Source organism: Daucus carota, chromosome 2, assembly GCF_001625215.2.
Source record: "Daucus carota subsp. sativus chromosome 2, DH1 v3.0, whole genome shotgun sequence".
NCBI classification, from domain to species: domain Eukaryota; kingdom Viridiplantae; phylum Streptophyta; class Magnoliopsida; order Apiales; family Apiaceae; genus Daucus; species Daucus carota.
The window spans coordinates 52683377-52805272 of NC_030382.2; the positions used below are offsets into that span (position 1 = coordinate 52683377).

Below are 121896 nucleotides of genomic sequence, written 5' to 3' on the forward strand. Positions count from 1 at the left end.
TGAACTTTTAGATGGAATTAAAGATCATGCTCAAACGTGGGCCGGGTATGTGTTGTCAGTTGTGTATTTTATCGGATATATTCAGAGGACCACCGCGGGCAACTTGATATATATAATTTATTTTTATATATGTTATCATTAATAAAAGAAAGTGTTTATGTTAAATTATAAACAGAGAGATCGAGGGAGAGTGGAGTTGGTGCTGTTGTGAATTTTTCTTTGCCAAAGTTTTTACTCCTTTTATTTTTTATTATATGATATTGTTTTTATCACATATGTTTATATAATTTAACCAGATTAAACACTCAATTTAAATATATAATTAAAATTTAGTTGATAAAAACTAAATCAAAATATAATAATGATACAGTCGAATAACTAGATATATGCTTACATTCAAAAAAAAAACTAGATATATGCTTTAAAAAAATAACATATAATAATAAATAGGGTTACTATCATAAATTTTAAGTCTTTTACCTATATATTATATATATATATACATATATATATATATATATATATATATATATTAATTAGTGAAGCTATATAAAATTGTACATTTATAATGTACTTTAATAATTTAAGGATCTTAAGTTGATAATAATAATTATTATCATATATGGTTCTGATAAATTATTAATGTGGTTAGAGGAAATGAAATAGGAAGAAAAGAATCTTTTACAAATCTACTCTCCTCTACTTAACATGAAACGTCTACCTACTCTCCTCTTCATATATCTATTCATTTATATACATGATAGAACCTTTATTATAAAATTAGAATCTACAATAGCCTTTGTTCAATTTAACTTATAATTTTATATATGTTTATACAATTGCTCATTGCTTCTGCCGAACCAAGCATTCCTCCGTAGCACAAGTCTTTCACCGCCTGTGCAATCGTGTCACATATACCGACAGCATACGTATTTTCCTAATATATTTGTTTCTCACCCTCTTTTTCTTTAAGAGGTTTGACCTTATATTTATATATGTCATTTTTTAAAAACAATTTTATAAATGAAAAATATTAATATTTATTCACAAAAAAAATTACAAAATAATATTAATAAGTCCACGAATAAAGGACATCATATACAAGAAAAAATATGTAAAATTCAAAATACAGGAACCTTTAGCTAAAAATGAATAGGAGACATCATAGATGTACTAATAAATTTTAAATATAATGATATTATTAGCAGTATATTCTCCTTTACCTTCATTCTAAAGTATAAATTATCTTATATATGTATTCTAAATAACTTTTTGCATGAAATATTTGATTATTCAATCGGAATCGTCTATTCAATAAATACTTTAAACTTTGATACGAAGAAAACATGCATATCCAGGACATATAATTTTATATAAAAAAAGAATTTCTTTTTGCAATCAAATATATAATAGGCTATACAGATATCAGTGATGTGCTTTACTTTTGGAAAAGAAACTTTTTGTCCTTATCTTGCTAAGATCTAATGTATTCCCACATAAAATATATAATACCTTCTCAATTGGATAAGTTTGGTAATAATTTAATGTATCGAATTGACTAACGTCATTAGCAAGTTTTATTAGTTGCTTTAAATCGCACCTAGCTAGGGCGTTGGAGGCAACTTACATATTTTAACAATGCAACTAATTGCAATCTTTATTTCAAAAACTAAAGCTCGCTCAACTAAAACTATTTGAGAGCATTTCTATCTCAGTCAAAAATTTCAAGATATAAATGGATAAAAGATATCATAAAAACTTGTTATAAGAATTCATGATAACAATTTTACTTCCGGCCCGTGATATCGGAATTTAATTCCGAGTTTTAGAACAGAGATATGTATATATAATTACCCACTTCTTGAGATTTTTTTTAAATAACAATAAAAAGTATAATAATGCTTTAGACTCTGAGCAGGTATTCAAAATTTTCTCCTATGTATTAGTTTGAGATATATTAGTTGATAAAATTACTAAAAATGCAGAATTTATCATATTTATTCGAATCATAAATAATTAAATTATGAAACATGATATCTGAGATTTGTTTTGAAAATTAACTTGAATATTCTGACATATTTTATCGGTTCGTTCACTCGTTGCCATAAACTGTTCTGTTGTCTGATCGGTGTAAATGTGTGCAATAGAACGTGAAGAAAATTGACGTACGTACAACCGTGAAGTACAATCATTTCTCAGTTTTTGGGTGCAGTGTCTTCGTCTAATCGAATTATAGGTGAATTGTATATTAATAATCAAACATACATTTAATACACTCCAATTAATATTTAGGTGAACGTATATATATAACTAACGCATAATTTTATATTACAAGATCGCACGTCTCAAGATGCACCCACATTATGCCATCCCGTGCTCTTTTTCTTTTCTTTTCTTTTTCATCTGCAATTATGTAATTGTACAGGTCATCTCTATGAAAACTGCATGAACTTCGGCGTAATTTACATATAATTAATTATTGACTCGTTATATGATTACATATATTTTCATTTCAATTGATATTAATTAATTATCGAGTATATAATTTCATGTTTTTTAGTTTTTAATAATTTGTGTAGATATTTTAATCTCATGTCAAATTCCTAATTTCTTAATTAGCAATTGCATTGAAACCAGCTTAAATACGAGTGTAAAACAGTGAGCCATATGAATAAAAATATATTTCATATATATGTTCTTAATTAATTGCCGTATTTAATTTTTTGTCGATTGATATTTCATAAAGCACTAAAACTCATACTTTAATTTTTTAATTGAAAATAATTCTCAGATCTAAATTTGAATAATCTATTACCATTGCATACAAAAATTACACACTAAAACTTATTAACATGTGGATACGCCACATGCGCCATATATTCATACTGTTCAAGCTATTCCGGGAAATGCGGCTCCTTGCCGCCAATATATTTTCTTCAAATATACTAACAAAGTTATCTCCAACTTGTCTTCATTTCATTGGTCATCATCTGCACCACTTGCAAACTTGCACTCAATTCATAATTCACACAGAGAGAACAGAGCATCTGCGCCTTAAAGTATATAACTTACAAATGTAAGATACAGTTCCATGGATTTGACCCATTATCTCTTGTTATCGAAAAATAAATTTTTAAAGAGGGTTTTAACTAGTTTCCTATAATACCTCCATATTATATAGTCAGCAGAATTTTCCTGGCAATACAATCAGCTGGCCACTTATATATTAAGTTAATAATTAATTTAAATATTCGCTTAATAATAATTAATATGTTTAATTCCAGCTAAAACCCCTAGTAGATTAACTAGAATAATAATACACCATGTACGAACTTGCTGCAGCTCATTTTGATTTTCAATACCCTTTCATTGTTGCGTGTATGGCAAAACCCTTATTTTATCGTATTTGTTTTTTGTGTACAAAAGTCAGCGACTCTCTCTCATCTTTGATCTTTCCAAAACAAAAGTATTATTATTATTAACATCCCAAAGCTTCATTTGAAACCCAAAGAACAACTCTCCCTGGTTGCTTCTCTAACAACAAAACCTCCTCTCTAATTCCAATTCTTCCCATCCTTGTCAATACATTTACCACACACTCACGCACATATCTTTCTTGCTTGCATGCCTCTTGACCTACCCAACTTTTACTAGTACACCCTCATGACACCACTTCCTTGAAATATTTCACCACTCTCTAGCTAATTATTTCTCAAAATTGGATTAAAATTGATGGACAATTATCACGGTGATCTCACTGATATTATCCGAGCTGGGGGTGGTTCGACGAGTGGAAACCTAGGCACCACCACGACGACGACCTCGGGTGGTACTGCTATGACTGACAGCTGGCAGTTCCAAACGGATCCGATGAGTTTTGATGATTTTGGTCACCCTTTTTCCAGCCTCAGAGATCCACTTCTCCTCGCGGATCCGGTAGATATGTCAGGTGGATCATCCAGCTTCTTTAGTAACTCCAACAGTCTTGATCAAGATGATACTGCAGGGTTTTGTGGGAATAGTTTTATTGGCAGCAACTTAGATCATCAGCATCAGGAGATGAAGAAACCTAGTAGCTACTATTCAAGGATGCTTCAGATCTCCCCGAATAATTCAAATTTATCGCGCGATGATTCACCTGTCATGGTTGCCTCGCCAAGGTTACTGATTCCTTCATCTACCTTAATTTCATCATCTAATGATCATATGATTAGTCTTAACAGCTCCAAAGCTGCTAATAATTGTTTGGTCGACAACACCGGCCTTCAGATCTCATCTCCGCGAAATACGGGCATTAAACGAAGGTAATTAAGAACTCTTCTTACACATGATTCGATATGTATATATATAATTCTTATAATTTGAAGTAATCAATGAAGACACCACACAGTTGTACACAGTATTTATTATTTAGATTATATATTAGTACCTAGCTAATAGTCAATACCTCTTAGTCGTCGTTAATTTCTTAAACAATACTTAAGCAACTCTTCTTCAATTCATCACAAATGCTGCATATATTGAAGTTTTCTTAACTCTAAGCTGAGTTTATCTTTTTCAGGACAAGTGTTAACATGTGTATAGGGTTTTGGATTTGATTAATGTGTAAGTTTGTATTTCATGTGGTAAAAAGTAATTTAGCGCTAATTATGTAATGATGTATAGTTTGAATTTTACATGAATTGAGATTCGTTTCTATCAACATTACATATAACAAGAAACATGCACCATGTCTAATTGTCAAGAAAATGATCTCCCCCACTTAGCTGATTCAACATGGAAATTTATCTGTGTATAGTTTCCCTCCCATCACTTTCATAAGCGGAAGTTCCTGCACTACACTCATAATGATGCAATTGCATCTCTTAACTAGTTAACTCAATTGGTCAATAACTGATTAAGCATAATTTTATTAAAGGGGCGGATCATATACACTTTATACCTGTTGCATCTGCATGCTAATTGTGTTTGCATTGTGTAAATAACAATAAACAGGAAAAGTCAGGCAAAGAAGGTAGTTTGTATACCAGCACCTACACCGGTGAATAGCCGGCCTACTGGAGAAATAGTCCCATCTGATCTCTGGGCTTGGAGAAAGTATGGACAGAAGCCTATTAAAGGATCTCCATATCCCAGGTAGATATATTTCTCTGGTTTTTAGTCGTCTAGTCGTCCTTCTAAAACCTTTAGGTGTTTTTTAGAAGAATTGGAAATTTTAAATTAAACAATCTTCATCACATTATTGAGAAATATACTGGCTCAAAAAATCAAACAATTAGATATATATGTTGTGATTTAACCCATGCATATATGCAGCTTTATGTTACTGGTTTCAAGTTGTAATTAGACTGATGAGTTTATAAAATGTGCAGGGGCTATTACAGATGCAGCAGTTCCAAGGGTTGTTCTGCAAGAAAGCAAGTGGAACGAAGCCGAACTGATCCTAACATGTTGGTGATCACATACACTTCTGAACATAATCATCCATGGCCGACTCAAAGAAACGCGCTGGCAGGATCAACTAGAACTCAACCTGCATCCAAGAACAGTACTACTACCACAGCTTCAAAGACTTCAACAGCTGCAGCCTCTTCGTCTCAAAATCCCCTCGAAGTATCGAACATGAAGGAAGAACTAAAGGAGAACAATGATGTTGATAATATGTCTACGTCTCCCACAAAGTCATCAGCAGTTGTGAAAGTAGAAGAGCAAATAACTGATGATCAAGATAAGAAGCTGTTGACAGAAATGGAAGATCCTGAACAATTTACGAAAGGGTTTCCTCCTTTCGAGAGCTATACACCTACATTGCCCGGAGACTCCATGAATCATATTCCTGATCAAGATTTCTTTGCAGAATTAGGAGAGATTGAGTCTGATCCTCTTAATCTCTTGTTCATACAAGGTTTTGATGAGAAATTAGAGAGTGACAAAACCTTGGATCCATTCACTTTCTATGATTGGACACGGAACACCAATAACAAATAATGTGGTGATCAAGCTAAGAGCCAGGGGTTTATAACAAGACCCTGATTAAAGCACAGACATTCCTTAATTAATCTGTACTCCTAATTAAGTCATATTATATGTTATACATAGTTTTTGGATGTGGTGCAATTTCATGGTCTTGTTATAAACCTTGATGTGTGGAGAGATTTTTTCCCCCTTTTTGTGTCTGTTTTTTTTCTTTCCCCAGACATGCAACAAAGCTGTCCTGAATGAAATCAAAATGAGCTAGCATGTATTTCGACGTTATAATATTTTAGCAGAATTGGTAGCTTAACACTGACGGAACTCGTAAAATGGTTTAAAAATTGATACTTAATTAGAAGATAATTAATTGTGTTGCAAGAAAAGATTAAGATTGTTGGGTGATTAGAAACAGAAGAGTCCCACACTGGCATGGGGAATATTGGTGGAAAAGACAGAAAGTTGGGTAACAGAAGTATGGAACAGTGAAACACGTACATGTTTATAAATCGGATCTGACTTGACAGGAAAACTCAGTGTTAAGATTGATGTATTGGACTCTTCTCTCTCCATCTTTTAGAGTGGAAAGAATTATTAAAGTGAAGCTCTTTTTGGTCCATTTAGGCAACACCAGAAAGAGAATCACTGCTCCTTTTTTCTAACCGTTTTCATCTTGTGGTAATATTGCTCATCTGTACCCTGTAATGATGATGCACATATTGCCACAAACTATATTTAAATGACTTCTGACCTTCTGCATTCAGGAATTCTATGTATCTGGAGATCTGTAACAACATTCTTGAGTTTCAGATTCCTAGCTAGCTAGCTGCTTCGTTTGATCTGTATTACAAAATCGGCTAAGATATATACACATGTTGAGCACTAAATTCTATAGGGTTGAACATTTTGATTGGTATGATGTTTGTATTTGAAGAGGGTCCACCATTATTAAGAAACAAAAGCCAATCAAAATGCCCTCAACTTATAAAATTTAGTGCTTAACATGTGTACATAAGCTCACGCTAGACAAACAGATTCAAAAATTATAAAATTAGCTTAAGCAGAAACACCGGTGAAAGGCACCGTCCCAACCACTACTATTCACCGCCCGTCTAGTCTTATCATCCCCATTCCAATTATTATAATTTATAATCATCCTTTCTTTTCTATATATATACCTACATAGTCGCCTAAATTCATCACTAAAACTCCTAAATCAACAAGCATGCTGATAAAGACTGGTTGACATGCTTTGAGATAAAATTTAAATCATTAATCCTCCGAATTTACACGCTTTTATCATGAATATTATATACACATATATAATCACAGGGTCCATTTAGGTAAATTTCAACACAGGTAAATTAGTTTTAGCTTTTCACCGGTAATCTTTCAGCTGGTACTTAAAGTGGTTCTGCCCGTGTTATATATAAATCAAGTACAGTGACGTTAAGTTTTGTCAAATCACGCCCTCCTGCTACACTCTTTTCTTTATTACCTCCCCTTCCAAATTGAGTCATTTCAGTGATTGCATCATTCACAAACAATTTTTGTATTTTTATCATAGATGGGATTAATGTATTATGTATATATACAGTACATTACAACTTTTTCATTAGTAGACAAGCAGAAGGTAATCTATCTGCTTCCCCTAGGCTACCAGGTTAAAAAGGGTAGGTTTCGAGCTTGCCAGAACATACATGTCTCTGTCATGATATCAACATCGATATTATTTCTCTATTTTTCTCAATAAAATATTGCTGGCAATTTTGACATTGAAATGACTTTTGACCGTAGCATGAATTTATCATTAGAGGAAAGATATATATAAAGGGGGCTCAGTGATGATAATCACCGGTTACAATCTGATTAGGAGTCAAGTTAAGTTGATCAGCTGTCCATCAATGCATGATTTTGATATTCAATCACACATGAACCGTCGACTCATTAGTCATTCTTAACTCTCTTTTTTTACTGGTCAAATGTTCATCATAAGCCCTAGCTAGGGGATTATGATTGTATCAACAGTATATCATACCTGCACATCATTTTGCATGCTAAATTTACCGACTTCGACATCGTTTATAATTAACATTAATTTGAATAAATATATGCGATTGATTGATTCTTCCAAAATATTGACTAACATATTTTGTTTTTAAAAAATATTAGTTTTACATGGATTTGATGGCCGCTATATATGAGTATTGTTCAGTCTAAATTTTGAAGGACTGTTATTAACTTCTGTTTTTATTCCTGGGAAATGAGAATAATATTATACATGCAACGAGCTGTAAGAAGCGTTGCAAAATGCAAATACTAATACAGTATCAGCTTGACAACAATCTTTTCACATAAGAAAATAAGTATTATATTTGACCAAAAAAGAAAGAAGCAAGTATTACAATATATTTTTCAGTTAAAAAATTGCGAAAAATTATCTATAGTAATTAATCGGCTTCTTTTTAATTGAACTACTCTCTGGACATTCCAAAATAATGGGCTTTCTTCAAAATCAGTACTACAGTATCCATGTAGCTAGTGCTCATTCTTTTGTATGGTTATTTGCGTCTTCATTTTTATCATTTTAGAAAAATATGCGATACGGTAGTGTAAAAACCAAACCAAATCAAATGTGATAATCAAAATAAATAGTATCTCATTAGAAGCAGGGGGGTTACATTTATCAAGGCCAACGCCAGATTCTTAAATATGAACCCAACAAAAACAAAGCCTCGAAAGTCTTATTCATATCTTCCTACACTACTATAGCAAATTTAGTCCCCTCTTCCTCTGCAATCCAATAGCATTTTAGTTGATCCTGCGCAAACAAGTTCATCCATTTAACATTCATAAAACAAATAAAGCATACAATTTAATATAATAAGTGTTTTATAAGTTTCTTACGTGTTACAGTTGACTGAAAGTGAGACAGGGAAGTTGACTTTGATTTTGCAAGCAGTAGGAATTTTGCTCAAGTACTTGTCCTGAACACCCTTAATATTCTTCACAGCATTCTTCATGCAATTGCAGATGGCTTTCTTGTCATCAAGAGTCTTTGCACCTGAAGCCAGGGCTGTGAGCCCACTGCAGCACTGTGCCGACGGTGTGGCGTCCACTCCTCTGGCAAAATTCAAGCAGGGTGCAGCCTTCACGGTGACAGTGCTGCAAGGGACCGCGGCATCGCTTACTTGAGCAGCAAGGAAGAGGACGGAGAGGATGACGAACATAGAAAAGAAGAGGTTCTTCATGGTTGATAGTGAACAGCTCTATGTGATTTGTGATGCTTTTGGATTGATGGAAATTGGGGTGGATTGGTGGAGTTTTTATAGAGAAGATTTGGGACCTTGAAATTCGGGAGTGGTGAGGTTTTCGAGAAAATTTGATAAGTTGTGCATGTGAAAATGTTAATCATGGAAAATTCTGGAAGTTTTATGCACAGAAACATTGCAGGCGTTCTGAGCCCTGAGGTGCCTAGGAAAATGAGCCATTGTTTTGAGCATTGCAAATTTTTCTGCAGGTACTGTTATCTTCAATTTGCGATCTTTAAGGACCACTTGGCAGGAGTGAGCAAGCCAATGGAGTTGAATAATTGTGGCGTTGAATCGAAATTCTCGAATATACAGTTCGGCATGCAGTCGTGCTTTTGGAGGATAAAAATCAGAAAATATATTCCATTATAAATTTGGTGTTAAAACAATTCTGGGAGATAAGTAAGTTTTTATAATCATAAACTTCGGCTATATGACTTTTTGTCAAATTAGTTAAATTTTAAATTAAATTAATATATATTAGTTAATAAAAATTTAAGTAAAAACATATATTCTTAAATATATATATATATATATATATATATATATATATATATATATATATATATATATATTCTTTTTTAAAATGTATTTCAAGATCTTGCATGAGTAAAGACTAGTTAAGCAATAAGCATAGTTCTAAAATTATTTTTCAAATTTTCTTCTTTTGAACAAAATTTTAATATTCAATTTTGTATTAGGAAAATGAAAATTTTAAAAATAAGTGATAAAATTATTTTATATGAATATTAAAGTGCGCATCAAGTAGTGAAAAAAATGTTTAAAATTGAATTAATTTGGTCGATTTGGATACAAAATTAAAGACAAACAAATTGGGATTAAAATAGTACATATTAATAATGTAACAGAATTCTAAATAATCAGCGACAAATTATATTTAATAAAATTACAGAAATATATAACTTATACTGTGTAATATGATTCAAAATATTAGAACAATCTCCATAATATTTATTAATTAACATATTTTTGCCAACAAGGTATTGGTGTGGTGGTAGAGCTCTTGTACCCCCTTGCGGGAGGTCGGGAGTTCGACTCCCCACGTGTGCGTGTGTAATCAATTAGCAAAAAAAAATAAAAAATGTTATATTCTATTATACGAGTATTATTTTTCGACAGATGACATCATATATCACAAAATTTTATAAAATATAATTAAACATATATTTTTGTTGAGTGAGCCGGCCACTTGACTCATTATAAGAAAAGTAAGATTTAAATTGAAGATGCCGTGACCATAAAATTTAATGCGAACACAGATCCGATTCACTAAAATAAAACTTCGAAAAGATGCACTCCGTGGTATATGAACTGATAAGAATACTGCAGGGGCATTTGCGAGGGGCTAGAGCCTAGAAATGTCATCCTCGTCTGATTTAATTCAAAATCCTTTTTAATGTATTATGGAATTTTCTTTAAAAAAAAATATCTTATGGAATTTTTCAGCCGTCTTCCTTCCAAAAGCAAAACATACGACAGTAGCAGTATTGGGGCGCAGAAATACGTGTTATATTTGCCACAAATAATATTATTGGTCAAAATTATTAATTTCTCCTTCTCTATGCAGTTTAAGATTCACATAATTATATAATTTGTGTTTATAATTTTTTTTAAAATAAAAAATTTTAATATGAAAATTTTAATTAAAAATTAAAATTTTTAAAAATAAATTTCAAAAGTATCAACTAGCTAATATATGTTATTAATCAAAGATAAATTCAGATTTTTCTATATAATAAGGGCATTTGCAACTAATTTAGACAAGCAACCTGTGAATGTCGTCACTTTTAAAGAGCGAATATATCTGGGAAACTTATATCGGTATAAAATAAATTACATAAGTATTGCAATTTACAATGTGACCGCTGTTCGTTGTTAAAAGAAATAGTTGAAGCAGTGAATTGGATAAATGCATCGCTAGGCAATCCATGTCGTGCGTACAGTTGCCTGTAGTTTAGGATTAAGTAACAACTAATTACCGAGCTTTCAGCCCCTCTTTCTACTTTTACGCCACTAAGTTGAACTGATCAATTGCTCCTTTTATGCGCAAATCAATTATTCTTCTATCAGTAATAAAAAATGAAATAAACATAGACAAATCAATTCATAGGTAAGTAATTTTCCAAACAAAAAATGAAATATATAAAAAGATACTAGATAAATAATCCATGCTTCTTGAAATTACAAGATGTATTAACAAGAAAATGAATGAATTAGATATGGTCAGCCTATCTAGCTTTATTCAACTAAATTACCTACAGCCATGACATCAGAATCAACTACAGCCTACAGTAAGCACTATATCTGCACGATTACAAAAGAAATTAGATAGTTAAAGATAAATTAACTTATTAAATCAGCTTAATGAGGTGCTTGATGAGCTGAGGATTGGACTGGAGCTGAGGTTTTCGAATCAAGCTTTTAACAAAATTTGTGGGAACCAAACACTTCTCTGCCGAGTACAACTTCTCTTGAACCAGTGGAGATGTCACAAGAGCTTCAAGTTCTGGACTATACATTCCCTCTTCATTTTCTTCCTGCAATTCAGTTTATGTGCGTAATTAATTAGTTAGTGCGACATATTTTTTTGTAATTAATTGCGTTCATATTCACAACCTCAATAATTTCAATATGTTACGGTACTGATAAAAGTACACACAAAAACAGGGAGACAATATATATCAGCTGTTACGGGTCATTATATATATATAGTTGATATAATTTCATACATTTTATTACATTCGAGATTTTACAGACAAAGTAATATAGAAGTACCGTAAATTCATAAATCACAGAGTTAAAGAATTAATTTAAACTTATTTATTGAGTAAACAGTTGATAACCTGCATGAGTTGAAGAATTCCAACTTGGGCTTGCAAGAGCTTGATATATTTAAAAGCAGCTTGAAACATCTCAGCAGTGTTCATCTTGTGTCCACCAGGAATAAGCTTCCCCAGCTCTTGTGTCTTCTCTGTTATCTTCCTCCTCCGTATCCTCGCCGCTACACTCTGCTGTGACAAGCTCCCTCCCGATCCTCCACTTGCTGCTTTCTTCACATGATTGTCATGACTACCCTCATTGAAAACTGGCGGCACTGGAAGTGGGAGATCAGTCAAGATAAATTCCGGAAGCAAAGGAGGATTCGGGACAAATCCGATCTCATAGTTATTGTTATAGTTACTCTGTATGGTCATTTCTGGATAGAAAAGATAATTTTCTGGAATTTTCACACGTTTCGAATAATCATCAAAGTATGGCTCCTCCACCTCTACTATTTGTTGTGATGGTGGTGGTGGGAGGGCGTTTAGTGGCACCGGAGCAGGAGAGATTGCGGTGTAAGCATCGACATTGTCATCCGGGTAATAAAAGAGGCTGTTTTGAGAGAACAAAGTGTCAATGCAAGTATCAAAGTTGTCATGAAAATTGAGAAGCTCTGGTGGTAAAAATAGGTCTTGAGAAACTTCTTCTTGAGGCAAAAAGATGCTACTACTATTATGATGAGGAATAGCACTGGTTGTTTGGTCTTGGTTAAGATGATCAAGTACTTGAGCAGAACCATAGTTGGAGTAGTAGCTCAGTGCCATGTATTTAATAAAATTGATGCTAATGAACTTCAGATTACTTGCTTAATCAGACACCAGAAGAACCTGAAAATCAGAATTAGAAAAATGTCAAGTAAAGCTTCATGGTATCTCAGAACTAAAAATCCAAGTGTCTGTCAAGAGGCATGTATTTGTTCAGTTAATTTGGTTAATGAGAATTAATTAAGCAAATGACAAGATAATGATGTAATGAAAATGACAAAGAAAGAGATTAATTAGCATCCAACATAAAAAATACCTGAGAGAGGCTAGCTAGGAAGTTGTCTTGACCTTGATCTCACTCTTAATCTTGAGCAAACATGGGGAGAGAAAACAGTTACTTTGATGCTGTAATTGTATACTACTATAAGATAATGTTATTACTACGCTCTTTAACTCATTATATAGTTGGTAACTGACGTGGGTAATTAAGTAAAATAATTGTTAATTAGTAGCTATAAACTCTCTCACACACGCACTGACCCACTGACCGGTACCTGCTTTTCCTGCTTTTTCTCCCCATTTTCATTCTCTGCAACTAGCCAAGTTTCACACTCCTTGTAACTGCTAAAGCCAAATAACCGTTATCTTTCAATAATTATTACACTAATAAATGCGCATAATTTGTTAATTAATTAGCTCACTTAATAGGCTATGATGCTCTTCATTTCATCATAATTAGTATGATTTATGCTTCTTGGTTCGTAACTTAAAACACTATTAATGACCAAAAATTTATAGCTGGGAAGCAAATTATTTATTTTCGCCTTGATATTAAATAAATAAGAATATTACGTCTCTGGAAAAAAATACTTATCAGACATTTTTTTTACTATAGTGTGACATTGATTCCTGCATTCTTTACCAAATCACAAGGATTGATTTGGTAATTATTTTAAGGATAATGTAATGACTTTTATGAAGTCATTACATAATCAAAATTCTACGGAGTTCTTGTTATCCAAAGTTCAATTTCAGATAAAGTTCAAGTTGCTTTTGGAGAAAGGATGCATCGGGGGACATACTGTCATTACAAACATGCTTGTTCGTTTTCCATTTTTCAAGAGAAAAAAGGGTTTGAGGGGCATTCCTGGGATCAAAAAATAGTCTGCCTTGACAGCAGTCACTAGCCTGTCAGTGGCAAATTATCCTAATCTAAAAACCCGCGTGATCAGTTACATAAACAAGCCTTTCCCGCCGTTTATATGGCGTGTATAGTTTATCTATTGATAGGTGAAAACTGAAAACCCAAAATTTGAGATTCATTTGGTTTTAGTTAAATGCCTTTATACTACAGCAGTACAGTATAAATAATATTTCGAACAATATGTAATAAGAGAAGGGAAGTAATACTGTATCAGTAAAGCTTTTACAAAGAAAAACTGTATATCGATTCTTTCCTCCCTGTGAGACATGCATGCGGCTTCAATAAAGAACTGCTACGTCGCAACGAATTGCATGTCAAGAACTCTACAGCTTACAAAGAATAGTTCTAAACAGATTACAGTCTGGCCTCATGTTTGTAATCACTCTAGTTTATAATTTTGTGATTCAATACCGTTAGAAGCAGCCAAAAACCTATTGTGCCAAATGCGAACACAATAGAACTGCATTTATTTCTTGTTTTTGCTAGGTAAAATAGTATAGAGCAGTATTTCAACTCCAGCATTAGATCAAGGACACATCCTATCACTAGCGAGCCTCATCTCAACCTCAAACTCCTTCACGCAATACAAAGTAAAGGCCGTCTTCTAACATTGTAGAAGGGGACTTCCTGGTGGATACAGTTAAAAGCATATCATGCAGCAGTCACGCAATTCTCCCAAGTTCCGTATTTCGAGCTGAAGCTTCCACCACCACTCTGTTGTGCATACTCAGAAATGACCTCACGAGCACATATATCCCACGTCTTTGCTATATCCCCAATTGACATGGGCTGTGAAAGGCTTCGGAGTGAGATGCTAAACCTTGACCTTACCTTAGATGAAAGATCTTCATAATCCATGCTGGAAGAAGCCAAAGTTAGTTACGTTGAAAACTCTGCAAAGGACTGTAGTATAACTTACAAAGATGCCAGGACTAAGCAAGAATTGGTCCAACTTTTCCCAAAATATTAACAGTAATAAACTAATAATTGCATTATTGCATACTAAGAGAGTAAGAGTTGAAGACAAGACACTGGTAATACTAAAGGCAAGTTGTCCTATAGACTCTCATGTGCTTTCCACAATTATCCACTTGAAACTATGTAGCATGGTAAAATTTATAAATACCCTCAAGAAACAATAGTATCCATTCGTATGACATGGCAGACTTAAAAAAGACTTAACACATCATACATGCAAGCTGAACTGTAAAGCAAAACACAATGGTGGGGTTCCTACTTCCCAAGTAAACTTAATAAATATATTAACATACACTTTCTCATCATCCTTACCAGACTTCAACTGGGAACTTGTCCAGGAGTATAGGGCTGCAACTCGGATAATTTTTTGGAACAAGCAACGCTAAGGGCTGAATTGATGACTGTATAGCAATAAATGAAAAAAAAATGTTAAAAATATGATAACTAATGCATAGGCGTATGAATAAAGGTGTCAGGATTAAACAATACCATTTGTGAGGAAAAATACTGCGGCTTCAAGTTTGGACTCAGAGATATAGCACAAAAAGAGCACTTAACAACAGTTCCTTCACCACCTCCTATTGCTGCATCCCTCATAGTTGGATCTGCATCTTCATCACTGATATTTACCACAGTATCTATAAGCAGATGGTTTATTTCCTTGACTTCTTCTAATAGGGCATTATTAACCTGTCAAAAATGAGAGATAGACCTCCTTATATTATCTGTTACGAAACAGCATACAAGGCCAATTTGCTAGGACACAACTCTGCAACGTGGATCAAAAGTACATACATACGGATATAAATAATACATATTAGCGATAATCATAAATTAGTACTATATGAAATGCACACAATATCCTGGATTGGTTAGCAATTAAATGCTCATTATTTGAGTGGCTGCTAGAAGCCACGATATCAACTTTAAAAGTAAATAACCATTTGTGTAGCTAAAGTACAGCATGATTCAGTAACATACACTAATCAATCTCATGATTCAGTAATATACACTAAATCAATCTATGCTTGGTAAGGGTCAGAAAACATGCTCTTAAGCATAACATGCATTAATAAATTTATACTCACTACAATTTGTGAACGAAAAACATGCTCTTAAAATCTGCGAAGTTATAATATTGTTAAATGGTACTGTAAGAATAAAAGACAAGGTCAATCAGTAAAACAAAAAACTAAAGAAAAATATTGCCATATGTATAACAGGCAATATTGACAATCAGTAAATAAATTTGCATATACATTCGGTACCCAGAATTTAAATGTGCATGCATAGTGTATACTAATAAAAATGAAATAGGTAGATAATTAGAATACAAGTTTGTTTGAGTGCGCATGTCCTTTATTCACAATACTTGCTTTGAGCTGTCACCTGCTCAGAACTAAAATGAAGAAAATATTTGAGCAATAACCTTGAATATTAGGTAAACATGTTCTACAAGAGCTCGACAAAACCGTGGATTCATCTACATTCCCAAAATGCATTTAATATGTTTCTTTTCACAAGGAGAGCAGCCGATATCACTTTGTTGAGATATCAGATTGTAGCATCGACTCCAAACTAAGATTCTCCAATATACTTTTGAAGATGTTTACAACATTAAAAGTTTCCTCAGATAAAAATCCTTTTGTAAAACAGTACTACAGTAGTAGACACTGAGCTAACTCGTAGCACTAGTGTAGGAAGTATTTTGAAGCATCAAGGCCCTACAAAATCATTTATTACGGAACTCCTATCCAGTTTAAAGCTGTTTCATAACTGCTAAGAAGTGTCTTTATGATATTTAATCAGGTCAGCTCATACCTCAATTCTTGGTTTCTTGGCAGTTGGTTCCAAGTCGCACGAATCTGAACCGCTCAACTGCTTGAAACCATCATTTATGCTTCCCACAGTAGAGACAACATCTGAGGGCATGGCAGTTGCATAATGCTTGGTTCTTTTTGTTTCAGTTGTTCCATCTCGGGTGATAAAGGTTCTTGCCTGTTGACGGCACATGGTCATATCACCCAAATCCTCACCAACAGCAGCACTTGATCCATTACCTGGAGCGGATCCTGCCATTCTATCAATCATACTAACAACTGATCCAATGTCCCTAACAGAGGCAGTCAACGCTTTTGATGACATTGACTTCACCTGTAGGTCAAAAAGTATAATCTTAAAATAGTTCAAAATCTGCAGGAACTTTTATGCCATATAGTAATACCAAACAGAATTGCACATACCACTTTTATCAAACGTTCAAGAGGCTCTTCTGTAGCATTTGACTTGCCAGAGACAATTGTGGCTGCGATGCCATGATCTGCTTCTGGACTAAACTCATCCAGCAATGGTGACGCTGATATCCCAGGAGTCCCTTTAGCAAGGGATTGGGCTGGCACCAATGTACCCACTGTTTGGTGTCCAATATTATCAGCTTTGGACAATGATGAAACCCCAGAATTAACCTTTTCTGACTCTCCTGGCACAGGGGAAGGAACAGCTGGAGTTGAAGGAGATGGCACCATTAAAGGTGAATTTGTGGATTGCAAAGGAGTACCAGATCTATTGAGAGCACTGGGCATATTTTGTTGCTCAACCTGAGGAGATCCGTGTTGAGAAATCTGTGGTAATGGAGGCTGCAGTTGTTGCGGTGAAGAAATAGGAAACCGATTTCCTGGCTTCAACTGCTGATGATATGCTGACCGCTGACTTGCTGAGGGGTGTAGCTGAGAAGAGCTGGATTTATCACCCAGTTGCCTTGCCTCCGAGGTAGTTGAATCCGACATATGATGAACCATTGGTGACTGGTTTAATTGCATCTGGGCTGGCTGCTGCAGCTTTTCTTGCTTGAGTTGCAGCTGTTGCGTCGACTGTTTCTGTATGACATTTTGCTGCATTTGGCGGTGCTGGAATTGCTTCAATTTCTGGTTCTGCAGCAACTGTTCTTGCTGCTTCTGAAGCATACTTGAATTTGGCTGTGAATTAAGGTTTGCCTGTAGACAATTCACTCCACTTTGTGATGAAATAAGGTTCACATTTGCCTGTTGGGTAACCCTCATTGAATTTTGTTGTAGGGGTCCGGTAGCAACTTGCTGAACTGAATTTAGAGAGTTACTTTGTCCTGGACCTAAAGCAGAACTTGGCTTTAGCGAATTCATCACACTCTGCTGTGCATTGGAAAGCCCGGATAGAGGAGAAGATGGATTGTGCTGCAAATTCGCCATATTCTGCTGCATTGTCCCCCCTGAGCCTTGCAGATTCTGTGGTTGCATCTGGAAATTCAATTGATTATCAGTAGGCTGCAGTTGAGTCATTTGATACTGTGGTCGTTGCGACTGCTGCATGGAGTGCACATGTGATGGGATAAGTGACTGCTCCTGCTGCATAGGAGGAATAGGCTTCCGAGGCCTATCCGAGTTAAGCATGCTAATAATTTGCTTTTCATAAAGGCCCAATTTATCCTTGTATCCGATTTGTATATTGCTCTTTGAAATTTGTAAGAATGATAGAAAGCGCTCGAGCATACTCTTAAAAGATTTAAGCTTCTCAACTTGTAGGTTCTTCCCTTGCTGTGACTGTGGCTGTTGTAGTAGAAGAGACTCGTGCTACAATAAGGAAAGGCAATTCATTTAAATAACATATTAATAACCTACACCTGGAGGCATTGAATTTGACTCATCATTAACACAATACTCCAAAGCGGTTGAGGGTATTCGGCCGTATCACTGTCACTTCTTTTAAGCTTGGCATATGATAAATAGACATAACTAGATGATAAAGGTTGATAAAGGAAACATGTTAGTACACAAAAGTGGAAAAGTAAAGTACCCGATGCAATCTCACAGCAATTTTCTGGCACAAATCATTTAAACCCAGAAAATACATATCCTTCATGGACTTTATCTGCAAGAAGCCATAAAGTTTTAATATGATTACATAAAAGACACAAGTGAAAGAAGTAAAAAGAGAAATACAACATATCATCTGCTTACAACAATGTGACTGACTGATTCATTTTTTAAAAAACTTCCTACCCCTAGATGTCCATTATATGACACGCCTACCTTTACAAGAATGCATTACTTTAAGTAGCTTCAAATTAATTTTCACTTTACTAAGCAAATTCACACTGTAAATTTTCAACCATTTATCTCCAAACTCATTCAAGTTTCATTCTTTGGTTTCCCCAACTCCTAATCATTTTGTAGGCAGTTCAAAATTTTCACTCTAAACTCCTGATTATGATTGCAGGTCGAAAATGTAAACTAATCACCACTCACCAGATATCCCTAGATAGGTTTTCATCATCAATCATTATAAATGAATTAGTAACTTCTGGTGACTTGGTGTTGCCAACAGCGGTCAATATAAGTAACATGAAAGTGTTGTAAGGCACTTAAATATGCTGTTAAATTCCCCCAATTTACTTGCAATAATAACATTTGTACATGCGCTGTTATAATTCAAACTGTTAGGCTTCTCTGTAACAGTGAAATCTGCAAGTTGTCCGGACTATTTAGGTAAAGTGCCTTTATTTCTTCAGATCCTAGTGCTCATCCAGGCACATGTGCAGGAAAAATATTCAGTACAGATGGTAAGACTGCATTCTTTGATTTTAGACCCCTAGATATAAATACCAGAAAGAGAAAGGGAAACACACATACAGATATAATCAAATGTACAGAGTCAGAGAAGGCGATAAATGTTTAAATCTCTATAAACAACTCTTAATACGCCAGCTAGATGTTTATGCTCATCAATAGTTTGAATTGCACTTAATCACTTATAACTACAATGTGAATGTGATGGTAATACCATAATAGGGTTGTCTCAATTATTCACTTATGTGTATAACTAGTGGGTTAACCATGAACACAATCACATCTCCATTACCTTCTGGTATATCTCCTCCTTCCAATCTCCACCATTTGCGTTTCCGGTCTGAGCTGTGGAATCCAGAGAAGCTACAGGTTGGTAAACAAAAGATATTAACTTCCAAACATGGCCCTAGAAGTGACTTTATATGCAAAAACAATAGTCTGCATAAGTGATTCTTCATAGAAAAGAGGAAAGAATGTGAAGACACTATATTAATGAAGTTACTAAATCAGTTATTATTTTTTGGACAAACCTAGACCTGGGTAAATACAAGATAAGCAAGGGTGGGAAAGGAGATACTCATTCCGGATTGCTTTCACTTATAATATCGTTGTTTGGACTATTTAGTCTTAGAAGAGACCTTCCCCACCTACGAGTCATACATGAGATTTTCAGATTTAAATCTTAACGGCAATAGCTGATATTGCAAGAGGATTATCCTTGATCCATATTCTACAGTCCATAATTAGAATTCCAGTCAAAATTTATGAGTAAGAAAAGTACAAGTGAGATATCGTACTGCAAAAAAATAATTGGTAATCTAGCCAGACTGATATTTCTCTAGCAAACTGCGAAACAAACTAGATATCAGGAAGCACAAACATATCAACAAGATATGCAAGAAAGTAACCCCAGAATCCCAACGCGAGGAATAACCGCACAAAACCTGAAAAGTCAATACTAGCTATAGGGAGTAAAAAAAAAATAGAGTTCACAGCCCTTCCCAAACTCCATGTTGGTACAATCTTGATTTTGAACATGATAGGCTTGGTTTGTACTTTGTCCAAAGCTCAAACATAAGCAACATTCCATCCTTACTTGGATTGTTCTCCCAAGTCCCAAAATCCTACCAGGCCTCCCCAGCATGATGTATAATTAATACATGAATTAAGAGTACACAGTATATACTATTACATAAATAGACTTAGGAAGCATCTTAGTACTACTCCTAAATGCTTACGGCCGCCATGAGGTAAATTACTAATATATACAATAAGAAAAATAAAAAGCAAGTTTACGCAGGATTTAAATAAACTAACACTTAAATATGGTACATAAAACAGGACCATAGTATGAAATATCACAATTTAGTAAATTACAATTACTTTAATTCATATATTAAGGTAATAAATCTATTAGTCAACCTTACATCTTTATATCTTAATCTAGGTATAAACTATAGAATTATGAAGGAAAATCATACTTGATAACTTCTCAAAAGGAGTTAGGTGCTCACCTAGGGGACCATTAGGTAGATTATCTGTTTAACTATATATAGATTTATATTTTATTAATAAATAATAACAACTTCAATTATATTATATGTGCATGTATAACTCATAAAAAAACTAAATTCTGAAAGAAGCATAGCACAATAGCCCTAAAACCATTTCTGCTGGAATAATAAAAATTTATTCATGTTTTTTAAACATGTAACTTTCACTTACTCTAATATAATAAACGAATACTTTTGAATTACTATCACAAAATAATGGACAACTAAATAATAAGATTCTTTTCAGAAAGTGATAAATATAAAGATCTGATTATTAATATATGCAAATAATAACATAAATAAATAACAGACCAAATCAATATCAAATATAGTCTTACAAACATATGCGCACCGCATGGGATCTATCATCTATGCAAGCATGTACAATCTGATTACCTGATATAGTTGCACAAATATCTTATTAAAACCACACATGTTTCAAAATAACATTATATGACAGATCTTCAGCCTCATGCTGCACTTCAGTGATTTCACTAAACATGAAGATAACTGTGCCAACAAAAGAATCACTAATTTTCAGAAAATAAAAATTGGAACAACTATTGTCCTAAAGAGAGAGTACATATGTTTTAAGAACTTATAGTACTAGAAAGCAATAGGTATAATAATCTAAAGAAAGTACATATGTCAGAAGCTGAACTCTAGATCTTTAATGCATAACTAAACTCGAAGAAAGTAAATCAATTAAAAAACAGTTAAGCAAAGGTAAATCAGCAAATAGACTGTTGATTTGATCACTGAAATCATTAAAACATGTATTAAAAGTCTACAGAAACATGCAAAGAACTCGCATATTGAAGAATCAAGAGAAATGTTAAAATCACAGGGCTAGATTTACATACTTGACGATGCCTCCTGCATGGCTCTTTGAGGTTGAGAAACCAGCTTCTGCTGCTGCTGAAGTGTCTGCCACCTTTGCTGCATTTCATGGTGCAAGGGATTTGGCTTCTGTTGTGAGCCTAATTGCTGATGCAATTGTACAGGTTGTGGTTGCATTTGAGACATTATTTGTGACTGCAACTGTGTTTGAGTTTGGTTTGGGCCATTTGGTAACAGATTGGACATTGTCTGCTGCTGCGACTGCTGTTGTAACTGTTGACCTTGACTTGGCAACGAATTTGACATGCTCTGCTGAGATTGCTGCAGTGTAACCTTGGGATGTCGTAGCATGTCCCCAGAGTTTTTATTACTTGGCATGATAGATGTACCAGACTGATCTCCTGCCAATTGATAGTGATGTTGCTGCTCCTGAGAGTCCGACTGCTGCTGATGCATATGTGCAAGTTTGTTTGGGAAACCCATCAACTGCTGTTGTTGGTTGGAAAGATCATTCTGTTGATTTAGCAAACTTGGTTGTTGTTGCTGCATGTCAGGATTGCTATTTTGTTGCCCAATTAGCTGGTTTTGTTGTATATATGTAGCATTGGACAGCCCCACAAGATGTTGCTGCTGTTTAGGCAATACTCCTTGCTGATGAAACTCTGTCTGCTGTTGATAAATATTCGAGGCCTGGAGTTGCCTGACAGGCTGCGGATGTTGCTGAACCCCAGATTGTGTGGATTGTCGGGCTGAAGATTGCTGATTCTGCTGAAGGTTAGAAACTGGAGTTGACTGCATGATACTAGGTTGCATAATAGATTGCTGAGAAGAATGCAACTGATTTGAGTGCAATAAGTTATGCTGCTGCTCTTGTTTCTGGATGTGAGGCTGCATTTGGGAATGTGATATAGTGCCTGGTTGGATCTTCTGCTTCAATACCTGCTGCTTACAGAGAAACTGAGCGGAATTTTGTGATTGCTGCAGTCGCTGTTGAGCAACAACCTGTTGTTGCCTCCCTGTATGCCTCTGTGAATTGGCAAAAATATTTGAAGGAACGTCTTGTCCAACTGCACTTGCTACAGAGTTCTGTAGAACCCCAGAAAAGTTTGGTATGCTCTGCATGTTGGAATTCTGGTTAATGTTAGAAATATTAGTCTGTGATAAACTGCTGATCTGAGGCAGTGAGGAACTTAAACCAGCAGATCCTTGCATTCCAGCTGAGGCAATATCATTGGCAAATTCCTGGGGTAACTGTTGAGCAGATTGAGACAAATCAGTTTGAAATGGAACAGGAAGAGGAGGCCCTTGGCTGTTCGATTGTGATTGCATGCTCTGAGAACCTGTACGCCAAGAGAGAGATGAAAACAAACAAAATAAAGGAATAAGATTTCACAGTAGATGAGTGTGTGTGTGTGCGCCGCGCGCATGTGTGTGTGTGAGAGAGAGCACCGGGGGGAATTACTAAGTATCATGCGCTACTGTCCAGATAATAAAATTCTGCACGGAAGCCACAATCTCAGATATTCTTGCTGATGCAAAATATAGACTTCTTCTATCATGTGTGTCCCTTTTACTCCTTTAGTATATATGAACCGTAAATCTGTTTGTTTACATGGAATCCTAGCAATTATAGGGAATAGATTGTATTCTTTCAATTTAAAGAAGATCTTTTAATTCATACTGTTGGTGTTGGATATCTACCACATCAGAAGATTCAGGGTGCTAGTTTGTCTTAAGATGCACGCATCAGTTGTAACAATTACTTTGTTCAATGACATTTTTTAAGTATCAATAAAAAAGGAGTACACAGCCACTCTGCCTTGCATTAGCAAGAGAACTGAAATTGTCCCTAAATTTAGCTAAAGAATATGTTATTTAACAGGTACAGGCTCAAACTTATTGTGAACTTTGAAGAATATGATATCAATGGTAATTTAGGTTGCTTTCTAGCGTAGCTTGTTGATATGAATGTGCTTCTCTTAATATCTAATTTGTTTTGCAGTTTGCTAGAGAAATATCATTCTGGCTAGAAAAATAAAACATTGATATCATATCTCACAAACAAACACACACACAGCATTGGAGGGATGCATGGTGCCTCGTGATTTTTCTTAGCTAGTTACATATATATATAGGTTATTGCTAAACACCTTTGAAAGGAAGAACACTAAAAAATCGAATATAGGATCCCATCTAAAATTTGAATAATTATCAATGATTATACTATCTAACATGTTTAACAGTAAATATGAATAATTATACTATCTAACATGTTTAACAGTAAATATGTATCAAAAATAACATGATTCCATGTAAAATTCATTGTGCAAAACACACATATGATTCTATTCTGAATTCTCTAATAATTCCATTTAATCATTTGAATGAACTTGGATGTTAGATTTCATATATTAAGTTTAATTTGTGTTTAATTATATAATTAAAATCTTAAAAATTCATTTTCTATGAAAAACGAAGTATGATGGTTCTTCTGCAAAACCCTAAATTTTTAAATTGATTTTGAGGATCTAAATCTAAATACATGTTTTTTGCATCGTTGTCTGTGTTCAAAAATAATTTCAACATATAATACATAAAGACGACAATTTTTGCATGTGTAGTTCTGCTGCCGAACCCTAATGAATACTAGTAATGAGGCTAAAGGTTTTAAGGGTTCTTAAGCTAAGGGTTCTAAGTGGAACATGACCCATAAGTGAGTGAGCAAAGCAAGCTATACCTGATATATACGCAACAGAAGCACCTGAAGTACTAAACGGAATAGGTATTAGTTTGGTAATGGTTGGAGCAGCAAACTCGGATTTGTATATATAAAAAATATATGGTCTTACTCCACCAAATTTTTAATCTTAGCCTAAAAACTAGGTGATTTATATAGTTATATTTAGTGATTTCTCGGCTTTTACATTATTTTCTAATTTTTTAAAGTTACTAATTTGTGATGTGAAATAGAGGGCATACATATGCGATATAAGTGTGTGTCATGGATGTGAGTATGTGTGTGTAACAGCTTTCAAATCAAGAATTTTTTATTAGTTTCTAATTTTCATTTTAAGATTGGGTTTCCATTTGAGCAAAAGCTCACACACGAGCGCGCGCGCACATACACATACACACACACATATATATATATATAAAAAAGTGCAAATGATCATATAGAAACTAGAAACTAATTTAAGCCCTTACATCAATCTAATCTAATAGCGCCTTAGAAGGCAACACACACAATTAATATATATTCTCTTAGAGCATGGCTAATGGTGGTGCTAAAATACGTATAGCTATTGCTATAATTTAACACCAAAAAGTGACTTGTGAATTGTTGTTATAATAAAACTTCTACTCCAATGGGTAGATTTAAATTAGCACCAAATAATTTATATTTAGCTAACTTTTCAACCACATTCCTTTAGAAATGAAACAAAAATTATCAAACTTGCTACTTCTCTCCATTTTTCCACTTGCATGTCTGTGACAATTATTATAACATTTATATTTGGTGTTATATCTAGCACCAAGCATCGCAGCATCCATTGGAGTGTGCATTTTTTTTGGGGCGCTATACTATAGATATTGTATCACTTTTATCATCTCCATTTGACTTGCCCTTGTACATGTCCCACATAATCTCCTCCGTGTCTAATGAAATCGATGAGGTTTTATTGAAAGCAATGAGCTTTTTTTGAAATTTGACTTCACTGTATTTTTCTCCATCTCCCAACAATCAATTTGCATACCATATGTGGTGTATCTCGAAGCGATTTACAAAAAAAATTATTTTTAGTTTCCAATTTTTCTTTTAAGAAATTCTAGTGGAGTAAGACCCTACACACACATATGTCTAAAGGGCTATCCGGTAATTGATGGTAATTGCAGAGTCAAATATAATATAGCAGACACAAAGACGTGTGCTAACTCAGTTGATAGTGCAGAAACACCTACATGATAGTGAAATTACCTGGATCTGGGGGATTCTTGCCAATACTAACAGAGTTGGACGGCGTTGCATTAGCCATGGCATGTTTTGTCTCAATCGACACCAACCTCGAAGATATCCTTCTCAAATAATCCTCCTGCCATTATATAATTGCAAAATCTAAACATACAAATACTGACGAAGAAGGGGAGCAATTAATAATCACCGGACTTAAACACAATATACAAAGGAAATTATATTGACGCCATAAAAAGATTCATAATATAGATATGATTTGCAGCCAAATAACCTGGCTTGTTGCAGCAAAGTAAATCCTTTCTTCAAATCTCACGGAAATTTTCTTGAGCTCTTGTAACCCCTCTTGTCCAGCAAGGGGAAGATGCCTCATCAAAGAGTCCATTCTAACATTAAATAAGAAACATGTAAGTTAAGCTACTCAGCTATGTAACAAAACTTGAAGAGGTGTAACAGCACTCAGGTCTCTCGTATATATCGCTCATTTCGTAAAATAGCAGTCCTGAACCAAATGACTGAGAGAATTTATTAGAGATAGAAGAGAAGACTCCACAAAATAACAAGAAATGTAAAGATATAAAATTACCAAAAGAGGTGCACTGACATCCATACACCCAAACATATATATTTTAATCATATTTAAACTGAAAGTTACAAGATATTTTCTACTGTTATAAAAAATTACAGGCCTCAAGCTGCAAAAATAATTACCACAACTAAAATAAGCAACGAGTCAGAGACAGTCTATACGAAATTATCTTGTTGGCAACTAAATCCTTATACTTTCTCACAATTCCAGATATTCTAAAAGGCAACAACATTGCCATGTAGCTCTACCAAGTGCCTTATTCTCCTAAAGTTGTCACGTATAATGTTATGACAATCAGAGTTTCATGATTTTGTGTACGGGTGGCTGTTGTTGATCATATTTATGTTTACAGTCATATTTGCCATTACTGTTTGTAAATGGGTCACCTTCGAATTGGGCTAATAAATATTACGTAAAATTTAATATAATCCAGAGTTAAGCTGTAAATTAAAAAAAAAAAAAGAAGAAGAAAAGAAGGGTTTCGAGTCATTGTATTGATCAGAACATTTCAGGTTTTGTGTAAATTGTGCCACGGATCGGGTCAGGTTCAAGCCATGCTTTGAGTCGTGTCTAATATATATTGCCGCTCCCAAATTTGTGAAGTAGTGCTATGTCAACGATCATGTTTAATGATGAAAACATATGAAGAGTAAAACCTCAACAAATTACTAACCCCGGCACCTGAATTTAAATCAGTATATCTAGGTCATTCATATATTGAGGTCTAAAACACTGTATCTGTCGTTAATTTTATCAAGTCATCACCGCCTATCAAATCAATATATCGAGGTTCTACTCCAGATAACTAGAAACTAAATTTGAGCAATCAGATCATCTCGGTACATAAAAACAACTATGAAATAAACACGTTCACAAAATTCCAAAAACGAGGCGTAAAATACAGGCGTACATCTTAGTGATGACTTTTTGCCGCGCATCAGCTTGCATCCGACTCCTCCACTCGGCGCCGCCATCAGGAGCTAATTCACCGCCTTGCGTATCTCTCCGGCTACTATCACTGTCCATCAAACCTGATAAACTACAATTCAATAACAAAAACACACGTGATCAAAACAATATTGATGAATAAACGTTACAATTACTCAATTCAATCAAGGGTTTTGGTCTGTAACAATCGATTGTTACAGAACCCTTATCCAACACACAGCTTCACAGCTTCAGAGCCCTTAGATCTGTATTTGTGGAGATGAAAGCTTTTTTTTTTTATTATCCGCGGAAGGGAAAAGCTCCGATCCGCGGAAAATTATAGCGGATCGGTAAAAAAAAATGCTTCAATCTGGACCCTTCAAATAGAAATCCGACGGCCCTGGTAGTGTGTGTTATATAACCGATCCCTGACACATGGTTGTCAGGGACCAGGACCCATTCAATCAATTACACGTTCACAAACCTCAAATTCTCACTCGGAAGCGATCAAGTGAGTTGATCACCGATGAATTGAACAAATAAACAATATGTGTGTATGTGTATGTGTGTATAATTGGTAGTTGCGGATGAATTGAATCGGATGTAATGGAAATATAAGCTGATATGGATATATAACTAAAAAATTCTGTGTGTATTGAAATTATGATTTGCTTCCTTTCTGCGAATACGTGAATGACGAAGACCCCTAGGAAGGTACTTTTATAGGTGGACCCTTGTACGTGAGTCGGTTGTAAGTTGTAACGGTAGTCGGGTCATATTAAAGAAACGGTCCGGGGAAAATGGGAACCTGCCCAGCTGATATGGAGAATGGGTAGTAACGGTCTGTTACGTCAAAATGCGGGGCAAGTATGGTATATGTTCAATCCCCACGAGAATTTCTCGTCACGTCCCGCATATATCTAACATAAATAAATAATAATATTTTATATTATATATTTATTATTTTTATTATAATAACATATTTATTATATTTAATATTATTTTATTATTTTATAATACACAAAAGTATACTTTACAACTAGTAGACAGTACATCAATTTGACATGCATGTATTTTTTTAATGTTGTGCTTTTAATATACATGTATCGTATTTTTTTATTAAAGTGTGAAGAAAAATTACTAATTTTTCAAGTTATTATTTAAAATGTAATATTACATATAACAGTGGAGGCAGGTGGAGAGGGGGGCGGCGAAATTATATTATATCCCCAGTGAGTCGAGGATGGGGATTAAAAATATATCCCCACAAAGAATGAGCGGAGTCAGGGCAAGAAAAATATATATGGGGCGGGGATTTAAATAAATTTAAAATACACTTGACGGTGTGTCCAACTGGGATTTTAATAGGCTGTTTTTAATTTGTGAATTTTAATGGATTGTGTCTATTTTGATTTTGGGTAGAATTTTGATAAAATGTCGCTGAGTTGGTATAGATGTTTCGGGATTTAAACACAATACTTTAAAAGTTCATGAATTTTGATGGATTTAAAAATTTGAAATATACTGAACAATTCCATCATATCCATCACTTTATGAAATTATTTGGGATCGTTCTCAAGCATCTTAAAATTATACTACAAAATCTGATGATATTCAATCAAAATTTTAAATCATGCTTACAAATATGATGATATTCAAATTGAGTTTGTTTAAAATTTATTCAAATTCAACTATGTTCAAATGCTGATGAATTTTGTTTAGACTTCATAAAATGACGGATTATGTGAGATTGTTTCATATATTTTAAGTTTTTTAAGATCTCATCAAAATTCATGAAATCTTAAAAAATTATATTTAAATCCAAAAGGTTCTGTATCAATTTTACGGAATTTTATTATAAATTCGCATAAAATCATAATCAGACACACCTCATTGGAATCCATAAATTAAAAATAACTAATGAAATTTCCCTTAAACACACCCGCAAAGTTATGATAAAACACAGAGTCGAATCGGGCATAATCTCCGGGTCTTACAAGCTCCAGGGATAAGCTTGTGTTGTGTGAAGAGTAGTTCAGTACTGTAGCTGTCTAGTAATAGGACAACAACAAAGCTTAGTGGAACATAGTTGAGGAATGCAGTTGTTTGTCCGATATCAAGCACACCCATTATCTCTCTTCACCCTCTCATCAAAACCCATATCTCAGTTTCGCTCTTTTCGATTTTTAACTCATGCCAGCATCTCCAGAAAACCAGGTACCTGTGTCACTCCTCTACTTTACATATAGTAGCGATTTCTTACATATAGCGAGAGATTTTTCATATAGTTATGACCTTATTGTCATCTTGGATGATTGTTAGTCTGATCATAGTTTATTGGATAAGGTGTTAATACAAAATAGGTGATATATAATAGGGTTGCGCTCAAGAGAGAACCACTACTTAAAATAGAACCACAGAAGCACTAGGGAACCCCAAATTTTAAATAGATTTTTAGGATCTAAATCTAAAATACATGTTTTTTCATCGTTGTGTGTGTTCAAAAATAATTTAAAAATATAATCCCTAGATATTGACATTTTTTTTGTGAATTGACATTTTTTTTGTGAAGTTCTGCTGCAGAACCCCAACTAATACTTAAGTTCTGCTGCAGAACCCTTACTTAATAAGGTAAGGGTTCTATGGTTCTCTCTGGAACATGACCCTATAAACATATTCTCTTAAATTCTTTAGAAATTAGTGACGAGATTTGTGTAATTAAATGTTGGTTATGCGTTGTTATTTTGAACTAGATTTGGGAACACCTGAAATAGAGGTTGATAAACTGAGTGAAATGAAGGAGAAGATTGAGAATCTCGGGATCAGCTGTGATTTTACTTCTCCTGGCCAATACATTGTACTTACCTGTCCAAAGGTTATATTTCTTGTACTTGTTCAAATCGCAATATCACGTTGTTTCGTCAGATTACCTGGATGAGAAAACTAAACGTGGCCAGTATATATTAGACAGAAGTGATTCTTTATGCCTGGACTGATATTACTTGTACTCTGTATTGTGCTTTCATATTTCTAGTAGCTCAGATACATGGTTTTGAAGAGTATATACACCAAAAACAAACTCTAATGCTTTAGTTTACATGTGATACTTAATCCAGTGCGGAGAGGTGGCAATATTAAATTCTGAGCAGGGGACTGATTTAAAAGTATTGAGAAACTTCGATCTTAATTTCTGTTTTCTTCTGTAAAGTCAGTCAGATGACCTGTGACTTGCTTTCTTCCATCCAAAAGATAGAACACCGCAATCAAGCAGAAGAACATCCAATCAATTAATTAATACTTTTGGTACCCTTTGGAGACATAGATTAGTATGGATATTTATCATTGTTTTTTTGAAGGGTGTGTGTGTGTGTTCCACAGGTTAGTATCAATCATGATCTAGCCTTTAAATAAAGGGTGACTTGCACAGGTTAAAAATGTCTTCCATATAATGAATCTTTGAAGTTATGAACCTTGAATGTAAGTGTTTAAAGAAGTTGCAAATAGTCTATATCCTATATATGTGATTTAATGGTGAATGCTTGACCAGTACACATGTATATGTCGTTAGGCTGTTACATTGGTTAAGCATACATAGAAGGGATAATTGGGCACATGTATGATGCATCGATGCAGTTTCTGTCAAAAACTGTAGTAGAGCACAAGGCTTGTTCCCCCCAACAGTGAATGCCGTTTACTGATTTCAAATGTAGAAAATCTGTTTATTTATGCTTTCAGATCATGGCACTGTTATGCTAGCTCACTTCTTAATCTTTCTTTTTACCCCTGGAGACAGTGTAAAGGTGGACGCTCTCTGGAGAAGACTCTATCTTTTCATTTTAGTCAAAACAAGTATGTAAGCTTTATTGTCATGAACGTAAGCAAGTTATAAAACTCTTTCCTACCATATTCTATTTGCTGCTATAGGAAACTTGCAATGTGGAGATGTTTTCATATGGAATGTGGATGGGCAGATCGGGTAATGTAATATGTACTTAACTTTTGCTATATGCTGTTAGTTTGAAGTCATAATTTCGACCTGGTAATAACTTCGATTGCAGGTCTTTGCAGATAATGATGTAAACCAAGCTAACAAATTAGACTTATTCAGGAAAACAGAGGAGAGTCTGAGGTTAGAGCCACTTAGCCATGAGGTACTTATTGCCTTTTTCCCTTGCACTCTTAGATTGTTAGTAGGGAATTCCGCCTTCTAGAATAGGTATAGATGTGTCAGCATTGCCTTTATAATACAATCGTTTGCAATTCTCTGTGGGCACTTCATTGTTGTGGTAAGTATTCTTGCCCTCTGTATGTTTGATAACATTACAGCTGAGATTGCAGTTAATATATGAAATGGGTAAGCTATATGCTATGGAAGATATTAGATTACATATCAGACTCTTATCAACCTAAGGATGTCGAAAGACTAAAGTAAGTTTCCATTTTACGCTACATATAGTCCACATGCATAGGACTCAATTCCTCATGCAAGCAAATTCTAGTGAGTGATTGCTGACGGGTTAGTATTCTATACTGCCTACTTCATGCATCGCTGAGATCAGTCATTGATATGAGATGTCATGTGCAAGATGGTTTATTGGCAATCTCCCTTTTAGGAGCCACTTCAAAAACTATGAGCTTTCTTGACTTAAACTTTGTGTTGAATAAAACAGCCCAAGAGCCAAAACTTGGCCTCACTCCGGTCCTACTAGGCCCCATTCTGACCCACCCAGGCTCCATTAGGCCCACCTCGGGGTCCATCCCCCTCTCCGCAACCCTTCTTTTCTCCTTAAATGCAACGATTTGTATTTGATTTTTATTTTAGTCGTTTGTATTGGAGTGAGACCATGTGTGTGTGTGTGTGTGTGTATAGATATATATATATAGAGAGAGAGTTAATTACACTTTATAACCCCTAGGTTTGCTCCAAACGCAGTTTAGTACCTGAACTTTAAAACGTGGCAATATGCACCCTAAACTTAACATTTCTGTGCAAGTTGTAATCCCTAGTCACTATTCCGTCCAAATCCGCCGTTAACTTTAACTGTTTGAGAGGTAACAATGTGTATATTAGTTTCTAACAGCTACTTTACCCCCGTGACTCCTCAAAGTTTATGTATTATCTTTTGAAATTATTTCTGAACACACACAACATGTAAAAAATACTAAAATAATTTTTAAAATATGTATTTATTTTAAAATTTTAAAAGAAGTTACATCGTTTATGTAAAAATAAATAAATTTTCAGATTCTAAATCTAGATACATATTTTAAATTTTTTTACATCGTTGTGTGTGTTCAGAAATAATTTCAAAATATAATACATAATTTTTGAGGGGTCACAGGGGGTAAAGTAGCTGTTAGAAACTAATATACACACTATTACCTCTCAAACAGTTAAAGTTAACGGCAGATTTGGACGGAATAGTGACTAGGGGTTACAACTTGCATGAGAATGTTAAGTTTAGGGTGCATATTGCCACGTTTTAAATTTCAGGTACTAAACTGCGTTTGGAGCATGGGCGGAGCTACGTTGAAGGCAGTGGTGGGCTATAGCCCAGTGTAATAAAGAAAAAGTTCAAAATTTTATTTTATGTAGTTCATGTCTTTTTGATTTAGCCCAGGACAAATTTAGCCCAACCCACTCTTTCTTGTGTAAAACATACTGTCAGGGAAGAAAACAAAGTAAAAAACATGAAAACAAAACTCCAAGTTAGATTTGCAAGGGGTTAATAGGTAAAAAGATCACTGAACTTATGGTCAACTTGCAGTTGGGTCACTGGGCTCAAAAAGTTTGCAAACGGATCACAGAACTAGATTTAACTTGCAGTCAACTCACTGAACTAATAAAAACTTGCATTTAGGTCATTGCGCCGTTAAGTATCCGTTGACTTTAACGGAATCCGTTAAAAAAAATAAAAAAAACCTTGAAAAAAAAATAAAAATTGACTTTTTAAAAAAAATCTGAAAACTTTGAAAATACTTTAAAAAATATGAAAAAATGTAAGAACTTCGAAAAAAATATAAAAATTTTGGAAAAAATTTTAAAACTTCGAAAAAATCTGGAAATTTGGAAAAAATTCTGGAATTTTTTTAATTAAAAAAATATAGGTATATTTTTTGAATTTTCATATTTTTTTTGATTGTTTTCAAATTTTTTTCGAAGTTTTTACATTTTTTTCATTCTTTTTAAAAAAATTCCATATTTTTTAAAGCCTTTTCAAAATTTTCAGATTTTTTTTAAGTTTTCAGTTTTTTAAAAAAAATTGAATTTTTTTATTTTTTTCAAATTATTTATTTATTTTTTTAACGGATTTCGTTAAAGTCAACTCATACTTAACGGCGTTGTGACCTAAATGCAAGTTTTTATTAGTTCAATGAGTTGACTGCAACTTAAATCGAGTTCTGTGATCCGTTTGCAAACTTTTTGAGTTCAATGCCCTAACTGCAAGTTGGCCATGAGTTCAGTGATCTTTTTGCCTATTAACCCGATTCGCAAGCACGAAAAAGGACTAGCAGGGAAGTGGAAATCAGAGACTTAGAGATAATTAACATGATCAAGTAGATCTGTCTTTGGATTGGAAATCTTTTCAAAAGTAGCCTAGGTGAAATTTATTTTTTGGCTCCACCCTTGGTTTGGAGCAAACCTAGGGATTACAAATTGTAATTATATATATATATATATATATATATAGAGGGTTACTCCAGTGAGAACTTCTTAAAATGAGAACCGTGAGAATTTCCTTAATTTATCATATTTTGACTAATCTAAACATCAAACTAGTGGGTACCCAATATAAAAAGTGTATATAAAACTAGTCTCTTCCTAACTAGTCAAAAAAAAAAATTCAAAAAAAAAAAGTCCACTGCCACGTCATCAGTGATTTTTTTTTTATTTTTTTTATTTTTTTTTTCGGCTAGCTAGGTGGAGACCTTAATTATATACATTTTTTGTGAAGGTGCCCCTGGCGGGGCCCTTCAAATGAATGAGATATTGATAAATTAGAAAAGTTCTCACGGTTCTCATTTTAAGAAAGTTCTCATTTGAGCAAGTGCCTATATATATATATATATATATATATATATATATATATATATAGAGTGGATCTTGCATCAGTTAATTGTTGAAATTATTATTTTGACCGTAACAATGTTGATAATATCTAAAGGATGTCGAAATTGTGTTTTTCAATACAGTGTATAGAATAGAATTGATAATTGTTTCATAATTTGTAAGTTTAAACAATAGATGCATTTAGCAAAGAATTTAGATTATAATAAATTGGCAAATGATCATATAGAAACCAAAAAAGAATAGATACTAGAAACTAATTTAAACCCTCAGATCAATCTAATCAATTGGCCCTAGAAGGGACCACAAAAAATTAAAATACACCGTCTCATACACGATCCCACATAATTTTTCCCGTCAATCAATCCGACTTCACTTGACTTTTCCCATCTCCCAACAATCAATTTGCATACTATATGTGCTATATTTTGATGCGATTTAGAATTTTTTATAATTTAGTTTCTAGTTTTTATTTTGTGGAGGTTTCATGTGGAGTAGGACCCATAATAAATTAATTAATATCCAGGTAATGTTTTTCTATTAATTCTTCTCGTTCAGATAATTTAATAGAAAGCCAGGATGTCATATATTTCACTAATAATTCCTAAAATTTAGTTAATTCTATGTATATAGTTACTTTTTGCAAAAGGTAATTCAGGAATTCCAGTAATTTTTTTTTGAAAGTGCATTGAATATGCTTTGAATTTTTTTTTAATAATGGTTAAATTTGTTTGTGAATGATGTTTCAGATGACTGCATATTTTGCTGATAGAATGATATCCGGAAAAGTTTTGCAGAAAAACTCTGTAATGCAACTATCAACTGATCAGGTTAGATACTTGAAAAGCACAATATAACCCTACTTTTAGATATATGTTGCTAATTCAAATTTTAGGACCAAAAAACAATCTCGTTGATTTCTCTTCTTTTAGATGCATATATCCATACTCAGTTCTCAACTTATTTAATCATTTCCGTACACGCGTGTATATTCGTTTTGACAGGATGTCATTGCTTTTACTTACAAAAGAAATGGAGCGATTATAAACTGCAAATACAGGAACATCGTCAACAAGAGATTTTGGCAGGTACTTTTAGTAAGCATTCCGTACGTAGTTCAAACTAGTAAATTCTGAATATGGTGGTGGTCACTAAGATTAAGTATTCCTTTAATATCATGTACTAATGCTTACCACAAAAATGGTGACCCTTATGTAGAACTTTAACAATATCCACTGCCTTTGTTTCTTATCGTGTCTTCAATATCATAATTACCTACATGGATGTGGTGTACAAAAATCTGATCTTCAGTTCCTAATCTGTAGGAGAAGGGCACGGAAAAAATATTGTATGGAATTGATGACATAAAAGACACAGATGAGATAATCATTGTAAAGTACTTGACTACTTGTTCACATGGTTTTAATTTAGTAGCTACTTTTTGCATCTGTCCGAAAAATAATACTCAACACTTTTAATGTTGCTTATAGGTTGAAGGTGAGATTGATAAGCTTTCGATGGAGCAGGCTGGACTAGCGAATTCTGTTAGTGTTCCAGATGGTGCACCACAGAAACTTTCGACTGAAGAGTTGCCATCTCCAGACAAGGTATATGATATTTTTTTTATTAGCCTCACTGATCCTGAATTTTAAGTCAATTTCTCTCCGTATACGTATTAAAGTCACTTAAGAATATCCTTTATTTCTTCTGCTAATTACTTCACAATTTTTTCATTTTGCTGAATCACTTTACAATTCTTTATTATCGATAACATAATAATTTGTAAGATAAACATCCCAGACAAATATCTTTAATAAATGCACATGTATCATAAACATTTCATTTAAATTGAATAGAATTTGTACGCAAATATAAATATGCATGTTTATAAAAAGAAAAAAAAGTGAAAGCATCTCTTGCGTTCAAATATCAACACCTATATGTATGATTAACCACACTTCTTTACTACATCTATATCTTATATAATCTTTGGCTCCACTAACACACCCTTTCTCATCGTATTAGGATCTTCAATCCAATTCTACATATATCCTTTTATTGTTAAATTGAAGTGTGCGTCCTTTTGTATAAATCCAGGACTCCAGATTTATGTATCTTTGGAATTGTAAAGAATATCTAGACAAGGTTGGTCGTTTTCTGTCCATCTAACATGCAGGGCAGATGCAGTGTGCATTAGCTTTGTTTAATTATATATTCCTGTTATTTTACTTTGTTATAGAACTCATATCACTTTCCTTTTTATCATCCAGGCTTCAAAAATTATCCTAGCAACTGATGGTGACTGGCCTGGTCAAGTCTTGGCTGAAGAACTTGCACGACGACTTGGAAAAAAAAGGTCACAACCCTGAAACAAGCTCCTATCTGTGTCATTGGAACAAGGATACATTTCTTAGCTGTTAAACTCATTTTTAACAATCATACATTGATCAGCTTTTGAGTTAATCAGTCTATCCGGCCGGTCAAACTTTTGAAGAAATCACCTGTCTTAAGATTATAATTAATCTGATCACATCTATCCTCATTTTTTCATCAGATGTTGGCTCGTGCAATGGCCTAAAAAAGATGAATCGTGCTGCTTTAAAGATGCAAATGAGGTATTCATCTTTTTAAATCTCAGTTCTCTTTTTACAGTTTCCTTTTGTTTATTTCAGATAAAATATCAAGGTCAATTAATACAAAAGATAAACACAAAAATGAAAATTCCTGGAAGCAATTATCTGAATAAAGTAAAATATCCAATCTAGACCATACATGTTGACTTACATGTCAATGCACTTCCTTTTGCCCTTCCCAAACTAACATGGCCAACATAGTGCCTCTGTTGCAATTTTTACTTGCTTGCTCTTTTAATCAACGTCACTGTTATAATTTTTAGGTTAAATAGATACTATAAACTGGTTTGGACTTGTAATCAATTATGACTTATGGCTAGTAAGACATATGGCCCCATAGATTCATCCTGATCAAACTCTTCTTACCTCGTGCCGTGGGCTGAAATATACGCGATGTTATAAAGTAGTAAATTTATTCATCATATTTGATCAGTAGTGTAAGCTCTTATTAATTGTGCTATAGCAGATCCAGTAAAGGATTTGTATTTATACAAGCACCTCATAAATCTCTGTTCTTTTTGAAGTAACATTTGGGTTGATTACAGGGACCCCTAGGCCCTAACTGGTATCTTGAATAGAAAAGATCATTACGCTTCACCCAAGTCATCTTTTTCCGGCATTTTGTGAGAATGAACTAGGGATTATCTTTAATCATCACCGATAAAATGGTGGCAGCTAAAGCATCTGCCATCTTCCAATCTCTTAGCTTCCCTAAAAAGGTATCGTGTAATATCCAGTTCTGACAAAGTTAATGGTTCTTGCAGGTTCTGAAGAATTTGGGGCCCAGTGCTCTGAGGGACATAATTAATAATGCAGTATTATATCAAACTCCAAATTTTGATACAAGGCAACTGAAGTGAGTTATTCATTAACATCAGAGTAGGAATAGATAATGAGGACTTCAGCAGAATTTTTGTGTAAAAGTTGCATATAATGCGGAACAAGTATGTCTTGCATATCTAATACATTGTGCTTGACTGCTTGCAACAAATCATTAAGTGTTTCTAGTGCAATATTATGGTATTAATCAACTGATGAACTTTTTAAAGATTTCTTAGTGTAGACTGTAGAGTTTAGACTGATCATATTCTCTCGACCTCTAATCTTCTGATTGATGGCGTTATAATTATCCGGAGATAACAAAACTACATGGCATATATAGCAATCTGCCATGGCATGGAAAAGGTAACCTTCTTGGATAGTTGATCCAAGGTCTTTGTTATTATTTTCGTCACATTCCGTCATCATCTTAGATTGCAAAACTTGCAACTTATGTTTTGGATTGTAAAATAGTTAAATTAAAAAAGTAAAAACCAAACACCGTGGTTAATTCTACTTTCAATACTAACTATTTTTTTTTGGTTAATTAAAAGAACTTCAAATTGATTTATTAGATTTTTTATCTTCTAAAATTATGATGTTGGTTGTTTTTTGAACCGAAAATAAAATATATTTATAGTTTAATATAAATAATTTTGATTTGTTAATACGAATCATATATAATTATCTTTTCCCCAGTTTGGAATATAATATTATTTCCAATCAAATTATTCTTAGCTATATTATTGAAAAAGATATACATATTTGTACGAAAATCAAATTTTAAATAGAAACGAGACAAAAAAGTCTACCTATATACAAATAAAATATTAAAGTTATATTTTGACTAATATTCAAAATATGAGCATGATACTTTTAAACAAGCAATCAATAAGATTATATATTCTAATTTGATTTGCTCTTTCATAGAAAAAAAAAGTGATGCTCCTATCTTTTCGTGCAAGCAATATCTATATATAAATTAGCAAAAAAGAATTAATAATTTTAATATATTATATTTTACTTTACTCAAAAAAATATATATTTTATTTTACTCAGCAAATTTCACAAAAAAGAAAAACACTAAACCGGGTATGTATTACCGGGTCGGATACGGGTCAAATCTTTGTAATAAAACTCGAAAAAGGGGAAGATATTGGCGCCCTGATTCTTCTGCACAGGCCATAAAATCTCTGAACTTGCTGCTTTAAACCCTAAAACAAACGAAAACCCACCAATTAAAATACCCAAATTTGTTAGCCATGCTTCTCAATTATCGCAAGTTTTTGAGTTTAAACATACTTATGGCTACAAGAAACATGTTCTTCAAAGGCACCTATTTGCCGAGAACTCAGCTTTTAAGTTCAAGAACTTACTCAAAACTCTTGTTTTCTAACCACCCTTCAAAACCCACCTCAAAATCGAGCCCTTTTTTGATAAAAAGTTGTGGGGTTTCTTATACTCCTCATGCAAGAGCCTATAGTCCAGGTATTATACAAGAAACTCATGACTGTTTTTTTGTTTGTTTGTCTTCTTTTTTTTGTTTTTGTTTTGTATGTATGTATTGATACATGAGTTTGATGGTGTTGTTAAAGTGGTTGTTGCTGTTTGTTTTTTCTTGTTTTTTTATAGTGGAAGTGGAGAATGAAGAGGTTGATGCTGAAAATTCTATGAGGTTGAGTATATTGAATAAGAAGTTGGAGAATGTTGGGATTGGCAGCGGTGATTGGAATCCGGGGCAGTACCATGGTTTGATTTGTCCGATGGTATGAGCTCCTTTGTGCCAATTTTCCTCCATGTGTGAATTTGTACAATTTTCTCATGCCACTAAGCGTTGATATAATTACATGGGGTACATGTGTGTACATTTTTGGGTTAAATGTCACCTTCATCACTCGACATCTAAGTTACAAGTGGATCATCAAACTCAAAAAGCTTTCAAATGCATCACTCAGCTAATTAAATCTTTCAATCGAGTCACTAAATATTAAAAAAATTCACGACCGTAGTTGAGTTTGACTTTAACGGACGTCTATTAGATGTTGTTTTGTCAGCTCCATCTCACTTGCCATGTAAGAATCATGTGTTAAACTGAAGGGTAATTGGATACCTGATTTTTTTCAGAATTTTCTCTCGGACTAATTCTCTGTTCTTCATGTCTACCTAACGATTTTTTTAGTTTATACTGAAAAGCTTTTAAAAAAAATTTTACTGGACACCTTAGCTCTATATTTTTTCTTCTCCATAGTGCAAAGGTGGAAATTCAGGAGAGAAGGCATTATCACTTCTCATTGAGCATGATGGGTAACTCTGAATCTCTCTCTCTTATTTGACCTTTTAAAACCTTTTTTTTTATTTAATTAATTCTACTGTAACTTGGAAGTAGTATCATATGAAATGTTGCAGGAATACCGCTACATGGACCTGTCATCGAGCTAAATGTGGGTGGAAAGGGGGTCTGAAGGTGAAAATTTTGGTCTTGTTTTTTTTTTTTGACAAATGGTTGTTTTTTTAGTTGTCTTGATAAATGTAAATTTCTTATATGATGTATAGTTGCGCCGATCTAGCTTACACAATGAACTTTAGGCTCTGGCAGGTTTGAAGTCGAGTTATAAAAAGATGAGTGGGACTACTACGGTAAAGAAGATAAGGAAGATCACGGAGCATGAATTGAATTTACAGCCTCTGTCTGATCCGGTAGCTTCTTTTTTACTTTCTCTTTTAACTTTACACAGTTGATTGTAGTATTGTACTGCGGGGGACACCCTGTTCTTTTATATAGAACTTCAGTTTAATGCTATGAAAATATTTTGAGTTCTTCAGAAAAGAGTCATCACAACTGTTTTTAAATCATGACTTTTGAAAATAGAGAAAAGAACAGAAAATGAGGTGGAGATTGTAATGTTCTTTTATAAAAGAAATTTTTAATAAGAAAGAGAAATAAATCTTCCTTCTCTAAAATGAACGATGAAAATAAAATATACTTTGTGTTCATTGCCTAATTCAATATCAATCTCAAGACACACATATTTGTTAGTATATCTCTAAAAAGTGAATGCCCCTTTTCTTTTAATATCCATTTTTCTCCTTTTACTTTTAAAATTAAAGACAGCCTATAAGCCCCTTCACCATCCTCACGGCAAATCCTCTATCCAGTGCTACTAGGTCCAATAGTCTTAAATCCTTATCAATGTATTGTCACACTCTTGAAGCTAAAACTGCATGCCCTCTGTTTTGCTATTTTTTCAAGAATGTGTGTCATTCGTAGAATATGATGATATATAAGCTGCTTCATTCTTTATTTCGCTGTTAATTCAGATACGGGAATTCTTTTCTATGCGGATGATATCAGGGGAGACATTAAGGAGAAATAATGTGTTGCGGTGTACACATGATGATAAGGTGAACATACTTAATCTTTTAAAATCGCGTCTTCATATTTTAAACCGTGTTTAAGAATAATATTTCATTACTACAATGATTGATTATAAGGAATATTTGGAGATTCAGGAAACTGTTATACATGACTTTTCAGTAGTTGGAATCATCACTGTGTCAGTATCCTTTTATAAACAAAGTTCATCTCCTTCACAATCTTCTTTGCCGCCATCACTTTGGTCTATGTCTAAATTTTTTACTTGCAATTAACAAAATTGTCTTCTATTAGAATATTAATTCCGGATCGGTTCCTCGAGTACATCTGTGCATGTGATCGTTTATCTGAGCACCATATGCTAGGTGTTAAATAGCTATAACTATGTTTGTTACTGCTTATCTCAGAAGAGGAAATTTATATGCCAAGACATTACGGAAGATGGAAAACCACCAAAGAACAACATATCTAAGAATAGGAAAAACACACTTAGCATACGTGAAAATGGCTAAGCAGTCAGATAATCTAGGTGTAGATTCGGACTTCAGGAGAATACAAATTCTCAGAGACGACGCACAATTTCAGGGTTCAAAATTAGAATAGTGTCAGGAGCGAAAGTTACTGGAATGATTTATAAAAAGAAGATCAATCAGATTTGAAAAATACTAGATAGTTCAGATGCATACACGGAAGAAACGGATCTGGAGAGAGATAGAGATTGACAGAGACTTGATGGTCATCTCCAGTGACTTTTTTTAGAATCTTCAAACACAATACTTAAAAAGTATTTTTTTAACTCACCCTAGGTCTGTCAGCTAATGATTACTTATGGACTGTAGTTTAATCTTATTAACCAACACACAAGACTGGATATGCTATTCCTCCTAAGACATCTAGTGTAAGCCTGCACAGGCCGCTAGACAATTTTTATGGACCCTGCCAAATTCTGTTTGACAATTTTATACTATGTTACCCCCCACTCTATGTTTCACCTCGGTCACCTTCGTTGGACACGGTTATGGACGTCCAACACTTGATCTGAGCCGAAAAGATACAATATTATCAATGGAGTTTATGAAATAATCATTATTGTCTGGCACACACTTGGTACATATCCAGGTTGGACTGGTCTGGGAACTTTATATAAAATAGGAAGGTTTTAATTAGTTACAAAAGTATCATGCCTATTTATTCCCAAAACTTCATTTTAATTTCAGAAGTGTTATTTTTGTTGGACCAGCTTATTCTGGAAATTGTGTTGACATTTGGCAGGATGCTATTGCGTTCACATATAGAAGAAAAGGAGAGCTTGTTGGCTGCAAATATCGTGATGAGAACAAAAAGTTTTGGCAGGTTGTATTAAGAAATCTCTTTACCTCTGTGTCTATTATTTTCGTCCAGCGTTATCATTATTAAGTACTACTTATATTGAGACAGCAAATGTTATGGCCTATTTATTTTAGATGATAAAAATCGTATCTTAACAATTATGTTAAACTTAAAGAGATGGAGATGCAGAATATGAAAACACAGACTACTTTTTTATTTAGTTTTTATTTAGTTTTTATTTGTATTATATGGGTAAATGTTTCTTTCATAGCTTAATAATCCATTCCATTTGTAAGTTTATAAATGTTTACATGGATTCTGTTCCGGTTAGAATCTCCTATGTTAGCCTTTTTATACGGTGTATGATCAGATTTCCTAGTTTAAATAAATTGTTGTGTCCATTAATCCGTGATTACTTGTGGACAGGGTGTGATGTATTATATGCCTAACAATAGCGAAATGCCATATGGTTAACTTTCATAGACAAAAATGATTTAATACCGTATTGATCAGAATCTTTGTAATGCCATATGGTCTGAAATTGTTTGAACTTTCATAACTAATTTTACATTATCTGCAGGAAAGTAATACGGAAAAGATATTGTATGGACTGGATGATATTGATGGAGCAACTGAAATTATCATTGTAATGTATTTGCTACATGAATGCCTCAGTCCTTGCTGATTACAAATCTTCAACCTTCTATGTCTTTATATACATTATAATTTGTTTAGTATGTTTACCATAAGCATTTTGTTGTAGGTCGAGGGTGAAATTGATAAGCTTTCAATGGAAGAAGCTGGCTTCCGTAACTGTGTAAGCGTCCCCGATGGCGCTCCAGCATCAGTCTCCAAGAAGGAAGTGCCATCTGAAGAACAGGTCTTTGTCAGCCCATAACTATGTACATTGTAGTTTAATTTCTTTGTCTACATGAATATCTCAGATCAGGAAATTGTTTTCTTTGACTCCTATTTTTGTTGCTCATTCTCTGCTGAAAATGGCAGAAAAAGTTGTTTAATGTTGTGTAACTTTACTATTGTTTGTTTGTGGTGCTTTTTGCATCTGATCTACCGCTACCTTTTTTTTGAATCTAAGGCTTCTCATATGTTTTTCTGTGAAGCTAGGACACAAAGTATCAATATCTTTGGAACTGTAAAGAGTATCTGGAGAAGGTCTGTTGAAAATTGTGTCATGGTTTAGTTTGTTCCACTCCCTCCTGAAAAGTTTTTGTATAATTTATTAAGTCATTCGAATCTGAAGTGTTCATTACATGGTATAATGGTAGGCAACTCGCATAATACTCGCTACTGATGGGGATCAACCTGGTCAAGCCTTAGCAGAAGAGCTTGCACGACGTCTTGGAAGGGAAAGGTATAACAGTTGGAGTTATCACCAGGTCCTGCTGTTTATCAACATTTTCTTAAAGAAAGAATTCATAATTGCATCATCCTGATTAAATCTGCTTAATTGTGAAACAGATGCTGGCGAATCAAATGGCCTAAAAAGAAAGATGATAATGAATACTACAAAGATGCTAATGAGGTTTATTGTCCATTTTAATCAATTTTCGTGGCTTCTTTCTTTGTTTGTAGATTATAGAGAAACCTCTACAGAGGAAAAAAGAGTGATCAGAGTGGTCTAGTTCTTTATTGCACATAATAAACATGCATGGAAGCACACCAGCTGCCTATAATTTTTTATAGAGTTTAAGATATTGTTCCTGCAAACCATGCAACTTAAGGTGTGTATATATGGTAATATTTAACTTGAGAACAGAAAGTGAAGGTGTCCAGAAGCTATTTGGTACTCTCCCGTACAACATAGTTGCGGTCCCAGACAGTGACCCCATAAGGTGTCTTACTTTATCGACTCCCAAGTCCCAACTGTTGCACATTGAATGACAAGTAATTAATTGTTTACTTAATTATCACCTGCATATATGGATAAAGCCCTGTCTCATTAAGAGCTGTACTATATTCTGCTCCAGTGATGAATGAATTTCTAGTGATCCAGTCTATGTAGTCATTATTACTTACCTATGTTGCATTTTCTTTAGATTTGTATTGAATTGTTAATGAAACATAGGTACTTGCAAATCTGGGCCCTGAAGCATTGAGGGAAGTCATTGACAATGCTGAATTATATCCTATTCAAGGATTATACAGCTTTAAGGATTTCACGAGCGAAATTGATGCATACTATCACCAGACCCTCGATTTTCAGCTTGGTGTGTCAACTGGATGGAGGTGTCTGAATGAATTTTATAACGTGAGTATTTCTTTCATTGAAAAGTGCACAATTCGTCTGTGTTAACCTGTTAGTTCAGATCCTTTACCTAGAATAATTTGCTAATAGATGATAAAAGAATCCATTAAAATATACCATAGTTTTCTGCTGACATATTACATATCTTAGGTTGTGCCAGGAGAGTTAACAATAGTTACTGGAGTTCCCAATTCAGGAAAGAGTGAGTGGATTGATGCTCTTTTGTGCAATCTTTGTGCAACTGTTGGTTGGAAGTTTGCTCTTTGCTCTATGGAGAACAAGGTATGTCAGTCTATCATAGGTACGGATTCATAGGAGGATCATCAGTGCAGTGGTTTTTTTTTATATATAACTTACTTTTATTTTTTAATTAGTAATATGTGTGTAAAACATATAGCTAACTGCGAGGGTAGATGTGAGTAATCTCGGTGCTCAGGTGTGAGTTATTAAGTTGTGACTAGAATTTACAAATTACATAATAATTGGTTTGGACTTCAATTCCTGCACATTACACCCCTAAAGATGACCAACTCTGTGCAATGACTAGGTTTATTCAACCCGTGAGTTTGGCCAAGGTCAATCAGTTTGTAGATCTTATTCACCGCAACCTGAAATACATTCCTATTCTAAAAGATCTCACATTGGTCTCAATGTCACATGTGCTCATGTGTAGGTGTAAAATTGCTATGTTTTGCATGGATCTCGTATAAGCAAAGTACTCGTGTGTCATGTTGGGTAGAATGAGGAGGATATTGGGGCTGGGGGTGGACCCCGAGGTGGGCGTAGATAGGACCGTGGAGGGGCCTATTTTTGGCTCTTATGGATGTCTGGAGCCTGCCCAAGTAGATATTGCAGTGTTATGCCACATGATGTTTTCACTTTTCAAATTATATTCTCCTAGAAGTTTAAGATTTCTCATCATGTACACGTTTGGCTGTCATCTAGGTTCGGGATCATGCCAGAAAGCTCATGGAGAAACATGTGAAGAAGCCTTTTTTCGTTGCAAGGTACCATACTAATCTTAAATTGCAGTAATTTTGTACTGGTATATTGTTACATATTTTAATCACCAACTGGAGTGTATATCCATTTCAGCATTTTTAGTAAACTTACCCAATCAAGAGTCCCTTTAACTAAACAAAGTCACCGATTACAAGTTATTTTATTTTACTTTTAGTTAAGAAATAAGAACATGGAAGTAAAGGCTAGTTCATAGTAGTGAAAATAAGAAAGTACATATAACCTACTTAACTTTTGGACAAAACTAACTTGAAGTTCACTGAAGCATACGTTTGCCAAACATCTGACTTTGATTTTATATATTACTTTAAATTGTATGGGCTAACTTAATGCAAGCTTAAAAACCCTCTAAAAAATTTCATATTTGCCTATTTACCAACAGCATAGCATGTATTTAGAGCTCGGCGGTCCCTTACCAAAGAGGCATAAGAGCATAGTGGGGATAAGCTATAGTTTTGAATACATATTTCTTCATTTTCTTTAAGCTGTAGGGATACATGTCTTTTAATACATGTCTTTATTCCTTCTAGTACCTCATACTAGACCTTGATTTGGCTTTTTCATCAAAATGATCTGTGTACAATCTGTGAATTTCTTTCATTTTATAAAAATCATTTTTATTGTAAGAGAGTAATAACAATGCTTTTATATAGCAGATATGGAGAATCTTCAGAAAAAATGAGTCCTGAGGAATTTGAGCAAGGAAAACAATGGTTAAGTGATAACTTTTATCTCATAAGGTGATTTGATGTTATATTTGTTTGTGTCCTAAATGTTTGAAGTTTAATTTGTTTTGGATTTTTCAACAGCTTAAATATACTTGAATAATTGTATCATAGTTCTACATTCCTGATGTTGAGATTTCCTAACAATTAAAAAAAAATCTATCACTTCTGATTCAATAATCCTTGAAGTTCTCCCAAGTGTTTTCTTCTTTACATTTTCATGATTAAAATGTGTGATGAAACAGATGTGAGAATGATTCCCTTCCAAATATAGAGTGGGTTCTTAAAAAAGCTAAAGCAGCAGTTCAACGATATGGGATAAATGGACTTGTCATCGATCCATACAATGAACTTGATCATCAACGTCCTCAATTCATGTGAGTTGCTTCATGCATCTTATTTAAAATTAGTAACTATAGTTCTGTTTATTTATAATTGGACAACTAATATGGAGGGACTTTAAAGAACTGAAAATCATATCTTGGACTTTTGGAGGACATGGATCTATTATATTTGGCATGATGTATTATTAAATACTTTTGTAGTGAAATGAGAACGCTATAGAGCATTAACTTGTATATATCACAAGACAAATTTGATCACAGGCACAAAGGCACCCTTTTCAGCTGAGGGAGCACACCAATGGCTAATATTTTTCATCATTTTTCTCTATAGTCTTGGATATTTTGCTCATCTGATATTGTGTAGCATATTGATGCTGTTAATTTATAAAGTTAAAACTGTGTAGCATGTTGTATAGCATATTGATGCTGTTAATCTGTCAACTTAGATTATGTCAGTCAGCAATAATTGAATAATAGACCAAGAGAGAAACTAATCATCCTTCCCGAAAAATCCACTAATCACTTGCCTTTAATTTCCTGCAAGTAATATTCTTGTTTCTTTACTGATGTGCCAAGTCCTTTTACGAATATTCATTAACTACAATGACTGCTCAGTAATTCAAATAACTGCGCTTGCTTATAATTTGATAGGTCAGCCATGCGCTGGCAATATTTACAAATGCATGTTGCTGTCACTCTTTTAGTTTATATATTCTGGTAGAGAATGCCTTAACATCCAAATGAAATGTCCTGCTTCAGGCAGCCGTCTTCAAGTCCATTCTCCTTTTCTGCAGATTTCCTTTCTAATTGAATACCACATAAAAATTAATGCTCTCAGTATGTATATGTAACAGGACTGAAACAGAGTACGTAAGTGTGATGCTAACAAAGGTCAAACGATTTGCTCAATTTCATTCTTGTCATGTCTGGTTTGTAGCACATCCAAGACAGGTTGGCTACAGGAAACTTGATACTGCTACATAACATTGTTTTGGTTGTCTGAATTATAAATTTTCTGACAGATGCACAACTGGGTTGGGGGTCCTCCAAGTTTATATGACATCAGTGGAAGTGCCCACTTCATAAACAAATGTGACAATGGAATTGTTATTCATCGTAATAGGGATCTGAAGAATGGTCCTGTAGATAGAGTACAGGTTGGCCTCATTTGCTATGTATATAATTAAATTGCTGCAATGTAGATAATTCAATTGCTCATAACTTGACATTCGAAAGCAGCTAATTATAACTGTCTACATAAAGGTCTGTGTGCGGAAGGTTCGTAATAAAGTTGCTGGAACAATAGGTGAAGCTTTCTTGTCATATGATAGGTATGTATCTATGAAACCTTTGTTCCGACTGCAGTAAGATATTTGTTGGGATACCTTTTGATGACTCAATTGCCTATCATTTCGGTATTAACATATGCCTTTCATCTGCCGAAGTCCACTCCATATCCAAACGTCACAAGCCTGCTCTAAGTATTTCGGCAAACTAGCTAGTTTCCACTTGGAATCGAAATTTAGAATAATGCTGCCTCCTTATCTCCCCTGTTTAATCAAGACTATCAGTATGTTTACCGTAATGCTCTATGTACTTGCAGGGTAACTGGTCAATATGTTGACAGTAACAATACATGTGCTGTTGACCCCTGATAGGAAGCTTACACAATAGATGCTACCCCACAGTGATTGCTGGTTTTCTCCAAACTTGTCACTACAAATGAAATTATTTATTTTAATTGGGAAGCAGAGACTTAGGTTTCTGGCCGGGACCATGCCGAAGACGATAATGTGAAGATGAGTGTATCCATCAGTACAGAAATGAAAAGGTTTTAGATAGATATGTTGTTGTAGCAAAGGAAACATCAATTCATATTCTTGTAGCCTAGTGTTCTTCAAGCTGAATAGTTGTGTTAGTTCTCTTTGCTTGGGTGTAAAATTTTGCTGTGTATATGACTCATTAATGATCAAATTTCTTTGGTGTTTTTACTTATGTTGCTGAACAGTTAATATATGCTCCTTACATGCCTTTCAGCTGGCAGTAAAGAGGAGGCACTCATATTACAGTTTATTTTAAGAGCAAAATAGAAATAAAATATTATTGAAGAGTGATGGGAGAAAGACTTGTATACAAAGCACAGGTTATTGAGGTTGAATAAGCACACATCCAAATTTTTAAGAACATCGATCGTGTTTTCAAGATTTATTTTATGCACGTTGTATATAATACTCCTGTGATGAGCTAAGAATGGCAGAGGTTAAAAGGTCCATTTGCAGATGACCTCAATAATTTTATATGTTGGGCTTCAGTATGTTTAAACATCAATTTGATGATGAAATGTCATGATTATAATTCGAGTCAGCGCAAATGTTTTTTTATTTTTATTTTTATTAAAGAATCATCTGTGCATAAGCACGTGGAATGTAATTATACAAATACTCCCTCCGTCCCAGCCAATTCTTTACGTTTGGTTTGGGCACGGAGGTTAAGAAATATGTATAAAGTAGTGGAAAAAAGAAAGAAAAGTGGGTGAAGTGGCGGGACCCATCAATTTTTAATGTATAAAAGAGAGATAGTGGAGTAAAAGTAGTGTGAAAAGGGAGTAAAAGTAGTGTGAAAAGGAAGGAAAAGTTGGGAAGTGGTGGGACCCATTTACTATTTTTGGTAAGTTTTGAAATGTAAAGAATTGGATGTGACATCCCAAAAAGGAAACTGTAAAGAATCTGGTGGGACGGAGGGAGTATATTGGGCGGGCAAACAAATCTTGCAGCGTCTTGGCGCAAGATAGAGTCTTCGTTTTTCGTAAAAAAATTATATTAAAGTCTTCGTTCCGTATCTAGCGCCAATTGGATCCGTATTTAATTATAATACAGGAAGTAAGTAAAATATAGACAAAAAAAATAAAGGGTTAATTATCAAGTTGGTCACTGAAGTGGGCTTAATGTATCAAGTTGGTCACTGAAGTTAATTATCAAACAAGTACTTTGAAATATGAGTTTAAGTAATAAAAATATTATATATAAAATTTTACACAATATTTTTAAATATTACGACAACCAACTATAAGGTTATGACTTCTAGTATTTAAAATAATATATTTATATTTTATCAAGTTTATTTATTATTTACATTTTATTATATAGTTATTTTCTTTGTTTTAATTAAAAATAAATAATAAATAAACTTCATAAAATCTAAATATATTATCATAAGAAGTCATAACATTTTACTTGGTTTTGGTAACATTAAAGAATAATGTGTAAAACTCTATAAATAATATTTTTACTGCTTCAATTCATATTTCAAGCTACTTGTTTGATATTTATGGCCACTTCAGTGACCATTTTGATACCGTTTTGAGTTCAGTGACCAACTTGATACATTAAGACCACTTCAGTGACCAACTTGATAATTAACCCAAAAAATAAATACAGTTAGAAATTATAAAAAAAATCTAACAACCATCGTGTATCTCGGATGTAATCTTGTTGGTATTAATTTAACAAGCACGTTTAGTTATGGCCTTAAATTTGATTAATTAATAAGTATTATTTTTTTGAAACTAATTAACAATTATTATTAAAATTTATCTATAAAAATCGAACACCTCAATCAAAATATAACACTTAAGCTAACTACACTCCCTAAAAATGAATGCATCAAGTGTTATGATGATTTTCCCTATTGTTTCGACCCTCTTGCTGCATTGGCAACTGATGAAACATTTGCACAATGCCTCATTACTCATTCTTTACCTTCTCAACCAATCTCCTCCTCAATCTACACTCCCAACAATGCTTCGTTTTCTTCTGTTTTACAGACTTACATTCGAAATCTTCGATTTAACGAGTCCACTACTCCCAAGCCAATTCTCATTCTCACCGCGTTGCATGTCTCTCATATTCAAGCTGCAATCATTTGCGGCCAACAACACGACTTCGTGATGAAAACGAGAAGCGGAGGTCATGATTATGACGGTTTATCGTACGTTTATGATGAACCCTTCTTTATTCTTGACTTGTTTAATCTTCGATCAATCCAAGTAGATATCGACGAGGAAACTGCATGGGTTCAAGCGGGAGCAACTCTTGGTGAAGTTTACTATAGAATTTATGAAAAAAGTAAAATTCATGGCTTTCCTGCTGGAGTGTGCCCTACTGTTGGTGTCGGTGGCCATTTCTCCGGTGCAGGATACGGAAACATGATGAGAAAATACGGACTTACCGTCGATAATATTATTGATGCAGAGATCATTGATGTTCATGGTCGAGTTTTAAACCGAACCACCATGGGTGAAGACTTGTTTTGGGCTATTACCGGAGGTGGCGGTGTTAGTTTCGGAGTTGTTCTTTCTTATAAGATTATCTTAGTTCGTGTGCCCTCCACTGTCACTGTTTTTCGGGTGGCGAGGACTTCAGAACAAAACCTCGTCGATTTGGTATATAAATGGCAAGAAATAGCTGATAAGTTGGATGAAGACATCTTTATAAGAATGACTCTTGATGTCATCAATAGCACTCAAACTGCAGAGAAAATAAACAGGGCAACTTTTAATACCCTATTTCTGGGAGATGCTAATAGGCTCATGAAACTCATGAATGAGAGCTTTCCTGAATTAGGGTTACAAAGGTCAGATTGTAAGGAAATGAGCTGGGTTGATTCGGTCCTTTGGTACGCAGGTTTTCCTGATAGAACACCCAGGGGCGGAACAAGGGGGGGCTAGCCCCGGCGCCAGCCCCGGTTGAGAAAAAAATAATAAATATAATTTATTTATTTTTAATTTTTTAGCCCGGGGACAAATTTAAAAATGATTATATATATAAAAAATAGCCCACTTAGCATGGTGGTTTACATTGAGAAGGTCATATTTAAAGACATAGACGATGAAGTTATCTTACAAGGCTATCAAAATATGCAAAATTGTAGAATTCAGTTGTCATCCATTCCTTCTTAAAAAAAAGACAGTAAAGATGTCACCACTTAACCAATTAAGGTATGCATATTTATTTTTAATTTTTTTGCTAAAATTTTAATAATAGTTTAACCCGGGGTCGAAATTAATCCTGGTTCCGCCACTGAGAACACCCCCTACCGCTCTTCTTAGCCGCGTACCTCAATGGCTTACCCATCTCACAAGAAAATCAGATTATGTGAAAAAACCGATTCCCAAAAGTGGCCTGGAGTTCATATTCAAGAAAATGATCGAGCTCGTGTCTCCGACTCTAGCGTTCAATCCATATGGAGGCAAGATGGCTAAAATTGAGGCATCTGCAAGGCCATTTCCACACCGAGCCGGAAACTTAGCAAAAATTCAATACGCAACAAACTGGGCCGAGGATGGAGTTGAAGCTGCGGATCGCTATCTAAATTTGACGAGACAGCTCTTTCATTACATGACCCCGTTCGTGTCCAAGAATCCAAGACAAGCGTTTCTCAACTACAGAGATCTTGATATAGGTGTGAATCGTAATGGGAAGAATAGTTACATTGAAGGAGGTGTTTATGGGGTAAAGTATTTCAAGGGAAATTACGAAAGGTTGGTTAAAGTGAAGACATCGGTTGATCCTCAGAATTTCTTCAGGAACGAACAAAGCATCCCGGTTTATCCATATATAAGGCAACAAAATAAAACCTCTGTTTCGGTCTGGGATAGGATCATGGGTGTGGACAGTATGCTAGGTAGAAGCTCGGAGTTATGCTATAATTTGAAAGTATAGGCGCTCTGTAATTTGTAAGCTTAATGTGCTACTCGAACTTGATGTAATAAATACAGTAGCTTTCTGCAATTCAAGTCAAACGACAAAACCAATGTTGATGAGGTAAATGTCAAGCATGGCACAACTGTTTGAAAGTAAAAAAAATAATCAAAATACGTATTTGATATATTCTTTTACGCTAAATGCGTCTTATGTTACACGGTGATTGTCCCGGGTTAGTTTAAAATAAGTGATTTTTTGTTTATATTAAATAAGTGGAGTATAAATAAGAAATAATTAAGTTAATAAAGTGTTTGGGAAAACGGTAGAAAAGTTAATTTTTTCAGTTCTTAAAAGTAGTTCTACTTATTTACACAAACAGGTTAAGAAAAACAGAAACGAGAACATTCCCCATCTTGTAGTAAGTCAATGGATTGTACCATTCTGAATATTCATATCTAATTTTATTTTTTTACATTATTTCAAATGAGTTCTTTTATAACGATTTTGAATGGGTTTCTTTCGAAAGTACTTATATTGTTATCCAAAACAGTTTAATTTTAATATATTCTTTTATATTATATTATATATCAATCAAAATTAAGTACATTCCAAGATAAATAATATATACTTTTTATATCAGAGGTCTGAATAACCTAACAGTAGAGACTACTCCATTAGCATATGATTTATACCAAAATAGAAAGTCGAAAATTAAAATACAAAAACAGATAAGAACACAAAAGTGTATGAATATGGTAAATATTATTAATTATAAAAAGGAACAATTTTTGAAAGGAAAAAAAACATGCGGACAGAGTTCTAACTTCTAAGTACTAACATCATGAGAAAAAGGACTATTTTCAATAGTGCGCCTATTTTTGATCAGAAATAAATTTAAAGACCGTCAGAATATAAGAACTACGATGAAAAGAGATCGTAAATAATATCGATAAAAAATAATTGATTGAAAATAAATATAATTTCGACCGTGATTTTTTCGGTCAAAAATATATTTATAAGATATGACTTTCTTATCTTTCATTCATTTATACATATTGGAGATATGTTTTATAAGTGTAAAATACAAAATAACAGATGAATTTTTATATTTTAGTAACCGAATTTTAAATATAAAATAAATATTTTTATGTTTCAAATAAATGGCTAAGGGTTATCGCTCTTGGAAATTTTTGATCTTCTCTTTTGACGTTGAATTAAAACAATATTTAGTTACCCTATTATAAATTTAAAATTCTGATCATCAAAATTAAAAACAGATAGAATCCGGCCATTTATTAATATCTCATTTCTAATCTTGTTATCAACTTATTATACATAAACGTACTTTTTTTTTTTTGTGTTTTAAACTCTGTTCGAGTACAAGATATTCGAATTCCTGCGACGAAGGAAGAGGTAATTTGTCCCGCCATTTTAAATCGGGTTATACCAGTGAAATCTATTCGTAAAACACATTAGTCCATCATCAGTTAGCAACTCGGCCCAATAGATCTCTTCTGTTATTTAAGGCTACTCCTAAACCAATTTTATGATCCGCCCAACCCACATTTGCCATTTCCCAGTTCCAAACCACTTTGTTTCCCCACCTAATTAATCAGGGACGCAGGAGGGAGCTGAAGACTGCTGAAGAGCTCTGATAGTTGAGATTTATGGGTCTTGGTTAAACTTAATTTTCGGAATTATAATTTACTATATATTTTGTAAAATTTATATAATTCATATATACAACTTTTTGAAATCTAAAAATTTTCAAGCATTTAACTCTAGACACATATTTTTTTTCACCTATATTTTGGATGACACAAACTATTTTGTTTCTCGTGTGAATTGTGTAGAGGACGATATTATCAATAACAGCGCTTACCGCCTTACCTTATCATTAACAAATATGTCACTTCTGAAAATATGTAAACATGTAATTTTTTTAGAAAAATTAATTATTTATTTCCACAAATAAAAAAGATAAATATCTAATAAATTTATTACCAAAAAATATTATATAATAATTTTTTTCTTAAAATAAATCCCTATTTCTATTATTTAAGAGGAAACATCTTGAGAGTCTGCTAGGCAAACTATATTGACTCGTGTTATGTTGTGTTATGTTTAATTGGGGCGAATGAGCATGGAAGAAATGGAATGAAATTTATATTATGTTGTGGGTAAATGTTTATAAATTTAATTTTTTCGACCATTATATTCTTTAGGTCCTGTAAAGATGACAACTTAGTTTGAAGAAGAGATGCTACATTCCTTCCCATACTCATTTTTTCAAATTTTATCATAACAAATTTGTACCCACTCAAATTTTTTAAAAAAATTTCCTCCTACCTATATCTATTATATTCATATATTTTTAGTTATTTCACTCCATTCCATTTAACTAGCTTCTTAACCCGTGCAAAGCACGGGTTGCTTTAAATTATATTTTTAATGTATGTTATATCTTTTTGTTCAAAATCAAACCAAACATACTCAGTATATCCCGCTAGAGTCCGAGGAGGGTAAGATGTACGCAGTCATGCCCATACCCTTAAAGTAGAGAGGATGTTTCCGTGAAGACCCCCGGCTCAGTGCACGATACATAAAATAGTGTGAGATATAATATTAATATAATACCTTAGCTCATGGCCTTCTTCACATGCGACTCACCTAAACAATTCTCGTTTATCGATGATGGGTGACAATAATCTAAAACAGAGATTTCAAACTGGACAAGAACTACCATTATTTTCACACTTTTTTGAATTAACTTGATTCTTTCTTATGTAATCCATCCGGTTCTGCCTCATCTACGCTACCAAAGCAACAATAGTCAATACATTAACCGTCATCAATCCAACCCAATGGAGCCTCGTTCTTGCCTAGGGCTGTTAACGAAACGAATATTTAATGAAATATTCGGTATTCGAATTCATTTAGTAATATTCGTGTTCGTTTATTAACAAATACAAATACGAATTCAAATCTTAAAAAATATTTGTTTCATTAACAAATACAAATTCGAATAGATAAATATTCGTATTTGCTATTCGCTTAATTATTTGAATATTAAATATTATATATATATATATATTATTTTATATTATATAGAAAAATACTATATTTCTTATTTAATAGGATTGTGGATTTTGTTTGGATTCTTTTCTATCTATCTTCTTTTGTTATAATTCTTTGCTTTTCTTGTTAGCATTATCATTATTTCATTATATCATATCATGTTATGATTACGTGATTTGTGCCTTCCAATTAGTTATGGTTTGATTTGGTCAATGGTCTCTTTAACTTTTATGTTGTTTCCATGTATAAGATCATTTGTTTGCATAGCTTTTAGTTTTGAATTGCACCCCACTTGCCCAAAACTGATCTTTTAAATATGTTTAACCGAATTTTTACTTAAATTTTTCCCATGATTTAGCTGAGGTTAATGTTTGTATTATTCCTTTCCAGAATTAAACTTTGCCTAATATGTTATCTTTAATTTTATTTGTCTTTATTCTTTTTTATTGGAATTTGTATATATATAAATATATAAAATTTTAATTTCCTTAATTGGAATTTTCTTTATCTCATTCAAGTTGACTTTTTTGTGTAAATGAAAATTATTTGAATTTTTTGAAAATGTCTTCTCATTTAAATCAGTTAGTGTGTTAATTGTGCCTCTATTGATAGCTAGTTATGTACCATTTATGGGTGGCCATGATTGATGGCATATTTTTGGCCTGTAAGAGGCAATTACGTGCCACTTTGTTGGCTACAATTATGTGCTACTTTGTTGGCTTATTAATAATTGTTATGTTATATCTTCGGTATATTTTATTATTCTTTAGTGTCTCACCAAAGATCCATCTTTGGTTGAGATTTTATTTAATTTCCTTTGTACTACTTGAATGATACACACATGATGAATAATTACTAATTATTGGACATATTATCCTTTATCTTTAAATAATATATATAATCAGTTATATATGGACTTATATTCAACTTGTTTTCTTTGTTTATATTTTCAGGATGCTTGGAAGAAGACGGGTTTTTCTTTTCGGACATTAAAGTTTTATTATCTAAATTTCCCCGGTCATCTTGCATGTCCGATGGTTAGATGATGAACTTTCTTGAATGAAAGAATTATCACGGTGAATTGCCGCTTCATTTCGTTGAGATTCATTCTCATTATCAAAAAAAAAAAGGGTTGAGTCGGTGGAAGTTATGTTGTATGATCTTGGAATTAATTAAGGCGTATTAAACTTTATATTTTGGTTATAATATTAATTTTATTTTCTTTGAATTGGATGACTGTAGTCTGTATAATTAGTACTTTATAGTTTGCTTGAATTGGTGAAGCATGAGAGTTTATAACTTTTGTCACGGGCTAGCACTTCAGTTATTTAGTTCCATTTTGTTTTAAATGAGTACCTTAAACGAATACGAATAGTTCGTGAATCTAACCGAATCCGAATACGAAAACAAATAATTATTCGGATAATAAACGAATACAAATCCGAATATATGTATCTAAACCGAATACAAATATGAAAATTAAGATATTCGTTTCGAATTCGTTTCGTTAACAGCCCTAATTATTGCCTTCTCCCACCCCCATGTAATACTTTTGTGGACTATAGTGATACGAATCCAGAACATCCCACTAGAAGAATACGGGTACCCGCCAAAATCATTTAGAAATTGTGTGAAATCTTGCCAAAACCTTCGACGAACTAACATCCGTGATGATCCATTAGTATTAAAAAAATAATATAAAATTTACATTTATTTATATTTTAAGTCATATTATCTTGATATCTAAATGTACACATATCTTCAAATATTTATTAAAATATAAATATAAAAAATATACACTATTTAAATTTTTATTATATAATTAAATTGTCACTCACCTAAACTTATTGAGAATTTAATATAAAAAATAAGATTCTTACCGAATCGGAGTCCTTATCGTATAGTTATATATTATATTTATAATTGTTTTATTATATATATATATATATCTAATTTTATTAAATCATAATAATTAAATATTATAAAAATCGGTCGATTAACCGAATAACCGATAATCAGACGGATTTCTTAATCCGATTTGGCAAACTTTGCTTAAGTCGATGGTTAATTGGTCAAAACTGGATTAGTCAGTCAAAAATCAGGTAGAATATTAAAATTTACAAAATTTGCGGGGAAAGTTTAAAATTTTAAAAATGAGTAGATATATTATATATATATATAATATTAAATTAATAAAACTATTTAAAATTTATATTTATTTGTATTTTAAGTCATATTATCTTGATATGTGTAAATATACATATATCCTCACTAAAATTAAATATTCTAAAAATCAGCTAATTAACCGAATAATCGATAAATAGACATTGGATATTTATTTATTTGTTATTAAATCGTGATTATAAATATAATATACATATATATATATTGAAGTTTTAATTATAAGCTAATTAATGTATATTAATGATTAGACATTAATGGCTAATAAATACGTTAGTTTAAAGTCAATAATGACCTTTTATATAGTATATAAATATGTGTATGGGCAAAGGACAAATTTGGCATTTTGAATTAAATTACTCAGCCTTGCTCTATTAGATATATAATAGATTCTTCCTAGCCAGACACCATATTAACATTTCATAGAAATACTTATATACAAAGCACACGCTGTTCGTGTTGAATACATACACATCAAACATTTACAAAATTAAAAGCAAGGATTGCATACAAGATAAAAATAATTTGTAAAGCATATTCTTTGAACATATATTTTATGCGCCTCATATATAATACTCAATAGGTGAGAATAGCAGAAGTTAGAAGGTCTTGCTGATGTGGTAGCAGTGGTAGGTCTTGCTGATGTGGTAGCAGTGGTAGGGTTCAGAATTGACCATACTAATTAATTTTACCTTGGGATTTATTATACTCCCTCCATCCCAGCCAATTCTTTACGTTTGGTTTGGGCACGGAGGTTAAGAAATATGTATAAAGTAGTAGAAAAGAGGAAGAAAAGTGGATGAAGTGGTGGGACCCATCAATTTTTAATGAATAAAAGAGAGATAGTGGAGTAAAAGTAGTATGAAAAGGGAGTAAAAGTAGTGTGAAAAGGGAGGAAAAATTGGGAAGTGGTGGGACCCATTGACTATTTTTGGTAAGTTTTGGAATGTAAAGAATTGGATGGGACATCCAAAAAAGGAAACCGTAAAGAACCTGGTAGGACGGAGGGAGTAGTTTTTAGGATTACTATACATTAAAACATCAATCTGATGACCCTGATGAAATGTGATAGTTTATTTCTGCTAATAAAGTACGAGAAATTTCATTCTCTGTGAATGGAATTAGTCGAATTTGCGCCTTTGTTATTTCATAGATATATATATTCTTCGATCGCGTAGTTGCTACCTCCCCCAAACTTTAGGCTAAGCTGATCACTTCATATATGTAGGTGACCTCTAAAATAAGGTGAAATCTCTCTAAAATATGAACTTTTGACAGGGTCTGTACTCTGTATGTTATTTTGACGGACAAAGTCACCGTGTGTTATAATATGAAAAACCTTGAAAAAACGGCACAAGGTCTAGAGGAATAAAGAATATGAATTGCTTACTTGTGCTGTGTCAAGATTACGTGGGTCTGACTACAATATAATCCCTCCCTCTCGGCGGGTCTTAATAATGATAAATTTTCTATTTAACTAGTCTCTCTGTCCAATTTTCATATCTTTTTTGAAAAAGATATTTATTCTAAAATACTTGTTTTTAAAAAAAAGTAATATTCTAAATTATTTTTCTTAAGATGTTTTTGAAATATAATTTTCAATGTTTGACTAGTATACATATACTCCTGCCATCTCATATTATCTGTCTTGTTTTGATTATTGAAGAGTCAAATTGACTAGACTTTGATTGTAAATTACACATATTATCAGATTTCAAAAGATTGAAAAACTTACTTAATTAGAAAATATATCTAATTCCCTTCAAAATTAATTTTTCAAAATTTTAAAATAATTAATAAATATTCTTTAATTAATAATCAAAGTTTGGCCAAATTGACCATCTAATTATCAAAAGAGCACACATAATATGAGATAGAGGGAGTACTTATCATACACTTTAGTACAACTATCAATAACAGATTATAAAAATAAGTACTCAGCTAACATTTTCTTAAGATAACGTAAAATTTTCAAACGGACGTGTAAATTGGGACAGATGGAGCATAAAACAAACACGATATTTCAAAATAATCTATACATAACTATATATTGGACTGCAGAGAGGTTTAAGATATAATTGAATAACGAATTTTTATGAATTCAAGTATCGTGAACCGAAGTTATTATATGGTGTGCGTATATGTATTATTTTTATTTTAAATATATTACATACTTTTTGAGTTATTATAAATTTAAGAAGAATTGCATATCGTATATTGTTTCCAATAAACACAATTTATAAATATATAGCTTTAAAAAAAATTTATATAGGTTTTAATTTATTTGTGATTTCCGAATTAACTTTATATAATTCTAAAAGCCTGATATAATATACATTCCAATGTAAATCATGTACGCATTTTAATAATATATATTTTGTTTTTTTTTCATGATTGCATAATATAAGAAAATTTCAATGAAAATTTTGTCTAATAACAATATTGCCTAGCTATGAAGTATATTGGTCGAGAAGTGATATTAAAAATATATTGTATATATAGAGTTAGGTTTTATGTAGTTCACATTTAGGTCAGGAAGTTTAGGAATATCAATCATAATTTTTAAATTCAATCAAATAATATTTGAAATTTATATATAATTTATTAACTATAAAATTACATGTTATATCTCATTGATTATATAACTTAGGATACAGATCTGCCTGCTTCTTGTTGGGCAGAAAAATAATTATGCGTCATGAGCTCGAGCTTATAATTTATGACATAACGTTACTTAGGTAATAAGTTGAGAGTTTAAAATGTTTGTTTGAGCAATTTTGACTTATTAATGATTTATGAGTAATTAAAGATATAATAATAAAAATAAAAGTGATTTATGAGTAACATGTGATTTAGTAGTAATTTTTATCAAGAAAAAGTAAAAAAAAAATTAGTCATTGAAAAAAATATCTCAAATTAACTTCTGATTTTGAGTCTGATTTAAGCCAACTTTTGACTTATTAGACAAACTGATATTTTTCAGGTTAAAATCATAGATGATTTAAAATCCGTATCAGGTTAAAATCATAGATGATTTAAAATCCGGACTTTAAAATCAGATAAATGTTAGTTTAAAATCAGAAGTAACTTAAATTAAGTCCAGACAAAAGGCTCTAGATCAGATAAAAAACTAAGGAGTCCAGCGATAAGTAAGAAGTTAAAAACTATCACATTTTCTGGATGTCCTATATTTCGTAAACGTGTCGCCGCTATTTTTTTATTGCTAAATATAAATTGAATAGACTCCGAGAGAAACGTAGTTATCCAAACATATATCGATGCAGGTAACGTGGGGAGCAATCTAAAAGATTTGGGGCAACACATTCTGGAATTGTATTGAGCTCAATCAAGGAGACTAAAAGTACGTGGACATGAAGAATATCAATTATTCCCAATAATCTTAACTTAATCTTTTATATTATCCATTTTTAACTCTGATTCGTGGCACTGAAGTTCTCTTTGCTGATTTAAGCTGTGTGATCAGCTTTCTGAAACTAAATTAACCTCGATCATTTACTACCAAAGAGTAATTCTAAGTTAATTAATTTTGTTTTCTTCCTTTCTTTCTTAATCTCTGCAGGCCCCCTTTCTGGATACACTTTGAACTCAAGATATAGGATTGCATATTGTCAAGTTAATTATTTAATAAATGCGTTTACTTTGACCAAATATATTCATGCTAGACCGCATATAATTTTAGTTATCTGGAGAACCTCCCTAGCTATCAAAAATAAATAAAACCTGATTATTTTACTACAGTTTACTTTGGTGTGTATGTGATACATAGTTCCAATTCTACAAGTTTCATATTTAATCCAAATTCAACGATGGTAGATATATATATATATATATATATTATTAGTTTTACACGATTAGATCATCTCAGAAAAATTAGTAACGGAGAATGAGTATTAAGTAAAGCCTGCACTGCTTAAGCATGCTGAGAAACTTAAAATATAATATAAATACACTGTTCAGATAGACTACGTTATGTTAATGATACATAGATTATAATCATTACTCAAGCAAAACTAAGATCGCGTCTAGCTAGGCTTGTATCTTACTTCCCTATCATCAGATGAGCAGTTGTTAATCAAACTTAATTGGGAAAATACATAATTTAACCATTAGCAAAATTAAGAGTTGACAATATAGATTAGCAGGTTGTTTGAAACGTCAATGCATAATTTAAGTACGTTTCTTGATCTTTGAATTTATTCATACGGTCAAATCGCAGAAGGCAACCTGTTAACTATTTCTCGATCGGAGGCTCGCATTATCTTCTTATCTGTATTTTATTGACATTTACTTGTAAATTTTATCTATAAAATGGGGGTCGACTACTCTAATCATAATATCAAACTCCAACCTACTTTCGAAAATGAATCCATCAAGTTTTATGATGATATTTACTATTGTTTCAACCCTCCTACTGTTACCTTCTGCATTGGCAACTGATGAAACATTTGTACAATGCCTCACTAGCCATTCTTTACCATCTCAACCAATCTCTTCCTCAATCTATACTCCCAACAATGCTTCATTTCCTTCTGTTTTACAGACTTACATTCGTAATCTTCGATTTAATGAGTCCACTACTCCCAAGCCAATTCTCATTCTCACTGCGTTGCATGTCTCTCATATTCAAGCTGCAATCATTTGCGGCCAACAACACGACCTTGTGATGAAAACTAGAAGTGGAGGTCATGATTATGAGGGTTTATCGTACGTTTATGATAAACCCTTCTTTATTCTTGACTTGTTCAATCTTCGATCAATCAACGTAAATATTGATGAGGAAACTGCATGGGTTCAAGTGGGGGCAACTCTTGGTGAAGTCTACTACAGAATTTATGAAAAAAGTAAAATTCATGGCTTTCCAGCTGGAGTTTGCCCTACTGTGGGTGTTGGTGGCCATTTCTCTGGTGGAGGATACGGAAACATGATGAGAAAATACGGACTCACAGTCGATAATATCATTGATGCAGAGATCATTGATGTTCATGGTCGGGTTCTAAACCGCTCCACCATGGGAGAAGACTTATTTTGGGCTATTACCGGAGGTGGCGGTGTCAGTTTCGGAGTTGTTCTTTCTTATAAGATTAACTTAGTTCGTGTCCCATCCACTGTCACTGTTTTTCGGGTCATAAGGACATCGGAACAAAACCTCATCGATATCGTACACAAATGGCAACAAGTAGCAGATAAGTTGGATGAAGACATCTTTATAAGAATGACTCTTGATGTCATTAATAGCACTCAAACTGGGGAGAGAATAAACAGGGCCACTTTTAATACCCTATTTCTAGGAGATGCTAATAGGCTCATGAAACTCATGAATGAGAGCTTTCCTGAATTAGGGTTACAAAGGTCAGACTGCAAGGAAATGAGTTGGGTTGATTCCGTAGTTTGGTACACAAGTTTTCCTGATGGAACACCACCGAGCGCTCTTCTTAGCCGCGTACCTCAAGTGCTTACCCATCTCAAAAGAAAATCAGATTACTTGAAAAAACCGATTCCTAAAAGTGGCCTAGAGTTCATATTCAAGAAAATGATCGAGCTTGTGACTCCAGCACTAACTTTCAATCCATACGGAGGTAGAATGGCTGAAATTGCCGCATCTGCAAAGCCTTTTCCGCATCGAGCTGGAAACTTAGCAAAGATTCAATACGCAACAAACTGGGCCGAGGATGGAGTTGAAGCAGCGGATCGCTATCTAAAATTGACGAGACAGCTCTTCCGTTACATGACCCCGTTCGTGTCAAAGAATCCAAGAGAAGCGTTTCTCAACTACAGAGATCTTGATATAGGTGTGAACCATAATGGGAAGAATAGTTACATTGAAGGAGCTGTTTATGGGGTAAAGTATTTCAAGGGAAACTATGAAAGGTTGGTGAAAGTGAAAACAGCGGTTGATCCCCATAATTTCTTCAGGAACGAACAAAGCATCCCGGTTTATCCATCATGGTGAAATCAAAAGGAAGGGTCAAGTACATGATCCATATATATGGTTACTAAATAAAACCTTTGTTTCTGTTTGGGATACAGTATACATAGTTTGTATATAGTGCAGAAGATTAGTGCATGCATGACTGCATGCTGTTGCGAAACGGCTTATATTTGTGAATTGTGATTGGTATACATTCTTCAGTTTTTATGATTTTACTGTTCTCCGTTAATTTGTCATATGTGCTATTGATGTAATAAAGTAGCTTTCTGCAATACAAGCGATTGTCAATGAGATGAATGTCAAACATCAAATACTATTTGCGAAAGTAGTAAAGATTGGTACCTGATATACGGCTCAAAACAATAATTTAATTTGAGATATTTGTCCAATAACTTAATTTTCCAAAACCTTTTGTTTTCTGGTGATAAAAGTTGCTCATAACTTACCCAAAACATTTTTAATTTTATTTATTATATTCTTGATAATTCATAATTTATTAATAAGTCAAAATTATCAAAAAAAAATATATTAAACTCTTAACTTATTATCACGTTAAGTCAAAATTATAATTTTAAATTGAGGTAAACAGACTCGTAAACATTTTGTCATAGATACGTATTACAGCGATCATAAAAATAACTTAACAATTCTCTCCGCGGTTAGGTGGATGGTTGACCTTTCTTTTGGTTACTGCAATATTTTAATCATCAAAATTGTAATATTTTAAATAGCTACTACAATAAATATCTAAAAATTACAGCAACTCAAGAATACTTGTGTGGATAAGTTGCTGCCCTTTTTACTGCAACACCTTAATTACGAAAATCGCTACATATTAACTAGCTGCTACATTAAATTTCTGAAGTTTTTTAGTAATATCTTAGTACTCATAAATTAAGTATCGCAGTAACCTACATTAAGCGTCCCCTAATTCATACATATTTCGTATACTCCCTACAATTTTTTTATATTTATATATACAACTAATTTTTAAGTCGAAGAATCCTAAATATATAAGATCCTAGGCGTAAGACTCTCGGTCATCGACATGACCGCCCGATTTGGTTGTACGCTGCTGCCAAGTTTTCTTTTCTAAATTACTCGGAGGACAAACTTAATGAAGTCGGTTGTTGAAATTTATATATAAACACATGAGTCCATAAGTTAGTAGCTCAGCCCAATAGATCACTTTTGTTGTTTAGGTCTTGCACCAACATTTATGAGCGGCCCGACTTAGAGTTCCCACTATTTCGTTTCCCCGTCTCCCGAATATGCACCACTTTATTTCTTTCTCTAATTTTATGTAATTTAATTTATTAATCAAAGGTCTTTGACATAATGTGCATTGATTATAGTAAAATTCATTATTATAATATTTTGAGATTTTAGGTCATTTATCATGAACAAATTTATGTATTAAAGTGTGCGCATTTGATCCATTACTGATCGTCAAGTGGGTTCTCATTTTTCAAGTTATAATAAATAATTCTCTGAAAGTTTTTCTCCACATATTAGTATTTTAAAATTTAGAGAAATTACTTAAAATATGTAAACATTAAAAAATATATGATCATATGAAATATGTTTTTCTTATATATATATATATGATCTCTAATATATTCAATAAAATATTAGTATGTATGTGCGTGGTCCTCCCTAAGATACTACTCCCTCCGTTCCTATATATTATATATTAGTCGTTTTGATTTTTTACACGTATTTTGAGATGTAAAAAAAGCATATCTCTGCAAATTATTTTTCAAATTTCTTTTTCTGAATAAAGATATAATGTTAAACTTTTATTCAGAAAAAGAAAATCTGAAAAATAATACGTAGAAATATATTTTTTAGACGCCTTAAATTACGTGTACAAAGTCAAATCAACTAATAAAATGTAACGAAAGAGTAATATTTTTCAGATGTTCCCGTGAGCTAACATAAACGGCTATACATGTTTCTCTAGAAACTCTTAAGTCTTAAAATATATTTCGAAATACTTATTTGGAAGAAAAGTATATTAAAAATATGTCATTTATTTTATATATTATTGAAAATTTTGATAATGTCCCCTATATAATGATTAGAAAACAATTTATTATGTTAGCTTTAAAAGTATAATATGGTAGAGGACTTTAAGCTCAATTAATATAGTTATCATTTTAGCTCAGAAGTCTAGCTACATTATTCATAGATATTAAATAGGTAATTGCTAGTGGTTACTTAAATAATGGCCAGGAAATTTGAGAATATACTAGTGATTTAGGTAACTTCCTAGTGTTGGAGTGATTTATACTCTCCCCTCACAAAATTCTAAATTTCTCTCACCTTGAAGTAGCCACCGTCTCTTTTATCTGAGGGGCTTCCATCGGCTTTCATTGGTGGAAAGTCTCAATCTTGTCTTCTTTTTTTTTACTATTAATTAATCTCTTGTTTGCTTCAATAAGTTCCCAATTTATTTGAGTTTTGTTTGGTCTCTCCTTCTGTGAGAGTTTGGTTTTTGTTTGGGTTTTGTGTGTTCATCATGTTCGAGATTACAGATCTGCGGGATTTTCATGATGTTGATTCAGTGATAAAGGTTTGTATGGTGATACATTTATAGTCCATTACTCAAAACAACATTGGGAGGATTACATCATGTACATATCTCTCCAAAAAATCTCTTGGTTGCCTACCGAAGAAGGAAAGATTCAACGGCGATATGATTCTGCGTTTGTTCAATTTCGATTATATCTGTAGATGCCGTATGGCTTTTTATTATTGAATTATTTTCCTTTTTCAAAAAATGTTGGAGTGATTTTTTTACACATTATCTAAATATAAGTTTAACACATTATTTAGGTACTCCCTCTGTCCCTCCCATTTCTTTACGGTTACTATTTTGGGATGTCCCTCTCATTTCTTTACGTTACCATAAATAGTAAGTTTTTCTCATCATTACACACACTATATTCCCCTACTATCTCATATTTAACAATAAAAACTACTATTACACCCACTACTTTCCTCCACTATCTCAAATCTATTATTAAATATTGGTAGGTCCCACCACTTTACCCACTTTTCATCTAACTTTACTCATTTTTCATACATTGTCTTGGTCTCCGTGTCCCCCTCCAATGTAAACCATTGAGGGGGACGGAGGGAGTAACTTATTGGACTTGCTCTTATGCAACACTACATTTTTAAATTTAATACTATATCCACCTTGGACCCCTTTTAGAATGATAAAATATTAAAAAAGTACGGTAACCTAACACTAGCACTAATATATTAGGTTGGGAGATGTCATTTAATATTATGAAAATAATTAAAAAAGTTACATTCAACGCAAATATGTATACTGGCGCACAATGATCAGAGATATATATGAATCTGGAATGAGCGGCACACATCTTGCTTTCATGATTAGATACCGTATTCATCGTGATCGTTTAAGCTTTTCAACGATGAGACGTGTTTTAGTTTTTAGTAGTACATTTCATATTTAAAGTCAGCCGCTTGCTAGTTGCTCCACCAACCACCGAACAAATAAATTAACCGTAATCATATGAGAAATGATTATTTTGGTCTACTGAGGGGTTTATGGACTTAAATTAATTAATAAAATTATGGAGTATTTAATAAAAAATCATTTTTAATGAAAATTAATTTTCATTATGTATTTGAATAATTTTTTAAATTCCTAATTTATTAGGTAAATAAAATAATTATAATATATTTAATTATTTTAAAATTATTCAATACAGTCTTATACAACTAAATTTTAAAAATACAAAATATAAACAAATTAGATTTTTTGACTTCTTAAATTCTCAAAATTGACTAAATTTGTCGAATAAATGTTACGAAAATGTCCAGTGGGGATCTTTTAGAATTACCAGCCAGACCCTTGGTTTCAATCTTCCATAGTTAATGTATTATTATTGTATTTATACGTATAAATTAATTAATTAGTTTTTTTTGAAGAAAAATTAAGTAATTAATTGATAAATTTTTCGTTTACTGCCAAGTGAACTTAAATTCGGTGACTAAGAATAGCCTATAACCCTAATCTAATCATGCATGTATTTGGGACTTGACGAAGAGTTGTTGAACGTAATTATACAAGAGCATCTCCGGGATGTTCTTTAAACGAGTTTTTTAATTTTTTTTAATTTTAAAATAATTGTCTGTATTAATATTTCGATAAGAAGTTTTTTTTAATTAAGAACATATTTTCTCCTCTCTTTTCTAAGAAACCGTTAGTTTTCTTATCATAAATATAATATTTACTTCTCCAATGTGATTCACTTTAGCACAATTTTATTTCCGACTTTTTCGTGAGTAAAATATAAATAAAAAGTAAGTATGAAGAATTATCACGTTTTTCAATATATTAGTTTATCCGAATATTTGGATTCTTTAGCGCATGTTGTAGATTTGTCCGAAATAACGACGATGTCATTTAAAATATGGTTTTTTATGGTGGGCTCATGGGTACACATTAGGTACCAAAATTTATGATTTTGAATGGTTTTGATTGGCTTATCTTCTTTAATAATGATAGACCTTCTGTCACACCAATCAAAATCCTTTGGCTTATCTTCTTTAATAATGGTAGACCCTCTGTCACACCAATCAAAATCCTTTAATTTTATAAATGTTAGTACTTAGCATGTGCTCATTGACACACAAACCCTTTAAAATATACGGAGAGCCCTTAATATTAAGGTGATTGTAGAGGTGATCGCTGTTAAAAAAATCCAAATAACATATTGAATTTGTTTTTAATTTTACTTTACTAATTTATATTTAATCTCAATAATATTTATAGCAAATGTTTCGGCCAAAAAATGTACTTTCAAAAAATTCTTCCATGCCATTAGTGACGTCCAAGTTCGTTTTTTTCTTTTCCATGAAAAACAAAAAATTCATTAAGATACTGAAGTTGAATTGGGATAAACTGTCAGGGGGTTGTTTCGTCGCGGAGTGGTATGGGGTTGGAACGAGTAATCGGGTTAAGGTGGTATGAGTTTAAGGTGTTATATCTCGTATTTTGTTAAGTACTCGAATGAATATATTCAAAATTAAAAAATTAATCTATTAATTAAAATTTTTATTATTATATATTTTCGCATCATTGATTATAATATTAAAAACTATTATTTAATTAATGAAATAGAAATAAAAAAATTAAAAATAAAATTGATTCTCATACCCACCCCCTGCTAAGGATCACGACATGATTGTTTCTATTTGTTTGGCCCGGTGCTTATTAGACCATAATTTACTGTTACGATTGCTTTTGAATAAAATCCAAGCAAGAAGCATAATAACTTAAAAGCCTAATTTACTGATTTGACTAACCTAACTATTCAACTTCAATTTAATCAACTGAATTAAACAACCTGGACTTAATTAATACTCCCTCCGTCCCTATTTATCTGTCCACTTTGGAAGTGAAAATTTGTCCCTATTTATATGTCCATTTATACTTTCAAAACTAATTTAATGATAGTTTTTCAAATATATCTCCATAATTTCAATTTTCAAGGCTTGACTTGTTTAAAACTTGGTTGAATTCATGTTTTCAAGACATAAAGTAGGGGTATTCCACCATTTTCAAGATATTAATTAGAGGTATTTAATGAAAAAGTTTATACAATCAAGTATTTCTTGGTATGTGTTTTTTTTTCCAAAATGGACAGATAAAAAGGGACGGAGGGAGTAAACAAGTTTGCTTAATTAGGACAAAATTCCAAAGAATTGATGGCAATTTATTTAAATACGACTTGGTCCATATAGAAATATAGTTGTTCAAGAGTCGGATGGAGGGGTTCGTAGGGCATTATGAAAGTATGAAAGGTCGAATTGAAATGAAATAAAGTCAAGATAGAAATAAGGTTTAAAAATGCTCGGATGAGGATTGAGTTCGTTACCAACCAGCTTTCTACAGAACACAACACAAGCCATGCAAAAAATTATAGGCCCTCCATTTTTAAGTATTATTTATTTATTTTTTGACATGTAATCTCTTAAATAATTTTCTGATATACGCTTCATGTGGCTAACTAGAATATCATTTTATCATTTTTAAATTTTTAGAAATAAAAATGCTAATTTAATAACATTTTTAAAATTTCTAAATTTATATTTTTTTCTAATTTAAAAAATATTACAATTAATTAATTATATGTTCTTTTCATCTTTTGTCAGAAGTTAATCATATGATTGAAGAACTTTAAGTAACATAGGTATCAAAAGTCACTATCTATGTATAGCAAGGCTCCTAACACATTTTTATAAATTAAAAAATAATATGAGCATGGTACATGAAAATGTTAAATTTTATTATTGAAGTAAACTCTTTAACGCCCTGAATTAAAAAATGAAAAATATTTATTGCCTTAACAAAAATCTAATCTAAAAACATAGATAATATATGTATTATGTGTAAAATAAATATTTTTAAACTTATTAAATTTATAGGCATGCAAAGAAATAAAGAATAGTCGGTTACTTTCCTTGGTTCCTTGTTCATCTTTGTACAACATTTCTTAGGGTGGTATTGATGTGTGCAGGATTCACTATTGAATCACATGTATCCAATGTGAGCAATACCCCCCACTAGTACAAGGCCTATCGAATAACGCGTAGAGAATTTAGTGTGAAATTGAATCGTTGAAAGGATATTTGATCTGTCAGAGAAAGACTAATCAACTTTAGGAAGATGTTAGATCAATATTGGGGAGTGGTTTGGCTATATTTAAAAAAAAATGATTTTGTTAAAATAAAGAAGTAATTAAAAATGAAAATTAAATAAATTAATAAAATACTTTAAAAAAAATTAACAACTTTTTAAAACTACTTCTATTTATTTACAAAACCGCTCAGGAAAACGGTTATGATAACCAAACAGGGGCTGAATGTCAGCACTGCTGATTATAATCACTGTGTTACAATTTACAGTACTAATTGTTAACCATTTCATTTGTATTGCGAGCTTTACATTCAGTATTGAACTGTTTGAACATCGTGGATCTTGAGACTTGAATTATCGAAGTGTTTTATGAATGGCTTATAAGAATTAACTTTTTAATTTTATAAATTGCTTTAAAGATATATAAAGCGAGTTATCATCAACATCTCATAATTATTACTACTTCTATTTCAATAAATTATATACGCTCGGACAGAGTATTGATAATTGTTTTTAAGTTTCTTTTCTTATTAATATTTAAATTTTATATTAGAATAATTGCTTAAAAGAAATTATAATAAAAGGCGTGCCAAACGAATGAGCGGGGCTAATCGTATCTTTTTGGTATGAGAAGACAAAGAAATTATACATGTTTTTTCTTTGATTGGCATTTATTAATTAATTACTCAGAATATGAATAAGAATTAACTTTTTAATTTTATAAATTGCTTTAAAGATATATAAAGCGAGTTATCATCAACATCTCATAATTATTACTACTTCTATTTCAATAAATTATATACGCTCGGACAGAGTATTGATAATTGTTTTTAAGTTTCTTTTCTTATTAATATTTAAATTTTATATTAGAATAATTGCTTAAAAGAAATTATAATAAAAGGCGTGCCAAACGAATGAGCGGGGCTAATCGTATCTTTTTGGTATGAGAAGACAAAGAAATTATACATGTTTTTTCCTTGATTGGCATTTATTAATTAATTACTCAGAATATGAACCCTGCCCTACCCTTACCAACTAGAGAGGCTGCCCCTAAACTACATATCTATACTATAATCTATACTATCTATACTATACTATACTATATATCTATACTATACTATAATAAGCCAACATGGGTATATTTTGTAGTACCATGTTTTGGTATATATTTTTCGTTTCGTCACTTTTTTATCGTTACTGGACTAATACTTAAACGACGCCTCCTATTAGAATTCTAACTCCTGGTGTTCACTGGTTTTACAAACGAAAGCAAATACTGCAGAGCAGTGGAGGAAGCGACTGCGGATACGTTAGATGAGACTGACTGGGCTACGAATCTTGAGCTTTGTGATATGATTAATCATGATAGGATTAATAGCCTTGAATTGATTCGATCGAGGTGTGAAGAAAAGGATTGTGATGAAGGTTCCTAGGGTTCAGTACTTGGGTTTGGTTTTGCTTGAGACTATTTCTAAAGAAAGCGTTTTTCGGAATTTGCGCCTGAAAGGGTGCTTGATGAGATGGTGAAGATAGTTGATGAAGACAGTTGTTAATAACCGCAGTAAGGCTTTGATTCTGATTGAAGCGTGGGGGGAGTGAGCTTCGCTATTTGCCTGTTTATGAGGAGACGTACAAGGTATGTTCGTACCACCAAAAATGATTGCTTAGTGTCAAAAACATGTAGAATCTTTAATTCAATGCTTTAGATTTCGTGTTCTTTACTGTTTCCTCTGTTTTATTTACTTAACTTATCACCTTGGTGGATATATGTTCTTTTTGGGGCCTTGGTTTTTTCAGAGCTTGAGGTCCAGAGGTATACGCTTTCCTGGTCGTGATGGCTCCTATATTCACTCCTCCTCGTTCGACCACAGCACCGGAGTCAAATGCAAGCTTGGCACAACAAATGTATAATGCGGTTCTTGTGATGAGCTTTTCTCCCGAGCAAACAAAAGAAGTATTCGATGTTGCAAGAAATAGTATTGAACTTCTTAGGACAGTTTTGTCCTCCTCACCAAGCAAGAAGCTTTACAGGTACTTTATCATATATGGTTGTATTTTAGATCTTCTAATTGAGATTGACAGTCATTGGCATGGGTAGATGACTTTCTTCTCTCTCATCCTCTCTGTTTTTCTAATAAACTTTTTTAACTTTTGCTGAAAAAAATTTGCACATGTAGTAGCATAACCTGTGTTGTAGAATTTGTTTAGTGGGCAGTTTGTTTTACCTCCAAGGTATTTTACTTGTGTGTATGAATTGATCATCTTCAAGTGCCACATAAATACATAATTAATTAACATTTGATGTTTGGCACAGTTTTACTCACTGATGAACTAATTTAGCATCACCCCTGAGAATGATTGTGCCGGAAGTTGATGAGCTATTGTGAACGGCCAATTGTATTTACAGTGCTGCTAAAACATGTGCTCACTTTTTCTTGTTTTACTTGTTTGCAGATCCATAATATTGCTCTTCGCTTTTTGTCGGTTTATGAAACAGAACAGTTTATAAGCTCATTAAAGGTATATCTCTTGGTTTTGTTTGCTGTTCCTTGTGTAGATATGTCGGTCTTATGTCAAGTTGAATATTGTATCAGTTTATTTGTTTGCCATTTCACTTCCTTTCAGTATAAACATGTTATGTTCCTCTAACAGGAGATCTTGGACGATTCAAGTGATGTTGGAGAGCCCTCTAGCAACTTTGGGTCTGCTCAATAACCTCCATCAGAGTGCGTCATTTCAAGTGGATCTCCATATAGGTAGGAAGTTTTTTATCCCTTCGTTGCATATATGTTATTCTCTCTAACTCTAAGTAACCTATACCTATGGTCTGTGCAGACCTACCAAGGATTGGAGCCCTGCACCTTCTACAAATACTCAGTCCCAACGAATGTCACCAATTTTGAATCCTGATGCTCTCCAAACCTCAAACCCACCAGAACCCATATATTACAATCCTGTTGAGGCTACTCATCCTAATTTTCCTCCCAGCTTCACATCGTTACTGTTGAACTGTAGCCCTGCTGTTCATCAAGGTAGACTGCTACCCATGTCACATCACCATGGCATCAATGTAGCTTGCACCGGTTCTCTACATTGATCCATTCCTTTTTTGTATGTATATAGCTGTTGCACAAGTGCAGCCATCTCTCTCTGAGGATGCGGATCTGAAAGATCAAATTGCGGTAATTTGTTTTATGCTGAAACTAATATCAGTATATACTAATTATTTTTCATTGTGAAGAAATATTATATAGTCTTTTTCTCATTGACCACAAATTATTCTCCATTATCAAGTAGTAAATACTTGCTGATTGACTTGTTTCTGTACCTTCCTTTTTGTATCCTTCTCTTGGGCAGAGGTATATGGAGGACTCTTCCTTTCGAGGTATGTCTGCATCTTATCATCCTGGCCACGATTTTCCTAGATAGTAAGGTTATTACTTAGCAAATAAGAATTGATGCCACATTCTTACAATTGCTTTCAGAAGAAGAGAAAATTGGTTTTTTAAAGTTATATTCACTTTGGTAAGATTCATTTGCCTACCAACACAACTATTGGGGCATTTGCATCAAGAACGTGGTGTATTTGCTTTATGTTTCAATGTAGGAGAACAACGATATGAATATATGAAAAAGACAAAATGCCTTATATTTATTAAAACAAGGTCGACGAAGATAATCTGTTCATAACTGAATGGTGGCAGAACTATAGTCTGTTCTGAAATATGTTTCTCTGTACTGTTTAAAGTTCTGATCAATCAACTGGTGTTTGTTATGTCATTCTCAGATATGCTGATGAAAGTACAGAAGCTCTTCAGTGAAATAGGAGACAATTTGACGATAGGCTAATTAATGCAGCCTTCTGCAGCTTCGGAAGCCTTATCTTATGGGCTCTTTCATGACTGATAAACAAACGTTGCATAGATTTTAAGACCACTATGAGCTGAGGTATCAATAATTTCAATAGGAGTACATACTCTGCAACGAATAGGATTTGTAAAGTTTTTACTGTTAAGTATATAGTGATACTAAATGCCTCAACTAAGCACAGTAATCAACACAATGATTTGTAGTTATTTTTAAAATGGGTATCTTGATGAGGCTGTGTGGTTGTATAATCAAATGCCTCATCATGATATTTACTTGTATAATACGATGATCGCGGGGTTGATGCAATGCGGGAATGTAAGTGGGGAGAAGGAGGCCAAAGAGGTATGATTAATATCCTTCTCATTTTTCATTCTCAGTGCACACATTATCTTTTGTTCTCAATTTTGGAAGAATTTTTTGTGATTTTGATGATTAGGAGATTTGACACCGGCGCACCTGGCAATTGTGATGGAGTATGCATCTGGTGGAAAACTATTTGAACGCATTTGCGCAGCGGGTATATTTGGTGAACATGAGATGTTTAAGGATTCTGCTAATTTCTTATGTGAATATGTCTGTGGATATCAAATACAATGTGAGCTTGCTTAACTGTTTTTTTTTTAATTAAATTAATTTCCGGTTAGGTATTTCTTCTCTTAAGAGAGTGTTTGTCTCTATGTGTTTTATTAAGATGTTTCTTGTGGGAGTACAGCCTCTCAATTTATGGAGTTCAATGTTTATGTTAATACCTAAATTTCCAAGGTTGCAGGCTATTTCATACGCATCTTGTCTAGCCCCGCGATCTTTTTGTTTCAGCTCAGGCCGCTTACTTCTGCATGGTAAACTGTTTTGCTTGAACTAAAATTTGGAGAAATTGAAATAGATGAGATTGTTGGCATGCCTGAATTGCTTGCACTGCGTATTATTTACAAGCTTTGGTCTTACTAATACTATTCCAGTTAATTAAGGGATTTGTACTAGAGTCAGTGTTATGCTTAAATTCTGAACAACAAAAACCAAATGACAAACTCATTCTTTATGGTTAAAAAATAACAAATGTTTATTAGTGATTAGAACATTGTTGGATGCTACATTTGTATTTAGATTTGAGTTGTGGATGCCAGTGCTTTATTAACGTAATTAGTTGTAGATTTCTTGCAAAGTTAACCAGCCATGTTTGCTAAGGCTAAAGCATTGGTGGTTTTGTGTGCCACAAAAGGGATGGCTTTGCACACGTGCCTAGACAAATTAATGATAGAAACTAGGTGGCCAATGGCATGACCGCCTCTCTGCACCACGACAAAACTGTAAACGATATGTCAGTGTAGCACTTAATTTATAACTCTAGCATGCATTCATTCGGTGCAACTCTTTTCTACTAATCATCCAGGGACAGAGAGCTAGCAGGCCACCATTTGTGTTCGTATTTTAGACTCTGTTTAATATTTGATCTTGCCTTTAGACCTTCAAGTTAAGACTTGCATTGTTGTTTTCTATTGATATTTTAATATTTTGGTTATTATTGCGTTGTTAGCACATCGTCTTTTTCTTTATATATATGATAAATGCTAAAATACTTTGAATAACTCTCCACAATTGCAACTGGAGTATAGGCACGTATACAGGCATGTATATTTATATGCATATTTTACTTATGGTTTAGTTAGGTTGTTGAATACGCAATATTTTGAAATATTTTTCTGCTTTTATACTTGGTAAATGGTAGTGAAATGTGAAAAATGCCTAACTATAGCATGCTTTTACAGTTAAAATTGTTTGATTTGAATTGTGAAATCTGCTTTTAAATTTTTCAGCCATAAAAGGATTTAACTTGGGGAACAAAATAGACTTTTAATTTTCCCTCAAAAAGTTCGTGAACTATAAGATTCTTTTTTATTAGGGTAGTGAAAGACCAAAAATTGTTTCTGTATATGCACAAAGTATGTAAAGAATATTGAAATTTTATTTTTTTGCTAATTTATAGAGCATATCTAAGTTACTTTGAAGTTTATGCGATCTTGGGTGTTCTTTTATAAAGCTTTTGTTTTATGAAGAAGCTGGAGAAAAAAGACTGAATTGGAGTTAAGGAGCAACATGAATGACAAATATTGATTTGTTGATGTCAAAAAGTTTGATTATGCTTAGCAAAAAATGAGGTGTGATTATGATATAACTATTATTTCCGGTTGAATCATTCTAATCCTTGGAATAATTAGTTCTCTATTAAGTAATTAGAATTTAATCTTTGTGCTTATGGAAATTCCGATTATCCAGAATAAGCACCAGTTTGAATGGATTGTTGCTTTTACTTTTTGTTTAGATTGGGAGAGTGGTCTTCAAAACATTTTTAGTTTAAGGTATTGTCAGCCAGCTAATGGCATTTTAAAGCCCTAGGTCATTTTGTCATCCTCGATGGAGAATGTAATCTGAGTTTTAGTATTAACTATTATTCTTTGTTTTACAATCTTACTTTTTTGATGGCTTTATTGATTTCATGTGATCAACGATGTTTAATTTATTTATCTTTCCCCCTTTCAGGACTACGGAATACATGTTTCTGAATGGAGATGTCTATTTAGGCAGTCTAAAAGGAATGCTCCCTCATGAAAGTCGTAAATATACTTGGTCAGGCGGAACAGATTATGAAGGTGATTGGGACAAAAGAAAATCAACCGGTAAGGGAAAGCTTCCCTATGTAGAATGGTTACAACCATGATACCATAGCTACAAAGGTAACATGGATGCAGCCATATTAAGTTTGATTTTCGGAGGCTGCTTACAAGAAGCATGGGTTTGAGAAATTTAGACAAGCCTGCTATCTTTTGACCATCATAGGGATAATGCTGACACCTCAGGCTGCAATTCTTTCATGTGGGTATCCGGGATCATCCATCTAGCTCCTAAGTGCAGTTGCTTAGTGCTATGGTTGTGTATATGGCCGTTGGTCATTTTGACAACCTCTTGCAAGATGTAATATGTGATTTATAAAGAAAATTGTAGTGTGAATAGGTTTATTAAGGCTTGATGATAAGAGATGTTTTTTTTAATCTCTAACTACAATTTAATTTTACAAGTTCTTGCCGTGCAATGTTGTTAGAAAACTTTCAATGTTGTATAGATAAATGAATTATTTACCAGGAGTGTTGGCTCCTTTTTTAATTAATTGTTTTAAAAGTATTTTCATAATTTCTATTAGAAGAAAGAAAAGTCATATTAGTTATTTTGGATTCATCTTTCATAATTTTTTATTGAACCATTATTTTTTTTAAAGAATATTTGATTTCAAATTTTCCAAATGTCAGATAATTCTGATTCATAAAGTATTTAATTTTAAAAGAAAAACCGTATTAAAAATATTCATGATCAAATTTTAAATAAAAAATTAAACACATGTGATATATAATATATATGTATATATAATCCTAATTTTCAAAAAAAAAAATCAGTCCTAAAACATTTATAATATTTTACACGGTTTTTATATTTACCCTTCAATTATTTTAAGTTAATTTCATAAAAAAAAACTACAGCGGCAATAAGATCTCGTGTTGCAAACATCAAAGCCAAGACACAAAAACCAAAGTCACCCAACAGAACTGTTTTCAGGTACTAGAACCATCTCCCACCAGATTTATTGAGGTTAGTACTAAACAGACTTAACCACTAGGACATAATTTGTTTGCGTGCCACATGCAAAAATTGAAACTTTATTAAATATTCGGCCAATGACTTAATACATGGCATCCCGTTAAGAATAGTTGCTCTTATACTCATGAAGATATCAAGTGGAAGGTTTAAAAACTTTTTCAATTTCCTGATTCTTTGGATAAAGATCAAAATGACACAACAGTTAGAGCTTTACTGGACCATATTCCTATTCATCAATTATATCAATGGGGGCACGTTATAAACAGACTTGATGAAAGCATGTTTACATACTTTATGACAATGACACAACGCCTGGGCAATCACGATGCAGAATTCTACTGGGTATGTAAAAGTGTGATCCTCAAAAATCATGTTTATTATGATATTCTAGACATATCATACAAAATTATTTAAGATCTATCTACCAGAGAGTCACATGCTCTCCTATCTATTCAAAAACATGATGGATATATATTTCTTTCCAAAAAAAAAAAAAAAAAGTGACGCAATAACTGCTATAGCCCAAATGATCACTACACCAACGACAAAGCCAAAAATTAGTAGCTAGCATGATACTAGCTTTGAAAAAGATCGGCGGACACATATATTTTACATATCTTCAGTGTAAAGTTGCTCTACTCATGGGATGTCTTTCAGTTTATCTTACATAATCCATTGACTTCTATCTAGATCTAATTTAAAATTATGGGTTTGTCCATTTTCAAGTAATCGGGTGAAAATATGGGTGCTCTTAAAGAGTTTTATACCGTTCAAATTACAAACACTTGTGATGTAATACAAGATAAAAAACTTCACCATTATTCTTTTAAATATAATTTATATATTATTTATATACTAAATTATAATAAACCGATATTGGTATAATTCGTAGTCGTCCAAAAAATGTAATCAGTTGGTAAATATAATCTGGTTAAAATTTAATTCATTAATACTAAAATACTAATAAGATGATGTTAAAATTTAAATTATAATTAATAAATTACGATTTCTATACTCGCCCGTGCTTCGCACGGGTTAAAGGCTAGTATATTATAATAAGACAACATCGGTATAATTTGTAGTCCAAGATTTTAGTTATATTTTTTGGTTTGGTACTCTCCTTTTGGTACTACAAGTCTACAAATGTGGAGTCTATTAGTATTATATTGTTAAACAGTTTCAAATACTAAAAACACTCATAACAAATCCATTATCATATAATATTTCATTAAAAAAATTATAATGATGTTATAAATAAAATTATAAATATACAATTTTGAATATCTTTCTTTTAACAAGAACCTTCATATAACTATTTTTAACTTTAACGTGTTCTATTTCAATATAAACACGAACCATTACATACCCCGTTCTAACTCTATTCTTAAAAGTTATTGTTGTCAAAAAAACCAAGATTACAAAATTACGTTGAAATTCGATTGATTAGAATACTGAATCTTTTCAAAGGTATTACACGATCGGCTATGTTTGGGAAAAATTTGAATTTTCTGATTTTTTTTATTTTTAAATATACGTGTACTAAATGCGGATTAAATGTACTAAAATCCTTAAAATATATACTAGAGTTTGTCCATTTTCAAGTAATGGGGAGAAAATATAGTCAGTTAAAAAATATAATTTAATTAAAATTCAATCCATTAATACTAAAATACTAATAAAATGATATTAAAATTTAAATTATAAATAATAAATTACGAACTATATACCTATTTTTTTTTAAATATAACAGTCCCGGCATATCAAACGAGAGAGGTATAATGAAATAGAAGGAGTACATTTCCCTAATACGTCACTACTGTACAAAGGCTCATGCATCGATTTAGCATCATTAGTTTGTCTGTCGGGTTGGTCTGTGACTCTGTATATATTTGCTTAATCAAACAAGAATATTTATATGCCAGGTTGGTCAAATAAATTTTCAAATTTTTATTGCTAAGCAACCAATAATTAATTTAATATTACAATTGTTAATATGATATTATATTATAAAATATGTGTCTAGACTAAATACAAAAGTTATCACAAGAGATTAAGAAGAATAATTTTAGTCTAATATATCTAAAATATCATTATCCCATAAATATAAGTTTATTATTTTAATTTATAAATTTAATCTAGTATGAAATTTCTTTATATATATTAGTTGGTTTAATATTTTCGTTACCATTTCTTCTATTTTGATTTATTAAACGTTTAAGATTTTGCATAGGAGTTAAGAAAATTTATTAGAATAATTAAACTATAATTAAAAAGATATTATTATTTTACATCATGCCCCCGCGTTTTGTGAGTATTTTTGTAATATTTTATTATAAATATAGATAATAAATAAGGGCAACTAAGGAAAGTTTCTCAAAAAGGGCAATCAAGAAATGATTGACATCACATTGTACACAAAAAGATTATTGTAATAAATATATAAATATACTTTTTTAAAACATCCAATAAATATAAACAGGGGGAGTAATTACTATAACATGTTTTTATAGTTTCCAGACAAAAATAGATTTTCTTATATAAACTTATTCAAAATCAGTAAAAAATCTGTCTATTAAATTTATCCTTGTAGTTACTTCATAATCAGTTTGATTGCTGGGACTCGAGACAGTGACACTTTCGAGAACACAAAAAGGTACCGGGAGAAAATTCATCTTCATAAGTTCCTGCGTTAATCGTATGTTGAAAATTCAGACCACTTAATTTCCCGTGTATAAAGAAAGTTCCCCGCTTTTCGGTACCACGTTACAACTTACAACTTCATGTCTCATTCTTAAAGTCACACTTATCCTAGTATTTAAGACCTACCACCCTCGAACATACATACTCCTCTATTCTTATTACAAAGCAGTACAGAAAACAAACAAAACCAATATGACAACCCCTGTTCTTCTCCCAATGTTTTCTCAATTATTGCTTCTTTTCTCTCTCATGTCTCTCTCAAATGCTGCAGAGACCTCAGATTACACAACCTTTATTGAATGCCTAGTAAAAAATTCAAGCCCAGATGATCAAGCTAGTGTATCTTCCATTGTCTACTCACCTCAAAATTCATCATTTAATTCTGTGTTACAAGCTTACATCAAGAACAAAAGGTTTAATACCTCGGCAACACCAAAACCCGCGATCATTGTCACTGCTACCAAGGAATCCCATGTCCAAAACACTGTTATTTGTGCAAAAAACATGGGAATTCAGCTGAAAATTAGGAGTGGCGGCCATGATTATGATGGGATTTCTTATGTTTCTGATACTACATTTATCATTCTTGATTTGTTTAATATTAGAAAGATTGATGTGAATATTGCCACAGAAACTGCAGTTGTTGAAGCTGGTGCCACACTTGGTGAACTCTATTACAGAATATGGGAAAAGAGTGATGTGCATGGATTTCCTGCTGGTGTGTGTCCAACTGTGGGAGTCGGAGGTCATTTAAGTGGCGGAGGCTATGGTAATATGTTGCGTAAATTCGGGCTTTCGGTTGATAATGTGATTGATGCTAGAATTGTTGATGTTAATGGTAAAATTCTGGATAGGAAATCAATGGGTGAGGATCTTTTCTGGGCTATTAGAGGTGGCGGGGGTGCTAGTTTTGGTGTTATCTTGTCATACACAATTCAATTAGTGAAAGTGCCTAAAATTACGACAGTTTTTCGGGTTATGAGGAGTTTAGATGAGAATGCAACTGATATTGTTCATAGGTATCAGTTTGTAGTTGATAAGTTGGATGATGGTCTTTTTATCAGGATGCTTTTGCAGCCTGTGAGTGGGAAGGTTAAGGGACAAAAGACTATTAGAGCAACATTTATAGGAATGTTTCTTGGTGATTCTAGTACTTTGAAGGGGATAATGGATAAAGGATTTCCTGAATTGGGGTTAAAGAAAGAAGATTATTCGGAGATGAGTTGGATTCGGTCAGTGATGTGGTGGGCTAATTTTGATAACACAACATCGCTGGATACCTTGTTGTCGAGGAATTCGGATGGAGTGAATTTCTTGAAGAGGAAATCAGATTATGTGCAAACTCCGATACCTAAAGATGGGCTGGAATCAATTTGGAAGAAGATGGTTGAGTTGGGGAAAGTTGGGTTTGTTTTAAATCCTTATGGTGGGAAAATGAGTGAGATTTCTTCATCCGCCACGCCTTTCCCACACCGGGCAGGGAACATATACAAGTTGCAGTACTCGGTGAATTGGCACGAGGAAGGTGCCGAAGCAGATAAGAACTACATGAGTCAGATAAGGAGTTTGTACAGCTTCATGACACCATATGTGTCTAGTAGTCCCAGAGGTGCATTTTTGAACTACCGGGACCTTGATATTGGCGTTTCTGATCATGGTAAAGATAGTTACACGGAAGGACAAGTCTACGGAGAAAAGTATTTTGGGGCAAATTTCGACAGGTTGGTGAAAGTGAAATCTGCCGTTGATCCAGAAAATTTCTTCAGGAATGAACAAAGCATCCCTGTTAAGGTAATGCAGTCCCGACGTTTAAAAAAATAGACATACACAGCAGGGTCTATCAGTATCTGTATCAATTATAATTATATAATCGATTTCCTATGAAATGTATTATTATCATGCTGCGCTTATAGCAGATGAGTGTAGATGATTTCTATGTGAATTGGATGTAGCTAGTCAAGACACCATACTTGTCTATACTTTTCAGTTTGTATGTCACTATATTTATAAATATCATCAAGTCTTGAATATATGAATTGTTCGTAGAATGCAATTATTTACTTAATCCCATATATCTTACTGATGTAGGTTGCTAATATCTCATCCTCCAGCAGACATGCTCTCAGAAAGTCATTGGGTATGTCATTGTCCTGTTTGTGCTCTGTAATTTCTTTTGTTTGTGTTACCTAGCTTAATATCCTGCAATAAGAAGTCATCTGTAAATGTTGAGATGTGTTGAAATTCCGGGGTTCTAATGGTGAACGTGGAACTGTTGTGTTCATATATGAATGTATGGCCAGTTTTAGCTGAATTAAAGATCCGGGTCCTGTTTGAAAAGTTCAGATTTTGTAGATTGGTATGTGTAATTACTTCCACCAAAAGTATGAAAAGGTTGTAGGGGCATTCAGTTTTTTCCTCGAGGTTTCTTCAAGAGTTTGCTTAGTACTTTACTCTGTAGTTTGTCCTTGAGCACATATTAGAGTATACGATACTTTTACTTGCCTTAAACTTGCAGTGCTTGATTAGCATTGTCGGCATAACTGATATTCCGATAATACTATCAAGCATTTACCGAGTCAAATATATCACGTGTACTACTTTAGCTAAGACAAATCTAAAACTTGGAATAGTGAAGTTGCCAACTCCCTCAAGACTCGGAAACTTATATATTGGGAATGGGATGCATGAGTGGATGACTGAGAGCATTATTCGAAGTCAAACTCACCTATAAAGTGACGAACTCCTCTAATACCTTAAGATAATATACAGACATTTTATTTTTAATACAGCGGATTTAGGAGAAAATTGACAGGTAAAAGATATGTTATGAGCTAAGCCAGAGCATTATCTGTTTCTGTTTGTAGTATTGTGTAAACAATTGAAGAGGTCTTCAATGTCAGCATTCCGCTCTGCATATTATAAAATCTAACGAGCTTGCATTGGACAAGTGCATGAAGCCGGGGCTGTTCGAGCATATGCTCAGCTGCATCCGAATATATACGACAAAAACGAGGTCGGCAACTAATCTTTTTGGTTTGAGAACAAGTATACGACTTAACAAGGAGAATGCAATTAGGATTTTTTGATTCAATTAGTGGCTATAATTTAAAGAAGAGGCTCACTATTGTCCCATTTGCTAAAATTCAATTATGAAATAATGTGCATTTGTAAATCGTAATGTGTTGGGGTGGTTATTTGGCAACAACTGACTCAACGTCAACGATTAACAGTAACATTGCGGTATATATTCTGTACTCACTCAATATCCAATGTTACTACACGCCAAATATCTGGCTTTACAACGTGAAAGACAAGGCCGTGTTTCAAGACTGAGGATGAGATATTTGAAGTTATAACGCTTCGAATCACTACTACTTTGTGTCCTGTGTGTTCTTTTCTTCCGCTTATCGACACTCTCACCTTCATTTTGTCTCAAATTCTGACATGTTCGAGTTCTGCACTATGCGTAAAATATTAAGGAACGGTTTTGGATTTTGCAGCATTTTCTTAATTGGAAGGCCTGAGAATATTTGTTTTTGTGTTCTAGCTCCATTTTAATGTCTATTTTTTGAGTTTTAGTACATATTTTAAAGTATTTTTATCTAACCATTAGAAGTATTAGTTTTAATTTTTTTTATGAATAAAAAATGTATTATTTTTATTAAAAAAAGAAATTTCAAAATTAATAATTTTAAATATATATTTAAAACATGTTGACATATGTGTCGAAAAAATAGAAAATACATATTTGAGAATCTATTATATAATTTCATTCTTTTTATTCTTGTCGTTTAAGAAAAAACACATCGCTATTTTTATATAATTATATCATCAAATCCGTGTAATTGAATTGTGCTACTCATATCTCAAACGACCAAACAAAGGGGAGTACTCACTAACACACACACCATTTTGAACAAAATCTGAAAATAATATAATGCGACTCATTTAGATGACCCGATATAACTGAAATGTGACGAATTCATCTTGCAACCTCGTGTGAGGTTGTCATTCTCCAAATCTCGTTCGTTTAGATACGGGACGAAACCAAAACACGAGGAACATATAATACACGACCAAAAATCAGAATTTAGCATCTATATAATTCTTCATGCTTTTCGTAAAATATGTATATTTTTCATTATAAAAATATTAGTTATTTTAACTTTTAACAGTTAATTAAAAAAATATTGTATTTATTATCCTAATCCCGAGCACGGTTGGATAGCCTAGTGGTTATGGGCTTATCCTCTGTCGTCCCAGGTCTTGGGTTCGACCCTGGCTCATCTCGAGAATATCTTAGAACAGATACTCATTTGTAAGGCTATAAGCCATATTTGTCAAAAAAAAATTATCCTAATCCCTTGAATATAAATTGAACATCTATTTTTTATTAAAATATGATTTAAAATTAATATTTAAAAATATGTATTTTACAAGATTTGATTCTGTAAGCCTAAAACTTCACTTCTATCATCACTCCATATATTGATACAGAAACATGGACTCGCAGCAGACAACGTAATAGATGCTTACTTGACTGATGTGTATGTAAGAATCCTTCACAGAGAAACCACGGCAAAAGATATTTTTTGGCAATTAGGGGAGGAGGTGGAGGCAGCTTTGGAGTCATCGTCTCGTGGAAAATTACGCTGGTTCGAGTTCCAGCAGTGGTGACATTCTTCAACATCCATAAGAAGTTAGAACGAGGAGCCGCAGAGCTTGTTCACACGGTGGGAGTACGTTGCAGAAAAGCTACCTGAAGTTGCTGAAAGGAATTTGGAAAAAAATTCTCGAAGAAGAGTCAGTTTACATGATACTAGAACCATTTGGAGGAAGGATGAAAGAGATTTCAGAATCTGAAATTCCTTTTCCACAAGTTAAAACAAATGCTGATACACTCAACTTCTTTAGGCATGAGCCAAGTATTCCACTAATCAGCAAACTAGAAGTTTAATCCTGATGGGTAATGTGGCAATGGACACTTTTTGCCTGCATGAAAGCCTTCCATCAATTGTTGCATGTTACTTAAAAAAAAATTCTGTTTTAGACATCCTAGCCGCATTCATCTAGCCATTGTTCAGTACTCGCTGCAGACAAAGAATACAACATAATTCCAGTATACTCAACATCGGTGACCATTAAGCAGATACGCTTAATATACATCACATTACAGATTTATAACAAATTAATATACTTATATACTTAAAATAAATCTCACTGTCTGGCGAGTGGCGACTCTATATATGTTCATATGACAAATCTTTAATTTCTAGTAAAAGAAATTGATTATGCTCTAATCTAAGGGTGTTATTGTCAAAGATAGTTTCGCTCATTGAAGGTCCAATTGTATATCCCTCATTGAATAATTGCTATTTGATCAAATATGTGATCAACAAGGTTCAGTTATATACACTTGTTTTCTGGTCCTGCATTTCAGGGTGCCAACCCTGAGATGGCTTCGAGGATAATTTTAGATGAAGTGAATGACTATATCCAAAATCTGTATATCTTCGTAGTTTGTTAGTTCTAAATTTCTTGCAGTAATACAACCTCATACTTACAGGCAGTTTGCAAAAATAATAAATACTGATATAAAAATTGTGTGGGTTCAACTAGTGGGTTCAACCGTTCAAGAGAAGACAACTATATCAGTGTTGAAACCAGAAGAAAATATGGTCTGGAGCTTGTAGTGGTTGTAATTGGCAATTACTGAGCATCAACACCGAAACTAATACAAATGCATCAATAACATGGTCACTTACTGGAGCTACTGATAAATGTGGCAAACATTCTGCACTAACTCAATATCTAATAGTGCCGCACACTATATGGTTGTACAGGATACAACGTGTACATGGGTGCAGAACAAGGTCATATTACCTCAACGTTGAAACAAAACGCGTAACTTTTACACTCTTATTCTACTCATATTTCACAGAAATTGTAATATATTATTAATTACTCGCCTGTAAACAAACACTTGATATGTCTTTTGGGAGTTGATTTTGTTTCCGAATTCAAAGTCCACGATCAAATGAATACTATGTTCCAAGCAAGTGCATGTTATGCAACACACATTGGTGATCTAGATTCCAGTTGAATTGCCAAAATGATATTGGGAAGTAGTGGTGGGATACATATCCACTGTCAAAAGCTAATCATCAGCTTCCATTTCAACAAGACATTTCACAAAATAAGTAAATCTCATTCATAATTTGTCTCTACGGTCCCTCAACTGCAGACTGCCGTTTCCTGAAACGTTGGAACAATATTAGACCCGAAAGCTGAGCGCCAGCAATATTAGCCTCTTTTCATTCTTACTCCAACAGGAATTCTAGACTTTGGCCTAAAAAAACACCGATATCATCATATCAGGTTGTAACAATATCATATTACGCGCTCCTTGCTTCCTACTGCCAAAAACGTATTACTCCCACTATATACAGAAAAAGAAATAGGTAATGTAGTTTTTTTCTCTTGAAACCAATAGGTAATGTTATTAAAAGTACACGATTTATTAGTTTGATGATACATATATCAAATAATGCAAGTTTAATCAGTTTAATGACTTGACAAGTTTATTGAATTCAGTTACCCAACTGCAAGTTAAGGGTCAGTTTATTGATGATTAGCCTATTAACTCGTACCGGAAGCTTCAAGATTAATCAGATTTTCTGGTTTTTGCAGACCGCCTTAAGTAGCTTAGTTAGAACTAAGCGGTGAACTTTTAAAGATGGAAATCGAATTGGCAGAAAACCTTGAGTCTCGAAAATCTGTAGATATCTATTCTACTGTAAATTTATTCGGTATTATGTATACAAAACAGTAAGAAGCATGCACCATAGTCCACACAGCAATTTAAGATCAATAAGCTGTAACCATATACGTTTCTATTACCTCATTTATTGTGTCATCTTCCAGACTTTACTAGTCTATAAATGAGGCCTGTGATCACAAGACAAACACATCAACCACAATATGGCATTATCAATCTCATTCAATAACCTTGCAAGCTATTTGATCAGTTTCAAAATCCTAGTATTGTTTTCTGCTTCAGGGGTAATATCATATCCCATTGAAGATGTTTTCTACAGATGTCTGTCTTTCAATTCTGGAAATTCAATTCCATTCTCTACCAGCTTATACACTCGAAACATCACTTCTTTCGATTCTGTTCTTGCATCGACAGCCCAAAATCTTAGGCTTTTAGGACCTACCATTCCCAAGCCTTTGCTGATTTTCACACCTTCCCAAGAATCCCACATACAAGCTGCTGTCATTTGCTCTAAACAGCTTGGAATTCAGCTCAGAGTCCGAAGTGGAGGCCATGATTACGAAGGTGTGTCATACGTTTCAAAAATGGGATCACCATTTTTAATTCTTGACCTCTCCAAACTACGAGCAGTTCGTGTTAATATACAAGATAACACTGCATGGGCTCAAGCAGGCGCCACAGTTGGTGAAGTCTATTACAGAGTTGCAGAGAAGAGCAAATTTCATGGGCTTGCAGCTGGTCTTTGCACAAGTTTAGGCATTGGAGGCCATATTACAGGAGGTGCATATGGCACTCTGATGAGAAAATACGGACTTGGAGTCGATAATGTAGTGGATGCGCAGATAATAGATGCAAATGGAAAACTTATGGATCGACGAGCAATGGGAGAAGATCTTTTTTGGGCCATTAGAGGAGGTGGAGGTGGAAGTTTCGGAGTCATAGTATCCTGGAAAATAAAGCTTGTCCCAGTGCCATCAATTGTAACAGTGTTTTATGTTCCAAGAACCTTGGATCAAGGTGCAACAAAACTTCTCTATAAATGGCAACAGATTGCTGATAAGCTTGATGAAAGGCTCTTCCTTAGAGTCATTATACAACCGACTGACTCAGCTAAAAAAGGGCAAAGGACAATAACAACAGGCTATAGTGCACATTTTCTTGGCACAGCTGATGAATTACTTGAAGTTTTGACGAAAAGTTTCCCTGAACTAGGGGTGAAAAAAAGCGACTGCAGCGAAATGAGCTGGCTTCAATCAGTGCTTTACATTGCTCAATATCCGGCAAACACACCACCTGAAGTACTACTTAAAGGCAAGGCGCTTTTCAAGAATTATTTCAAAGCCAAGTCTGATTTCATGACCCAGCCTATACCAGAGACCGGCATTGAAGGACTGTGGACCAGGCTATTGGAAGAAGACTCTCCTTTGATGATATTGAATCCATATGGAGGAATGATGAGTCGAATCTCAGAATCCGAAACACCTTTTCCTCACAGGAAAGGAACGTTATATAAAATCCAGTACCTCACACTCTGGAGTGAAGCCAATAAAGAAACAGAACCGAAGCACGTTGACTGGATTCGAAGGCTTTACAACTACATGGCAGCTTATGCTCCCATGTTTCCAAGAGGTGCATATGTGAATTACAGAGATCTTGATTTAGGAATGAATAAGGATAAAAACACAAGCTTTGTACAAGCAAGTGCATGGGGTTACAGGTATTACAAGAACAATTTCAACAGGTTGGTTCAGATAAAGACCAAGGTTGATCCAGATAACTTTTTCAACTTTGAACAAAGCATCCCTACACTTCCAAGACCAAGCTACGGATGGGGAAATTAATCTCAGCTCGCATGGATCAATGCATAGTAAACAACTTATATTCTTCAATAAAAATGAATTTGAATTGCTCTAGGACATGATAATGTTATCTGTTTCGATTGTGCTTAATATTTCTGTAAACAGTTTCTGGAAACTTAATTATATATGAACATATAAGTCTTGTAAAACGAATTATCATGTCAAAAACTAAAACACGTGCAGCTAGCTTTAGGTGCTTTGACATAAATATATAAAATGTGGCTTCAACTCAGAGACTCCAGAAGAAAGTGTATAAAAAAGTGTATAGAATTAAGAATTGGCATTAACGCAGGCTATATCTAGTTCAGCAACCATAGAATGACCTCCCTGATCGCGTATCGTCCAGTGTCATCGTGCATCGATCACATTAGATTTAGTCTTAAGGACGTTAAAGAGTACTATTATACAATGCCATGCGTGTTAAAGCTTATAACTTCACAACTTAACAATTACCTGTTGCCCAGATCTGATTTAATATCTATTGCAGCTTTTAATTCTCTTAAGTCAACTATATCCAGGCTGCATCATAGATAGTGGCATTCCCCAAAGGGCCAAAACTAAGATTTACTCAGTACAGTAAGATTTTATACTCCAACTTGCATGAGATATACAATTAGCTTCCGAGAATTTATTTTAGCCTACAAATACTCATATCTTTATTCTGTTGGAAATATCAGCACACACAGCAGAGGAACTCAAGAAATGGAGTTGGCAATATTACTCTCCCTCACCTTTTCGATCTTGGCACTTTTGTTTACAGCTGCAACAGCTGCTTCGACTCCCGTTGAACATAGTTTCCATCAATGTCTATCTCAAAATTCAGACATCCCCGTTCCATTTTCCACAACTTTTTACACCCCTAACAACGCTTCCTTTACATCAGTTCTTGTATCCAATGCACAAAACCTCAGGTTTATTGAACCATCTGTTCCAAAGCCTGAGCTCATTTTCGTACCATTTAACATATCACATATCCAGGCAGCTGTAATTTGCTCAAAACAACTCCAAATTCAGCTACGAGTACGTAGTGGTGGCCATGACTATGAAGGCTTATCTTATGCATCAGATACAAACCAACCATTTCTTCTACTTGATCTTTCAAATTTTAAATCCATCATCGTCAATATAGATGATAACTCTGCTTGGGTTGAAGCTGGTGCAACCATCGGTCAACTCTATTATAGAATAGCGCAGAAGAGTAAAATTCATGGATATCCAGCTGGCCTTTGTCCGAGTGTAGGCGTTGGAGGGCACATCACAGGAGGTGGTTATGGTCCTCTCATGAGAAAATATGGCCTTGCAGCGGATAACGTAGTTGACGTTCAGCTGGTTAATGCTAATGGAATAATTCTTGATCGAAAATCCATGGGTGAAGATTTGTTTTGGGCCATCAGAGGAGGCACAGGGGGGAGTTTTGGGATCATTATCTCGTGGAAGATAAATTTAGTTACGGTTCCATCAACTGTCACATTTTTCAACGTTGTCAAGACGGCGGAAAAAGAAAAGATAAAGCTACTGCACAAGTATCAACAAATTGCACATAAAGTTGATGAAGATCTTTTCATCAGAGTCATTTTTCAAGATGTGGATGCAGCTACAAAGGGCGAAAAAACAGTACAGACATCTTATAATGCATTGTTTCTTGGCGGAACTGACAGACTACTCAAGGTCATGAACGAGAGCTTTCCGGAATTGGGATTAAAGAAAGAAGACTGTAACGAGATGAGCTGGCTTGATTCTGTTCTTTCCATATCCGCGTCATCTGGATACAATACAAGTTTAGAAGCCCTGATTGAAGGTAGACCTCCAGCCAGACTTTCTTTCAAAGCAAAGTCTGATTATGTGCAAAAACCAATCTCAAAAACAGGACTTAAAGGTCTATTAAACAGGTTTCTTGAGGAGGATAGTCCTTTCATGATATGGACTCCATATGGTGGAAAGATGAGCCAAATTTCAGAATCCGAAATTCCTTTCCCTCACAGGAAAGGCAACAGGTTCATGATTCAGTACATCACAGGCTGGTTCACTGACGATAAAGACGTGGAAGCGAAACACATTGGTTGGATGCGCAATCTCTACAGCTACATGGAGAGATATGTTTCAAGGTCTCCGAGAGCTGCATATGTGAATTACAGAGATCTTGATTTGGGAATGAACAAAGATCGATCCACAAGTTTCCTAGAGGCAAGTTCCTGGGGTACAAAGTATTTTAAAAGCAATTTCGAAAGATTAGCAAGCATAAAGAGTAAGGTCGATCCGGATAACTTTTTCTTCCATGAACAAAGCATCCCAAGATTAATGTAAAAATTTTAGAGGGTACATCGACTCTCAGGTTAAACTTTACATCGTTCGGCGTTGACAAATATATCTGCTAAGACTGCTATTGTTTGTTGTTTAAATTATGAAAAATGAAATCTGTCATTCTGATATGTTTAAGTAGTATTGTTTATTTCAGCTTCCAGTAATTCCTTTCTTGCGTTCACGCACCGAAAATTACTTGGTAAGCAATTTTTTTTATGTTTTTTCCCCGACAAAGAGTGGACAGAGAGGATTGATTATGATATGGATCTTCAAACTGAAATTTAACTCTAACAAGTTCATGCAGCAGTTTCACTCCGAACAATACGGCGACACAACGTCCATAAAAAATTACTAAGACGCAGTTGACTTTTATAATAACGTACTCATGTTTAATTGTTTAATATATAAAATATTGGGGAATTATCTTGTATATTGTTTTTTCAATCTTATTTTCAAAAATACTACCTTATCCAATCTTATTTTCAAATCTCTAAAATATTTTCAAAAATACTACCTTTTTGAAAATATTTTCCAAAAATACGGTGGTTGCATATGCAACCATATATGCAACTACAAATCATGATTTCGACTTCCAGTTTTCAAATGTCATTTTCGACCTCATATATATATATATATATATATATATATATGAGGTCGAAAATGACATTTGAAAACTGGAACTCGAAATCATGATTTGTAGTTGCATATATGGTTGCATATGGTTGTATTCAGTTGAATTCAGTTGATTCTATTGCAATCTAATGGCCCCGCCAGGGGCACACCATACATCCGTTGCAATTTACAGTTTTCAGTTGCATTTAGTTGCATATGAGGTTGCATTCAGTTAATTCTATTGCAATCTAATGGCCCCGCCAGGGGCACCCATACTTCAGTTGGAACTTACAGTTTTCAGTTGCATTTCCATACTTCAATTGGAACTTACAGTTTTCAGTTGCATTTAGTTGCATATGAGGTTGCATTCAGTTGATTCTATTGCAATCTAATAGCCCCGCCAGGGGCACCCATACTTCAGTTGGAACTTACAGTTTTCAGTTGCATTTAGTTGCATATGAGGTTGCAACTGTAAGTTGCAACTGATGTATGGGTGCCCCTGGCGGGGCCATTAGATTACAATAGAATCAACTGAATACAATCTCATATGCAACCATATATGCAACTGAATTCCTGATTTCAAGTTCCAGTTTTCAAATGTCATTTTCGACCTCATATTTGGAATCGATATATATATCGACTCCAACGATGAGGTCGAAAATGACATTTGAAATCTGAAACTTGAAATCAGGATTTGTAGTTGCATATATGGTTGCATATGCAACCACAGTATTTTTAAAAATATTTTAGAGAAGGTAGTATTTTTGAAAATAAGATTGGATAAGATAGTATTTTTGGAAATAAGATTGAAAACGTAGTTATGAATAAAAAAAGCCCTAAAATATTTGGTCTTAAAAGAAAATGAAATAATTTATATTTTACATGACTAACATACTTTTTTATTTGCTCAAACATAAATATTATCTATTTAATTTATTTTTTACGAGCTTCAAAATAACGGTAGTATTAAATTTTAATGTATCAAATAAATATTAAAACTCACGTAAATTAAGAGTAAAATAAAACTATTTTATAAAAAGAGAAAGATAAAATAAAAGCGAAAAGAGAACGGAGGACGACCTGCTCAAGTAGCAAACTCAATTGGGCTCTGCTACACACACTTGAAACCCTAGTAAAACGAAAATGGCAAGCAGATACATATTCACGTTAACCCTAATTTATCTTCTTCCATTCATTATCATCTCATCACCTTTAGATGATCCCAGAGATCAACGCGTCTTAGTATTGCTCGATGACTTGGCTCTCAAGTCCTCGCACTCGATCTTTTTTAATTCTCTTTTGAAACGTGGGATTCACCTTGATTTTAAGCTTGCTGATGATCCAAATATTCTTCTCAAAACATATGGCCAGTATTTATATGACGCGCTTATTCTTTTTGCTCCTGCCACTGAACGTAAGTTAATTAGGTCTACGTGTTAAAATTTAAAACAAATTATTCCTAAATTATTCCCATTAATTTGGTGATCGTTATATATGCATGTATTTGGATAGGTCTTGGAGGGTCGTTAAATTTGGCGGCTATTTTGGAATTTATCGATTCCGATCGTGACTTGATTGTGGCTGCTGATGAGAATGCCTCTGATTTGATCCGAAACATTGGAATTGAGTGTGGTGTTTTGTTTGACGAGGCAAGTCCTGCTTCATTTCTATGTTTGTTTAAATATATCAAACCTTAAAAGTTACGATCTCGGTGTGTTATCTTATACTCTCTCCGTCCCAGCCAATTCTTTACGTTTGGTTTGGGCACGGAAGTTAAGAAATATGTATAAAGTAGTGGAAAAATGTAAGGAAAGTGAGTCAAATGATGGGACCCATTGATTTTTAATATATAAAAAGGAGATAGCGGAGTAAAAGTAATATGAAAGCGAGTAAAAGTAGTGTGAAAAAGAAGAAAGTTGAGAAGTGGTGGGACCCATTAACTATTTTTGGTAAGTTTTGAAATGTAAAGAATTGGATGGGACATCCCAAAAAGGAAACCGTATAGAATATGGTGGGACGGAGGGAGTATATATTTTGTCATGAATGTATATTGTTGTGGATCATTAGCAATGCATCAGCTGTTACTATGCATAATTACTTGTTAGCAAAACAAGTAATTTGATGATTTTCCCTAAGTAGTGAGAAAACAGAAATTTGAGCAGTAGATACTCCATGTCGATTGCATAGTGCTAACATCGCCTGTCTTGCTCAGGACGAAAGCACTGGTAATGGATGAAGGAAGACACATAACATGTAATCTCAATTCCACTTAGGAAAACCCTTTTTTCCTGGCCTTAAGTGATTAAGTTTGATATGAGTACTCTAGTTAAGGAAAGAGTTCTCAGTAAAAATATACAACTTCATTGTAATATTTGTGATTGTACAGGACCCTTCTACCATGGTTATTGATCACCTGAGCTACGCAGTGGTAGGAAATGAAGGAGATCATACGTTGATCGCCTCAGATGAACTTATACAATCTGATGTTATACTGGGAAGCAGAGGAACTGGGGTTAGTTTTACAGTTACTATGACAGTTTTCAACACTGAAGGATGACTTACAGAATTACAGTGTGTTTAATTGCTATCCCTGTATTTCTCTAGCAGTCTCTTCTGACTGCACTCAGCTGGACATTTAAATTTTACATTTTCTTTGACTGTTCCAAGTTCTTCAAGTCATTTTTTCCTTATTACCTCTATATACCAACATCTTCAGCCAGGTTGAACCTAATTCTTAAATGTTAAGAACATATATGTCAGTAGTAAAAGGTATATTACTACGTGCTATATACTTAAAATGGTGTGTGCAACAGGCTCCTGTACTTTTCAAAGGAATTGGACATTCGTCACATCCAGCCAATAGTTACGTAAGACTAAGAAATCTTTGTTTGTCATTTCTTTTTTCACTATGATATTGCAGAAGAAGCCTGAGTATATATTAAGATGCTTTAATTTCACATTGTCTCTGTTGTGATTTTTATTCGTGTCCTATTTATCTGTAGGTCTTGAAGGTTCTTTCAGGTTCTCCATCAGCATATTCTGCCAATCCCGCATCTGAATTGTCAAGTGCACCCACCCTTACTGGAACTGATATCTCATTAGTTTCAGTTGTGCAGGTTGGTTTGTATTATCAGGATTACTTTGAGTCCTTGTCTGCCAAGTTTTTTTTTTTCCATTACTAAAATTGTTTTGCTATTTTAATCCTATCATCAAGATCCAAACAAACTTGAGCTATATTCTTGATGCGGGGTTACTCTATTTGGCCTTCACGTTCACTTTGACAATGGTTACTTTTTTTATAGCACAGAGGGAAGTCTTTTCAGACATGCTTTGCTCTCTTGTTATCAGCTAAATTATTCTGTTGTTAGCTCAGCTATACTCATTTTTTGATAGAATTCTACATGGATTTTCCTTGGTGTGGGACTGAGGAATTGTAAAACATAATGCTCAAAACATAGTAGATGCTCCGTGGCCACTTTGATCTCACACAACTTCACTCATCCATGATGCATAGAAATCATGCTAAACAAAACTCTGAAGTTGGGATTGATATGGTTTGCTTATCCCTACGTATAGCATCTGGGGAGTAGTGAGCCTGTTACCATGAAGGCCTCAGCATCCAAGAGAAACTTGTTCTATAAAAGTTGATACTTACTGTTTTCATAATATAGAACCATGATCCCCCTTGTGGTCCTAATGGTAGAGAATAGTCCTCATTGTAGCAAATAGCTGCTTCGTAGTGCTTCTTATAGTCCTCATTGTAGCAGGTTATGGTCAAGCACTGGTGTACACTTGTAAATATTCTTGTTTTTCAATGGTTCACGTAGCAGCTGGAATGATGATGGGGCTCTAGGAATTGTTACAACAATTAAGTATTCTTGGATTAAAGTTTTAAAATCCACCATCCCTGATGTCCATCAGCTAGAAGATCAACTAAATATGTGATGTGTTGGATTGTCATTATTGCAGGCTAGAAATAATGCAAGGATTCTGTTATCTGGTTCACTGGATTTGTTTAGTGACCGGTATGTTGTACCTTGTATTTTTTTAAAAGTTTTCATACTGCAAGTATTCTTGCCAGTAACTCTGTTCTTAATGTTATTTAGATTGTTCAAATCAAGTGTGCAGAAGGCTGGAAGCTTAAGCAAGTGAGTCAAGTGCTTTTAATGCTCGTTATTTTTTGGACACCATGATGCACATAGACAATTATATTTTTCAGTAATGTAAAGATTAATGGTTTCAAAAACTTGAATGTTCCTGATGTGGACTTAAATGTGATGGAAGTTTATGTGCCGCACCTGATAATCTTACAACGACACATTCATTTATTTGTCTCAGTGTATGCTTATTTATTTGAAGTGGGATGATATAACATTTAACCATCTTTCAATGGAGTTTCTCAGGTGTATAAATAAGTTAAAACCGTACTCTTGCATATTATTAAAGAACTATCCTCTTTCATATGATTATTTGTTGTTTTATTTGCATCATGTGAGTTGCAGTTTTATTATATGCCAAACATTTATAATAATTATCCTTTTTTTTTTAACAAGAAAAAAATTTATTCGCGACCCAAAAGACTGATATATTCTTAATCTGAAATAATTGACAGTAACCAACATTATGCGGTATAACTCAGCAAATTGTCATATGAACGAATATATGCATTATTTGTAACTCATAATAATGTTGTTCTCTGATCAGATACGAAAAGTCTGGCAATGAAGAATTTGTCACTGAACTGAGCAAATGGGTGTTCCATGAAAAAGGTCACTTGAAGGTGAGGCATGTCTCCTTGTGCACTTCTTTATGTCACCATGCTTGTTTTCTTTAGCTGGTCAGACGGCATTAAAGCTGTATGTAATTTGAATCTATACAAAATCGACAACTGCTTTGCTAGTAGATTTTTTACACTGGGTTGTATATGAATTAGTAATCCATGTTATGAATCTTTTTTCTTTCTACAGGCTATGAATGTCAGGCACCACAAAGTTGGAGAAACAGCGAAACCTGAGAGTTACAGAATCAAGGATGATCTGGTAAAGCTACAGTTGCATGCATATACTTCTGTTTCTTACAACAGATTAAGTAGAAAAAGGCTATTTGCTTCAGGAATACTCCATTGAGATATATGAATGGTCTGGAGCAAGCTGGGAACCATATATTGCTAATGATGTTCAACTTCAGTTTTACATGATGAGCCCTTATGTTTTGCGTACCTTAACAACCGATCAAAAGGTGATTAATCTAACTCTATATGGTTGTGGTTTAGGTGATAACTTCACCTTTGTTACAAATCTTGATATATCTTCTTCCCGACTTTTGTAGGGTCTCTATTATACTTCATTTAAGGTGCCAGATGTTTATGGAGTTTTCCAGTTCAAGATTGAGTACAACAAGATTGGATACACCAGTTTATCAGTTTCGAAACAGGTGAGAGGCTTGCTAGCAAGTCCTTTGTGCTAACAAGGGAAAAGTATTTGCTGAATGACTACAACCATATATTTAATAACAAGGAGACAAGTTGAAATGGATGATAATAATATTTAAGATACTAAGTGATGGTCATGTCATTAATTTATAACTAACATGAAATGTTGTGTTAATCCATGTATAATTCAATCTCTTTCATGTATATATATATGTTAATAAGCTAAATGAGGTCTCAAAGATAGTGAAACAGACAACATATTTGAAGTTTGTTTCCTTTAGTTTATACCCAAACAAGTTTGTTTCCTTCGAGTTTATACTTAAATAAGTTTGTTTCTAATTAAGTTTATACTAAAACAAGATATTGTAAGCAGTTTTTTCTGTTATAACTTATAAGAGTATCTAACTTGATAGCTATCTTTGCCCAACTGTATAATAATAAATGCCTTTACCAAAATATACTGCATCTTTGCTAAGCATTGCGATGACCAAATATGTGCAGATTCCAGTTCGACCTTTCAGACACAATGAATATGAAAGATTTTTAACAACAGCCTTCCCTTATTATGGAGCTTCATTCACTACGGTAATACTGTGTCCAATATGTACTCATATTTTTGATGGTAGCATGCACATAAACTCCACCCTATTTTAATGCAGTTTAAACTTTAAAATGAAACTGAGACAATTGTGTGTTAATGATTGCAGATGGTGGCTTTCTTTCTTTTTAGCATCATATACCTTTATAACAAGTGAAATAATTCTACGACACACACAAGTTCAGCTTATGGAATCTTATTCGGAGGTCTACATGTTCATCTGCAAACTTTTTTCAGGAAAATTTTTAAGGTGATGTTCTTTTTTCTGTCTCCATTTCGTTGGAGCAAACTTCCACAAATCACAATTCTTCTTTGCTTTGTTTAAGGTGTGGCCTGTCTTTTTGGCTTTAATAAAAGTTTATCTTGATCTTTCACTTTTCTCGGTCATTTTGTGAGGCAAACTTGTACCATGATACTTTTTTGTTTTGTTGGAAACGTGGCTGATTGGTCTTCATCTATATTGTATCCAGTCTCACGTTTCTTTACCATCCTGTTAGAAATCTTCCAGAAAAGTAATCATCACTATGTCCTTTACTTTTAGAATCTTACACATATAAAGCCACCTGGTTATACTTCAACATAACAAAGAAACACTGAGATATGGAGCTACCTGTATTACTCTTTGCCACCTTTCTGGTGTTGGCACTTCAGTTTACAGCTTTAATAGCTGCTTCAACTACAATTCAGAATAGTTTTCGTCAGTGTTTATCTCGGAATTCAGATATCCCCATTCCATTTTACACAAATTTTTACACCCGTAACAACGCTTCCTTTACATCAGTTCTTGCATCTACTGCACAAAACCTCAGGTTTACGATACCTTCTGTTCCAAAACCTGAGATTATTTTTGAACCGTTGAACGTATCGCATGTCCAAGCTGCTGTTATTTGCTCAAAAGAAGTTGGAATTCAGCTAAGAGTACGTAGTGGTGGCCACGATTATGAAGGCTTATCTTATACATCGGATATGAAGCGACCATTTCTTCTACTTGATTTATCAAAACTTAAATCCATTGTCGTTGATATTGATGATAACTCTGCTTGGGTTGAAGCTGGTGCAACAATTGGTCAACTCTATTATAGAATAGCAGAGAAGAGTAAAATTCATGGATATCCTGCTGGCCTTTGCACAAGCGTAGGCATTGGAGGGTACATCACAGGAGGCGGTTATGGTCCTCTGATGAGGAAATATGGCCTTGGTGCAGACAACGTTGTTGATGCTCATGTGGTTGATGCCAATGGAACACTTCTTGATCGAGAATCCATGGGTAGAGATTTATTTTGGGCAATTCGAGGTGGTGGAGGGGGGAGTTTTGGGATTATCATTTCGTGGAAGATAAAGTTAGTTATGGTTCCATCAACTGTTACAGTTTTCAATATTGTTAAGACCTTGGACAAAGAAAAAACAAAGCTACTGTATAAATATCAAGAAATTGCACATAAAGTTGATGAAGATCTCTTACTGAGCGTCAATTTTTTAGTTGTGGATGCAGCTATTAAAGGAGAAAAGACCGTGCAAACATCTTATAATGCATTGTTCCTTGGCGGAACTGACAGACTGCTTAAAGTCATGGAGAAGAGTTTTCCAGAATTGGGACTAAAGCAAGAAGACTGTATGGAGATGAGCTGGTTTGAATCGATGCTTTTTATATCTGGATTAAACGGGTACAATACAAGTTTAGAAGCTGTAATCGAAGGCAGATCTCCATCCAGGGTTTCTTTCAAAGCAAAGTCTGATTATGTGCAGAAACCGATCCCAAAAACAGGACTTGATGGTCTATTAAAAAGGTTTCTTCAGGAGGATACTCCCTTGATGATATGGACTCCTTATGGTGGAAAGATGAGTGAAATTCCGGAATCCACAATTCCTTTCCCACATAGAAAGGGAAACAGGTTTATGATTCAGTACCTAACAGGGTGGTTTGCTGATGATAAGGATGTAGAAGCAAAACACTTTGGTTGGATTCACGATGTTTACAGCTACATGGAAAGATATGTTTCAAGATCTCCAAGAGCTGCATATGTGAATTACAGAGATCTTGATTTGGGAATGAATAAAGATAGATCGACAAGTTTCCTGGAGGCAAGTTCTTGGGGTACCAGGTACTTCAAAAACAATTTCAAAAGATTAACAAGCATAAAGAGTAAGGTCGATCCAGACAACTTTTTCTACCATGAACAAAGTATCCCAAGATTAATGTAAGAAATCAAGAGAAAGTACTCACTTGGCCAGTGGACGAAGATATCTGGTATAATGCTTTGTTCGAATTATGAAAAATAAAATTATGAAAAATAAAATGTCACTGTGACAATTTGACATGTTTACAGATTTCTTTCGTTTTTCATGCATTGAGAATTCTTTAGTAAGCAATTTTTGATGTTTTGTATTGGACGGAGAGGGTAGCTTATACGAAAATGAGAATTTGTCAGGTGGTTTCTGAAATTGTTTCCTGAAAATTAAGCCCAGCGCCATCTACAGTAACACCTGAAGTGATGATAAAGTTCGATGTTTGCTTTTGGAACATATTCAAAATCCGTCCTATTTTAGCGAAAAGAAATTGAAAACTAGAATGGATGTGACATAATTTTTCATCTCCGAAACATTCTTTAGAGTTAAACTGGTACAAGTAGTTAGCATAATTTTAGGAAGCAAACTTTCATAATCCTTCTTGTCAAAAATATTGAAAAGAAAATTTCATAATCCTTTTATAATTTATTAATAAAGATGTGGCTTGTATTCTTTTTGCGTGACCTGTTTGGCTTATTTTTTTGATAATGTATAAGCTTATTTTTTTTTAGAAAATACATATTTTTCATAATTATTTTAAATATGAATATCAAGGAGGTGTTTTATATTATTTTTTACTAAAAGAAATAAACTTATTTTAGAAAATATAGGATTGTATATATTTTTTCACAAATAATCTTTATTTCTGAAAAAATTTAACGGGCACTCATTTTATATTTTTATTGAGAACTTATTTTGTGATAATACTTGTATCCGTGATTTTGTGACAGGTCTCTTGGATATTTTGTGTTGATACAGAAATGTGGCTGGATTCAATTATATAGCGCTAAGTCTTGTGTGTCCCTAAGCACATATTAAATATAAAATTTTATGTATTTGGCTATTTTAATTAGTATGATTATCATATGTGTAAGATATTCATAATTATTAATAAATAATAAAAATTAATTAAAACGAATCAAATTTAGAAGATTTCGTACTTATCCTCGTGGGCAAATCGCAGTAAGACGGATAAACAATTATATTCTAGCGACCAGCGTGTCTCACGTGTTTACTCTCTTTACTTTTTTTCTCTTTTCTTTTATAGGATCCTCCGAGAAAGTCATCATCCATATGTAATCGTGGACCAGGCAAGTTAGATCAAATGGAATAATAAAATATAACTATGAGCAATGTAATATATATATTTACAAAAAATACAAAAAATTTAAAACTCTTTCTGAAAGTATGAATTTACCACTTTTCTCACTATAACATAAGAATTTAAGCAACAACCTTCCAATACATAGTCTAATTACAAATTGTTACATGATTAATTTTGCTAGTGATTCCTCATTTATCTTTCCTACTTTTTATTTTTTTTTCATTTTTTAAGAATATAATTTCATGATCTTTTCCAAAACTATTTTTAATTAAAATTAAAATATAATTTTTTTATTAAGAAAAATAAAAAAACTTACAAAACTATATTCTAGAAAAATCTTGAATAAATCACTTGTAAAAGAAGTTGATAAGCCGGGATCAGGGAAGGAGTACATGTTAGCAAATAGCAATGACTAGCACCGTTGAAAACAAAAACTCTTCATCGTAGCAATCAATAATAAATGGAAAGGCCCGACAAAAAAGTAATATATGAAATATGAATATCTTAACCCCCTACTATTTAACATCTGAAATTAAACATCCACACAAAAAAGAGAGTCAAGCAATGGAGCTAGCAAATTCACTTTCTTTCACCTTCCCAATTCTGGCAATTCTGCTTACAGTAACTGGTTTATGGATGAGTGCTCTTGGAGTTATAGCTGCTTCAACTCCAGTTCAAGTTAGTTTTCATCAGTGTCTATCTCGGAATTCAGACAGTCCCATTCCATTCTCCAAAACCTTTTACACACCTAACACCTCTTCCTTTACATCACTTCTCGAATCTACTGCACAAAACCTCAGGTTTACGCTACCTTCTGTTCCAAAACCTCAGCTTATTTTCGTGCCATCTAACATTTCCCATATCCAAGCTGCGGTTATTTGCTCAAAACAACTTGGGATTCAGCTACGAGTACGTAGTGGTGGCCATGACTATGAAGGCTTATCTTATGCATCAGATACAAACCAACCATTTCTTCTACTTGATCTTTCAAAATTCAAATCCATCATCGTCGATATTGAAGATAACTCTGCTTGGGCTGAAGCAGGTGCAACCATCGGTCAAGTCTATTATAGAATAGCTCAGAAGAGTAAAATTCATGGATTTCCAGCTGGCCTTTGTACGAGTGTAGGCATTGGAGGCCACATTACAGGAGGTGGCTATGGTCCTCTGATGAGGAAATATGGACTTGCAGCAGACAATGTTGTTGACGCTCAGCTGGTTGATGCTAATGGACTAATTCTTGATCGAAAATCCATGGGCGAAGATTTGTTTTGGGCCATCAGAGGAGGCGCAGGGGGAAGTTTTGGAATCATCATCTCCTGGAAGATAAAGCTAGTTACGGTTCCATCAATTGTCACAGTTTTCGACTTTGCCAAGACCATGGACCAAGACACGACCAAGCTACTGTATAAATATCAGCAAATTGCACATGAAATTGACGAAGATCTTTTCATCAGAGTCAATTTTCGACTTGTGGATGCAGCTAGAAAGGGCGAAAAAACAGTACAGACATATTATAATGCATTGTTTCTTGGCGGAATTGACAGACTACTCAAGGTCATGAACAAGAGCTTTCCCGAATTGGGATTAAAGAAAGAAGACTGTACCGAGATGAGTTGGCTTGAATCTGTTCTTTTCATATCTGCATCATACCGATACAATACAAGTTTAGAAGCTCTGATTGAAGGTAGATCTCCAGCCAGGAGTTCTTTCAAAGCAAAGTCTGATTATGTGCAAAAAGCGATATCGAAAACAGGACTCGAAGGTCTACTAAACAGGTTTGTTCAGGACGATATTCCTTCCATGATATGGACTCCATACGGTGGAACGATGAGTCAAATTTCAGAATCTGAAATTCCTTTCCCTCATAGGAAGGGAAACAGGTTTATGATTCAGTACATAACAGCCTGGGTTGCTGATGATAAGGACGTAGAAGCAAAACACTTGGGCTGGATACGCAATCTCTACAACTACATGGAAAGATATGTTTCAAGATCTCCGAGAGCTGCATATGTGAATTACAGAGATCTTGATTTGGGAATCAACAAAGATCGATCCACAAGTTTCCTAGAGGCAAGTTCTTGGGGTACCAAGTATTTCAACAACAATTTTTTAAGATTAGCAAGTATAAAAAGTAGGATTGATCCGGACAACTTTTTTTACCATGAACAAAGCATTCCAAAATATGAGTCGAAAATCAAGAGAGGAGATAGTCATCTTAACTTGGATCATTTGGCTAGTCATTGACATTGACGTTAAAGTTATCAAAAGAATGAAATGTGTCCGGTTTGCTAATAAATAAAGTAGTAATTTTTTTATGAAATGCGGATGTTAAAATTTATTTCAGTTGTTTCGGATTTTAATTCGTCTACTCTACCTGCTCATAAGTGGAGCTGGCACAAGTACAAAACACATTTCTGTCTCGATCCTGTGTCTCATAGATTTTTTATCTTTATTTTACACGTGAAATCCTACAGCAAAGTAGTTATCAATGTGTGTTTTGTTTTCCTTACAAAAAAAAAAAAAAAATATGTGTGTTTTGTTTTGTTTCCTTTTATTTCATTCGGAGCTCGCCAAATCTTCCCGCAATCTTTTCTTTGGGTATATCTTTCCAAATGATTTTATCTGTTTCTTTGACTATAAATGATTTTGTTTATTTTAAAATGGATTTTCAAAGTTGCTCATATTTGATTTTGTCTGTCTTTTCACTTTTCAGTATAAACTAGCTTTCTAATCCGTGCAAAGCACGGGTTGTTTTAAATTATTTTTTTCAATATTTCTTATATCTTTTTGTTCATCCTTTTAAATTAAGATTATTAGTATTATAAAAAATATTTAATTTGGTATTTAATTTTCATCATCTAATAAAAAAAATCGAATGAAGCCTGGTGAAAAAGCAGTAAACACTTTGCTCAGAAACGAGGCTTCGTGTTTGTTTTTCTTCACACTCCCAATCCGCTATCGCTCCCCGCTAGTAACGTAGTCTCGGTTGATTTCCCTTCTTTTAACTACTCAAATGTTTCGGTTAATATAACGGAGTCTCGGTTGATTTCCCTTCTTTTTCGGTTAATATTTTTTAAATCATATACATATTTGTATATAATATACATATTTGTATTGGAGTTTTGATTATAAACTTATTAATGTATATTAATGATCAGACATTAATGTCTAATAAATAGATTAGTGTTAAAAGTCAATTATGACATGTCTATATATAAAAATATGTATTTTAAGCAGAGGGTAGTTTAGTCATTTTGAATTAAATTGATCAAGGTTGCTCTATTAGATATATAATAATGGATGATATTGGGGCTGTTTGGCTAAGCTTAAAATAAGTGCTTCTTGCTTAAAATAAAAAAAATGAAGTAAAGGTTAGAAGCAAATTAAGATTTATAAGTGATTAAAATGTTTGGGAAATAAGTAGAAGTCCTGAAACAAAAGTTAGCATTACTAGCTTTTTATAAATGCTTCTTCACTTTTTGGACAAACGGTGCGAATAAGTGCTTCCAAATTATAAACAAGCTGGGCTTATAAGCGGTACACAAACACCCACATTGTTTTTTTTTGTATAATAATTTTCAGACCCTCACATTTTTCTTCTGTTTAATGCTCCTAGGTATACTTACTAATCTAAATAAATCAAACTTAGGTGAGAACAACACGTGATTTTTATACTAATATAAAGATAATTATAATATTTATAAAATTAAATTATATAATTACTTTATTATCATTAATTTATACCACGTAGGTTAGTTACTTGAATATGTACTTAATAGTATTTTTCTCTTTTCATAATAATAGTTTTTTTTGATATTTTTCTAATACTCTCTCATCAATTATATAAGTCGTTAGAATCTTTACATGTAAGTTTAGGTGCTTTGATCATATAATAAATATCAACTTTAAATATGTAGTTAAATTTTTTTAAAGATACATGTAAAATATTTAATCATTCGTATCAAAATTTGAGGCCACATGTCTTTCCCCCTCCTAAATGATACGGGCAGTATTTATTATTATTCAGAATATCCTGATTCTTAATCTTATATTGACAAGTTATTAATAATCCAAATATCATAAGTTTCAACTTTTATACTATCAGATTATTTTTCGAGCACTACCTCAAAATATTTCTCTCTTCCATCAACTAATTAACGCGCATGATTATTTGATCATTAAGTACTCCCTCTGTTTTCCGCTTTTGATAACTAAAAAATATTTCAAATTGGTTGTCCCATTTCAACTTTCAATGCAATGTAGTTAATAGTTGTGTATTTCCCAGTGTTGTAAAAAGCGCATTAAGCGGCCGCCTAAGCGGAATCGGTCCTAAAGCGCTTCGATTTTGTATTAAGAGGAGCATTAAGCGTTTTTGAAAATTAAGCGGACTATTAAGAGGATTAAGCAGCCTTTTAACGGATTAAGCGGTCAAAATGATGTTGATTTGCTAGTTTATAATTTTAAAATATTAATATTTTTTATAAATATAACTATAATTATATTAAAAAATTAAAAATATATACTTTATCCGAAATATTAAAAATTTAAATTCTTACCACAATATAATATTATCTTTAAATATATTTATATGATAACTAAATATTTTAATTATATTTTATTAATCAGTTTATTAACCCGCTTAAAATTCCGCTTAAGCGTCCGCTTTACCGCTTAAGCGCTAGAAGGTCCATTCACCGCTTAGAACCGATTTGCGCTTTTCACAACCTAGATGAAGTTTATACCATATCCTACTAAATTATATTTCCTAGATCAAATATATCCCACGTATTATACTTGATCAATGCAATAAATACAATAATAGATGAATTTTTTTTACAAAAATTAATTTTCTTAATATGTGTAATTTGTTCAAAAGTGGACATGTATTATGAAATGGAGGGAGCAACTCACAACTACTTTTCCTGTCTATATATTATGGGCATGTTTGTTTGGGAGAATCAACTCCTGCTTCTGACTTCTACTTTTCTTAACCCGTTTGTGTAAAGAAGCAGAAAGAAGCAGAAGCACTTTTAAGAAGCTGAGAATGGTAGCTTCTCTCTCACAGCTTCTGCTTCTTTTCCAAACACTTTATTAACTTATTTACTTCTCACTTCTACTCCACTTCTTCAATTTAAGCAAGAAGTCACCTCTTTTAAGCAAACCCAAACGGCCCCTATGTATTTTATTTTCAAATAAGTGATGTTTTACTTTCAACTCATATTTTTAAATGTATTAACCTTATAATTAGAATTATTCTTTTTAAAATTCTTTTTCATAAATTAAAATTATAAGTTTATAATTTTTATTTAAAAAGAAAAGAATTAAAAATTACTAAAGATATACCATCAGTACTCAGTAGCATTCAGATTAATAGTTGAATTTCTGGTCGTATAAAATATATCTCACCCCTCAGGGTAATAATCTTCTAATTATATATATTCAACTCTGACTAAAATGCTGTTTGTCTTCTCCATCACTTCCGTATTATTGTGATCTTTTTATTCTAAAATATACAACGACACGTTGAATTATATTTTTAATATTAAATGCATGTAGCTGCACAGAGATTTTTGATTGATAATCTTCTGCCTACATCTTTGAACTCCAAGACGAGACGTTATAATTTACAAATTATTGATCATATAGAAAATAGGCACAGGCGCATCAAGCTTGTAACTTGTAAGGTACAAGTACTGGAACCCTAAAATTTGACAAGTACACCGTTTTTTTAACCCTCTTTATCCAAATATTTTGCTAGTAATTACTACTTAACATTACAATATCAAATTTTATACTATACTCCCTCCGTCCCTAAATACTTTTCCTGTTTCTCCTTTTCACGTTTGCCAACACACATTTTTGATCATTAATATCTTTAATTTTATATTAGTATTAAATATAAAAATTTCACTGTATTAAAGTACTCGTAAATACGAAACCAACAAGATCACTCATGACTATATTTGGTCTTATAGATTAGACGTAAATTAGTCATTTGTCTCATGTTATGAACAGTCCCGACATATCAAACGAGAAAAGCTTTTTGGGACGGAGGGAGTAATGATTTATAATTTAGATACTCTACTCATCTATTTAATTGAATTCATAGGCTGGTATTCCATAACATATTCTACGTTATGATAATTATAATATAATATATATGTATAATAGAAATATAATTAAAACAATTAATTAGTATATAAAAATAAAATAACATAATTTTTTTTTCAAAAATTTTATACAATATTTCAACATGAATCTGAAACAGAATAATAATTATTCAAAATTTTTCTGTTGTGAAACAAATTTTGAAAATTAATCTTTTCTTAAATTTTTAGTGTTAGATTATTTATGATATATATGTCACACTATAATGTGTTCGAGCATCTCCAACGCATGTCACATGTTAATTTTAAAATCTACGTGTCAGCCCATATACCTAATGTGTAAAAAAAAACACTACTCCAACGCAGAGACCTGTTAGCAATATTTTTAGATGCCGAAAAACCAGCACGCTCCATTTGTTGAATGGGTGTCTGTCAGATATCCACGTCATTTTCTTTTAAATCTGCTTAAACCTAGGTGTCTATATTATATCATATATATATTATAATATTATAATTCTATTATATATATTTATATAACTTTTTAATTTTATAACTTAATTTTATGTATTGTTAAGTGTAAAATATTTGGAACAAAAAATAATATTATAAAACTAATATAATAACTCATATAGTTATTTAATGTCAATTTGAATTTTTAACAAAGAAAATTAGTAAATGTTTTAATTTTACATAATATAAGTAATTTTTGTTAATTAGTTTTTTCAATTTATTATTATTATAATAGTATCATTATATAAGTTCTTATTAGTTATATTTTTATTTTCACCTGTATTAAATAAAAAAATAATTAACTTTTAATTTTTGATTCTCTCAAACCCCTTTTATCAAAAGATAATTAGCCTAAAATCTTTCACTTTAAATTTGATTCTTGCCTTTTTAAATTTTATTTTTTTATTTATACCGTATAACATTCTACCTTAAATCTTTTTTACAATATTTAAATTGAAATATTTAAGGTGCTATTATTATTGTTGCAAATATAGATGTATTATTTATGATTTTTATAAATAATATTGTTATGTAATATTATGTGAAAATGTTATCTTATTGTCAATATAATTTTAAAAAGTTATAATATAATAATATAAAAATGTTAAATATTATAATTAATCATTATTTATTAAATATATTATATTGTTATAAATAATATAGAATAAAAATTAAATAAATTAATTTATTGTATATTTATAATTAACATTTAAAATAATATTTTGAATATAGATAATGATTTTACTAATATCCACTGGAGCAAAAATCCTTACAGCCTCAAAAATTTTTTAGCTAATGATATTTTAGCTAACAGTTTTATCTTTAGGGTTGGAGATGCTCTTATACATGTATTCTATGGTGCAAAATACAAGTGTACGAACAAGGACGACTTAAATAAGAGGCTATAATGGTTTCAAAAAAAAATAAGAGGCTATAAGAAAAGCTTTTCTAGAAGAATTTCCTAATCTCACGATATATACCTCATGTGTAGCGGGAATGATGAGCACTCGTTCGGTATCTGAAATTTAATTTCCTTACAGAAAAGGCATACCCCGAAATCTTACAGACTGGTACACTAAGATGATCGTAGACGTAGAAGCAAAACGCATTGATTGGACTCAGAGCTGTACATGAATCTTTTCGATTCACAATGTCTACCACTACATAGAAAAGATTAAAAAGGTACTCCCTCCGTCCCAATGAATTGTATACAGTTTCATTTTTGGGACGTCCCATCAATTGTATACATTCCAAAATTAGTAAACTTTTATAATATAAAACATCATTACACCAACTACTTTCTTCCACTATCTCCATTCTATGATAATATAAACACTATTACACCCACTAATTTTCTCCACTATCTCAAATTTATTATTAAATATAAATGGGTCCCACCACTATAACCACTTTTCATCCAACTTTATTCACTTCTTACCCAATTTTTTGGTCTCCGTGTCCCAGCCATTTGTATACAAATGACTGGGACGGAGGGAGTAGTATGGTTTAAGATACCTTGAGTTGGGTATGAAGATATATAGGTCAACTATTTTTTAGATGACAAATTCTTGACGTACGTACCAGTTGGAGTAATATGTTTACTTGTCCTTGGTAGTTAGAATTTTGTTTCATATGTTATATAAATTTGATCTTCAGTTGACATCGAGCTTTCACCATGACATTGTTTTTCATGAGCATGTGTATATATCTCTTTTAATAACTGCAGGCTAGCTGAGGGTTTCAAGAAGCAGCCGTCACATTATGGATGGAAAATAATATTCTTTAATATTCAGAATAATATAGTTTGACCTTTTTTTCACGTATTCACGTGAGATGTGGCAACTAGTAAAAAATAAAATTTTATAATTACTTTTATGAATAAATACAAATATAAAGTTTCATTTTAGCAAATAAATAAAGAAAAGTATTGATTTAAGTCAAAATTTTACATTTAGTTTAAAAAATTGCTTTCGACTTAATTATCAAAGTTATTTTATGTCAAAAATGGTAAACAAATTAGTTTTTAAACTCCGCTACATGCCCTTCTGAATCTAAGGATATTAATTGGGATTACTTGTTTCTAATTATATATTCCCTCCGCAAGAGAGATCATATGTAATTACTGTTCTCTATTTATGAAAATAGAATGTTAAACACTTGCCTGAACATTTTTCTCTCTTATAAGAGCAATAAACACTAAAATAACAACCTTCTGAAATAAATATGTATACATTGTTTTTAGCCATCAACATGAACATGCATTTTTTTGATCCTGTGATCTTTGCCGCCTGGAAGTATTTTCATTAATTTTCGTCAGAGAAAGTAATTTATTGTTTTAGTTAGATGTAAATATAAATAGTATCAAAAATAATTGTCAAATTGGAGCTTTCATAATTAATTACTTGCTCATCCGATACTCCTAAAAGCAGGACGTGGAGTTGAGTCAACTGAGTTGATGGTCAAAGCTGTTATAAAAATGTAACTTGTACTATTGTATTTTGTTTCGTCTTGTATGATATTATTCAAACTTAATATAGCACAAATCACTCAGATCAATTATTAGTAATGTATATTAAATTAACATAAATAAGTTGAGCATGGTGGCTAAGGACCGACTGCGCCTATCGTATCACATGGCCCCGACTAATCGCAATAATATAGTAAAATGACTTGGAAAAAAAATGAGGCTTAAATAAAAATGTCGAACGTCTAGATAAAGTCTCAAGCTAGATAACGTGTTCTTAGTTGCTTATTAATTGTATAAATTGCTAGAAATTGAACGTTAAGATCACAAACACAAAATGAACCTCATCAACTTGATCTTTCTCCTCCTTGCAGCAGTGTTAGCAACATGCAATGCAACACATGAAGCATTTCTAGAGTGCATGTCCTTCCACACTACAAAATCTATCAACACTTCTGACCATATCCTGGCACCCGGCTCACCTGCATATTCCTCGCTTATGAAGTCATCTCAGCAGAACCCGAGATGGCTCAATTCCACAACCCGAAAGCCTCTATATGAAAACATTCATTAAACTAAGTGTTTATGACTATGACTAGAGAAGAGTTTCTTGCTGAGAAGTTCACATTCATTTCTTGATAATTCTCAGATCTGATTACATTGACTCTTAAAGGCCACATTTCCTGGACCACTAACTCTGTCATGACAAGACAAAATAACAGTAAACTAGTAGAGACAAATTAAGCAAACTATAAGGACAGACAACATGTCTGATACTAACTGCCAGCTTTAGAGTTTGTTACTACTCTGATTGATAGAAACATATGACCAATATTTGTGCTGGACTTTAATTATCTGAAACAAAATAATGAGGCCTGATCATGGGCCTTAATACTCCCCCTCAAGCTGAGTGTGAAGGGAACTGAACGCCTAGCTTGCTGAGAAGGAATTGGTGTTGCTCAGTGGTCAGCACCTTGGTGAAAATGTCTGCAACTTGGGAAGATGTTGGAACATAAGTAGGCTTTATATGACCTTCAATGGCTTTGTCCCGAATGAAATGGCAATCAATCTCCACATGCTTGGTTTTTTCATGATGAACTGGATTTGCAGCAATAGCAAGAGCTGCCTGGTTGTCACAGAAAATAGTAGTGGTGCCTAGACTCTTTAATCCCAGCTCTTTAAGCAACTTCTTGACCCACATAACCTCACACACTGTCATAGCTAGAGATCGAAATTCTGCTTCTGCTGTGGATCTTGCAACCACAGATTGTTTCTTTGACTTCCAGGCAATAGGAGATTTGTCCAACATGATACAGAAACCAGTTGTTGAACGTCTAGAATTTGGGCATCCTGCCCAATCACTATCACAATAAGCCTCCAGTTTAGCCCCAGAACTGGATGCCAGGAGAATGCCTTGCTCTGTTGAACCTGCTAAGTATCTCAGAACTCTTTTAGCAGCCTGGTAATGAACTGTAGTTGGACCATGCATGAACTGGCTTAGAACATGGACTGTAAAGGCTATATCTGGCCTTGTTAGAGTGAGATAGATGAGTTTTCCAACAAGTCTTTGATAAGTCTCTGGATTAGGAAGAGGGTCTCCAGCTCCTGCTAACAGCTTGACATGAGTGTCCATTGGGAGTTTCAAGGGCCTACAGTTGAGGAGATGATACTCTGCAAGCATGTCATTAATGTATTTTTTCTGAGATAAAAATATCCCTTGAGTACTTCTATCAACTTCAATACCCAGAAAGTATCTGAGTTCTCCAAGGTCTTTCATTTTGAACTGAGAATTCAGAAACTTCTTTACTTCATTAATTGCCTCCATGCTGTTTCCTGTAAGAATCATGTCATCAACATAGGCCAGAATGGCTGTAAAAACTCCATTTTCTTCCTTAGTAAACAGAGATGAGTCTGCTTTAGATTGAACAAACCCTATCTGCTTCAAGACCTTGCTGAGTTTCTCAAACCACTCCCTAGGAGCTTGCTTCAGACCATATATGGTCTTTATTAATCTGCACACTTTCTCATGAAACTTATTGTAACTGGTGTATCTTCCTGGTTGATCAACCTTGAATCTGAATCCAGCACCCTCATATCCTGGAGGAAGTCTCATATACACCTCTTCTTTTAATTCTCCATGCAAAAATGCATTCTTTACATCCATTTGATGAGTAACCCATCCATTTATAGCTGCAACAGTCAATAGTGATCTCACAGTCACTAGTTTAGCTACAGGAGCAAATGTTTGCTCATAGTCCACTCCATACTTCTGTCTATTTCCCATGATTACAAGCCTGGATTTGTATCTGGTCTCATCTCTTTGAGGATCATACTTGGTAGTGTATAGCCATTTACAACCTATGGCATGCTTTCCTGGTGGAAGATCAGTGATCTCCCAGGTGTTGTTGCCTTCCAAGGCCTCTAACTCTTCATTCATGGATTGTAACCATTGACTCTGTTGAGCTGCTTCAGAAAAATTCCTTGGATCCTGAGTTTTATTCACCTTTGCCATAAAACAAGAGAACTGAGGAGTGACTTGGACTTTTGCCACCTTTTGAACTGCATTTGCTTCCACATGATAGTCTGAATGCCATGATGGTGCTGTGTGTTGCCTTGTACTTCTTCTCACAGGTTGAGTGATCTCAGACTCCTCTTCTTCTGAGTCTTCTTGATTTTCTTCCCTGATTTCATTGTCAATTTCAGCATCAACCCATGATAATTGAGTCTGATTCTCTGTTGGTTTGTCTCCACCTGAATCAGAGGCTGTTGTTGAGTGAAAAATGTGATGGGGATATATACTTTCATAGAATTTTACATCTCTTGAAACAAAAGAGATACCTGTCAACAGATTTTGAAGTCTATATCCCTTCTGTTTTCCTGAGTAGCCAATGAAGATACATGGCACACCTCTGGCCTGAAATTTGTCTTTTTCCCTACTTGGATTATAAGCAAATGCAAGGCATCCAAAGCATTTTAAGTGCTTATAATTAGGCATTTTCTTGTACAGCAGCTCATAAGGAGTTTTTCCCTTCAACACAGTACTAGGAAGCCTGTTTGTGATATGAGTGGCTGCAAGAATACAATCTCCCCAGAATTGTGGACTGAGACCTGCCTGAAATCTGAGAGCCCTTGCCATTTCCAGAATATTTCTATGCTTCCTTTCAACCCTTCCATTCTGCTGAGGTCTTTCATTGCATGAAGTTTGATGAATAATTCCCAACCTATCAAATAAAGCTTTGCACTTGCTATCATCAAACTCAAGAGCATTGTCTGATCTTATAATTTGGACCTTCTTTTTGAACTGAGTTGCTGCCATCTTGACAAAGCTCTTAATTGCATTATAAGCATCAGACTTCAATTTTAGTAAATGTACCCATGTTACTCTAGAAAAATCATCAACAATGGTGAGAAAATACTTGAATTTTCCTCTATAAGCAACCTTGTATGGCCCCCAAGTATCAATATGTACCAATTCAAATATTGTGCTTGCTCTAGACTCACTCTTAGGGAAAGACAGCTTAGTGAATTTTGCTAAAGGGCAGGTCAGACATACATCCTGTGTATTTTTCAATTCAAGACCTTCAATTCCCATTATTCTTTTCATAGGTGCATGACCTAATCTCTGGTGCCAGAGTGTTTCTTTACTCAAGCTTGGCACATCCTTAATAACAGTGGGAACATCCTTACAAGCACTAGCAGTCAATGCTTGTTTATTTTTCTGAGATTCATTTCCCTTAACTCCCAAAGATTGATTCTTCAATCTATTTAAGGTCTTTTCCAAGGACTCATTAACCAGATAATAGAGTCCATTTTCACTTCTTCCTATACCCTTCACTTCATCAGTAATTTTATCTTGTATAATGCAGTATTCATCATAAAACATTACTCTACATGCATTATCTTGACACAGCTTATTCACAGACAACAAATTTTGTTTGAATGCAGGAATGTACAGGACATTTTTAAGAGTTATCTCATTTTTAAGCCTAACCTCTCCACTATGAGATATCTTAGAGGTTTCACCAGTTGGTAGATTTATGAAAGGATGATTTTGACACAAAGATGCATTACTTATGATACTAAAGATTCCAGTCATATGGTCTGAAGCACCTGAATCTATAATCCATTCATTGCATCTTAAAGAGTCAGCATAGTGACAAGATACCATACCTGCATAGTGCCCTTCTATCTCATCATCTGTGTCACCTCCACCTTTTGATGATGAAGGCAACATCTTGAGAAGCTGCTCCAGTTGTTGTGCAGTGATTGTATTGGCACTGCTTGAGACAGATCCTGTATCATTCTGATATTGTGCTTGAGCATTACCTGCAATTCTTGGACCACTTCCTGTTCTTCCTTTACTCCACCTATGCTGTGTATTGCTGCCTCTACCTCCTCTTCCTCTAAATGAGCCTTGACTTGGTCCTTTTATCTTTGGGTGCCAGCTTGGGTAACCCACAACAGTCCAACACTTGTCACTGCTGTGGCCACTTTTACCACAAGCTGTGCACTGAACAGACACCTGAGATTGAGCATTAGCAGATACTCCCCCTGTGCTCTTACTGAACATGGCCAAGGTCTCAGAGTCTTCTCTTCCATGTCCCAAGACCTCTCTTTGTGCTTCTTCTTGCTCCAAATAGCTACAAGCAGTCTCTACAGTGGGAAGGGCCTCCATCATCAGCAACTGACTTCTTTGAGGACCATATATTTCATCAAGACCATTCAGGAATTGAAATAATTTTTGCTCAGCTTTCTGTTTTGAGAGAGCATCCATAAACCTTGTGATATCAGCTGTTGTTTCTGTGATTCCTGGTAAACAGTTAAGAGACTCAAGCTCTTCCCATAGAGACCTCATTTGTGTGTAGTATTCACTTATGTGTTTTCCTCCTTGTCTGGTTTCATACAGCTCTTTATTGAGCTTGTATTTTCTTGAACCATTAGTAAGGGCAAACCTTTGTTCAAGATTTGCCCAAATCTGATGAGCACTGCTCACAAACATGATTGAGTTCTTGATTGATTCTGACACAGCTCCAAAGATCCATGAAATAATCATGTTATTACATGTATCCCAAGCCTCTGCCTTCACTGCATCTTTTGGATCCTTTGTTATGCTTCCTGTGACAAATCCAAGCTTCCTTTTTGAGGAGAGTGCAATCTCCATAGATCTTTTCCAGGTTCTATAATTAGATGAACCTTGGAGTTTGTCTATTGCCATAAAATTGTTCCCATCAGATGGGTGAAGGTACAAGGGGCTTGTTACTTCTATAGTTGTCATTGATCTAGAGCTACAGATTCAGCTATAGATGAGTAGAACCTGGCTCTGATACCATGAAAACATTCATTAAACTAAGTGTTTATGACTATGACTAGAGAAGAGTTTCTTGCTGAGAAGTTCACATTCATTTCTTGATAATTCTCAGATCTGATTACATTGACTCTTAAAGGCCACATTTCCTGGACCACTAACTCTGTCATGACAAGACAAAATAACAGTAAACTAGTAGAGACAAATTAAGCAAACTATAAGGACAGACAACATGTCTGATACTAACTGCCAGCTTTAGAGTTTGTTACTACTCTGATTGATAGAAACATATGACCAATATTTGTGCTGGACTTTAATTATCTGAAACAAAATAATGAGGCCTGATCATGGGCCTTAATACTATACATTATAACTCCTTATACAGATATTGAAGTTCAAGCTTCGATACTTTGCAGCCGAAAACATGGCCTGGAAGCTAGAATACTGAGCGGTGGTCATGATTATGAAGGGCAATCGTACAGAAGCAAAGCCCCTTTCATCAATATTAACCTCATAAATCTCCGAGAGGTCCGGGTGGATACAGACGAGGAGACAGCATGGGTGCAATCCGGGGCGACACTAGGAGAATTGTACTATAACATTGCGAAGAAAAGTAATGTTCACGGGTTTCCAGCGGGGGTGTGTCCTAGTGTAGGCATTGGTGGCCACTTAAGTGGGGGAGGTTTCGGTAGCTTGGTGAGAAAATATGGACTTGCAGCCGATAATGTAATCGATGCATACCTGATTGATGTGTATGGAAGAATCCTTGACAGAGAAACGATGGGAGAAGATTTATTTTGGGCAATCAGGGGAGGAGGTGGAGCCAGCTTCGGAGTCATTATATCTTGGAAAATCAAGTTGGTTCGAGTTCCAGAAGTGGTGACATACTTTAATGTTGACAAGAAGCTAGACCAAGGAGCCTTGGAGCTTGTTCACAGGTGGCAATATGTGGCGCACAAGCTACCTGAAGAACTCTTCATCAGGATTATCACGCAGAATGTTGGACAGGGTAACGAGAAGACGGTACAAGCTTCGTTTCAGTCACTGTTTCTTGGGGAAGTCAGTGAGCTGATACCAATGATGGGGGAATGGTTTCCTGAATTAGGTCTAAGAGCGGAGAATTGCACAGAAATGACATGGATGGAATCTGCACTATCGTTTGCAGGTTATCTTAAAGATGATTCCTGGGATGTTTTCCTGACCAGAACAGATCATTACCAGAGCAATTTTAAGGCAAAATCAGATTATGTGACTGAACCGATACCTAAAAGTGCGCTGGAAGGAGCGTGGAAACAATTTTCGGCTGAAGAATCAGTATTTATGATAATGGAACCCTTTGGAGGAAGGATGGACAAGATTTCAAAATCTAAGATTGCCTATCCACATCGAAAAGGGAATTTGTACAACCTGCAGTATATGGTGAAATGGGACGTAAATACTGCTGAGGCAACGAAGAAGCATATGCAGTGGATCAGGAAGCTTTATAAGTACATGAAGCCATACGTCTCCCACTCCCCGAGAGCAGCTTACCAGAATTATAGGGATTTTGACTTGGGGATCAATAAGCAGCCGAACACGACATACAATGAAGCAGCACAGTGGGGAAAGAAGTACTTCAAGAGCAACTTCAGAAGACTGGCAAAAGTAAAGACCAAGGCCGATCCACTTAATTTTTTCAGGCATGAGCAAAGCATTCCGCTTATCAGCAAAGTAAAAGATCACCATTTTGATCAGTAAATGAAACTGCAAATCCGCGTGTCATAAGAAATTCCTGTTCAGAAACATGTCAAATTCGTGTGGTAAAATAAATAAATATGCAAGTTATGTAAAACGAGACATATCATGATCAGGTTAATCGAGTCATGTTTGTGTCATTTTCATATTTGGTCTCTGTAATCGAAATGAAATTTAGAAAATAATTAAGTCAATTCGGATCATGATCAGATTGCTCGAGTCGTGCACGTATCATCTCCGGTTTGTCCATGTCAAATCGTGTTAATTATTAGATCGCAGATTAATATTTTTTGCCAAATAAAGTGAAACAAACTTATGTTGTTTTCATACCTTACACCAGGACGTCGTTTTCCCTACATATATTATTTCTTTCAAATGCCGCCAGTGCAGAATATGTTCAAGTCGTCCTAATCTATCAGGGCATCTAATCTACTCATTGTTAATTTGTCAAATAAATTATCAACAAAATATAAAAATACTGAATTTTCAGATTAGACTGGCAAATCAAAAACCAAGAAATAATCACACACAGGTTGTTGCTGCATTGCCTTTCTGATTATTCTTTGGAATCGTCTAATGGCGATAGACAAAATGATTAGTTAAAATAAATTGGCTATAATAGTGTATACACCAAAGGGGTTGATTATATTAGTGATAAGGTAGAGTTATTCCTAAGGGGAATATTAGTTCAAACAAAGATAATTAATGAAATATTGTTGTCTATAAAAAGAAATGGTGGGTTGAAGTGCTTAATTTTTCCTTATCCTACGGAACTGGGCCACCTAGATATTTAAACTCCAATGGGACTAAACCCTTAGGTAAAAATGCCAGTGAACGCAGAGATAATTAAAGAGTTTGTACAGGAGTTTACACTGTAACTTAACATAGTGTATCATAGATAGGGTTCCATACTCCCTAAATTCTTTCAACTCAAAAACTAGGGAAGACCAAAGCTTGGATTTGGTTTTGACATCCTCTTTGAAGTTGTTTTAGTTGTTATGAAAATTTTATTGGATTCTTATCCCAAGTATTTATAAAATATTGGAAAATCAGTGAGCTTTTTATATAATTTGAAGTATTTCTGTATCTTTCGAAATTCATCTTAAAACATGATCACGAGTTAGTTCCATGCATATACTTAATAGGTTTGTGTACACTTCGGCACATTCGTCTCCTCTAATATTTTCCTATTTAACTATAGAGTAATATATGTTTACTAAATTATGCTGGAAAATTACACTAGCACGGTTGTCGAGTCGATTCTTGTGATGCGATTATACCAGCCAGCAGTACGGCAGAATGCAGATGGCAACCTAAAAACCTAAGTTAGACTTATAAGACCAATTCAAATATTAATGTGTGGAATAAAAGAACAGTAAAGAAAACCAAACATTAAAATTTTGAAATAAATGCAAATGGCGCTATAGTTGAAGGCACTTCTGAACTAGAAGAAGAAGAGTAACAAGGAACCACATGTAACTTATGCGTAACATCTTTGGACCCAGAAACCATTTGATAAGACAAAAAAGAGGAAAAACAAAGATGGGAAAACATCTTTTTTACTAAAAAAAATTGTATGCATGTTTTGGAAAGAGCATACCAGAAGTCTCAGAGTCAGCAGGGGATAAAATATCAGCCGTCTGAAATATAAAGGACAAACAACTACGTTCATTCTTGCTGATCAAGAATCTCTGATGCCTGCATTGAAATCATCAAGTTTGCGCTATCACAAACATAGAATTATACAAGTTAACATCAGTACTGCTAGTAAACGCTAGTACTAATTCTATTAACAGACGCGTATATTTAAAGTCGCGCTTGTGCATGTATAAATAACCAGATATTGTAACACAAGACTACAGACACAAAGATGATCTCCATCAAACTGATTTGCCTCGTCCTTGCGGCATTTTTTGCAACTTGCAATGCAGCACAAGAACCATTTGTGAATTGCATGTTAATTTATTCTAGAAGATTTATAAACATTTCAGATTATCTCCATGCACCCGGCACACCTTCCTATTCAGCACTCTTGCAGTCCTCTCAACAGAATCCGAGATGGGTTAATTCCACAAGCCCAAAACCTCAGTACATCATCACTCCTTCTGGTGATATAGAAATCCAATCATCAATATTTTGTTGCAGACAAAATGGCCTGGAAGCGAGGATACTAAGTGGGGGTCATGACTATGAAGGCCAATCATACCGCAGTGAGGCCCCTTTCATCATTATTAATCTCATATATCTCCGAGAAGTGAGAGTAGATATAGAGGATGAAACAGCCTGGGTACAATCCGGGGCAACACTAGGAGAATTATACTATAACATCGCCATGAAAAGTAAAGTTCATGGGTTTCCAGCAGGGGTGTGTCCTAGTGTAGGCGTTGGCGGCCATTTTAGTGGTGGAGGATTCGGCAACATGGTGAGAAAACATGGACTCGCAGCTGACAATGTGATAGATGCATACCTCGTTGATGCTTATTCACGAATCCTTGATAGACAAACCATGGGAGAAGATTTATTTTGGGCAATAAGGGGAGGGGGTGGAGCCAGCTTTGGAGTCATCGTGGCGTGGAAAATCAAGTTGGTTCGAGTTCCAGAAGTGGTGACATTCTTCAATATTGATAAGAAGTTGGAGCAAGGAGCCACTGAGCTTGTTCACAAGTGGCAATCTGTTGCAGAAAAGCTACCCGAAGATCTCTTCATCAGAGTCATCATTCAAAATGTTGGACAGGCTAACAATAAAACAGTTCAAGCTTCATTTCAGTCACTATTTCTTGGGGAAGTCTGTGAGCTGATACCACTGATGGGCGAATGGTTCCCGGAATTAGGTCTAAGAGCAGAGAATTGCACAGAAATGACATGGATGGAATCTGCACTATCATTTGCAGGTTATCTTAAAGATGATTCGTGGGATGTTTTCCTGACTAGAACAGATCATTACCAGAGCAATTTTAAGGCAAAATCAGATTTTGTGACTAAACCAATACCTGAAAGCGGGCTGGAAGGAATCTGGAAAAGAATGCTGCAAGAAGAATTAATTTTCATAATACTGGAACCATTAGGAGGAAGAATGAGAGAGATTTCCAAGTCCGAGACTCCATTTCCACACCGAAAAGGCAATCTGTACAACACACAGTATCTGGTGAAATGGGATGTGAATAATGCCAAGACAGTGAAGAAGCACACGGACTGGATGAGTAGGTTCTACAAGTACATGAAGCCATACGTCTCACACTCTCCGAGGAGAGCTTACCAGAATTATAGAGATTTCGACATAGGGATGAATAAGAAGCACAACACAAGCTATAAAGAAGCAGCACACTGGGGAAAGAAGTACTTCAAGGGTAACTTCAAGAGGCTAGCACAAGTAAAGACCAAAGCAGATCCCTTGAACTTCTTTAGGCACGAGCAAAGCATTCCTCTTATCAAAAAATCTAAATATCAATACTAATAACAAGTACGGAAACCTTTCTGCCTACTGAGAATGGAAAGATTTTTGTATTTGTTATTTGTACAAGAAAAGTAAAACAAACAAATCTTGCTATGATAACTCAGGATGTGTTTTGCTGCAGTCATGCTTTGCTTCATATGTTGTTGATATAAAATCTTTTCTTCAATGGCTCTTCAAAGTAAACAAACAAAGGAATTCGGCAATTGATAAAATATAAAGCAATGCCCAGTCCGTTACGGGTATAACCAACAAAAGAACACTGTATGCCAGTTCAACTCTTCAAGTTTGTCTTCCCACACATTAGAAGCAGAATCCTATGTCTTCTAAAATTCTTAACCACTCCCATCTTCATTCCACTACAAAAATTTGCAGCACAAACACCCTGTAGTGAATATACTGGTCTTCAGTAAAATATTACCCATTTATCCGTATGGTCATACCCGAATTCTGAATCCGTATATAAGTCACCACCTCC

The 121896-nt window shown here is 33.6% G+C and overlaps 16 protein-coding genes and 1 pseudogene across 27 annotated transcripts; 14 read left to right on the forward strand and 3 right to left on the reverse strand.

The window, feature by feature from the left end:
- Window positions 1–3431: 3431 nt before the first annotated feature.
- LOC108206556 (probable WRKY transcription factor 35) lies at window positions 3432–6166 on the forward strand. The gene is made up of 3 exons (XM_017376896.2): window positions 3432–4304; window positions 4996–5136; window positions 5373–6166. Exons 1-3 carry the CDS (start codon window positions 3733–3735, stop codon window positions 5986–5988), a joined length of 1329 nt encoding a protein of 442 aa, XP_017232385.1. The 5' UTR covers window positions 3432–3732; the 3' UTR covers window positions 5989–6166.
- Window positions 6167–8728: 2562 nt separating this feature from the next.
- LOC108206558 (non-specific lipid-transfer protein D, cotyledon-specific isoform) lies at window positions 8729–9221 on the reverse strand. Its single transcript, XM_064086931.1, has 2 exons — window positions 8904–9221; window positions 8729–8791 (listed from the first exon to the last, which is right to left on the reverse strand). Exons 1-2 carry the CDS (start codon window positions 9219–9221, stop codon window positions 8729–8731), a joined length of 381 nt encoding a protein of 126 aa, XP_063943001.1.
- Window positions 9222–11541: 2320 nt separating this feature from the next.
- Window positions 11542–12930, reverse strand: LOC108206557 (transcription factor bHLH53). The gene is made up of 2 exons (XM_017376897.2): window positions 12146–12930; window positions 11542–11839 (listed from the first exon to the last, which is right to left on the reverse strand). The coding sequence occupies exons 1-2, from the start codon at window positions 12884–12886 to the stop codon at window positions 11654–11656; spliced, it is 927 nt and encodes a 308-aa protein (XP_017232386.1). The 5' UTR covers window positions 12887–12930; the 3' UTR covers window positions 11542–11653.
- A 1283-nt stretch (window positions 12931–14213) lies between these two features.
- Window positions 14214–28237, reverse strand: LOC108209032 (mediator of RNA polymerase II transcription subunit 15a). 5 transcript variants are annotated; one of them, XM_064088150.1, is made up of 12 exons: window positions 27973–28237; window positions 27472–27592; window positions 26247–26358; window positions 25979–26093; window positions 22026–23342; window positions 19902–19972; window positions 18837–18911; window positions 17252–18613; window positions 16830–17162; window positions 15498–15698; window positions 15321–15409; window positions 14214–14889 (listed from the first exon to the last, which is right to left on the reverse strand). In XM_064088150.1, exons 2-12 carry the CDS (start codon window positions 27585–27587, stop codon window positions 14682–14684), a joined length of 3999 nt encoding a protein of 1332 aa, XP_063944220.1. In that variant the 5' UTR covers window positions 27588–27592; window positions 27973–28237; the 3' UTR covers window positions 14214–14681. The 5 variants fall into 5 exon arrangements, with proteins under 5 accessions (XP_063944220.1, XP_063944221.1, XP_017235212.1 ...); XM_064088151.1 differs by having other exon boundaries at window positions 22026–23078; window positions 27472–27600; XM_017379723.2 differs by having other exon boundaries at window positions 27472–27600.
- Window positions 28238–29428: 1191 nt separating this feature from the next.
- LOC108206456 (primase homolog protein) lies at window positions 29429–38221 on the forward strand. 5 transcript variants are annotated; one of them, XM_017376759.2, is made up of 13 exons: window positions 29433–29705; window positions 30242–30363; window positions 31282–31337; window positions 31413–31464; window positions 31547–31639; window positions 35307–35387; window positions 35562–35645; window positions 35883–35948; window positions 36048–36164; window positions 36655–36702; window positions 36828–36913; window positions 37112–37172; window positions 37955–38221. In XM_017376759.2, the coding sequence occupies exons 1-13, from the start codon at window positions 29585–29587 to the stop codon at window positions 38048–38050; spliced, it is 1083 nt and encodes a 360-aa protein (XP_017232248.1). In that variant the 5' UTR covers window positions 29433–29584; the 3' UTR covers window positions 38051–38221. The 5 variants fall into 5 exon arrangements, with proteins under 5 accessions (XP_063944224.1, XP_017232249.1, XP_063944223.1 ...); XM_017376760.2 differs by lacking the exon at window positions 36655–36702 and having other exon boundaries at window positions 29431–29705; XM_064088153.1 differs by lacking the exon at window positions 35883–35948 and having other exon boundaries at window positions 29431–29705.
- Window positions 38222–39160: 939 nt separating this feature from the next.
- Window positions 39161–49061, forward strand: LOC108209936 (twinkle homolog protein, chloroplastic/mitochondrial). 4 transcript variants are annotated; one of them, XM_064088155.1, is made up of 21 exons: window positions 39161–39497; window positions 39642–39775; window positions 40258–40313; window positions 40416–40473; window positions 40596–40706; window positions 41328–41411; window positions 42655–42735; window positions 43292–43357; window positions 43475–43591; window positions 43837–43884; window positions 43998–44083; window positions 44191–44254; window positions 44798–44980; window positions 45128–45259; window positions 45923–45984; window positions 46651–46737; window positions 46968–47099; window positions 47921–48017; window positions 48089–48223; window positions 48330–48397; window positions 48670–49061. In XM_064088155.1, the coding sequence occupies exons 1-21, from the start codon at window positions 39272–39274 to the stop codon at window positions 48719–48721; spliced, it is 2079 nt and encodes a 692-aa protein (XP_063944225.1). In that variant the 5' UTR covers window positions 39161–39271; the 3' UTR covers window positions 48722–49061. The 4 variants fall into 4 exon arrangements, 3 of the variants coding, with proteins under 3 accessions (XP_063944225.1, XP_017236643.1, XP_063944226.1); XM_017381154.2 differs by having other exon boundaries at window positions 39162–39497; window positions 46654–46737; XM_064088156.1 differs by lacking the exon at window positions 39161–39497 and having other exon boundaries at window positions 39690–39775; window positions 40606–40706.
- Window positions 49062–49179: 118 nt separating this feature from the next.
- On the forward strand, window positions 49180–53000 carry LOC108207755 (berberine bridge enzyme-like 8). Its single transcript, XM_017378185.2, has 3 exons — window positions 49180–49209; window positions 50734–51757; window positions 52146–53000. The coding sequence occupies exons 1-3, from the start codon at window positions 49180–49182 to the stop codon at window positions 52784–52786; spliced, it is 1695 nt and encodes a 564-aa protein (XP_017233674.1). The 3' UTR covers window positions 52787–53000.
- A 9370-nt stretch (window positions 53001–62370) lies between these two features.
- LOC108206710 (berberine bridge enzyme-like 8) lies at window positions 62371–64187 on the forward strand. The gene has a single exon (XM_017377096.2). The coding sequence runs from the start codon at window positions 62409–62411 to the stop codon at window positions 63996–63998; it is 1590 nt and encodes a 529-aa protein (XP_017232585.1). The 5' UTR covers window positions 62371–62408; the 3' UTR covers window positions 63999–64187.
- Window positions 64188–71897: 7710 nt separating this feature from the next.
- LOC108207756 (TOM1-like protein 1) lies at window positions 71898–77703 on the forward strand (annotated as a pseudogene).
- A 3292-nt stretch (window positions 77704–80995) lies between these two features.
- LOC108205908 (berberine bridge enzyme-like 21) lies at window positions 80996–83291 on the forward strand. The gene is made up of 2 exons (XM_017376034.2): window positions 80996–82665; window positions 82963–83291. The coding sequence occupies exons 1-2, from the start codon at window positions 81067–81069 to the stop codon at window positions 83062–83064; spliced, it is 1701 nt and encodes a 566-aa protein (XP_017231523.1). The 5' UTR covers window positions 80996–81066; the 3' UTR covers window positions 83065–83291.
- A 4541-nt stretch (window positions 83292–87832) lies between these two features.
- On the forward strand, window positions 87833–89664 carry LOC108206997 (monolignol oxidoreductase AtBBE-like 13). The gene has a single exon (XM_017377453.2). It carries the CDS (start codon window positions 87856–87858, stop codon window positions 89491–89493), a length of 1638 nt encoding a protein of 545 aa, XP_017232942.1. The 5' UTR covers window positions 87833–87855; the 3' UTR covers window positions 89494–89664.
- A 136-nt stretch (window positions 89665–89800) lies between these two features.
- On the forward strand, window positions 89801–92070 carry LOC108208425 (berberine bridge enzyme-like 26). Its single transcript, XM_017378957.2, has one exon. The coding sequence runs from the start codon at window positions 90112–90114 to the stop codon at window positions 91813–91815; it is 1704 nt and encodes a 567-aa protein (XP_017234446.2). The 5' UTR covers window positions 89801–90111; the 3' UTR covers window positions 91816–92070.
- A 1419-nt stretch (window positions 92071–93489) lies between these two features.
- On the forward strand, window positions 93490–98827 carry LOC108209694 (dolichyl-diphosphooligosaccharide--protein glycosyltransferase 48 kDa subunit-like). The gene is made up of 13 exons (XM_017380743.2): window positions 93490–93838; window positions 93937–94073; window positions 94811–94936; window positions 95238–95291; window positions 95427–95540; window positions 96394–96449; window positions 96531–96572; window positions 97129–97204; window positions 97392–97463; window positions 97537–97662; window positions 97753–97857; window positions 98357–98440; window positions 98563–98827. The coding sequence occupies exons 1-13, from the start codon at window positions 93568–93570 to the stop codon at window positions 98608–98610; spliced, it is 1311 nt and encodes a 436-aa protein (XP_017236232.1). The 5' UTR covers window positions 93490–93567; the 3' UTR covers window positions 98611–98827.
- A 226-nt stretch (window positions 98828–99053) lies between these two features.
- LOC108209693 (berberine bridge enzyme-like 26) lies at window positions 99054–100895 on the forward strand. Its single transcript, XM_017380742.2, has one exon. It carries the CDS (start codon window positions 99054–99056, stop codon window positions 100653–100655), a length of 1602 nt encoding a protein of 533 aa, XP_017236231.1. The 3' UTR covers window positions 100656–100895.
- A 1428-nt stretch (window positions 100896–102323) lies between these two features.
- LOC108206543 (berberine bridge enzyme-like 26) lies at window positions 102324–104167 on the forward strand. Its single transcript, XM_017376877.2, has one exon. It carries the CDS (start codon window positions 102340–102342, stop codon window positions 104089–104091), a length of 1752 nt encoding a protein of 583 aa, XP_017232366.1. The 5' UTR covers window positions 102324–102339; the 3' UTR covers window positions 104092–104167.
- A 7057-nt stretch (window positions 104168–111224) lies between these two features.
- Window positions 111225–118170, forward strand: LOC108207757 (berberine bridge enzyme-like 22). Its single transcript, XM_017378187.2, has 2 exons — window positions 111225–111483; window positions 116599–118170. The coding sequence occupies exons 1-2, from the start codon at window positions 111266–111268 to the stop codon at window positions 117968–117970; spliced, it is 1590 nt and encodes a 529-aa protein (XP_017233676.1). The 5' UTR covers window positions 111225–111265; the 3' UTR covers window positions 117971–118170.
- Window positions 118171–119783: 1613 nt separating this feature from the next.
- On the forward strand, window positions 119784–121541 carry LOC108207758 (berberine bridge enzyme-like 23). The gene has a single exon (XM_017378188.2). The coding sequence runs from the start codon at window positions 119838–119840 to the stop codon at window positions 121419–121421; it is 1584 nt and encodes a 527-aa protein (XP_017233677.1). The 5' UTR covers window positions 119784–119837; the 3' UTR covers window positions 121422–121541.
- Window positions 121542–121896: the final 355 nt, after the last annotated feature.

Excerpts from the sequence above, each read along its gene's own strand:
- LOC108206556 (XM_017376896.2), top strand. The coding sequence starts at position 3,733 with ATGGACAATTATCACGGTGATCTCACTGATATTATCCGAGCTGGGGGT. Across the intron at positions 4,305-4,995 it reads AATACGGGCATTAAACGAAG|GAAAAGTCAGGCAAAGAAGG; the intron begins GTAATTAAGAAC and ends AACAATAAACAG. Across the intron at positions 5,137-5,372 it reads AAAGGATCTCCATATCCCAG|GGGCTATTACAGATGCAGCA; the intron begins GTAGATATATTT and ends TAAAATGTGCAG.
- LOC108206558 (XM_064086931.1), bottom strand. The coding sequence starts at position 9,221 with ATGAAGAACCTCTTCTTTTCTATGTTCGTCATCCTCTCCGTCCTCTTC. Across the intron at positions 8,792-8,903 it reads AAATCAAAGTCAACTTCCCT|GATCAACTAAAATGCTATTG; the intron begins GTCTCACTTTCA and ends TTGTTTGCGCAG.
- LOC108206557 (XM_017376897.2), bottom strand. The coding sequence starts at position 12,886 with ATGGCACTGAGCTACTACTCCAACTATGGTTCTGCTCAAGTACTTGAT. Across the intron at positions 11,840-12,145 it reads GAATTCTTCAACTCATGCAG|GAAGAAAATGAAGAGGGAAT; the intron begins GTTATCAACTGT and ends ACTGAATTGCAG.
- LOC108209032 (XM_064088150.1), bottom strand. The coding sequence starts at position 27,587 with ATGGACAGTGATAGTAGCCGGAGAGATACGCAAGGCGGTGAATTAGCT. Across the intron at positions 19,973-22,025 it reads CATGCAGGAGGCATCGTCAA|CTTCTCTGGATTCCACAGCT; the intron begins GTATGTAAATCT and ends ACCAACCTGTAG. Across the intron at positions 18,912-19,901 it reads AGGAGGAGATATACCAGAAG|ATAAAGTCCATGAAGGATAT; the intron begins GTAATGGAGATG and ends GGCTTCTTGCAG.
- LOC108206456 (XM_017376759.2), top strand. The coding sequence starts at position 29,585 with ATGCAGTTGTTTGTCCGATATCAAGCACACCCATTATCTCTCTTCACC. Across the intron at positions 36,703-36,827 it reads GTAAAGAATATCTAGACAAG|GCTTCAAAAATTATCCTAGC; the intron begins GTTGGTCGTTTT and ends TTTATCATCCAG. Across the intron at positions 36,914-37,111 it reads CGACGACTTGGAAAAAAAAG|ATGTTGGCTCGTGCAATGGC; the intron begins GTCACAACCCTG and ends TTTTTTCATCAG.
- LOC108209936 (XM_064088155.1), top strand. The coding sequence starts at position 39,272 with ATGCTTCTCAATTATCGCAAGTTTTTGAGTTTAAACATACTTATGGCT. Across the intron at positions 39,776-40,257 it reads ATGGTTTGATTTGTCCGATG|TGCAAAGGTGGAAATTCAGG; the intron begins GTATGAGCTCCT and ends TCTTCTCCATAG. Across the intron at positions 44,255-44,797 it reads ACTACAAAGATGCTAATGAG|GTACTTGCAAATCTGGGCCC; the intron begins GTTTATTGTCCA and ends AATGAAACATAG.
- LOC108207755 (XM_017378185.2), top strand. The coding sequence starts at position 49,180 with ATGGGAGAAAGACTTGTATACAAAGCACAG. Across the intron at positions 49,210-50,733 it reads GACTTGTATACAAAGCACAG|TGTTATGATGATTTTCCCTA; the intron begins GTTATTGAGGTT and ends GAATGCATCAAG. Across the intron at positions 51,758-52,145 it reads TTGGTACGCAGGTTTTCCTG|TGAGAACACCCCCTACCGCT; the intron begins ATAGAACACCCA and ends TGGTTCCGCCAC.
- LOC108206710 (XM_017377096.2), top strand. The coding sequence starts at position 62,409 with ATGAATCCATCAAGTTTTATGATGATATTTACTATTGTTTCAACCCTC.
- LOC108205908 (XM_017376034.2), top strand. The coding sequence starts at position 81,067 with ATGACAACCCCTGTTCTTCTCCCAATGTTTTCTCAATTATTGCTTCTT. Across the intron at positions 82,666-82,962 it reads AACAAAGCATCCCTGTTAAG|GTTGCTAATATCTCATCCTC; the intron begins GTAATGCAGTCC and ends TTACTGATGTAG.
- LOC108206997 (XM_017377453.2), top strand. The coding sequence starts at position 87,856 with ATGGCATTATCAATCTCATTCAATAACCTTGCAAGCTATTTGATCAGT.
- LOC108208425 (XM_017378957.2), top strand. The coding sequence starts at position 90,112 with ATGAGATATACAATTAGCTTCCGAGAATTTATTTTAGCCTACAAATAC.
- LOC108209694 (XM_017380743.2), top strand. The coding sequence starts at position 93,568 with ATGGCAAGCAGATACATATTCACGTTAACCCTAATTTATCTTCTTCCA. Across the intron at positions 94,074-94,810 it reads GTGGTGTTTTGTTTGACGAG|GACCCTTCTACCATGGTTAT; the intron begins GCAAGTCCTGCT and ends GTGATTGTACAG. Across the intron at positions 98,441-98,562 it reads ATGGAGCTTCATTCACTACG|ATGGTGGCTTTCTTTCTTTT; the intron begins GTAATACTGTGT and ends TAATGATTGCAG.
- LOC108209693 (XM_017380742.2), top strand. The coding sequence starts at position 99,054 with ATGGAGCTACCTGTATTACTCTTTGCCACCTTTCTGGTGTTGGCACTT.
- LOC108206543 (XM_017376877.2), top strand. The coding sequence starts at position 102,340 with ATGAATATCTTAACCCCCTACTATTTAACATCTGAAATTAAACATCCA.
- LOC108207757 (XM_017378187.2), top strand. The coding sequence starts at position 111,266 with ATGAACCTCATCAACTTGATCTTTCTCCTCCTTGCAGCAGTGTTAGCA. Across the intron at positions 111,484-116,598 it reads TCCACAACCCGAAAGCCTCT|CATTATAACTCCTTATACAG; the intron begins ATATGAAAACAT and ends CTTAATACTATA.
- LOC108207758 (XM_017378188.2), top strand. The coding sequence starts at position 119,838 with ATGATCTCCATCAAACTGATTTGCCTCGTCCTTGCGGCATTTTTTGCA.